Raw genomic sequence first — 144,179 nt, forward strand, 5'->3', positions numbered from 1 at the left:
AAGGGCAGGCAGCGGTGAACTTGCTGCAGCCCTGCCATGGCTCAGCAGGGAAAGCTGTGCAACAGGCAAGTATGCGTTGCGCACCAGGCAATGTGCGCTACACAATGTGTGGTAAGCACCATGGGTGCACTGTGCAAGGTGCACTGTGCAATGTGCAGCATGCCCTATGAAAGGTCCACCCTGCACCACGGAGCATGCACTGTGCAATGTGCAGTGTGCCCTGTGAAAGGTCTGCCCTGCAGCATGCACTGTGTAAGGCGTGCTGTGCGATGCACAGTGTGCACTGTGCAAGGTGCGCTACACACAGTGCAGCGTGCACTGTGCAAGGTGTGCTGTGCAATGTGAAGCATGGTGTGCAAGGTGTGCCCCGCAATGTGCAGTGCACAGTGGGCAAGGCGTGCCGTGCAGTGTGCAGCGGGCACTGTGCAAGGTGCGTCCCACACCATGCAGCGTGCACTGTGCAAGGTGCGCCAGGCAACGCGCAGCACGGCCCGTGCAAGGTGTGCCCCGCACAGTGCAGCCGGCAGCAGGCAAGGTGCTCCACGCATGGTGCGGCGTGCCCTGAGCAAGGTGCGCCCAGCACGGTACAGCGCCCGCCGTGCAAGGCGCGCCCCGCACAGTACTGTACGCGCTGTGCAAGCTGCACTGTGCAATGTGCAGCGCACACTGTGCAAGGTGCGTCCCACATGGTGCAGCGTGCCCTGTGCCAGGTGCACGGTGCACTGTGCAAGGCGCGCTGTGCGCTGAGCAGGACGCGCCGGCAACGGTGCTGCAGCGCTCGTCCGTCCCCGCGGCGGCTGGGCGGCGGCGCCCCCTGGCGGCGAGGACTCCGCACCGCCTGGCGTAGCAGCCGCCCGTCTCCGTTCCTCCTCTCGCCGCACCGGAGCGCAGCTAGGGCTCATGGTGTTTTCAGCGTCACACCGTAACATGCTCCTGTCTTTCTCTGCCAGAACGCGTTTTCTCCGTGACCGGGGGAAGCAGGCGGCCCCCTCCCCGCGCCCCTGCAGGGCTGTTGAAGTTTTGGGTGCTCCCCGTCGGGGAGGCGGGGGAGCGACCCCTTGGTGGGCGGCTGCTCCCCGCCGCCGGCGGGCGGAGCGCGGCGGGGGCTCGCTCTGCCTCGCACGCGGGAAGAAACGAGAGGTGTCCGGGCTGCCGGGTGGGACGGGACGGGACGAGCGTCGGCGAGGAGGCGAGGCGCGGAGGCCCCGCAGCCCCTCCGCCCCGTCCCGCAGCGCCGCTACGCCGCGCGGGCGGTGCCCTGACAGCAGGGCCGCGCCCCGCCCCGCCCCGGCCGGGCCCTCGCGCCGCCGGGGGGCGGTTGGCGGCCGTTGGGCTCTCCCCGCGCCCCGGGCCCGCTGCGAGTCACGCGCGGCTCCCGCTCGCGGTGACGTCACCGCCCGCTCCCCGCCTCGCCGCCTCAGTCGGCGCTGGCAGCCCGCGGGCGGCGGTGCGGGCCGGAGCTGCGAGCCACGGGCTGCGGCTGGCGGCAGCGCCGGCGTCGCGCGCCGGAGGGCCGCTGGGCGCCGCCGGGCGCCGCCTCTTCTTCCGCTGCCCGCCGTGCTGCCCGGCGGCGCTGCCCCATGTTCGCGCCGGAGAAGCCGTCGGGGCAGCACAAGCTGGACCGGAGTGGCGGGTGTGGGAACATGGCGTCCGTGGGGGATTTTAACGTGCTCAGCTCCAGCATTCCGGCCACCAAGGTGGAGCTCTCCGTGTCCTGCAGGTAACGGGCGAGCGGGCGTCCCGGGGCAAGGCTGCTCAGCGGCGGGGAGGAGAAGGGGCGGCGGGCTGCCCGAGGCGGCTCCCCGCCCGCCTTGGGGGAGTCCGCTTCGCGCGGAGAAGTTGCAACTGCTCAGCCTGGGGCGCAGCCCCGGAGTGAGTAGCCTGAGCTGCGCCGCCGGCCCCTGGTTGCCGGCCGCCGTCGAGCACGGGGTTTGCCTGTGGCAGGGCTGCTGCTGGCGGCGCCGGGGGGGAAGGCGCCGGGCCGGAACGGGCTGCTGCTGCTGCCGCCCCGAGCGTGGCCGCGGCCGCGCGCGGAGCGTTTCCCCCGTCGGGTGTTCAGCTCCTGGAGCCGTCCCGGGTGTGGCGGGTGGGAAACGAGAAAACTCCCATCCGGAATGACGTTTTAATAGGTTCTTTAAAGCAGTCTCGCAAAACTGTTACGAAACCGGGCATGTTACCTCGTCATGTTTTACCGTAACGCTGCTGCTGCCGAATTAAAAAAAATACCGACGCACAACACAAACCCCGGTGTATACTGTGTGTACAGTTCAACATTTATTTGGCGTTGGTAGATTACAAAAATCCTATTTCCTCCCTTGAATCTTTGAGAATTTTCCATTCAAAAACTATTTTTTTTTCTTTATGGGCTTTGAGATACTTTTGGCTTCTTTCACATTTCGCAATTTCTGTAAATGTGCCCTAGTAGTTCTAGAGTAGTGGTTGCTTTTCACTGGCAGAGTTGGCATCTTCTAGCGGATAATTTGAGCTGTTAGTGTTGCTTCCTGATGGGAAATGACAAAGTTTGCAGTACCATCCCTTGCTCCCTTTTTCTAATGTAGCTGCCCCCAGAGTTGCCGCTGTTACACTTCTTCGAGGACAAAACAGCAGTGCTCTAAACTTACACTGTCAGACCACTCCCCCTCTTCCCTTAGTAAAGTGAGATTTCACATTTAGCAAGGGTTCGTTTCAAAAGAAGGCTGAGACGATGAGTAATATAAAAAGATTGAATTTGGCATGCTAAAACAGTAAATAGTTGACATACGAAGTTGCTGATATTCTGTCTCCACAGTGTCTTCTAGCAACAACCAGAGGAAACCTTGGTTGGTTAAAAGACGTGCTGCCACATGTAAAAACAATCCAGGAAGTTTGGCATTACCTTTACGTTCTTCAGATAAGCTGTCACATTTACAGCTGTCAGAATATTTATGCTTTTTGACCCAATTCAGTTATAAGTTTCTTTCATTCCAGCTACTGTTTGTATATACGAGCAGTGCTTTTTCAAACCTTAGTTTTATCCATCAGATAGTTTTGAAGAAATGTGGGTGTATGACATAGCTGATCAATTCTGACCTTAATTACCTTACTTATACCTAATTTCAAAATTTAGTATAAAATCTTCGTTTCTCTGTATATGTCTTCAAAAAGGCACAGCTGTTCTGTTAAAACTGTATTTCTTATTTTAAAAATGGTTTTGCTTCCTGGTATATCTCGATGTCAAGTGTAGAAGCATGGGAATTTCCAAGTGTTTTCCTTCTTCCTTATGTGCTGGAATGACTACTTTTGATTACAAAATCATGCTTCAAATTTTAAGTATAAAATGAATGACTTGGGTACAGAGATTAATGATTAACATATGATTATGATTCATTTGTAAACACATTCATTGGCTAGAGCTCCGGAAAAGTAATGTTTAACAAAATTGTGAAATATAGTAAGGTTAAACTATGCGAAGTTTAGCAAATGCTGAAAAATGTTTAATAATTAGCAGTTGTATATTCTTAAACAGCTAGAGAAAGATCCTTTTAAAATAGTTTGAGTCATGACATTAATTTTCCCTTGATATTTGCAGAGTTGTAGAATTGATTTGGTGACTTGTTCACAGCAATAGTCATCAACTGGTAATCATCCTTTTTTTTCCTAAAATGTTTTCTTCTGATGCTTTTTTGTTTGTTTTGATTATACTAAAATATAGGGACTTCTTCCAGTTTGTTCAAATGGTGTCACTTGGTGGTCAGTGAAACAATGCAAGTTGTTTGTTCTGTGTCTGTGCCACAAAATCACTTCGTGAGTCTGACAATATTCTCTTACCTCTGATTTTCCTTTTTTTCTTTTTTCTTTTTTTTTTAGTAAGGATACAGCTCCTGTTCACTTAGCTTTTATTTCAGTGTGATTTGTCTGTTAGCATTTCCCAAGCTAATTTGCCTTGCATGCCCTTACTGTCGGTGTTATCAAATTAGCCAGGATTCAGTACTGTGCAGATGGGATTGCACTGCTTCTCATTCTGAGAGCCAGCCTATTTTAGCTTCAGGAGCTTGTCAGGCAGCCTTAGGGAGGGGTGCATCTCACAGGATGGGAGAGTCTTTTCATGTGCAAGATTTAAATTCAGGGTGGTTTTCGATATTGGGTGATGCTCTTCCTGGGGTTTCTTTATGGCTGTAAAATCTTTCATATGATTCTCTTGGCTGATTGAATACCAGCATTGGCTACAGTTTTACAAATGTTGGAAAGGCAAGAAATCATTCTAATTCTTTTTAATTATTACTACTGAGTGTCCTACAGGCAAAAAGTTCACATTCTTTTCAGACTCTTGTAAGACGTAGATTTCTTAAGGGCCAGATCTAGTCTGTCACAACAACTTAAGTGTGTCATCACAAAAGATCCTTCAGTGTTGATAAATAGTGGCCTATTGCCTAGATGAATTGTTCTTGTAGCCATCTCCTTCTGCATCCTGTAGGTTCCCCCACCACATGAAGTGCGTCGAGGTATGATGAAAACTTCACTGTCATCTACTGTGCAGTCTTTATGTGTTGTGGGCCATCGTTTTGCACATGATTGTTGTGTGGTAAAAGAAGGGATCAGGACCCTAATGCTCCAGTCAACGTGTAACAGATTATACTGGCAGCTCTTTACTGTTTACTGCACTATTCTTTTCCAGCCAAAAGGTTCCTTTTCCTCTGAAGAGGTATTTGCACTGTATCCAGGCACAGGCCTGGACTTGAATCTGCGCTCACCAACTGTGGATGTAAACCTGCAGTCCCATGTGAGGTTGAGGTAAGCCTCAGGCCACACCAAGAAGAAGGAAGTAGTGGGGGCACTCGAGCTGGCTCATCTCATTGTATCTGGACCTGGCCTGCAATATCTGCCATCCTTTATCCCGCCCCCCTGTGATGTTCTTTGTTAATTGTAATCCAGATAAGCCTTGGAAAAACTACATACTCTATTCTAGCCTTCCCCATCTTCCCCATTATCATTGCAGTTATTTATGTTGTTGTCTGAACTAGTGTGTTTAATGCCAGGGACCCCAAGCAGGTGAAACAGTTTATCATATGTCTTGAAATCTGTGCTGTGTGTAAACATACGAAGTTCAAGGTAGTTTAATGGGCTGTCAAGTTTTTCAGTTTTTGTTGTGATCTATATGCTGGTGATTTCTCTTCCTCATGATTACTGAGGACCTAGTATTTTTTTCCTTTTTGTAGTTTCCTTGTAGTTTCCTGATTAAGCCACAGCCTTTGTGAACCTGTATCTTTTAAGGCCAAGAGTTTCATTGTGTCTCATGTCGAATATTTATTTTCAGTTTTTTTATCAGTCAGAATTATTTTTCTGAGGGTAATTCCTGCATATGTGTAGGAAAGTGAAGCTATAGGTTGATCATTTTATGACTTTTAGTGTTATATCAAAGATGCCATGATCGTATGAGAGGTGGTTAAAGTGTAAAACAGTGACACACTATAGATTGACTTTGCTCATTCAGTTTTTTTAAGAAGTTTGTTGTGTTAATATTGCTCTATTAGACTTTATGCTGGATAAGGCAGTCTGTCATCATCATTCTGGATTTATGCTGGATAAGCTCCACACTGTCTGTCTTCCTGCGCTAGGCATAATGTGCGTGAGGGCAGTGTAGACTCATTGTCATAGGTAGTTCAGCAGAAGTACGATTGGTTGTCCATGCCCTGTTTGGATCAGTGCTGCTTCACAATTTGAACAGAAATCTAGTATCAGTGAATGTTCTGAGTGGAATTAAGCAACTCCTATTCTTGGTTGTCAAGACAATCTAATTTCAAACTTCTTACACATAACTGCTACTTCAAAATTGTTTCCTTTCTTTTTATCTGTCAGTCTGCAATTCTTAGCCAGCTGTTTTCCAGTGGTTGCTGTACGCAACAGTACGTTTGTTATATTCTATCTTTGATTGTCTTAAAGGTTGATTTCTAAAAAGATCTCTTCTTTCCAGCCAGTTCATTCACCTCCATGTTATTTGAAAGTATTAATTATTTGTTAGAAGTGCCTATGACAGATAGTTGCAATGGTAAAGCAGATTTCCAAGTAAATTACCTAAGCTTGTAACTCTGTGTAATTTTCAGAATACAAAATTTAATCCTAATTGTAAGGCTGTATTTCACTTTCCTGCTGTGTGTGTGTGTGTGTGTGTGTGTGTGTGTGTGTGTGTGTGTGTGTCTGTGTGTCTGTCTGTCTGTCTTTGTGTCCAGTTTGGATTAAAAGTCTATGGAGTGGTTTCATATGACTGACAAAAAAAGGTTTCTTTTAAGTACTTTTCCTTGAAATGAAACTGCCTAGACAATCAGCTGGCTTCAACGGAGGAAAAGTGGTGTATCAGGAGAAGAAAAATAAACTGGTGACTGTCCATCAAAATAAACTTCGAGGCGCGTTGCAGCTAGCCTGCATGATTTGGCTTTTGACTGTTTCTGTACTGTTTGACCTCTAAGCAGGCATATCTGTGACTGGTACTTTTTCAGGCGGATGTGTGGCCCTGTGGCCCTGTAAGTGCAGTCTTGCTGTTGCTAGCAACAGGCCACAGGTTTCATACCAGCTTGGCAAGGCCTCAGCTCTTGTCAGGTTTTGTCTAAACTTGCCATGGCCTGCCTGGGGCTTTGTTTAAGCTTGCTTAGCTGTAACAGCAATTTTTCTAATGGCCAGGTGACCTTAGTAGTTTTACTTCCCCTTGTCTTTGTATAAGCATATGGGATACCCATCATTTTTTCTATAGCTAGTAGGAACAAGTAGTTACTCTGTGTAGCATGAACTGTTTGTGACTCTTGCATTGTGTGATAGCAGAGGCCTTGGAAGCGGGGACAGAGGATGCAGCATGGAGGAGCAGGGGCATGGGATGAGATGAAGGGGTGCAGGATGACCGCACTGGAGATGCCAGTGTTGTGAAGAGCTCGCCAGTGGTTGGTGAGAGAAATGGCGACTTGGGAGCTGGGCAGACCTGGTTTTCAGGATGACAGAGAGATGAAAGAGCAAGTATCTGACAGATCTAACACGCACCAGACACAGTACATTTGGATGTAACATGGAGCTGCAGACCAGTGAAGAAAGAGGAACTCCAAGTGGGAAGCCTTAAAGGTGGGGGAAGAATAAACCATGAACATCATATTCGTTCTGAAACCCCCTCCCCTCTCCCTCAGCCTCCCTCATTGACTTCATGCTTCTCCCGGGACAGGACTTGGGACACTGATGACTCACTCTAACCCCCTCCCAAGGTGAAGCTGACAGTCTTACGCCTCAGAAGGGCAGCATAAGGCAGAGTCTAATGGCAGAGAAAGGACTATTAGTATAGCATATAACAGCTTCAACTGCATTCTTACTAAGACTTTTTTCTCTTTAGTATTATTTTTCTCATTTTCTTTTGTTTTTTCTGTAATAATTACATTTGGACTGGAAGTAATTCTTTGATTAGACTGTTATGATTTCAATTACAGTAAACCCTTCGCTTGCCGTATAGAGCATGTTCTTCTTTTTTGTCCATAAAAGCATTTTGGGTGTAACAGATCTTGAGACAGACTACAATGTGACAAGTGCATTTTCAGAAACAGTAATGGCTTAATCTGTTTCTTTCCCTTGCTACTCATAAAGGTGATGCACAATGAACTGATATGGATGTTAAATACTCTTTTCCCAACCCCATTTCTGTCTCCCCCTGTCCTCTCCCCCCGATTATTTTTAGCCTGGGGTCTGTTCCCCAATCCACGCAAACAGTTATACTGGCAAGGCTAATGGGTCAGCACTGAGGGAGAAGCTGGAAGCAAAGAGCAGTGCTGCCTAAGATAGCACAGCCAGTGAAAGAAATCCCACTGATGTACTGCTTTAAATAATGAGTGTTCTGATATGGTTAAAAGAAATGATGAATTAATTTGAGAAGTGTTAGCAATGGCAAACATGGCGGGAATTGTATTTTGTTCATATCTGATAATGAATGAAAGGGAAACCCAGACAGCAGTCATGAGAATCAACATGTATCTCAGTCTTCCCTGGTCAACAACAGATTGATGTGTTCACTGGCAGACATTTGTCCATCTGGTTACTGTTTCTGTGCTGGGTTTCATTTGAGCATAGAGTTCAATAACGTTATTTAAACTTAACTGGTAAAAGTAAAGCAAATGTGGGGAGAGGGGAAAAAATGAAAAAGTCAGGTTATATCTCCCAGAATGATTGAATGAGCTCTAGTACATGACAAATAAACAAACAAAGACATCTGATCGTGGGCAGGAAGGTTGCCCAGGATGGCTGGGTTGCTTACTTTCCAATCTGGCTGAGACAGAAAATTAAGATCTTGATTGGCAGATATTAATATAAGTCTCTGTTCCCGTCCTCCCAAATTTTTACACTCTTTTTGGTAACCAAATGATGTATGTGTGATTTGACCATCATGACAGTACTTGAGTGATTCCATTCCTTCAACAGCAGTGAATCAAACAGGGCAGACTGGCAAACTTCTGACACATCTTTCAACTAGTAAGACATGGTCAATTCTCAAGAATTAACGGATGTAGTTCACAGCTAAATACATAGAGAACTTCAGAGTTTTGAAAGCTACAGATATAGAGATGTTGTGTTGGTTGCAGCTGTTGCTCTCCTTTTGGCAGCTAGCATGAAGGAATGAAACAAGTGATGACACAGGCATATTGGGCCCTTCTATTTCCATTTCCTGATGACTGAGTAGTAAATCTCCTTGTGAAGGTCTGTGGTTGTTTATGGAGACTCCTCTTGACACAAGAGACTAAGGGGTTGTAAAGAGGGTAGATAAGATTCACTTATTTCTGAGGAACAGCTGCTGCAGGAGACTTCTTATGCAAGAGGTAAGTCCTGCCCATCGAAGCAAACCCCACTCCCTCAGCACTGCTAGGGAAGAATGAAGACTATTACACTGATGGTGTATGTTCACTTTCTAAATGACTAAAGTGACCTAAATGACTTCTCGATGCATATACTGTAAAGAATTGTTCCAGAACACATGTGCAATACCTGTTTTTTATATTGTTATATATTAATAAAACATTATGTTAACTATACCTCCCTAAATAAATCATTTCTAAAATAGGATAGCATCTCCCTGTATTTGATGGACTGGGTGAAAGTAGCTGGAAGGGACTGTGAGATGACACTAGATAGATACACCACAGATTCTTAGTGCCATCACCCAGAAGCATTTCTAGAAGCTCAGAGCCAGAAACTCATTACCTTCCCAGCATTGAAAACGTAGATGTTGGTGGTTCTTTCTGTTGGTTCCAAACAATAATCTGGTTGGTACTGAAAAAGAGCTCAACCAGGTAAAAGGGTTTTTTTTTTTTTTTGTACTGGTACAGTGCAAGATTGTGTTAAGGTCTGCTTCATCTGCAAGCAGTGCCTTTTCATACTCTAGTACTTCCTGTCACAGAATAAATGCTGCAAAACTATTGCTGTGTTTAAATAAACAAACTTAGTTTTTCTTTTTTCCTTTATCAAATATTTCAGTGGAGGTGTCATCCTAAAACTGCTTTGAAATTTGGGTTGAATTTTCTGGGTAGTTTTAGCCACAGAAGACTTTGTGGGGTTGTCATAAAAGTCATGGAAGCTCCACTGGTCTCATCATTTTCCTTGCTTCCCTCTTTCTTTTTCCCTTAGAGAATGACTTCTGAACTAATGTATATATGACTTGACACTGAAAGTTAATGGAAGGCTGAAAATTAATTCTTTTTCTTTTGTTAATGAGAAGAGTCAGTTACTTCTCCAAGATTATGGAGAGGTATTGTGGATGTTTTCTTAAGCTGGTATGTCAGAGGTACATTTTCTTTCTGCCCAGTCCTTTTAGTGCTCTAAAGAGTGGAGACAATCTGAACAGGAAAATGTGAGATCATCCTAATTGTCTCTCATCAGGAAAGCCACCATTTTCTCACCTGTAAGCCTGTCCTAGGAGAGCTGGTTATTCTGTCAAGAAGATTTAATTTTGAGAAATTGATGTGCTTTTAGGTCTTAGACATTCTGAATCAAGAAATATGGAGGCTAATAGCTTGCTTTTTTTTGTTCTGTCAGACTACAGGAGAGTGTGAATAGCTAGGGGCAGGTGACTACTTAAGCCAGCACTGCAGCTGAGAAGTTGTTGGTGAAATTACACTGCAAGAAGTCAAGGGGACTCTCCACTCACGTAGGCTCTTTGGATCACATATCTTCTTACGTAGGGCTGACCATTGCAAGTCCAGCGATACCAGCTAATGCTGAGGTCCAGTGACTACTATGATGTAATACAGTGTATTACAATTATAAGTGGAATAGGTAATATTGAAAATGTATGTTTACTAGAAAATAAAATTGATTGTCCATGAATACCTAAATTTTGTGTTTGCAAATTGTTGAGTGCTGTATTTCACAACCATGGAATCTTTGCAGGCTATAAATAAAATCTAAAGATGAAGAAAAGAAACCTCAGCACTTGGAGAGAGATTTGGACAAATCTATAGTATGGTTTGTTCTTCAGTGCCAAAATTCTGTCATTTCTCGTGGAGGAATTGAAATGCAAAATAGATATTTTCCTCTTCCGTGATGTTTAATGAACACAAGTGAGATACTGAAAGGAATATCAAAGTTGAAATATGTTGGTAAAATTATCATCTTTTATCTTTGAATGATTGTTAATGTTTTTAAAATCTGAGAGTTTCCAAAAGCTGACAGCTCACAATTGCCATAAGAAACACGGATTTTGCATTCTTTTTTCATACACAGGGCTCAATTTAAAACAAAAAAAAAATACTTTTCAAAGCAGGAATTTAATATATTGATTATTAAAGTCAAATAAAGTAAAGCATATGTGAACAAGGTGAGTAAATGTTACCTTTTAATGTAGATCAGTCTTGTCAACATCTACAGAATGTATATAGGACCTTTAGATCATACAAAGCAACATAGACTAATGATTTCTGTTTAGCTACAGCTGCTAACTGAATCAGGGGATCTCAAAAAGGTCTGATTTATATGTATGAGAACTTAAAGATCTTAAACACTAAGCAAAGTACAAAGAAATTAGATGGACAATTTTTGAAGTAAAGCACTATACAAACACTATATTATTTTGACAAATCTTTATGGAGTTCATGAGACTGTAAACAAAATAATTGTGCAAGAAATAGCTAAATATGATTCAGGTTTTCTTCTTTATTGAATATTTTTTTTCCCTCTGGAAATTGCTCTCGTTATACAGAATAAGAAATCTTTATCCCTACATTTCTAATTTGTATTTTCCAAATTAGAAATTGGAAGGTGTTATTGCCATGGCTTCTATTTGTTTTTTTCTGTTACTGACCTATGCTACCACAAGCATTTTGGGAGGTCCACTCCAGAATATGTCCTGGGTAGGTGCATAATGAATTCCTTCAGGAATTGTGTTCGTGCTTTCTGCACGGATGTTCCTAGACTTCTTTGCTGTAGATATGTGTGCTCCCCCAGGTAAAATAACCTGGTGAAATGTCTCTCTCTTCCCTCTCCCCTGCATCCTTTCCCTTCTCCCCCAAAAGTAGAGAGTAATTCCTTTTCTTATTTGCATTGTTTATCTAAAAGGCCTAATAGATTTAGGAAAAAAATACCATGTTAAGTCAAAATAGTTCAAATTTTATTTCTCTTGGAATTTTGGGTACGAGGAAGTAACAGAAGTTTTAGATATTTCTGGTCTCTGAGTTTGTGAGCTCTCTTGGGACTGTTTCCTGAGACAGAGTAGTATACTACCAAAAAGAAGGCTTTTCTAAGGAAAAGGGGAAAGAAATATGCCCTGTATTGCTCAGCCTGTACAGAAACTGCTGTTGACTGTTAAGGAGATCTAGCTGGTGTACATATGAAACAATACAAAAACTACATGAAGTTGCAGAAATAAATGTAGTCTTCTTTCTCCTTTTGCTTTTAGCATTTCTTATGGTTGTGGATTGTCCTGTACTAATGTGCCATGCAGTTTTCATATATTCGAGGGAGCATTTTTAATTGTATTCCTACTAAAATGAAAATGAAATTGAGCAGTAATGAAATCGAGCAGTTTCTCAAGCTGTTAGATGAACTAGTGTCCTGCTGACATTGGTCTTTAAGTTCTTTCTGAAACTGTCTGCATTGCTTGAACAGTTGGCCAAGTTCTTCTGTTGCTATTTTAATTGATCATTAATGATTTGGAAAATCAGACGACGTCTGCAAACTTTGCTGATGACATTGTTTATTTATGCTAGAATGTATGAAGGGTGGAATTTAGGATATTACAAACTATATTAATTCAAAACTCTGAATTAATGATACTTGTGTACCTGAATTACAGTGTTAAACTTTGGTATCTTAGCTTTACAGTCTCTTTAGGGATACTGGCTATATAGAAACTTTCTTAGCTCAAGAATTCCCTGAGCAGCAAATGCTGGTTACTAGGAGAATTCTCAGGAAGTATTACAGAATCTTAACTGTTTTTTTTACTCTTTCCATGGCATCAACTTTTGGTCACCATTAAAATCAGGATATTGGGATAGACTAAGCTTTACAGTATCCAGTATGGATACTATATTCTTATGTATATAAGAAAATTTAAGAGGAATCAATAGAGGAAGAAAATCAAACATGGAAAAAATGAAACAAAATAAATGTAGGAAATGTTTTAAAAAAAGCTCAAACTATTTTAGTTATGAATAAGAGTTATTAAAATGGTTTAATTTAATCTGAAATCAAAAATGCTAAAATAGCAGTCATAAGGTCATTGTATACTAATTGTTCAGAGGATCTAAAAATGGCTTGGAGTCCTAATTATGAGTGTGGGATACCTATTCCATAACCTAATGTGCTTGGATTTTTTAAATAAAATCTTAATTCTGATTTTTTATAGCTTTTTATAGCAATTGGTTTTGTGATAATAAAAACAATCGTAGCTGCCATCAATTAATGATATGTCTAGGTTTGTTTAATTAAAGAGAAATAGGAGGAAATTTTCATTTTATATTGTCACTTCTAATATTATAGAACTTACTGTAATGTCTCTTGAAGCAGTTTGCAGTGGTCATTGTCAAATACAGACTTGGAATCACTGGTTTTACTCAGTTTGTTAAAAATTCAATTTATATTTGCGCATTGACACTAAAATTTAAGTATAGTCTATCTGAGTATAATTAAAGGCATGCATAAATTTGAAATCTGGCTAGATTAGAGAAGGAGTTGCAAAGAAGTAGCATGTATAGGTTGTGAGCTCGTTATAAATATTAATTTTAAACCTACTGCCTACTTTGGCTAAAGTAAATGCCAATATTTAAAAAAAATCTTTTTTTCTTTTTCCTTGTTCTTGAATTGTGGACTTGGAAACACCTGAAATGGGGATAAAGTATCCTTTCCTTTTTGAGGTCCAAGTGGGCCACTTAGAACATTTGTATTGGACAACATATTATTATGCATTTCAGTGCTGTTCAGTAACAGGAAAACAATGTGATTTAGATCTGAGTGAACATAATAAATGGTGACCTTTAAAGAGTCTGTACTAATTATTAATAAGCTGTAAGGGATGTAAACAGGTTATTTAATCTTTTCTCTTGCTCTGGGGTAGGATCAAAGAACTAATTAGGACTTGTAGCTATCTAACATGTTCTTAGAGACCTTCAGTGATGGAGATTTCACATCATACCTGGAAGTCTTTAATGATGAAAGATAGTAAAACAGTGGAATAAAGTTCAGCTTTTCCATTGCATTGCAGAAGATTCAGCTTAGGGTTAAAACTATTTTCACTTGTTCTGTGTACACAGAGATCAGCTACACTTTGCAGCAGTGTTTTCTGCATAGATATATTCTATAGACTTCTGGTTATTTCTGCCTCCTTTGGACTCTAATGGCATCATGTCTTTCTTGGCATGCAGTGCCTAAACCTTTATTCACTACTTGAATTGAGTATTTACCAGTACTAAGTCAACCAGGTAATTACTGCGAAGTGGCATTTTTGTTTGTTTATTCCAGTAAGCCTTTCTTACAAAGGCACGAGATTCATGACTTCTGGTCTGTTATGATGTCTAGAACTTTTGTTTAGTATAACTGCTGTATATCCAGTTTTTGTCCATTTTGCATTTTTGCTGTTGAATAATATCTAAATTAAACTTGCTGCCTGAGCTTAATACCTCTTTCTTGTTCCTGTTCAGTGTCACCTTGGGTTTTTTTTTCAGATCATTTTTCTAATTTGTCAAGATTATTTTAAAGTATGCTTCTCTAAAACATTTTTTGATGATGAAACATTGATAACTGTATTCTGAGAATGGCTTTCTAGTCAGTTCTGCTACAACCATTCTTGTTCTGTGATAGCTTCTTGTAGTGGTAATTTGTGTCTTTGTATGATTCTCAGTTGGCTGAAGTGTGGCTTCTGTATTGGGACTACATCATGTAACAAAAAAAATCTGTTCTTACTACTTTTTTCTCTTCTAAGATTCTTAGAAATAGCCTGTTTTTAATGTACATCTTCTAGTCTTCTTTTACCGTACTCATCCTTGACAGATTCTTGCAGGTAATTGCTGATGGCTCTGAGACGTCATCACCATTCAAAGTATACTGTCATGGCTGTTCATCAGTTCACTATCTTGAAAATACTTCCTTTGTCTAGAAGGTGTGCTATACATTACAATAGGTAACCTGTGAAGAGAAATTTATTCATAGCCAAGATCCTTAGGAAATTATACTAATGATTGAATCATAATGCTCAGGAAGATACCCAAGTCTTGGTCTCTAGCCTTAAAAGCTTGAGTTCCATTTGGAGTATTGGTTCAGGTTAAGGTCTAGCTCAAAAGATGCATTTGAATTTTTGGGGTTCAACTAGCATGTAATCTATGGTAGAAATTTGTGATTTAAAATTATTTCTGTTCCTGATGTCCCTTATGTATTTAATATGCTTGTCCTCTGTTGCTTTTCATTTCATGGTATTGGAGTATTTGAGCCATAGTTTGCTCAAATCAGAAATGTATGACAAAATGAAAGGTAAAAAGACTCAAGTGTTCGTTCTGACTGACTCCAAGTAAATCTTGTGCATGAGAAGGGGAGAAAACCAGGCTGATTCTCAATCAAAATTGTTAAAAACACATGCATTGGTACCTTATTTGTATCTTTCACCATTTTTTAATAAATTACTTTTATCTCTCTTTTTTAACAGAAATCTTTTGGACAGAGACACATTTTCAAAATCTGATCCAAGTAAGTATACAGTATTTTATTGTTTTTTCTCATCATGTATTCCAAATGTGTAAACACTGCATTAAAAATCGTGTGGCTCATTTTCTTCCATGCCAATGAAGTTCCCTTTGCCTTTGTGATGATTGCTTAAAATAATGCTAGAAGTGCTCCTAGTTTCTGTTACAGGAGCTGGAATTTTAAAGACTCTATGTTCCATTACTACTTTTGTGAGTTATCTGGTCCGTTTTTAGCAAAAAACCTACATTTTCTTGAGTGAATGCAGAAATGTCTTTCATCTTTTTTAAAATAAGTTGTTCTAGATTTCTTTCAAAACTAGTAAGCAAACTCCTAGTTAGACTTAATTTAAACCTCTTTTTGCTCTTGCTCCTAGTGGCGTAATGTCTACTAATCTCAGTGTCAAAAGCTGAGAGATAAAATTATGTTAATTTGTCTCTGAGAAGCATGCCCTTTCTGGATATGAGGCTCATAGATAATATGATGAGTTATGGGTTCATGTTTTCAGATATGTAAGAGAATGACATCCATTTTCCCCTCAAGTTTCATAAATGAATGACTGCATCTTAACAAATTCTCATACCTGTGCCAGTTTTAGACCCACTGAATTTACAACCGTCAAATTTCATAATAACATAGAACACTGTAGATTCATTCTGCACATTGAGATTCCATTAGATTTGACTAGGTCAATTCTAATATGCTTTTCAAACTCCAGTACAGTTATCTAGGGATCCTACTAATAACAAAAACCCAGTGTTGTCCTCTTGGAATCTCGCTCAGGGAGGGACACACATGAACATAGTTGACACCCATGTCCATGTAAACAGACTTCTGAAACTAAAAAGGAACTTTTGATTTCTCAAGTTCTCTTAGGAGGTTTGCTTAGCCTTTTTGGATACTATAATCGCTATTCAGTATTTATTCCAAATCTGATCACTTCCCTGCAATCTAGAAGTTTCATTCCAAGAGGGACCTGGCAGTTTGCCTCTCAAGAGGCAGATTACCAATGTACTGTAGAGATGTTAGATGTGTATGGCACAGACTTGGATATCTGTGTTCAGGAAGTATTTTAAGCAAGACTAAGGTTTTGTATTGACAGTGCTTTCTCTTCGGTGTTGTCAAAGCAAGTCATATATGCCTGCTTATTATTGTATATGGATCATTCTGCATTTCCAGTTTGGAGAGCTTTATTTTTCCTAGGAATATTTTAGAGAAAACCCTCTTTTTTTTTTTTTTTTTTTCCCCCTGTGGCGGAGATGCAAAGAGGCCGCAGGAGATTAATGGAGACATCCTTTGGCATGTCTTTTGTTTGTGGCAGTAGGGAGAATCCTCCTCCTCCTGTGAACTGACTAACCAAACTTAGTCCAGAGGGTTGTTTCACAGTGGTAGCAGCACCACAGTCAGAACTGAATCTCCTCTTCTTGTGGAACCCCATAACTGCTGAATAGGACAATATAAAGTGTCTGATATGAAGGAGTGTGGGGGTAAAAACTATTCCCTTGGAGGATCTCTCCATACAAGATAGTAACTAGACAAGGCAGTCATGACACTTGGAACACAGGGACCTTCAGGAAGGTCTCCTAGAAGGTATTGAAGCTAGGCATTGAACAGTAATGGGGAGCTCCTCCTAGAACTGGGTGCAGGATCATGGAGAGCTTTAGGTAGCATGGGCAAAGGCTAACTTTGCTGTGGCTAAGACTTTCTTGAAGGGGAATAGACAGTATTTTTTGTTACTTTCAGGAAAAATGAGGTGGGCAGTTTGTGGCCACCATAGTAGTTTGGCAAATAAGAAGGGGACACTCTGCAATATTTCGGGGAACTAAATATACAACTTAATGATAACCACCCTCTTCTTCATTGAAAGATTCAATTAAGTTTGTCCTAAATTTGACACTCTGGTAGTAGTCTCCAGAGTTAAAAAATACTAAATGATAGTATTTCTGAGTATATGTATGCATATAGCTTCCTTTGGAAGAGCTCATATGGATAAGTCTTCCCAAAAGGTTACTAAGCCAACTTTCTTGTGGCTTACTTCATCTTAGGGTGTAGTTAGATGATAGGTTAGCTTTTGAAATTTAGGAACTTCCTATTCGCCTCATTTTATCCTTTCCTGTCACACATCACAATACTGCTGACTAGTTTCTGATAAAAAAAAAAAGAAAAGAAAAAAAAGTTGCTTCATGAAGCCTTAGGTCTCTGGTTTGGCCAATTCAGGGGCTTCAAATCAACCTGAATAAATTTATCTTCATTTCTCTGCTTGGAAAAGACTTTGAAGAAATTTTTTAGAGGAATTACTGTAGTTAGAATGATCCCAGAATTTTCATCACACTGCTCCTCCAAAGCCTTTGAAGGATAGTAAACCTTATTGCCATTGGAGACCAGTACCATGGGGGGATTTCTGAAAATTTCTAGGATGAAAAATTCTAGTTCAGACTTACAGCAAAGACAGAAGTTTTAAAATTGTTCTAAATTTGCAAAACATTTATTAGAAAGTTTGGAAAGCCTATCTTTTCTGTAGGTTATCGTTATCTTCTTTACATCCAAGACTGACTTTTTTTTTTTTAAATGTCACTTTATAAGATACCCATTTCTATATCCTTGTCAAACTTAAACCTTGCAATACCTTACAGTGTTTTTTAGTATGGAAAATTATTACTCCCTCTCTGTAATCATTTTGGTGACTATACCTTAGTTATATTTAAAGTACATGTCACATTGGCAGTTGTGTCATGTGGCAGCTATGTCATGGCAGCTGTGTCACACACACAGAACAAGCATCTAACTAGATAGCAGCTAGTCATACTAGAAATTCTTAGCCTTCATGTAGAATTGTATGTAAGTGATTCTTAAACTAGAGAGGTGGTCCCATGCCTGAGGTGTATCCTTGGAAGCACTGGGGAGCCACTGGGAGTGGAAGGGAATAGAACTCTACTGATGCCTCAGCAGCAAAAAGCTGAGGATAGATGAAAAAGGAATAAAACTACTTCTGTTAAGACATTGTGAATGCAAGAAGAAATGATAATGAACTGACCATGAAGAAATGGAATTTGGAAACTAGAAGGTCTCTAACAGAGAGGCGTGGGCAATCTTTCAGAAAATAAGAATAGAGTGAGAGAATGAATTAGTTTCAAGATGGATCTTTATATCTTTTTTAACCCTTTTATACTGTGTGACTCCCACCTAATCAACCATAATAAGGGACCAGAATTGTTGTAATTTGTTTTAGTCCTTTTGTTCATAACTGTTCTTTTATTTGGCTTCACAAATTGGGGAGGTAGGGTAGTGTCAGAATGTTTCCCTTCCAGAAATTTTATAGTAGTGGCTGTTTTTCAGTTGCATGGCTACTTTCTTCTCCTTAATACTAAACCTCTTATTTTTTATTATTATTTTTGTTCCACAGGTGCAATGCACTAGTGTTACTCCATTTACTATCGTAGCACTAGTACACAGGACAGGGTGCAGTGCAAAAAACGAGGAGGAAATAGATGGTGAAAAATGACCGTTTAAGAAGAAAAAAGAAAATACAAATATTTGTATAGTAAAAAGAGCTTATTATCTGTAAAGAGTGGATTTTCCTCCAAAAGAATCTCAGTTGTTATCGTGACTGAGGTTGTAAATATAAGCAATTTGTCATTTTAGGCTGAGATGTAAGGTCTTGGCAAAATGGACAAAATCCAAAATTATGTCTGCTTTTGAAATTAGCAGAGCATTTGTTCCCCTTTTCTAATGTATGTGAACTTTCCTTGGTGACGTTTCCCTCTTCTCCCAGGATTATCTTGGCAGATCTTAACAGATGCAAAGGTTAGTTGGAAGTTCACTAACCTTCACGTGCTTCCATAATTAATTTTATAGTTTCTGTTTCACTCTGTTTTCTCACATTTGCCTATATAACTCCATTCTCTATGTAATACAGCTCATCAAACAACTCTAAAGAGTGCTCTAAGAATAGGCTTGTTGATTTGGATTCATCCTACTTTAAGCAGGAACCAAAGTTAGCATAGTTGCCCAAGGTTTCATTTAGAGTACATACAGAAAGACAGGCATCTCCAAGGAATGATTTTGAAATTTTTTGGTAAAAGTTAATTTTTTTTCTACAGTACACTTTATTTTAAAAATTTGAAGTGTGTTAACTTTTAATTTTTATGTCAGACTAAAATATTGAACTTGCCTTTTTCTTTGTTCTGCTTATTGTTCCTTTTTGCCTAATGCTTATTTGGTATGGAGCAAATACCTTCGAAGTAGAAAGAAAATCTAGTTTGGAGCTTGATTTTTTTGCAGTTAGGTCGGTTGATGATTCCAACTTAATTGAGAACATAACCAGGCTTCTACCTTTATTATTGAAGGCTGCAATCTAAAATAACATTGTATTTAACCTTCAGCTAAAATATAATGATTGGGACAGGAGAAGAATTTGCCAGAAAAAAAATATTCACGTATCTCTATTTTCGTTATCTAAGAAAGGGTTGTATTGAGAGTTTCAGGTTAAGACTACTTTATCGTTGTTAGCTGCAACTAATTCAAGACTATAGAAAATTTAATTTGCAGTACTCCTTCAGTGTAAATGGTTTGTACTCATCCTGGTACTTAAAATAGTGTGTAAAAGACCTAATTATAATCACTGTACCCCATCACCAATCTGTGTGATGGAAGCTGCATATTAATGTGTAGTATGTTCTGTGTTGGAAGAGCAGTTCCCAAACAAGTGAAGCCTGTGGAATTATGCTACTTGATCCTTCCAAAACAGCTGAGGTAGACAAACGTCACTGATTTCAATTTTTTATTAGGATTTAGCTAAAAAAATGAATGCATATGTGAATACTCAAATATATATGAATTATTTGCAGCAGAATTAAGGAAGAAAACCTGATAACTTATTTTTCTTTTCCCCGCTTTTATTTTCCTTGTTTCTTTTCTAGCAGGGCCTCATTTGTTTTTATTTTAATTCTTTCATCTCTTCAAGGCAGTGTAGTTTAAGGTAACCATGCATTAGATTAACTAGGGTAGTCAGATCATCCACATTTAATGAAGCCCTGTGTTTTTTTTTTTTTTTTTTTTTTTCCCAGTTTTACAGTTTGGGATTGTCAAGTGATTTGCTGGAGGTCAAGCATTAAGTGTCATCACCCATTTTTGAACCACCCAATTTATTAGCTCATTGCTACAACAATTAGACCATATTGTCACCTGTCTGTGTAGGAATATTGAAACCTGAAGGCAAACATATTACTGTTTGATTAGCCTAGTTACTAATTTCAACAGCACGATAGACTACAAAACTATGTACTACTTGGTTCATTTAATTGAAGAATACTTTAAATTTAGAAATTGACCGAACATTTCTTCTTTTCACAGTCTGTGTTTTGTACACACAAGCCATTGGAAACAAAGAATGGAGAGAGGTAAGAAAGAGATATATATGTATATATACGCACACACAGACATATATATATACAAACACACACACACACATATATATACACACACACACACATATATATATACACACATGTATATATGGACTGTTTTCGTATAAGTTGTATCTAAGGCTGGTCATTTGCCCTAACAGAAAAAGGAACATCATAGCTTTTAGAAAGCCATGCTAAACAATGATAGTCCTGTATTACCAGTAAACACTCAAACAACTCAAAACGTTATTCTCAATTTCCATATCTATATCTGATATTTCCATCAAAAAGTGCAAGCAAAATAAGAAAAAAATACACAAGCTTCCTGTTTTCCACTCTCTCTGACAGAAATGAGGTCAAACTTGCTATCAATTCAGATAAGTGAATGTGATCCAGATTGTGAATATGGAGAGAGAGGAAAACACTAAAACAGTGTAAGATCTATGGAAGGCTTTAACTGTGGTGATGTTAAGTGTCAGCAAAACTAATCTCTAGGTGTAGCGTTCAGGAAAAGTTAGGTGCCTCTGAATAGGCTGTACACCAGGCAAGAAGAGACGGAGGGTGTTATGGATGGTTAGCTGCTTTACAGAGAGGATTGACGAAACTGTTCTTTGCTGTAGGTGTTCCACTGTGTGGCCTACGTTTAAAGAGGCCAGAGAGGAGTGAACTGTCTTACTATTGTTCACTGTAAGAAAGAGGGGACCTGAAGTCTTGTCTTCAGAACTGATTTTTTATGTGATTATCACTGAAGAGGCACAGGAAGCAGACCTCTTCCTTTCTATTTGGGGTCCTTGCCAGCTGGCTGGAGAAACATGTTTTCCCTCTGCTGAAAGGTGGTAGATGTGGATTTCAGTTCTGTCAAGCTAGGGGAAATAAATTTGTCTCCTGCTTGGACAAAAGCTCATATAAGCAGGCTAATATGTGAAATGCTGTGTGTACTCTATTTGTTGTTTTTAATTAAATTTCTTCTCTCTTTTGTTCTGAACTCAGTGTGTGTTAGGCATCCTCTCAGTATGCCTGCTAGATCGCCTTCTTCTGATGGTTTGTGTGAAGTAATGTCAGTTTCAGGACCTACATGGGAACTTAATAGTCTTCACTGAACTGGCAGAAATAGTGGACGTGCACAGAATTCTAAATGTTTGGATAGCTAACTTTAAAAACAAGGGTGTCTTCAGGCATTCAGCTACCTGAATGGTTTGGTGTAGTTCAGTAGTCAAGCCTAGATCTTCATTAAGCATCCAGATCCTCCTGCAATCTAAGGCTGAGAGGTTTTTGTCAGAAATTCTGTCTTTTATTGTTGTCTAAAGTTGATGTGTACTTTTGTGGAATTTTCATTTTTTTCAGTATTTTTTCAAGTATTTCATTTTTTCATTTTTTCAAGTATTAACTGTTTTCCATATTGTATTTGTCCTGATGGTCAAACAATCACATTACCAGCTTAGAAAATTTTCTGTGTGATAATTGTAAGGTGCTTTAGGAGATCATCAATGGAAAGATTTCATTTACCGTCCATTTGTGATAGATCCAACTTTGTAATGGTACTTGGGTAGTAAAGTTTGTAATGGTCAGCTATGTAGCTAAGTGTATACCTATATTCGTAGGTATGTTAGCATCTTATAGCTTTGTATTATCTTGGACTGTTTTATCTCCTTTATCAAAGCAAAAGCATGTAGATGGGGCAGTATGTGATATTACTGCTTGTATTGCATCTTTTCCCTGCTTAGAGAGTATGTAGGCTAGGTGATGCACTTTGGCATGTTGTTATGGTTGCATACGCAAGTTTAGGAACTCCAGGGATTAGAACAGCCTTTTAGATGCATATGCTACAAAGTCTTACCTTTTTCCTTTTAAGATGTGATTATCTCTGTCTTGTCTATCAGGGGAAAGGTCTACCGTATAGGTATTTACAACTTAGATGGATGTTTGAACTATTTGTAGTTAATGGAAAAATAACTTCCTGAGGGCAGTTCATCAGACCTAGTTTAGATGTCCACATTAGATCAGATGAATCTTTCTCAAGAAATGATGGTCAGAAGCCTACATTTTTGACTGTCAGATGTCAGGTTTGGTAAGAATAATCCCTTAATAGCTATTATGCCATTTGAAATTCAGAGGCTGGCATGACAGAGGGGCTGGGTCAGGACTACATTTTATATGTATATGACATTTATACCAGTGATAAAATGTATGGTGGTAGGTGGAAGATGAGTTGATGTGTACTGTGAGATAGGTAATTTCATATCCTTATTTTTTGTGCAGTCTGCTGTGGTGAATGCATTAATACTGTATTTTTCAATAAAATTCTGTTTATGTTTCTGTTTTGTACCATTTAGACATTTATTTAATATTTTACTAGTGCGTAGAGGAGGAAGCCACCTGGAATTGTTTGGAGAAGAGAAAACTGTAAGACATGTAATAAGCCCCTAATGATATGTGTAGACATTAAAGGATGGTGTTCAGTCATGGCAATGTACTTTAACTTGGTTCTGTTCTGTATGCTTTTATGCATAGTTATCTTCCGTCATTAGCCTAATTAATTTCTTTTGAACACTGCAAAAAATGCTTGAGGATCATAAACATAGTAAATCATATCGTAATCTCTGCAGTTTCCCTAGCACTCTACGTTAGCAGCATGCTTCTTTTTCCTTTCAGCTAAGATCTTAATTGATTCAATTGTGGTGTATGATCAAATCGATTCAGAAGAATGGTGAAATCAAGCCCTTAATTTAATTTCTGGGTAGATATTTTCTGGGCACTGACTGCTGTTTGCCTGTGGTATGATTTCTGATGTTTTTACCCAGTTTTATTCTTGCATACCAAATCCTCAGCAAAAAATTAAAATATGTAGTTCCCAATTTAATAAGATGTTACTTTTCAAAACAGTTTATCTGTTATCACTAAGAGTGTTATCATCAGGTATTTTCATTAATTTAATTGGCAACAAATGCATGATCAGAAGCTGAGCTTTGGTTCTAAAAACATTTACTTCCCTAACTTTTTGAGAACACATTTGAAATATGGCCAAGTATAACTTATTCTTATCTGCAGAAGCCATAAATAAAATAGAGGAAGAATATAAATTTCTTCATTTCAAAGAGGATCTTAATTCTGAAACCAAGAGCGAGCACTTCGAAGGTTAATGTTAAGTAAATAGTAGACATTGGTAAATACTCTACCAGCTGCAATTTTACTGGCAATATCTACCAAAGGCAAGTGTTAAGGCACTGCTTAGGGAACGAGGCTTTGAGCCCATGGCCCACCCATTGTAAGAAAACATTGGATGCAAATAAAATTTCCATACCTGTTTAGAAGTCAGTTCTCTTGCTGGTCCTACTCATGCTGACTTCCAGCTTCATGAGTTACCAAATGTTACTTTATATCCTCAGTAAATTTCCATTTTTCTTTCTAAAATTGGTCATGGCTTCCTATCTGTCAGGCATTTCTGTTCATTAATTTTTTTTCACGATTTTTTTAATGTGGAGGAAATATGCTGGAGACAAGGAAGGAGGATTTATTTTGGGTGAGTCATCAAGTTGAGAGAAAAGAGGTCTAGGTGGGGTTGCAGTGGAATCCCAAGACAGCAAAGGTGACCAGTTCATAAGGAAATGAGAAAATACTCTGTCATGAACTGATGAGCAGTACCTGTGCTGCACAGTTCACCAGCAGCAAGACTCCTTCTTTTATGTGCTCACATCATCTTATTCAACCATCATGAATTTTCTTTTAAGTTAGCTAATACCTATCACCATAGTTTTTCATTCATTGGCATGGAATTTCATCTGCCATTTTATTGTGTGATCACTCAGTATGATAAATTTTGTCTATAAGTCTTCATACTTATTTTTAGATGTAGTTATCTTGTGCAATTCTGTAAAGATACGGTCATTTCGTCACTTTATTGTTTTAGTCCTTGTTCCGGATCATCCAGGCATATGTTGCACTGCATGGGTCCATTACAGAAGCTTGTTGAGACCTTGCAAGGAATTTCCCTGCAGTATGAAAACTGACTGCTTATACTTACATTTTGTTTCCTATTTACTAATAAATCAGTAAATTATTACATTTTTATAATAAAATAATAAATATTAATAAATTATAATAATGACTATTAAATTATCACAGAATCACAGAATGGTTGAAGTTGGAAGGGACCTCTGGAGACCTAGTCCAACCTTCCTGCTCCAGCAAGATCATCTAGAGCACGTTGCCCAGGATTGTGTCCAGACGGCTTTTAACTGTCTCCAAGGAAGGAGACTCCACAACCTCTCTGGGCAACCTGTTCCAGTGCTCAGTCACCCTCACACTAAAGAAGTTTTTCCTCATGTTCAGACGGAACTTCCTGTGTTTCAGTTTGTGCCTGTTGCCCTTTCGTCCTGTCACCGGGCACCACTAAGCAGAGTCTGGCCCCATCTTCTTGACACCCTCCCTTCAGATAGTTATACGCGTTGATAAGATCCCCGCTCAGTTTTCTCCAGGCTGAAGAATCCCAGCTCTCCCAGCCCTTCCTCATAGGAGAGATGCTCCAGTCCCTTAATCATCTTAGCAGCCCTTTGCTGGACTCACTCCAGTAGCTCCATGTTTCTCTTGTATTGGGGAGCCCAGCACTGGACACAGTACTCCAGATGTGGCCTCACCAGGGCTGAGCAGAGGGTGAGGATCACCTCCCTCGACCTGCTGGCAACGCTCTTCCTAATGCAGCCCAGGATACCATTGGCCTTCTTGGCCACAAGGGCACATTGCTGGCTCATGGTCAGCCTGCAGTCCACCAGGACCCCCAGGTCCTTCTCTGCAGAGCTGCTTTCCAGCCAGTCAGCCCCCAACCTGTACTGGTGCATGGGGTTATTCCTTCCCAGGTGCAGGACCCTGCATTTGCCTTTGTTGAACTCCATGAGGTTCCTCCCCACCCATCTCTCCAGCCTGTTGAGGCCTCTCTGAATGGTGGCACAGCCCTCTGGTGTATCAGCCACTCCTGCCAGTTTTGTATCATCAGCAAACTTGCTGAGGGGGCACTCTGTCCCTTCATGCAGGCCATTGATGAAGAGGTTGAACAATATTGGATCCGGTATTGACCACTGAGGGACACCGCTATCTACAGGCCTCCAACTAGACTTTGCACTACTGAGCACAACACTGAGCTCTGCCTTTCAGCCAGTTTTCAATCCACCTCACTGTCCACTCATCTGTTCTGCATTTCATGAGCTTGTCCATGAGGATGTTATGGGAAATAGTGTCAGAAACCTTCCTGAAGTCAAGGTACACAACATCCACTGCTCTCCCCTCATCTACTCAGCCAGTCATTCCATCATAGAAGGCTATCAGGTTTGTTAAGCATGACTTCCCCTTGGTGAATCCATGCTGACTGCTCCTAATCACCTTCTTGTCCTTCAGATGCTTAGAGATGGCATCTAGGATGAGCTGTTCCATCACCTTTCCAGGGATGGCAGTGAGGCTGACTGGCCTGTAGTTCCCTGGGTCCTCCTTCTTGCCCTTTTTGAAGACTGGAGTGACATGTGCTTTCTTCCAGTCTTCAGACACCTCTCCTATTCTCCATGTCCTTTCAAAGATGATTGAGAGTGGCCTAGCAATAACATCTGCCAGCTCCCTCAGCACTGATGGATGGGTCCCATCAGGGCCCACAGATTTGTGGATGTCAAGTTTGCCTAAAGGATCTCTAACCCGATCCTTCTCAACTAAGGGAAAGTCTTCCTTTCTCCAGACTTTCTCCCTGGTCTCCAGGGTCTGGGATTCCTGAGGGGAATTCATAAACTGATCCTCAAGAGGATCTCTCCTCTTCTACTGTAAGATCTTTGTTGTTTTTGCTCAATGTGAGCACATACTCATGTGTCTGGTAATTATACACTTCACTAGAACTTCTACCAGTTTCATTACCTTTTGTACCATAATAAAATATGCCTGTGTTCAGGGCATATTTCAGGGGCTGCCTCAGTGAAAATCACAAAGACTAGATGATAATCCAAATTTATTGGGATTTAGATTTTTTTTTAAGAGTACTGGTGAAAGTTGTTGTGGAACAATGAGCTTGCATCTTCTTTAGCACAGGGACATGGCTAAAGTAGGAATGTAGTTTGTAGCAGTCCAGTAGAAAAAGTTTCAATACAGAGAAGCAGAGGATGGAGAGTGCTGGAGAAGCCTATACTGTCCCTCTTGTGAAGAAAGAATAAACCTTGCTGTTGCTTGATATTCAGTCCAGTGGAAAGCTTTCTCTGGTAGATTTCTTGAATGAATGAACTGTTTGAGGGGAATTAAGCTATTTGGAATATAAGAAGTCATCTTCTTTCAAGAAATCATGTTTCCTTTCAAGGAAAAGGGTTAATGAAAAAAGTGAAAGCCCAGGAAGATGAGGAATCCTTTCGATTTTATATACTTATGATTATAGAACCATCTGTTAAAAATGGTTACTTAGAAGTCATCATCATCTGCACATGTAATATGCATATCTCATGAGCATGCTTGCATGCATTTATTAGAGGAATATTACTGTTTTTCTGCTAATTAGAATGAGGTTATGTATTAAAAACGTTACCTCTCCTTTGGGTTAAACACACTGCAATATGCTTTATGACTATAGTTTTTCTACAGTGGGCTGATCTGTCATGGAATCTTTTGTTTGTTTCCTTGTAGTCTCTGTAATTCTGGTGATTTAAGACTATTGGTCATTATTATAGAAAGGCTCATGTTATTGTTATTGCATTCCTTCCCCCACAATTCAAGTCTTCTGTTTGTTCTGTTCATTTGTAGTGCACCTAGATCATAAACTTTGACATTAGGATTACCTTTTGTTGTGTGTTCATATACAGTCTCATGCAGTGAGCTTCCAAGGGAGAGTGTTGCTTGGAGTTTCCTAAAGAATTTTGGGAAGTCATCTAAATCAGAGCTGAGAACCTAGTGTTAGCTTAAACCATTCCTGTTCTTCAGTTTCCTAGAACTGTTAACAGAATACTAGATTCTGACTATTCACATTTCAAGAAAGGTGTTTAAAAGTAAAAAAAAACTAGAGAGAAAAATTGTAAAAGGATTAGATAACATACACTATACTGAAAAACTTAAGCTCAAATTATTTGCCTGATGAAAAAGGGATTAAGGATAATTGTGATCAGCTATAAATATCAACACTAATAACATAAATTTCATAATGGAAAACATTTCTGTCTAACAAAGAGATGAAAAGACCCAAGAGATGGAAAAGGAGCTGAGATAAAGTCAAGCAAGAAACAAGGAATATATTTTTCAGAATTAGGGTAATCAATTATTGGAGCAACTTGATTGCAGTTGTGGTAGAACACTGTAAATTTCAAAAAGTAAGATATGCTGGCATACTAAAAATTGTTCTTTAGTTCAGTCACAGCCATAAAATTGAAGGAAAAACTAATTCAGAGTATTCCTAAGGGAAAATGGTTGGCTAGACCTTCATTATTAAAATGGTCCCTTTGCCTCTTCTAATTGAGAGGTACAGAACAGATATTGCACTCATCTGACTTGCTAGTCTTTTTGAACTCTGATGTTGAGATGAAGGTTATGACTTTCCATTAACCACATAGCCCGTTTGACTGGGTAACTAAATTGAGATGCTGTAAAATTCAAACGACTGAATTAAAAATAAAACAACTTTCTACCAGGAAAACTTCCGTTATGAGATGACAGAGATTCTTTGTCTTGGGAAATGAAAAAAATGGACTTATTTTTTGATTTTCTGTGTTGAATATTTATTGTCCTTTAAATAGTTAATGACATTTTAGGTATTTGCTTGTTGGCTAAGTTAAGATTTTTAGCTTTACACAACTGTTAGTGGGAGAAATTAGGCCATGAGGAGAACTAATTAATTAGCAGCTATGCTATTAGTCATAAGTGATTGGATTATAGAAATAACCTGTTCTGCTTAAAAATGCTATAGTTAATTGGGAGAATAGATTTTAAAAGATGATGTTTAGTTTACCTGGAAATGTAGACCAGTGCTTTTTAGTGCCCAGCATTTTAGTAAGTCATCTGTAAGATAAATTTTAATAGTAATTTGGTAATAAGATAAGTGGTTATATTTGCTTAATGTGAAGGAACCATTCATGTAGCCCATGGAAAAAAGTAAACAGACCAACAGACTGAAGGCTTGATTTAAGAAAAAGTCTATTAAAATAATTAAAAGAAAAGTTAACTGTGCCACTGAGTTCAATCTCTTGAGTTTTGTAACAATTTTAGCATAACTGGTCAGAGGAAAAGGTAGCAACATAACAAACATTCTGTTAGGCCTTTTCTGGTCTCAGTCTGATTTAATCATCAACATACTGCCTGTTTATCTTTTACTGATATGCTTCTGTCATGCCCTTCAAGTCAAGGCCAAAAGGTCTCCAAAGTATAGCTTGTTTATAATTTTAAGTGGAACATTGTTTCTGAAAAAATGCAGATTTGAAAGGACCAAAACTAAAATATTTACGATATTTGTTTTAAAAAACTAAAACTTTGACATTTTATAGCTAATTAAAAATGCTTTTTGAAGTAACTTTTTCTTCAAGTCCATACATAATTCTCTTTTTAATGGAACTTAAAAATTTTTAAAAAGACATGACAGAAACATGTAATAATTTAGGTAGAAGGGAGCTCTGGGCTGTCCAGCTTCCTGTTCATCTGTTGTCTCTAGTCCAGCCTCTTGATCCAGGCAGGACCATCTTCAAAGTCAGGGCCTCAGGGCCTTGCCCAGCTGAAGTTTGAAACTCTCCACGGGCAAAGACTGCACAACTTCTTGGTGACCCACTCCAGGGCTTAATCACTCATCATGGAAGAATATTTCCCTATATGCAGTCATAATTTCCCTTGTTGAAACTTTTTGTAACTTGTGACTGTCACATCTTGTCCTTTTGTTGAGTAGTCTGAGAAGACTCTGGCTGTCTTCTCCATAATGCTATTTAGGTAGTGGAGGACTGCAAGGGATCATCTCTAAGCCTCCTCTTCTCCAAGCTGAACAAACTTAGCTCCATCAGCTAGCTGTTCCTCATGTGATGTGCTCCAACCTGATCACCATTTTTTTAGGGTACTTCTGCTGAACTGTCTTCAGGTGAGGCCACATCTGCAGTGCTACCTCCAGTTCTGGGCTCCCCAGTATATGAAAGGCATGGACGTATTAGAGCAAGTCCCGTGAAGGGCCACTAAGATGATTAGGGGCTTGGAGCATCTGTCACATGAGGACAGGGTGGGAGAGCTGGGATTATTTAGCCTGGAGAAGAGAAGGCTCAGGGAAATCATATCAATGTGTATAAATACCCAGTGGAAAGGTGTAAAGAAGACAGACAAGACTCTTCTCAGTGGAATCCAGTGAAAGAACGAGAGGGAATGGGCACAGACTGAAATACAGGAACTTCCACTTAAACATAAGAATAAACTTGTTTACTCTGAGAGTGGTCAAACACTGCAACAGGTTGCCCAGAAAGATTGTGGAGTCTTGGATGCGTCCTTGGATGTACTCAAAACCTGAATGGATGCAGTCCTGAGTAATGTGCTTTAATTGCCCCAGCTATGAGCATGGGGCTTATACTAGATAATCTCCAGACATCTGTTCCAACTTTAACTGTTCTGTAATTTTTTTCTGTTTCTTAGGCATTAGTTTTCTTTTTCTCTGAATGGCTTTTCCAAAGTCAAGTATATCCTCCTGTTACACAAACTGCCTGTGTTATTTCAAGAAGAATCACATTCTCATAAAATGATCAGCTTATCAAGGTGTCAAGTCTTGTCTCGAGATGTATGTATAAATGGAGTCTTTTGGCAGTTTGATCCTCTGAGATCACTTAGCCATTTTGGGTTTATGCCTTTCTGTTCAGATGACTTCTTTGGCTGCAGAAAGTAAACATTTTTAGATGACAGCTCCCTGCATTCTTGTGTTCCTCTGTTGTTCATAATTAGAAGTAAGTCCCATAGGATCAAAGATCCTCTTGTTCTCCTTCAAGCTCGTCCTAATCTGAGGATTTATACAATTTTAGTAACCTTTCTTTTCATACCTGGTGATGAAGGAATCTCCTAAGACAATTTGCTACATAAATCTACACATGATCTGAAATACTTTCGTGGATAGTTTTACAGATGTGCATCTGGTTATATTTGACATAGCATGGGAGTTACCCAGAACTTAACAGCTGTTCTTCACTTAACCTGCTGTGTGTCAGGAAGCTTTGCTAATTACAATGCAGTCATCCTATGAGTTAGCACACTTTTTTGGAAGGTCCTGAGTCCTTTGCTCCTAGAATAGACTAATGTTTATCAGATTTCAGTACTAAGGGTAAATCTCGTTTTTATGCAGTTGATCCCAGTGTTTGAGAGAATTTGACCAGCTTTCTGTAAGAGTGCAAATGCAGAAATGGAACATTTGAGGAAAAAAATACACACATGAGATATGTTCCCGCTCAGAATTGCAAAATGGATGGGCCTTAAAACCCCATTGTTCTCATTTCTCATCTCTGGTTTGATAAACTGCCGTTTATTGGCTTGTGTGAAAGACTGGCTTCTCATTTTCAGAGCGTGCCTTCAGACAGTGCTAAATGCTGTAGATATTGCTGCATATTTCATTTCATGAGCTGTTTGAGCTTCCAGTTTTTCCTGGCTCCAGTACTGTTGAATGCTATAAAGCATGCAGCTGATAGTGGAAGATGTTCTTTACGAACATTGAGGTTTATTTGAATGGAGACAATGAATGTATTTAAAAATTTGAAGGCTTCTCTTCAAAGAAAAGAACATTTAGCCCAGGCAAGTGTTCCAGCCACATGTGTTCCCATATAAAGGCCAGCTTTCTACTGCCGCAGTGGTTGCTCATTCATTAAGACTGGGACTTTATAGTTATGAGCATTGGTGCAGGAGAATGTTTTTGTAGGAGTTTGCCTGTGAACTTTATTTGAAAGCTCTAGAGAATGCCTTGAACTATTTCTCAAGAAACTGATCTTTTTCATCCCAAACAAACTGCAGGGATCAAATTATTTGTTCATGTTCTGATCTGTTTCCAGGATCCTGTGCACCAAATAGCAGACCTCTCTTGAGAGATTCAGGGAGTTTGTTTTGAGTATCCAGTCTCTCCTTCACTCTGGAAAACTTCTGGATATTTCTACTTTCCACTTCTGTGTGGTGCTTACCTCCTTCATGGCTGTTTTGGCTTAGGAGAGCTTAAGAAATATGGTGATTGCTGATAAGTGTTCCTCTTTTCTAAAGCAGTTGTGTTTTAGGACATATGCAGAAGCCTTCTTGCAGGACATTTCAAAGTTCCAGTGAGATCAGGAAATAATTATACTTATGTTTTAACAAATTATGTAAATTCTCATCAGAGGGGTATGCTGTTGACACTATATGTTAAACTTTCTTTGTCTTTTTTTTTTGAGAGCATGTGGTTCATCAGGAAGATAGTTTTGCTTCTCTATCTTTTATAGGAAGTGCTGGGGTATGGAGATCCCTGAAAAAGATGGTCCCAGTTAACTGTAGACTGCAGTAGAACATGTCACAGCATAGAGAAATTGAAGGTACCTAACAGGATTCAAGCACACTCTGCAAAGCTGCAAATCACGATTTTATCACATCTGAGGATTGTTCTTGTTTCTGAGACATCACAGAGCTGTATCTTGAAGATCTGTTAATACTTTTGTTGAACATTTTATTATGCCTGAGACCTTCAGATGGGTCGTTTCTTTTGGCAAAGTATTCATCCTCCTAGATTCAGTCCCACTTCTCCAGAGGACCTGTGTAAATGAGTGGTGCTTGGAGTCCCTTGCAGTTTGGATGCATGCATGCACAATCATTTGAAAGAGAAAAGAAGGTTACTGACGAAGGTGGAACTTTTTTTAAAGACATGAGTAATGTGCTTGGAGTTCTTCACCATTTCATATTGATAAGAATTAAGCAATGAAAGGAAATGCCCGAGTTTTGAGAGGAAGTGATGTAGTATGCGCTGTCCTTTCATACCATGTGTATGTGTGTATGCAGGGGTTGGGATATAGGGAGATGGCTCCTATCTGCGACTTAGGAGTTCTGTAAAGGTTATAGTAGTTGAGTTCACATCTGCAGTGTGGATGTATAGTTTTTAAGAAGATGCATCTCAAAAACCTCCAGTTGCAAGAAAATAACTGCCTTTATTCTTTCTTTATCCATATTTACTGATTTAATTAAGTCCTGTCAATGAAGAGGTGGACAGTCTTTGACTCATTCAGAGTTTGCAGTCCCAAAGTGCAGTTTTGGAGAGTTCTGAATGATGCTCTTTCAGTAAAGTGTCAAACACCTTTTCGGTAGGCTATATTGAGATATGTCTTGATCTGTTGACCATGTAGGACGAAATTAAATGATTGTTTCTGTCATATCTGCTTCTTTTTCATTTTGTTTTCTGATTCAGACATACAGTGTTTTGAAATGAGCAGAATTATTTATTTGGTATTTTATAAGCAGTCAGTTATATCTGTGATGTTTGTAAGTTAAACTCAATCAAGAGGTACTTCTTTAAACCTAAAATGATTTCAGCCTGAAGAGCACCAAGGGTCTTCCTGTAAAGATGAAATAAAAACTGCATTTTGCAGAAAGCTCAGGGAAAGGAAGGATGAAGAACGCTGAACTGGGGTGAAATAAGAGCTTGATAATGCAAGAATTGAGGCACTTCTAATTCAAGGGCTGTGCTCTCTAAGTGTATTCAAAGCTGTCTGAAATAAGCAGTATATGTAAGTTTTTCCTTGGTGTGTTTTTTTTTTTTTTTGAGAAAAGAGTGGATTTTTGTGCTACTGATTTTTTTTTCCAATTTTTTGTGGATTGTGAAGGACTTTGGGAGCTGATCTTTATACAGGTTATGTTGCGTATGGTATAGGGCATGCAGTGCTCTTCATCTTGAAATACTTGGTCTTCTACCAGTCTATCTTCATCCACAAATGACTGATCTAGTTTAAGAAAAGTTTTCACAGGCTCTTTCATATCTCACATGTTGCTGTTTTCTGCAATATACTTCTGTAATTTATTATAATGCATTATCATACTTGCCTTAAACTGATACTTTTCTTTTACAGTTCGGAAGAACGGAAGTAATTGATAATACTTTAAATCCAGATTTTGTGAGAAAATTTATAATGGACTACTTCTTTGAAGAAAGAGAGAATCTGCGATTTGATTTGTAAGTTAACTTTTGATTCTAATATTAAGGTCTTTGTAAACTTACTGATTTTTGTTGAGCACAAAGTTAACTTGAAAAGAGATAATATCTATTGACTTGGAGTAAATTAATAAGCATGACTGATTCAACATTGCTTCCTCTGAAATATGTAGCATGATTGTAACTGAGTTTTAAGAAATTGATAGGCGTTAACTAGTCAAAGTATAATCATACGCATGCAAACAGAAAATATGTACAAAGCTAGGAATGTTAAAATGTTCTTGCAGCAAAGTCAGTTAAACAGGCATGAACAAACTGTCCAAAAATAAAATACCGTACATGTAGTGCAGAGTCAAAATTTTCTTTACTAAAGTAATGGCAGTGTGGATTTAAGTATACTGAATTTTAAGATTTAAAAATGAAGGCGGTTGTTCTAGAAGTGGATGACTTTTGGCATTATTCCAAATATACTCATTTTTATTATGTTGGTGGAAATGGTTTGATTTCCACTTTATTCAGTGGAAAATAGAACTGAGAATCGAGTCACCAGGTCACCTTGCATGTCACCTATTACATTTCACCCCATTCTTATTATTCCAGTTACTGGAATAATCAAGCTTGTCTTGTTTTCTTTGTTTTTTTTCTTTTTGTTTTTTCACATCCCTTTTTTTGTTAACAGTTCTTCCTAACTTTGCGCTATGAGAGAGAACTTGAATAACCCTTTTAGAAAATAAAAGTAAAGCCATTCACTCAGTCCTGCAGTCATTCTGGAATTCTTTGTTCTCTATACTGTGCACAGTGGCATAATTTTTCTTTGTATGCTCTTTTTAGTTGAAGAATCCTTTTCCTATTTATTTACATTTCCTTTGCAAGATAGACTTCAGAATGAACTTTGCCAGTCTTTATGTTGTGTTCCTCTGATTTCTGCCTACGTGTATATTTCTTTTAGTTGATTGATTCTTCAGAAAGGTTTAGAAGGATCATCTGTGGAGTTAAGTTACTTACAAAATAAATATAACAAGGAAGATACAGTGTGGTCTGCTTTCCTGTATGTTCTAATCCTGAAGATTGAGGTCGTCTGCTATGCTTTAGGAAACTGCCAGAAATCTTACTCAGATGGTGGTTATAATGGCAATATGCTATAGTAATGTCATTTCTCAACTTTAAAGTTGCCTTACAAGCTTGCCTTCCTATAGAAACTGCATTTATTGCACTTCTGTTCTGTAGACAGGAAAACAGATATAGAAAGACTTCATCATTTGCCTAAAATTTCCTAGCAATTTAGTGGTAAAGACATTTTTAAATCTAGGCTTTAGTCCCATTGTGCCATTTATTTATCTGAGTAGTTGCTTCAGAGCAGCTCTGACAGTCTATTAATTTTTTCCAGAGTTTCTGGAACACAAATCTACCTGTGTATTAAGCAGAGTGTAACATAAAAATGTCTGTGATCACAATAGTGATGATGTTTCCCATAGCAATGGAAGAAAAAGTATGCTGGCCCTAGATATGTTTTAGCAATGTTAATAAAGTTACCTCTGATGCTACTGATTTTGTTTTAAGTTGCTAGCAGGTTGGACAGAAATACTCCTGAATGGCAGCATTTCCTGTGTTGTGGAGACAAAAAAAAGTATGATCCATTTTTCTCTAGCTTTGAGTGCCTTTTTGCATGTCACAGTGCTATCTAAGTTAACAAGAAGTGTTGGAGGGATGAGTGAGAAAAAAGGATAGATTGTATTCAATACACAGATAGCCAGCTGTTTTCCATCTAGACTTGAACTATTTCAGGGGCAAAATGAATTACTTGTTGCCAAAATAGTTTACAGGCTGCTTCTAGATGGCCAGGTACAACTGCTTTTATCTTTACCATGGAAGTTTGGTGCAAATTTTATTATTGATTTTTAGAAGTTGGACACAACGTCATTAAATCTGCTGAGTATAACTGTTGCCTGTCATTTAAAATAAATTTAAGTAGTACCTAGTCACTTTGTGAAATAAAAGCTTCCCCTCAGAGTGTAGATACAGCATTTCTGAAACAAAGAAACAGCTGGGGCTGTGTAGGAATCTTGATTTGGTTGTCTGTTGCTCTTCATAGGTTGCATGTATGTTATGGGAGGAGACAGTGTTAAAGAAGAGAAGCAAAAGAAATGAACCAAAAAGACAAAGCTAGGCTCAATGTAGGCAAGGCAAGGAAGGTCTGTAAAGAACTTCTGGATAAGTGCTATCTGAAAAGAACTTGGACATGGGAGCAGAAATACAATCTTCTGCTTGATTCTTCATGTATTCAGAGAGTTAGGACTCTATTTACAAAAAACTGTAAACATCAAAGTTACTTTGTACATATCAGGCAGATCTGAATATTTTCTGCTGCTGTTTCAGATTACTAGAGTAGGCACAAGCCTATTCTGAACTGAAAGCTGAATAATAAGTTAATTCTGCCTGCAAATGACCACAGTCTCTGAATTTACTTCAGAGCCCTTTAATTATAATAGAGAATCAGAATTGAAAATTGTGGAATGAAATGAAATATTGTGGAACTCTGAGTTAAAAATATGACTCTCAGATAACTGATCATCAATTAAAACTTTGATTTAGATCAAGAAAGAAACATTAGAAAGTTTACTTTTTAAAATTTCTCAGCAGAACTGTATGCTACAGGTGGCCAAAGCATTATTTTTCAGAGAAAGTCCTCAAATGATTCCTATTCTTGGGTCTTGTCAAGAAACAAGAAAAAGGCAAGTATATCTCTGATCTTTGGACTTCGTAGGTGCTGATAAATAAGCATGAGTCCCCTTTCTGTTTATATCCATTGGTTTATTACTGATTTTGTCTATGAAGCAGCTCTTCATTTTGGCTAGCCCTCAGGTCAAATTATCACTTCTTTTTTTCTGTTCGGTTTCATCAGACAGTACGCTTTTTTTTTAAACTCATCAGTTAATGACTTTTATATTTTGGCTTACATTTTTTGGTTTACATTTTGGCTGTTTCCAAAACTTGTTTGACTGTGCTGCACCCCACATCTGGGCTGGGGGTTTAATGGTGCATTGTTCTGGGCAGCTACTTTATGGTATTCCTATCCCGTGGTTTCTGATCCAGGCCACAGTGCATCACAACGAACAGTTGTATAAATACAACCAAAGGGATAGTACCGTAGTATGGAAAAACACAGTAGAGACTGAGATGGGGATTGGAAGTATTTTTCAAATTGGTTGCTGTTATCGAATCTGAGTTTAAGATTTGATAGAAATATTACTGGGGATTATCTGATACAGATGGAAGATTGCAAGTGTAGAGTTAGTAATCCCGCAAGAATTTTTCATAAATTTTACTTTGGGAATACCTTCAGTAAATCCGGCTGAGGTTTGGGTTTGGACAAGTTTGACAGTATTACAACTTTATGCTACTACAAATCCGACAGTGCCCTTTTGATGCTAGTCATTGATCATTCTCACCTTCTATACAGAATTAAATAATTAAAATACATTGTCTATCTATGTTGGTGTATATGCTGACCTACACTAGACAGAAGCCTGCTGGTAACTCGCTGTCTTAAGTGACAGAAATGCTGAGTTTTGACTTACTGGTCCTTTGGTCACTGTTAGAGCTATGCAATTGAATTAAATAGCCAAACATGTTACTTTTAAAGCATCTTTATCTGTTTTCTTGTGTTGTATTATATAGAGATATCCACTGATCAGATGAATGGCAACAGTATTTTTGTCTTACGTTATTGCTTGTATCTTGTATTAAGATAGGGATGAGAGTAAATATTTTTTTAATCTAGCTTTAATTCACAGAATCATTTTTTTTTAAATCTGTCTGGATAGTAGAAAGAAAGCAATGGCATTTTCTAGCTGGAGGAAGAAAGGGATTGTGATAAAGAGCTGAAAAGAATGAGTCAGACTGTTGCTAAAAGCAGTTTGGCTTATTACCAGTTACTACTATGTAATTAGTTAAACTATTGAAAAATCATCTAACAAAATAATTCACAGGTTAGCTTAGCTTCTGCTAAAAAGATTAATTTAAAAATTAAAAAAATAGAAATTAATTAGTTGAATGTTAAGTATTCTCTTTTTTTCTGGCTTTTTTTTGCAGTTTGCCTTGTTCAACCAGGAATATAACAATACTTTTTCTTATTAGCCTGTACTTTGTAGAAGACATTTCAGTTAGCTAGTGAAAAGTAATCCTATAATCTGTGATGATATAATTTCCATTCCTTATTGGTGAGACTTATATTCATGTATCTTTTTCTGTCAATTTCACAAATTTGCGTAGTTAATTGGATAGGTTTGATTTTTTTTTATGTTGGCCTCAGGTCTGTCATCTGGCAACTCTGATGTAACTTTCCTTTTTTTTTTTTAAGCTATGATGTTGATTCGAAGAGTCCTAACCTATCAAAACATGTGAGTATTTTCTGGTTATTACACTTTCTTGTGCTAAAATGCTTATACTTTCCTAAATCTGTTTATTTTCTTTTGACTACAAGTAATATCAGATACATAGAGACAAATGCAGAGATTGTGCTGTGCTTATTAACATATATAGTGCTCAGGAGTATAATTTTAATGGGACATACCTCCTGTAAAGGACATATTAAGCACATATGCCCTTTTTTTTTGATGTTTGTACCTTTTCAGGTATTTGATATGCTGCATCTTATGGATACTTCTCTAGGTCCTAAAAATTGTAGAACAGCTTTTGATTGTGTTCTGATTCATATAAGTAGAAATCTTATACAGTTGTGACATCCTGAAGTGGAAGGGATTAAATGGTAACTATAAAAATTTGGAGACACCAGGGTACAATTCAGAGGCTTCTGAGTGTGAAAGTTTTGTTAATAAATACAGGGGAGGAGAACCCCTAAGAATCTGAAGCATAGGTAAAGAGGATAATGGGAGGAACGTTGTGTACAGGTGCTTCAGACTGAAATGTTACAGCTTTTTGCCTTTAATCTGCAGTTAGATCCTCACTGTAAAGATCTAAAGTCCATGGCAAACCATCTTCTATCTCCATCATCATGGAAAGGTTTTCTGAATAACCGTAACATTTCCTGGGAGGATGCAGAAATAGAAGTCCTTCCTATACTGTCTTCAACAAGCATAAAGCCCTGTCCTGGGCTTCTGCCCAAGATTGCTTGTACTTCTATAGAAACTAATCTATTTTACTTCTTTTTCTTTTTTCTCCAGAACTTAAATCTTAGTACAAAAATGTAAGAAAATATGTTTTAAGAAAAAAGATACAAGATAAATTAGTTAATATGGAAGTGCAGATATATATATATATAAATATGTAGCCTAGATTTCATTATTTGGTTAGTGGAACAGGAATAGAAAATTCGAGTAGCTTGCTGAGTCTATGGTTAAACAAACCAATGAGAAAACAAGCCAGTGTCCTTCTAAAGACTATTCAAGTAGATCCTGAATTATGTATTTGCCTATTACGTTCTAATTAATACAGCCTAGCCATACCCTAACACATTAGATCCTGTTCTTTCAACAGAGGCAATTTGTTGAAATCTTCAAGCATAAAAGGAAAATTTCCTATAGACATTAATATAAAAAATATCTATTTTCCTCCGTGGTCTGTAGGAGGAAGTGTATACAGTTGATGTAGACTTCGGTCTCTATGCTGAGGACATCCAAACTCTGCTATTATGACCATGAAGGAGAAAAAGGCTCTGAGAACACTGCAAAAGATGGTAGCTAGAAATGTTTACCTCAGCCACAGTAATTAATCTAGATTATTCCTCGAGTGTTCAACGTTGGTTTGAACTGCTGTTTTTGCTACCAGCTTCTTGTGTCTCTTTCCCATAGCTTTTAAGAATGGGCAATTAGTAGGTAGGAAGTGAGCAGAGCTTTACTTGTATTCATGCAGTGGAAGCGTGATGTTTCCAAGAAATGTCAGGCCGACAGTGTTTGTGTAGATTAGCTAGACTGCTTATGTGTTAGGTGTAGTCTCCTGGTGTGGAATAAGGTCTTTGCCTCTCCCTAAAAGTAACCATTGGCCCATTCCTCTGGAAATACTGGTCAGTCTCATTTAATAGTTGAACAGTTTAGGGATTTAAAAAAAGCCAGCCTGAAGAATTTCCATCTCAGTGACTGAATTTTGGCAAAATCAGAAGCAATTGAGATAAAAGAGGTGAAGTTACGTTAAGAGTAGGGAGTCAAATTGGCTGCCTTAGACACATTCATGGCAACTTTCAGATTTTTATTTTCTACATTTTAGATGCAGAGTAATAAACAGTTGTAATGAATAACAGACTGTGGAACTTCATAGGTATTAATCTTAGAAGCTCTGTCGTAAACTAATATGAGGTTCAGTGGGGAAAAAAGAATATTTCTGAATATGTGATTTCCATATGGAAAATGTATTTTAGAATATGTCAGGCCTGTTGATTTTAAAAATGAAAGAGTAGCTGAGTATTTTCTTAAGAATTTTAGCCATTTTAAAAGACTTGATCTTTATGGAAACACTATCACAGTTGCCAGGCACTTGCAGTTCCCAGTAAAACCATAGCTTTCTCAAGTGTGGGGTCCTCAGTACTTCTGTTATGATCTAGTTACTGTCCGTATTTAATTTATATATACGTGTGTGTGTGTGTGTACACCACTTGTGAAGTTTTGTTTTGTTGATAATTGTATTTCCTTAAGACTTCTTACAGTCTTCACAAAATATTTTATCTCATCGTTTTAAGAAAGTAAGCTCTTAAATATCGTTTTGGATATTTCCGTTAATAGTTATTTACTTTTTGTCATAGTGTGTGTTTGTACATTTGTCCTAATCAGTGAATCTTGTACGGTAGTTACCAGCAAAGCAAGATGCACTTATGTTACATGGAGATGGAATACGAAGATTGCCTGATTTTTAGTGAGATAAGTTAATTATAAAACACAAAAGTAGTCTGTTATTAAAGCAGTGCTTGCCAGTAGTTGTCAGTTCAGCATACTAACACAGATCCTGCACTGGCTTGAATTCCTGTCACTATCATTAACCTTTAAGAAATGGTAGAATCAGTGTAGAATATCTTCATAAAAGAAAAATTTATTAAATTGCTCAAGTCTAGTAAAGAAGCAGTCATGTTCCTAATGCTTAAATTTTTCTATCTCAATTTCATTTTTGTTCTCGAAAAAGAAAATATAAAAACAGTAAATTAGGATTACTTCTTTAATTGCAGTGTAGTGTAAATTAGGATTACTTCTGTAAATGTAATCCAGTGTTATATAAAATATATATAGTGAGTCTGTTTTACAATTCATTATTGCATAATTAAGTTATTAAGGCATGGTATTCAATAGATGTGCTCTAGGTTAGTAAAAAGCCTTGGTGAATGGGAAACCAATTTTTTTCCCATGCAAAATACTAATTCTGAGCTTTTTATGTTACCACTTTTCAGGATTTTTTGGGACAGATGTTTTGTACTCTGGGAGAGATAGTTGGATCACAGGGAAGCAGACTGGAAAAATCAATTGTGTAAGTATATCGTTCTTGAATTTTGCATGAATACGTACTGCTTCGTGAGGTGAGTTTTTTTCTTTTGCTCTGAGGTGTCTTGGTATACAGAGCTGATAGGTGGGACTTCTAAGAGAAAATAAATTGTCAGTTATTTTATGGACTATCGTAATTTAAATCTCAATTCAGGCAATTATCGAAAGAGTTGACTCATCCAAAATTTTTGTCAGCTTCTCATCTTGTCTTAGAAACAGTTTGAATATATCATTCTTTAAAATATTTTTCTTACTTTGTAAATAGTTTATTCTTGTCAGTTTAGGTTTTGCAATGGCCTTGAAATAGAAACAGTTTTGATTACGCTTATGTCATTGATAAGATTAAATAATTGACTTCTGCTTCTTAAAAAAAGTATCCCCGGTGTTTTAACGTGAGTGCTTATTCTCTGGCTACCGTCTGAATTTGTATATTGTCATATTTAAGTAGTTGAAATCAGGATTCTCTGTGATAAATCACCTTTCTGTGAAAATGTGAAATCACTGTTTAACCCTGATGTTTCTTAAACTTTTACATCTTGCTTGTGCCTTTTAATTTTTTTGGATGGTTTCAAGAACTGGGAAAATGTAGATACTTATAATGTTGTTAATATTTGTTTTCCTTTATTTTCTGAGGAACTTCACCTAAGTACTTAGGAATGTCTTTAAGATGCTCATAGCTAGGGTTGTTCAACCTTTTTATACTATACACAGAGCTAGAGCTCAGTGCTACATTCTGAATAATTTCCATCTGTGGTTGAAATTCACTCAGTGTTGACTCCTTGCCAAAGAAGGGCAGCCATCATATCTGTCCAGATGAAGACATTAGATTGAATGAATCCATATCACAAAGGATCTGTAGATTTGAAGTGTGAGTAGACAAGTACTACCTCATTTGAGAGGTTAAATAACTTTCATCTCCGATTTCTCGGAAGTATGTCCTCTCCAGTTGAGAGCGCTTGGTGTCTAAATGATTGCATTGAAATGTAATTGTCATTTCATTTCTTCTAGAATATTTGCTTCTTTTGTACTTAAGTAAGGATATTTGGATATTATATCATCTAAATCTACTAGAATCCTTTGTCCTTGGTAAGGCAATAATAGTTAGCAGATCACAGAATTCAACTGTTGTGTAATTACCAATCATACCAGGATTATTAAATAAAATCACAGCTTTACTTCAACAGAAAATGAGTTAAAATTGATATTCTCTGTTAGCATCAAAGAGGCACTTACACAAGCAAAATTTCCCTTAAAAAAGTTCATCCTTTCTTTTATACTCAGAACTTCTTCCCTTGTCCATGAATGTGAAGTTATTTTGAATAAAGCTGCAAAGGGCCATTCCTTAGATGTGCCCATTTATAATACAAGTAATACAATCTACCTTTTCATTTTATGTAACCCGCCCCACTATGCATAGAGTACCTTATTCCATTGGTTTAAATAGCCATTCATTTACATCAATACCACTCAACTGGTTTAAATAGCCATTCATTTACATCAATACCACTCAACATTTATAGAATCTTTTGGTACTGAATGCATCTTATAAAAATCCTTAAGATCACATGGGATGCTGTTGCAGATGCTGTTATCTGAGCAGTGTACCACAGCGTATAACAAACTAAGCACTGAGATACCATATCAGAATAATGCAACCAAAACACATTCAGTTCTGCAGATTAACACATCATAAAGCATTACTGAGTTTTATTGAAGCATCAGAAAAGAAAATCCTTACTATGTATTCAAAGCCAATTCCTATTTTTATTTCTGTTATTCCTGATAGTGCAGTTCCCAATCAATCAGGTAATCCAGAGTATCAGGTATTTTCTATTTATTCTGCTAAATTTAACAAACACTTGCATATGATCAACAGATTTCTCTCCTGCTGAGAAGGTTTTGATATTTGCAAACTGTTCTTCATAGGGAAATACAAATATTTAAGATATTTGTATTAACAATACCTGATTTGTAACAATACTTGATACTCTATTCTAAAATATGTTCCATTAATTAAAAATAATTTACAATTTAATTTGTAATCTAAATGTATACTACAAGTTTGGGTATGACACACTAAAAACAATCATTTAAAGACATAGTTGGACATTTCTTTAGATGGTAATACCTTTTTTTGGTTTGAGCTTTTTTTTCGTGTTTGTTTTTTTTAACAGTGATTGCACTGCAGTGGCTGTTCCTCAATTTGGTTACTCTGTCTGCTGGAGTGTTCTTCTTGTCCAGTTTAACTGGGTGATTCATGAATAATATTCTAGGGTTATTTTGTTTGCTTTCCCTCATCACTGACTTCCTTGTAAGTGCAGATGAAGTTTTCAGAGTTAGTAAGCCTTATATACTTATAAGAATAATAAGTAATGTGTGAGTTGAATGTTTGTGTGATTCTTCAGGGAAGAGATGAATTTGTACGTATTTCTTGAATATGCTGTCTTCCACATGACCACTAAGTAGACATTTGTCAATTGTTTGAAAATATTTTTCATTACCAAACTTCAGTAAAAACACCACAGATGACACATGTTGGGACTTTGTATTCAAATAACAAGAACCAGGATCAGGATGAAGTGCAACAATCTCCAAAATCCAGGTTAACCTTAGATTTTTTTTTAGCATAAATATAAATACAAGAAAACTCCTTATTCAAATTATATTAATGAAAGGTTATTAATTTAATATATAATTCTTTTTTAAAAAGTCTCTCGTCTCATAATTTTTTTTCTTCTATGTTTATATTTAACCTAATTACCCATTTTTAATGTTTAGGTGACCTTTTTATATGTATCTTTGGTCAGTATCATTTACACACTATTCCATCTTTTCATCTGCATATTTTGTATCCTGTTCCTGCCAACTCCAAACTTAAACAGTAGTTTAAATAGTTTTGTAGTCCTGTGAAAAATCTCGGAAGTAAATATTTTGTTATCAGTGTCCAAAACATGCCAGCAGTAGCCTTTTCTCCTAGATTTTATTAGAGACATTTTTTCTTGTTTATATAAAGAACTTAATACCATTGATTAAAAAAATAACTAAAATTAACATTTCCTTAGACTGCATCAAAGAATTTGGTGATTTCCGTGGAGGTACCTCTAAACTTGACAGCTTGGTATTGAAAACAGTGGCCATCTTCAGAGAGAACTCTCTATGATAACTATCATTTTTTATTTCAGTAAGTTGGAAACTCTCAACTGTCATCCTAGGAACTCTTCTCAATACTCAAATACAATTAAATTCTCAAATTTTTAAAACTTCAACGCAAGTGTAAGCTGGAAAAGCATCTTAAGCTTCATGTTTCTCTAAAAATAATTTCAGTTTAAAAATAATTGTTTCTAAAAGTCTTTTTCTACATTAAATAACAGTTCAGAACAGACAATTCAAATTGATAAACTAAAAGCAGATTTATGTTACTTATTCTAAAAATACTCTAGTCTTTTAATTCAATCTAAATGTTCTTATAAAAACTTTAAAAGTCTTTTAAATAAAATATTTTTGTTACAAAAAGTAGTAAATTTTGTAAAATTATATTTTAACTTTAGAAAATATTTTAAAGGGATTTAAACTAATGCAATTTCAGAGACTTATGCATACCTGAAACAAATTCTTTTGAATCATAAATATTAGGGATTGGTTAACACTGCTTTGTGGAGAGGCACTCCAATAATTATGCCCTTCAAGTCCATTAATGTGGACTTTGTCTGTAAATGTCTTTCTTCCGATCATTTGCCTTTTGTACAAAGAAAAATTTCAGCTATTAACCAAGACTCATTTATAGTACAGTTTATATTTAAAAATGCTAGTAACATGAAAAGACTTCTAAAAGAGTTTCTGAAACATTTTCTCATAGTATTTTATCAAAATAAGTCTTTGATTTGGCTTCCCTATTTTACAATCAACTGCAGATGATTCAAATATCATTTGAAGCAATTGTAAACTATTAGTTCTCTTGCTGAATGCTCTAAGTGATATGATCATTACTTCTACAACATGCTTTAGTAATATGATTCATGTGCTCTTTAATACTTAGAATTAAGGTTGATAGTGAATTCATTTTTGCTGAATTCTTTGGAGTTCAGGCATTGTCCAGATGCTTGATCGCAGTATTTACAGACTCAGTCTTTATGACAACTGCCTGGTAAACCCCCAGTATGCCAGTACTTTACAGTTATAATATTACTCATTTTTAAATGGAGGACTTAATTGTTGTAGACAAGAACAGTTATATTATTATCATTACACATCCCTTTTTCCCCCTCCTCTGTGGTAGTGGGACTGTGCACACTGGGAACTACTTCATTTTCAAGGTAAATAAAAGCTTCAGCGCTGGGTGTGAGGAAGGTTACAGTATCTGCAGTGTGATTGAGGAAACTCTTACAAGTCTGCTATTTAAACTTGAAAACAGAACTATACACACAGTAATATAATATTTGTTAAAACTAGTACTACTTTGCTTTATCACTTACTTAAATGACTTGAAAAAGTACCCAGAAAAGGTACTTTAAGGCTTTGTCATCTTCTGTTGTCATTAAGTTTTGTGGATGATTGGTAACTCTTAAGTTGTCCTTCAACTTCAGTAGCTAGTCACAAGTTATTTGCAGTAAAATAAATATTTTATAAAACATAATGCTAAAAACGTAAAATGTAAAAAAAACAACAAAAAAACTCTAAAACCAAAGGATGGCACCAATATTATGGATGTTAAATTACTGTTTAATAGTTTGTGGCTATAGTATAACACTAAGAAACTACTAATCGTTATCTATCTACTTCAAAAAACCAAGACCAAAAAAACCAAAGAATCAGCTGATCAGGTTTCTAATACATTCATGTAAAAAGGTTAATTTAAGCAAGTTGTTGTTGTTGTTAGACAACATCTGTTTGTTTTTCTCCACTTAATCCCATCTTGGATGTTAAACTTGTAAAAACCTGTCCAGGAAATAGACCTGAGGGTAAGTATATTAAGTAGTAACCTTCAGAACAGCAGGTATGTAGAGTAGGATTGCTTGGTTAAAATGTGACACTGTTAGCTAGTGGTGCTTGTAAGGGCAAGGAATGCACTTGAAGGGCCAAAATAAGGAGGAATCTTTGGGTGATTTACCTTGCTTGTCCAAATGGAATTGCATGTACTGCAGTGCAGGCAGTGTGCGAACTACTTGTTTTAAAATAGCTTCAAATGTTTCTGAATGAGTTGCACACTTCCCTTCTAGACTAATACAGACAAGTTGGGTAGGATTCATCTGGCTAAATATGGGTTTCTGTAGTGTAGCCATCTTCCCCTAAGTAAGCTGTGGTAATCTCCCTTTTATAGTCACTGCTGATGTAGTCAACACAGTCAGTGGAGTCTGAACCATCTCCTCCAAACGTAGTTGAATGCCATGGTTTACGACCAAATGACAGTGTGGATGGTAAATGGATTTGGATACCAAAACACTTTAATCACAGATGTATGGAATTCTACAAATTACATCACTTCCCTATTCTGTTGGAGAGATGATGTGTTCCAGGAGAGAAGCTGGACACATTAGCTTTAGGATTCCTTACATGATCTCCCTGTTCCACTGGAGAGATGATGTGGTCCAAGAGAGAAGCCGAGTGGGTCAGCACAGCAGTTCCAGCCATGCTATGTGTAGACCTTGGCGGGGCAATGGAGTCCCCTGGGTTTTATTCCACTCCCTGGGTTGCTCAGAGGTTGGAGAGATGGTCCTGGATCCTGGTGCAAGGTCATGGGGTCTCCCCCACCGCAGAGTCTTTCAGATACTCTGGTTATCCCCAACATTCTTAAGTTTTCTTAGTTACAGAGTTGGGCAGAGGATACCTTGTTAATGATTAGTCCATTCAGATTGTGCTGTCATTTTCTGATTAGCTGTCGGCATTTTTGGTGCACACAGTCTGCTTGTTCTGGACACTTTGGAAAATACTCACACTTCTTGATGATGAACAGGTTGTTTGCATAGCTCGGCTGTTGATTTTCTTGAGCACACAAACACTGTCCGGTTTTTTTGCAAAAGAGCTTGATTGTATTTTATTTACTTCTACTTAAATGAAGGTTCACAGGCTTATGCTAACAGCTACGCCAACTAGGCCTACTGCATGCTAACTGCCACAGTGAATTGCATTCTGAATTCCATTGACTGCTTTGACTAGCTCTCTAGTATGAAATTCATATTCACACTTTGAATATTCTTTGTCCTGTCACTTGAGGTTGGAGAACTTTTTCTGTCCATGGTACTGCCAGAGTTCATTAACAGTTTGCCTTTTCTGTTCTCTGCTCGTGGGCGTATAAGGAAGACAACATTCAGTGCTCTTCTGGTTCCAGTCAGCTACCTTACCGAAGTAGCACTTTTTGTACTTAAGTGACTTGAGAAGGTTGAATTCCATCTTCCTTTTGGTATCCAAGTAAATTCTTACATTTTTTCAAAGTGAAAGCAAGACGGATTGGAAACTTAATTTTTAGATATATCTACTTTAGAAATCCACAAAAGCCTTGTGTGATCCAGGAGCACATGGCCACCATGAACTGGCCAAGGCCAAGTCAGACTGCTCATTACCAGGGGACATTCTCCTAAAAAGTCTACTCTTGAGAGGATATGCTTGTCCTCCATCTCAGTACAATGGATTTAAAGCATCTCAAGCCTGGAGGGTCACCATTGTAGTGGTTTGTTAGGCAGGTTGAAACACATACCATGTCTGTACTTTGCAGTGAAAGCAAGAATAAAGATTTATGTGCCTACACATTTTTCTTCTTTGCCTTCAATACAGGCATGACTTGCAGTTTTGTTGGTCTACCAGTGGATTATGCCTTAGCAGCTTGAAGCCAGTGGCAGATGTGAAGATATCTCCTGAACCTCCTTCTCAGTTTTTTATACTGTAAAGGGCTTTGAATTTGGTGCAGTCTGCCTCAGAAGACTTTGTCTCCCTATATACTACTGCACTACCCTGTTATCCCTGTGACTCTGAGCCTTCGACTTCAACAGCATAGTTCTTTAGTGCTACACTTTATTTCACAGACTGGCCAGGTGCAGAGGTGAACATTTCTTCTGGCTAATTTCTCATGAAAAATAAAGCTACTCAGACAGGACAGGTGAAATGGGGAAGCTGTCATTTTGGCTGTAATGTTTACTCTCTTTACTTGTTGGGTTACTGGATTCATTAACTGCCTTCTCAAGACAAGCGACAAGCACTATGTGTAAGATTAACCCAGCCTGGCCTTGCATGCCCTAATTGTATTAGCGTGAAAGGATGAGGTGCAAATATATCTATTTTCAGAAGTGGTGCAGCTGCATTCTTTCCTCAAGAGACTGTCATCTTCCTGGAAATCATCCTGAAATGGATATTTGCATGTTTTGCCTTCTTAGATAGAAGATACTAGTCGTATTTACCATTCTGAGCAATACGTCTTTCAGAATCTGCTAAGCGCACTCTCAGGATTCCCTTTAATGAGAAGGTAGAACCATTGCATAGTTTAATGAGCATTCTACACCAGGTATTCACATATGAGTGCCATAGCCTGTTAATGACATACTGGAGCCAGGTGGCCTATTTTGGAAAATTATTTCTCCTGTCATCTTGTTGCCAACATAATTGATAGAAAACTCTCTGAACCGTGGAATAAGGACTTCTATATACTTGTCTTCTTATCTGTGGTTATGATTGCCAGATGGCTAGTTCTGTAAATTCAGTGATAAGACTGTAAATTTTGGAATGGTCTGAAAAAATGTTAGATTCTCTGCCTCACTGCAGTTTCAGCTTGCAAAATTACAGACTCCATTTGCCCTCTCAAGTTCAAATTCCTGGAAAAATTGTCCTCTTTTTCTGACTTTTTCACTGACTCTGGGTAGGTCCTCCTTTCAGTCTTTAAGGCCCAAGTGGTCTTCAGTGTGTCCTTTTGAATTTCTTTAGTGCTGTAGGTGCGATGTCTCAGTCTTGTGGAATCCCTTGTTCTAAGGAGAGGATAGTCACTCCTCAAGGCTATAGTCTATCCAGAGACATGTGGATGTTTATTTGATAGTGGCTTTGTGTTCAATTCCCATAACAGTTCTGTGTTCCTCAAAGACAGTGCAGTTACTTTGTTGTCTTTGGGCATCTTTCCATTTGCTATAAAGGCAAAATCTCTCATTGTATAGCTTATAGTATCAGAGGCCTCAAGTGAACCGTGTGCCCTAACAGCTTCTGCCAGCAAAGCATTTTAAACTGCTTAAACAGAAGTAATCAGTGTAGAACACCAGAGTAGGACCCACTGATGCATAGGTCTTTCTCACATTTTACTTTCCTTTATTCAGTTTGCACCCACCCTCTTCACACCCAGACTGGCATATTTTCTGTATCTGAATATCAGGTAACGAGCACATGAGTGTTAGACAGAATTGACAATGGATATGCAATATAGATTACCTCATTATACTTCACAAACTCTAACCAGCAGATGAGTGTTAGACAGAATTGACAATGGATATGCAATATAGATTACCTCATTATACTTCACAAACTCTAACCCATAACCTTTTCCAGAGAATCTTACCCTGAGAATTCAGTTTGCCTGAAGATAAACACTATATTGTCACTTCAGTGCTACAGAATGAATTTCACTGCAGCTCAGGACCAGATTCCCTAAAGCTAAAGAAGAGTAGCAGCGTGCCCCATTTTGGGTTTAAATAGATAGAACTCTTACATCCTCATGTTCAAGGTAATATTGGTCAATTTTTGCCTGTCACTTGGAAGGATGAGCTCTGTAATGATTAATCTGAAAGTAATATGGCTTGATATATTAAATGGAAGGGTCTCACAGGGAGTTTTTGTATATATGTTAAATCCTCACTAAAAATTTGACCTCCATAATTTGAATAGTTTCCATGTACGTGATTTTTCTTCTGTAATCAGACTTCCTTGCTGCACGAAGCATACCAGGTCCAGGATAAGAGTCATGTATCTCTGATTATTGGCAAATGGCTGTAGCAGTACAGAAGCAGCATTCCCTGATGTATTACTTAGAAAATTCAACATCAACTTGTAAACAAGTTTCAGTGAACTTACAAAATCCTTGCATAATCTTGCATCATTTTTTGCTCCTCTAGTCCTAATTTCTAAACTTTAACCTGCTTGTAAGAACTGTTTTCCTACCAATTCTTTTCCTTTTCTCTTTCTTTCTCCCCTCCACAGCCCTTCCCTAACTCCCCTCCCTTTGTCTCTTTCTCTCCCATCTCTCTCTCTCTCCTCTCTCATCTAGGCAGGTTACAGATACTATGGCATAGTGTTACTTAGAAGTTAAAATTATATAGTAACCTCTGCCTCACTTTACTCATTTCTGGAATGCTTTGCTGTACCACTGTCTTGCTGAACTTACTTGAAGTGCAGGACTGTAAACAATTTCAAAATAGGCTCCTGAGGATTAAGGAGAATACTAAGTGACAATAAGAACAACAGTAAGTTCTTAGATTGATGTTTTGTCGTAACAGAAGAACATGAGTGCCCTCTAGTTCTCTTAGAATAACCTAAAAAGTATAATCAAATTGAAAATGCAATTTATCTTAATGCCTTTTGGAAAGTAATTTTATTCAGATACTTAGTTATTTTCAAGAAGGGGGTAAAGGTAGAAATATTATGTGCCTTGATAAGCATTTCAGAGTAAATGGCATTGCAGAATAATACTGGTGTATCATTTTAAATTTATTTTTGACATTTTGTTTATGGGAAATTTGGAAAAGGAAGCTTTTCACAGATCCGTAAGTTGTAGAATTGTCTCTAAATGTCAGTGGGAGGGTTGAAAATAGTTATCTCATCCCATTTTAAGTTTTTGTGCTATTTCCTTTGAAATTACACAGGTTTAAATTAACTTGTTTCATAGCAGTTAAAAAGAATGTACAACTCATTTACCAGTTCACTTAAGATAAAACAACTTTTTTTACGCAGGACCAATGAGAGAAAAGTGAAACTGTATAGTATGCAATCAGTTTTGTTACTTGAAAACTTACTTTATGTTAGTCTTTGTCCGTCGTAACTTTCAAAAATGATATTAAGGTATTGAGGTGATAGACTTTTTGTTTTTCTTCTTGCAGAGGAATTCCTGGGAAGAAATGTGGAACAGTTATAGTAACAGCAGAGGAACTGAGCTGTTGCCGAGTAAGTGTGTGTTCATTCCTTTTGGAAAGATAAAATGATTCTGTGGTTTAAAACTGACCAGGTTGTCAACAGTACAGTGTATGAATTGCCATTTTATGATATCTGTAACGGTATTTTTTTCCTATTGGTTACTCTTAGATAGTAAAGAAAGAAGCAGAGGACAATTTGAAACATCAAGTTTCTGATTTCTAAATGATTTTTAAGTCTAGGCTTTGTTTCCCAAAATAGTTAATCATATTTTAATATCTTATTCTCCACATTTTAATAAAGATCCATCTGTTTCAGTCATGGAATTACATTTCCGTTACGGGATATTGATGTTGCATGAACATCAGAGTAAAATCCTGGCTTTTTAACCTTATAAATAAAAAAGTTTATGCTTACTATGAATCATATTTTCTTAGAAATAGGAAATTAATGTTTATTGGAAAATGTTAATAAGATATTTAAAAGAATCTCCATAAAATAAAAGTTTAAACAGTTTTCTTTAAAGAAAATGAAGACTGCCTCAGCCTGTTAATAGCAGGTGCCTATGTATTAAATAGAAAACAAAAGAGTATTTCAGTGTATAGGGCAAACTGGGGAATTTGGCTGGTTAAGGGAAGAGATGTGGTGTGGTCATGACCTGCCCCAGGTGAGTCACCAATTCCCCCCCTCCCAGGGCTACTGGAGGACTGGGCTGGACAAAAGAGGAAGGAAGAGAGCTTACTGATTCAGAAAGCACGTGGGGGCTAGGCTAGCTCAGCTTTTTCCCAGAGCCGAAGGAGCTAGCAGCAAGCCATAAATCGTAGGGGGATAGAGTGTGGAAAGAAGAATGAGGAAGAATTATAGATAGGGCTGATGAAGAATGATTGATGTGTGAAGGGGAGTTTTGAGGAGATTGTCAATGTGTGGTATATATTGGACAAGGCTGTAAGGTGCATCTTAGAAGAATTTGCAATAACACGATAGCAAATCTTAAATTATTAGAGCAGTATCAGGCATTTGGTGTTAATATACAGATGAATTGGAGAATATAAGATCAGCTACATTAACCTGCAAAAGTATCTTGAGGCTTGAAGGGATTTGTTTGTGGGGCTTAGTTTATGAAATTTGGTGGCCACCAAAGGTAATGCTTTATGTCTTATAGAACTTCTGGCTTTTTTACAGGGTAATAAGCTGTTAATTTTTTCTATTTATTTAATAGTAATTTTTTTTTTTTTTTTACTAACTTACCTGATATCTAGTCTGTGTAAGTCATTCCCAGAGGATATATCGGCAAATACAAAGTTACCAAATCTGATAACATGAAAGTTGGCACTGAGTTCTCTTATATAAGGGTTTTAACAGCAGGAATTTCCTGTGTTACTAGTACAAATGATAAATATGATCGTGAAAAGTGCCAGTCTTTCGCCTTTGTTTTACATGGATTCAGACTTTTGGAAGTAGGAACTGACCCAGTTGTTCATGCTTTGTCAGATGATAAAATGGATATATAATTTATTTACTTTGCTGCAGAAATATACCAGTAACCACTACCTAACCATACCTGGGACAAGTTTGCCATTACCCTGAGCATTTATTGTCTTTATTAGACGACTGACTGTTTTTTCCTAGTACTCTAGGTTTCTCTGTCAAGACTAACATTGCTGTTCTGGTTGTAACACGATACTTAAAAGTGACAAATATACGCCCTTAAGCCCATCATCAGATTGGGCTTTTTTTTCTTTCGCTTTAACGCGGACAAATGCTAGGTTCCTTCCAAGGCTTTCATGTTCTTCCAGATTCACCCCAGTCAAAATTCACTTGTATGATCACTTTGGTTCAAAATCAGTGATAGGAGCTTATGAAATATTTGGGACTCAATGTCTGTCTCTCTTTCTTGCGCTCTCTCTTCTCCTCTCTTTCTCAGTGTCTGTCATGCTCTCCTGCATGTAGTCTTAGCAGTCTCTTGCACTCTGTCACCAGCTGTAGCATACTTTCTTTGTACTATTATCTTACCTAAAGATGCTCAAATGCTTATTTCTTGTTTAATATTCTGAGTTTTTTGCCGGAGTTCTATAGTTTGTATTCAGAATGGCAAAGTTTTTTAGAATCACAGGATTGCTGAGGTTAGAAGAGACTTCTGGAGATTGTCTAGTCTAAGCCCCCTGCTCAAAGCTGGGTCAGTTAAAGCAGGTTATTCAGGACTGTGTCCGTTCAGGTCTTGAGTATGTCCAAAGATGGAGACATCACAACCTCTCTGTTCCAGTGTTTGATCACCCTCAGAGTAAACAAGTTTATTCTTATGTTTAAGTGGAAGTTTCTATATTTCAATTTGTGCTCATTCCCTCTTGTCCTTCCACTGGATGCTACTGAGCAGAGTCTGGCTTCTTTACTCCCTTCCATCAGGTATTTATACATAAGCTCCCCCTGAGCCTTCTCTTCTGGAGTCTAAATAATCTCAGCTCTCTCAGCTACTCCTCGTATGATAGATGCTCTAGTCCCTTAATCATCTTTTTGGGCCTTTTCTGGACTTACTCCAGTATGTCCATGTCTTTTGTGCACTGGGGAGCCCAGAACTGGACGTAGCGCTGCAGATGTGGCTTCACCAGTTTTGAGCAGAGGGGAAGGATCACCTCCTCTGGCCTGCTGGCAACACTGTGCCTAAGGCAGCCCAGAAGGCTGTTGGCTGCCTTTGCCTCAAGGGCACATTGCTGGCTCATGTCCAACTTGTTGTCCACCAGGACTTCCAGGTCGTTCTTTGCAAAGCTGTTCTCCAGCTGGTCTTTCCCCAGCCTGCGCTGGTGGACAGGGTTATTCCCCTCCAGGCACAGGATTTTGCACTTCCTTTTCTTGAACTTCATGAGGTTCCTCTCAGCCCATTTTTCCAGCTTATTGAGGTACCTCTGAATAGCAGCACAACTGTCTGGCCAGTCAGCTGCTCCTCCCAGTGTTTTATCATCAGCAAACTTGCTGAGGGTATGCTCTGTCCCATCATCCAGGTCATTAATGAAGATGTTATACGGTATTGGCCCCAGTATCAACCCCTGGCGGACACCACTAGTGACTGGCTACCACTAGTGACCAGCCAGAGCTGGACTTTGTGCTCCTGGATAACAACCCTTTGAGCTCAGCAGTTCAGCCAGTTTTCAGTCCACCTCACTGAAAACTTAATCTAGCTTGTACATCGTCAGCTTGTCTATGAGGATGTTATGTGCAACGGTGTGGAAAGCCTGGCTGAAGGGAAAATAAACAACATCCACTGTTCTCACCTCATCCAGCAAGCCAGTCATCTCATCATTGAAGGCTATCAGGTTGATCAGGCATGATTTCCCCTTCATAAATCCATGCTGACAACTCTCAGTTATCTTCTTGTATTTAATCCTGGAAACCATTTCCAAACGTATTATTTGCTCCATCACCTTCCATGGGATTGAGGAGAGGCTGACCTATATCCTCCTTCTTACCCTTCCTCAAAGACAGGAGTGACATTTGCTTTCTTGCAGGCCTCAGGAACCTCCTCTGAATGCCAGGATAATTGAGAGTGGCCTTGCAGTGACATCATCCAGCTCCCTCAGCACTCGTGGGTGCCTCCCATCAGGTCCCACAGACTTGCTGAATGTCCAGTCTGTTTAAATGTTTCCCAACCTGATCCTCCTCTACCAAGATTAAGTCCTCCTTGCTTTGGACTTTCCCACTGGTCTCAGGTGCCCAAGATTCCTGAGGGCAAATCTTACCTGTAAAGACCGAGGCAAAGATGACTTAGTACCTCAGCCTTTTCAATGTCCTTTTTCACCAGGTCCCCCCCATTCAGCAGTGGGCCATACTTTCATTTGTCCTTCTGTTGCTGCCAGTGTACCTGTAGACTTGTTTCTGGAACATCATCTTTGCCGTAGGCCCTGCTTCAGTCAGCTAGTGAGTCTCCAGGTTTGTCTTTAGGTCTTGCATTTATAACCTCTCAGGCATTCTTATCTTGACTCTGCCCTAAAGGATGACCATGTGTGACCTATCAGCCTACCTGGCCACAGCAAAGAAACTTTTCTCCTTTTTTATCGTCAGAATGGGTGTATTTGGTATCTTCCATGGTCTTTTGTGGAAGCTTCTAGACACTTAATAGCAAGCTGTTAAGCCATTTGCTCTACAGGGGGAAGAGATAGACAGCTGCAGATTTAAGTCATTGAATGAATGAGGCTTAGTCCTGTCTCACGGCAGTTCTTTAAATTAATTCTAATACACATTCCTTTCCAGTGTATCTACTTCCCTCAGGATGCAACTTTGGAGATTAGAAAATACTAGAAAAATCCTGAGGCATTTTGGTCTAGAGCTTTATACTCCCTTTACAGTTCTCTACAACTTCTTGGTTCCAGTAGTGCAAACTGTGCACTGTGTGTGTATTACAAGAATGTGAATGTGTAGAGATCATCTAGAAGGCTCATAGCTCTCTTTTTTTTTTGTTTTCTATTAGAATGATTAGTAGTCAGTTATTTTTGGTTTTGTTTCTTTTATAATGTTTGCAAATTGCATGCTAAATGTAATTTTTCTATATTACGCATTTCAGGATTCAGTTCTAATGCAGTTTTGTGCGAACAAACTAGACAAGAAGGACTTCTTCGGGAAATCTGATCCTTTCCTTGTATTTCATCGGAGCAATGAAGATGGCAGGTAGATAGATGCCTGTTCAGTATTTCTGCTGCTTAACAGTAGGCAATATATTTATAGCTGGTGATACAGTTTTCATTTTTTTACATTTGTTTGACTGAGCTGTTTTTCTTCTCTAGTATTTGTTGAATTTAAATATATCATGTTATGCAATATTGAAATGAAACTGTTGTAACAAACAGATCAAATGCTGCAACGAGCGATTTTAAGAGTTGAACATATGGTAGATGGAGCACTATGAAAATTAACAGTAATAAAAATTACTAAATTCTGTGACTTTTGCTAATATGTAGCATGCCTTAAAATGAAATAGAATTCTCAAAAAAGATTGTAGAAGAATATGCTAATGCTCATAAACTGTTTTAGGTAAAAGTTCTTCATACTGAAAATTTGGAACTATCTTTTACCTTTTTGATAGAGTACTAGGAAATAGAAGAATTTGAAAATACCTCACAACAGAAAATTTTGTTTAGAGATGGCTGTTGGCTACATCCATACTTTAGTTCATTAAGGTAGATCAGTCTCATCTGTTCTTCTACTAAGACCTGACAGGCTAACTTCTGGTTGACATACTGCTTATGTGGGGGTCTGTTGGCAGATTAAGTTTTCTTGAAAACTGGTTGTCCTCACATACAGCATTGTCTCAAACCAAAGGCTAGTCATGAATTATATTACTTATTTGTGTATCAGTATATGCATGTCTGTTCCCTGTATTTTTTCTCTCTGAGGCAGACGACAGGAACAGCTTCCTGAAAAAGTGCTGAATATCTTAAATTGCAAGTCTGGAGGAGTTATGGCTCCATTGTGACATTAAAGTCATTAGTAGAATTTTTCTGGGCAATATTGGGAATGCTGGTATGTGTGGTTGCACTTGGCCTTGAGTACCATGCTTCCCCATTTCCTTCTGAGGGGTGGGTGGTGAGCTACTTTCTCTGTTAGTCTCCTGAATCTGTCAGGAGGTTAGGGGCAGTACTTCTTCTGTGGGAGCTGGTGCTCCCCTCTCTGTCTCACAGCTTCAGACAGGCCTTCATAATAATAACCAGGATAAAAACTAGGCCTTTGGAGCTTAAAGAAGGTATTCCTTCTAGGGAAGAACTTTAGTTACATCTTCTCTAGAGTTTCAGTAATGATTTCAACAGTGATCTTGCCTCCTATTTCCTTTTGAACACTTCATTTCCAAAGTTTCAAAATATTTATTTTATTTCTGCATTATTTAGAGAAAGCAGAATGCATTAAAACAATTTGTTATATTTTATCTGAGAGAAGGTGAACATAGGATCTCATAGAGGCTTATATGTTTTACTTGAGATGCCCCTGGTTAAATCATATAAATAATCCTGGATACAAGCATCAGAAAGCCATGATTTCATTGGCTGAGTTTCTTAATCACAAAGCAAGAGTCAGGTCTTCACTGCACTGCTTTCTTTCTGGATCTGTGACTGATTACTGGCTGTACAGTGGGCTGTTTAAACAAGTGGGATGGAGGGTGCTCTTGCCTGAAATAACTCACTGAATGGTTGTAATCTTGTGGAAGTTATTGCTTTTTTTAAAAAAAAAATGGGGCTTAAAGTTGCTTAACACCCTACTCTGTAAACAATAAATTGCTCTCAGACAGGTCTGTCTTTCTCAGTATTCGTTGCTTCCTTTCTCCCCTGATTGCATTGTGTTTCTTTTTTCTTAGATTTTATTTGTATGTTGTGTCAGTGAATGCAGATTTCAGCTCTTTTGATTCCCGGTTTGATTACAAAAAAGAAGTAAATAAATACAAAATATACCTTTTTTATTACAGTTTTACGATCTGCCACAAAACAGAAGTTGTAAAAAATACATTAAATCCAGTGTGGCAGGCATTCAAGATCTCTGTCAGAGCACTGTGCAATGGAGACTATGACCGGTAAGCTATAGACAAAGCTTTCTTAGCATACTAACATTTTTTTTTCTAACTTATGTATTCTTTTATATGCAACATTTTCTAAGCAATTCAGTTATTAATGTCATTTAGGTTATTTAATCAGCATTTTGAAAGGAACAGTTAGAAAGATAGACTAATATGAAGAAGAGACACTGTTACTAGTACACATAGGCATTTTTTGTAATGTTTTAGTGGAAAGCAAACACTGATGATCTGCCTTCCTTGGTAAACACTTACTTCAGAAGATCCTGATAAATTAAAGTCATTAAAGTACATAGATGAACAGACAAGAAACTCATATGGTAGTTATTGTCATCATGGTCAGATAAATCTTTGAAAATCATGATAGTAATACCATTACAGAGCAAATCAGTTAAGTCAAGGACATGTGGATATTTTTAGACTCTTTGGAAAATGGGGACAACATCAACAAAAAAAATGTTTAACTACATGTTGATGACTTCTTGTTCTGTTGTCACCATTCATAGTTTTGAAATGCACTGAGATACTGGTTTTATTACTGTATAGCAATTAAATGTCTGGTAGTTTCTCTCTGCTACCTGAAATTTGGAGTACTAGAATTATTTTAGCAAGGCTCTGAGGAAGTATAGACTCATTAATTAGCCCTAATTCTTTTGGCAGCACATAGTATAGTATTTAGATTAAAATAATGAAGGAAGTGTGAAGGACATATATGAAGACTAGAGTAAGAAGTAGTCATTAAGTTGCATGCAGTAGATAGGGAGGCAGATAGGTGGATAGATGCGCTCAAGGTTCAATTCAGCTTTACATAGGCTGAGTGAAAGATAATGGAGAAAAAACATAAAAGATGCAAAATGTACGTGTCTGCATTTCAAAGGTAACAATTCAAAAATACTGTTTGAATGTCGTGTAACCCCTAAACATTGTTTTTATTTTACTAACTTGAGATGACATGATATGATCATGTCTTTCTATCTTATATAACTTAAGGTACTTATATTATTGATTAAGATAAAAAACAGGAATGTAGTACTGCATTCCTCTAACCCTAATCCAGTGTTCCCATCCTCAAAGCCTAATCCTTTATTGAAACGTATTGCTGAATGTAGAGAAATTAAGTAATATTTAATACTAATCTGCAGTTTCCCTATAAGTGAGTCTTTGAAATGATCTTTAGATTGGAATTTAAGTAGTTACTTTTCTTCTCTGCCTCAGTTTTTATTTTCCGCCTCTATCTGCGTAATTATCATTTGTTCATGTACATTTTATGTTACTGTAACAGCACATGTTTTTGCCATGTCTCTAATATCTCTATTGTGTTATTTTATCAACCTAATTACTCAGTGAAATGCATAAAGTAAAATTATTTCAGCTGTTACCATGAAAGCCTAGTGTTTCTGGGGTATGTTCTTTTAACTTCCTAGCTAATGCCCGGGGATAAACGGAAACCAAAACCTGTACTGACCGGTGCTTCAGTTGACTGAATCTCAGTAGTCAGTATGAAGAAGCAGGAGAATAAGAAGTACTTCTATTTGCTAAGCTAAGCAGAGTGCTTTCACAGTAATAAATTTAAAGCTCTTTATAAATCTTTATAAACTGCTTATTAAAACATCAAAAGCTAATTGACTTGTTTTTTGTTTTTTTACTAGGAAAATGGGTATTTCTTTATCATTCTTTTGGGGAATGGCCATTCTTTGTGTGTTCTACTAGGTCTTAGCTGCTTTATTCTATCTGCGATACTATTTCAATACTTGATGTTGTGTTCCTTCAAACTGATTAAAGGAGAAAGAGTTCTCCTACATTCCTAACACTCTTCTTGGGTAGTACATTTTGCAATCCTTGTAAACAGCACTGGTTACTCTTTCATTTAGATACAATACAAATATGTTAATTTCATAGTAAGTACATTCTAATCAAATAAAATTTTTAATGTGTACAAGGATTCATGTGCATCAAGCATACGCAAAATAGTGCTCAAGAGCCTAGTCTCTGACAACTTCACTATTTATTGTATTAAAGAGAATAGGCTTTCATCATAATTAAAAATGAGATACTGTCGTTCAGATATATTCAAAAAACTCCAGCATTCCAAAACAGAATTACAAAGTATGATAGCATACTTCAAATTACAGTACAACTACTGTTTCCTCTTGTCGATTTTACTTTGAATGCTTTCAATATAATGTGCTCAGTGAATGCCTTATGAATAAATGACTCCATGAAACCCTAATCCTGCTTATATCATCATGCTTCAGATAAAGAAATATTCTTTAGCTGTCAGATTCATTCAAATTAGCTGGTGATTTAAAAGAAGCATCTGAAGGTTTCAAGGGTTCTTTATTTGAAAACTGGTCTTTCTAAAGGTGAGGATTAGATTCCTAAATTCAGCACGGTAATACACAAAAACACGGAACCCAAAAGTCACTTTCAGATCGTGATAATTTCACAGATCAAATTTTGGCTGTCTGGGTTCTGTGATGTGAAGGGTGAGAATAATGTCATTGAAAGAATATATCAGAATTCATTCTATTCCTTCTTTCATTTGCGTTTTGGGGAGAGTAAATCTTCAGTGGCTGTTTTAAACTTCTGAGCAAGCTCTATCCACTTTTCATTGCGAAAAGGCCAGAATTAACTTCATTTTTCTTAAATGATATAATCATACAACATCTTTTCAGCCATACCAGGAATTTCAGTGTATCTCTAAAATTTTTATTCTTTTACTTCTCTTTCCCAATATGAGCTCTCCAGTGGTGCTTATGCTCTATTATTTTCTGTATGAAAGTTTTAAGACAGAATCATCCTAAATCCCGATCTTGACTGAGCTTGATTTTTTAAATTAAAACAGAGAAACCACCCTCCAAACTGGGTCCTTTAAGACATACTAGCACTGTAGTGCAGGGTGAATTACGAGCATTTGCAAATATGAAAGGCCTTTAATACCTAGCGTTATATCCTTGCATATATCAGACAAAATGGGTGAAACTCAGGATCTGTGATCAATCTTTTTAATATGAAATAAATTTTGAGAGAGGAGCTCTACTCAAGGAAGAGTTGTTCTTACTGAAATCCCACTTCTCAGGATTCTTCTAAAGAATTTATCTTGATAATCTTAAGAATTTATCTTAATTCAGGTTTCCTTTCTGAGATGATTTGGGTATTTGAACACAGATTTGCAAGACAATTTGAATTGTAAGTTCTGTTGACTCTTACATAAGTCTTAACTTACTAGTGTGTCTTGTCTGCCTTAATGGTAACAGTCCCTGAAATCTGGAAGTAAAATGATGGATGTCTAGTGAAAAAACTCTTTGTGATATTGCCTTTCTAACTAAATTAAACAGTTTCCTTTCAAGGGTCAGATATTTGTTTGGATAAAGTAGGTTTGGAGCTGTTCTTGATTTCATTCCACAGCAGAGCAACTTTCACTTTATTCTACTGGAATTCTAACAGAACTCCACCCCAAACTGAAATAAGAAGGATAAAATGTAACAAACAGTGTGGTCAGAGCCCTTAAATTTTAGTTGGAGAAGAACTGATTCTTTCTCTGCCTATTTGGGAATAACAAAAAAAAAGTGAAGCACATCTAGGCTTGAATATCTTGGTGTACATAATTTCAGCTGTTCATCAACCTTATCCCCAAAGAGTCCCTTTCTACTAAATAAAATTGAACCATATCTCTTATGAAGAATGGGAGACAGCTTCTGTGGAAGCAAATTATAAAGTAATTCCCTGGATTCCTGCCACCTCTGATAATACCACAGACCTGATGACTTTACTTCATATGGAACAGTGTTCTGAAGGATAAAAATAAGCAATCGTTGTTTAAAAGACTGTAATCTTGGAGGCATTATTTTTCTATCCCAGGCTTCACTTCATTCGATGCTGGCTGGGTTCGTTACCAATTCATCGAATTTAATTTTATTTATATATATCTATATTTGTCCTTACTTCATCAAATAATACATACATAATTTCTGTAGTAAAAGAAGATAAATCTATATATTATTTCCATCCTGATATATTTTTCCTTATTTTAACTTATATTTCATTAGGGATTGTGGTGCTGGTATGCTCTGTAGCATTTGCATTTTAAGGAATCCTCTCTTCAAGTAACTATGTAAATTAAGATTGATCCTTTACATTGGGAGATTTTTGTTTTCAGACTTGTCTATTTGCTTGTCATCCTGGAAACAAGAATAATTATACCTGTCCTCAGAGGTTCATTTTACTCATAAGGAAACATCATTTTCCATTTTCGGCTTTTACATGTGTATAATCTTACATGTGTTCGGTAAGTGCATAAATAATGTAAAGTAACACAAAGTACATGACCTTGCTTATTGGGTTATACTTTTAGTTAAACTGTTTCAGTATCCTGATTCACACAGTAACCATTGCAGATACATCAGATGGATGCCCAGGAAACTGTATGGAACCACTATATACTTTATCTTTTTCCTTTAAGAGAAGTTTATGTGAAAGCATGTTAATTAGTAATTATTTTATGCCATGAAAAAAAAATTAGGTCCTTGTATTTTTTATATGTGTAACCATTGGAAATATCTTTTATTCTATAAATGTCAAATTCTGTTTTGTGCTGCTCAAAACTTTTGGCCTTACCGTCTACGGAAAATGGGCCCAAAGGTTAATTATATGTTCTGTAAAGAAGTTATTTATTTTAACAATTTCAATTTACTGGTTTTATTAATATTGAATAACTTTGCCTTCTAAGAAGTGTTAAATAGGAGCACTCAATTTTTGTCTCTGTCATCTTTGTACATATTGTTCCCTTTTCTTTTGCAAACTGGCTTATGAAATAAATCAGTTCTAACAGCTTCCACTTCTCCTCAAATGAAAATTCTTCTTTCTTTTGACTCTGAATCCTTTCTCTTACTGTTAACACTTTCATGATGCTTTCATGAATTATTAATATCGGAATCGTTATGGGAGTCCTTTTTCTCTTTACTGTGGGATAAGAGGAGGATGGAATTTTAAGGCAGGAAAAGTGCAGTATTTAAAGGACCACAGTTTTCTTTCCTCTGCAGTCACAGGTATAGCCTTCACAAAATCATGTGAGGATCACACACTGTTTTCAGTTTTCACCGCTGTGGAATGTTTAGTACAGGTCAGTACTGAGCTGTGTACCACATTGAAGCTTTATTCTGGTCCAGAGTAGATTTTTTCATTCAAGAACTAAAATGTACGGCCTAGGCTTCCTTACTGCTTTAAATGTACATTACTTTGTATTGTGAACATTGCTTTTAATGTGTGTTGTGCTGTTTATTAATTTTATCTTCTGAAGTTCTGTACTTCTCAAATATCTGCCCGTCAATAGGTATCCTTTTCCAGATACTAGCATATTCCAGAGAAACCTTCACAAAAAGGTTTTGTTACTTTTCTTAAAAATGTTAATAATTCTTTAAGGTTTAGAGTGTCTCTTACAGAAAAATACAGCAAATTCAAATACAGCAAGCAAAACTATATTGGTTAAACTTCTAATGAGTTTAATTGTTTCCTCAATTTCAGCTGTATTTTACTATTAATTTAATTAACATGTATTAGTTGACCTGAGTGACTTGCTGTTTTCTGTGCCATACTGGAAGATTCTGCTTTCTGGATTTGACATAGTTGATTACATGCATATGCTTTTAAAATATAAATATTAAAGTCAATCCTGGTACATTTTAAAAGTATTTTCTTTCTGTTTTTGTATTGTTTCAGAACAATTAAAGTAGAAGTATATGATTGGGATAGAGATGGAAGGTAAGATATTATTTCCATTGTTAATCTTTAGGGTTATCCATGCACATACATATAAAAATATGTACATATATAATGGCCAGAACAGGACTAGAAAATGTACTTTAGCGATATTTAGAGGTACAGGTACTGGGAAAAAAGAGTTCTGCTGTGATAGAGTTCTGTCTTGTTTTACAGTTGGGGTAAGTGCTGGCATGTCAGCCCATTTCAAACACCATGTGTGTAAGTTTATACATGGAACAAGCAAGACTGAACATTTTATGATCTATAAAATCAGTTTTGTGAATCTCATTGGTGTTAACCCTTATTGTACATGTATAAAGAGAGGAATGGTCCTTCATCTGACAATCTCCTTTCTTAAGCTAAGATATTGGTTGGTTAAGTATTGCTCTTCTTTTTAAGGATGATAAAATGCTGGAGCCTGCAATAACTTTCACATGTGCTACTTCACAGTTGCCTAGATATTGACGCATGGAAACTGCATATTGCTGTAATCTGAAACTGGGTTTGAATGTTCCTTTCCATGTCTGTCCTCATCAAAAGGTTGTTTTAAGCTCTGGAGTTGGAAGACACAAGTGGAAGACACTCCATCAGTAAGAAGTGGAAGGTAGAAAACAGTTGAGGTTCTGTAGCTCATTTCAAGAGGGGCAATCTGCTATGTTTCAAGCTCACTTTCTGTACTAAGTCTGCCTCTTTTTTGGAAGAAATCAACTTTTCAGTTTGTCCTTACTTTGTCAAACAAGACAGGATTTTTTTTGATCAGACTGGGTTGATACCTCTTGTTCTTTTAAAAGTATTTGAGCTTCTTTCTCAGTATTTTGATCAGAAGCTATGCTCATAAATCATGACACTAGTATTTATTTGTAATCATGGATATATGGATTTTTATTTCTCTTTAAGCTGGTCTGTCTTAATTGTTTACTTTTTGTCTTAATTTATATTTTTAAATGCTTGAATGTGCACTTACTTGCATTTGAATTTTTAGGAGTATATTATTTATTATAAAATAATGTCTTTAATATAGATAATGCACATTCTTTCTAGTATTAAAACTAATGATATTGTGCTAGTGTGGCCCAAATGATATTGTGATCATAATAAGCAAATTTATCCTGTCGTACCACTCATTCTTTGTTGCCAAGGGCCAAAACCAGTTTCAGCTTTCTTGGTTTAGATTTTTGTCTTTTTGATTCCACCGTGAAGCCTGTTGATTTACAGGCATTCATATCACATGTTTACCCTCTGTAAACACCCCCTGCTAGTGCAAATTCATCCTTCTAGATTAGATATTCCCTGGAGTGACAAAATAACGTATTCTAGCAATTAAAAATATGAAGATTTAAACTAACAAAGCTGTTTTAGCAAAATGTCTGTGCATCACTGTAAAGATGAATCTCTATTAACATCGTCTCTTCCTCACTTAGATTTACCAAATCCTCAAAAATGTAATATATTTACATTTCTGTATATAAGCTATAATAATTTTTGAAAATAGCCTGGAAATTAAGAATTAAATAATATTTCCAAATTAATAAAAATTAAAGATTGTATTGTATTAATGTGTCAGACCCCATTTGCTCTCCCATTTACTCCAGAATCTGAAACTAAAGTATGATTAAGAAGAAAACTTAAAAAAAAAATCTGACAAGTAATACTGTATAGCTGCAACTGTGAGTGAAATCTTCAACGTACTATGGAATTCAGGCAATCATTAGCTTCTTTACTGTCCCAAACAGTTTGAAAGAAATCTGCTTTTGCTCGCATCTAAGTCTGAATACCTCGCAAAAAAATCTAAAAACAAAATTGTTATTTACATGTTTTTATTTTATTTGTTATTCTAATTGTATGGTTTTTAGCCACTTTTTACCATTTTTGAATTTAGAAGCAGGCAGAACACTGACATTTTACATGTTAATTCTTCAGAAAGAAGAGACAGCACTCATTTTATGTAACTTCAGACAATTTAAAAATCAGTCAACTAGACTGAACTGGTCATTTAGGTTGCTTCAGGACCTAACAGTGGAAAATGGTCTTCTGGATTCTGATGGAATCCATCCTAACTGGAATAAACTGCCATTTGGTGGTTCCTGTGAAGAACGTAAATGGCTAATTTGACTTATGTATCTGAGGTGAATCCCACTCAAGATGGCTGTAATAGTCTATCAGTTTCTTGTATAATGCTGCTGTTTTGCAATTTACATTAATTTCCACTTTTGATGGACCCTTTGTTTATAAGCATGGATGCTTACTTCACGCGGCTGAATCATTTTGCTCCAGGGTAGCGTGGGTGGAGACAACCTTTGAAAGATCTTCAGAGAGCCTAGCAAAGTCAAGTTATGCTAAATATTTCAGGTTATTCAGTAATGCGACATTCATGTGCATATACTTGGTTCCTGCATCAGTATTATTTTATTCAACAGTCTTGAATTAAGGGTGGGGTTTTTTTGTTTTGTTTTGTTTTGTTTTGTTTTTTCCCATCCCATGTTACTTGTGCTTTGGGAAAACATGGTTTGGATTGAGCTTCTTACTGTGATTTTTCATGAATTACATTGCTAAGAGAAATTGTATATTCTTAGTTTTTGTTTATTTTCAAACATCACTTAAAATTTCTTGACTAAAATGTACCACTGGACCTTTATAATATTAACATTTTTAATTATTAAACATTTATTTGTCTCAAACCAGTTTCCATGCTAAAGCTATTGAAATGTGAAACACTTGTTCTAGCTTATACCTCCTGTTGCTTCCAAGACCTGTGATAAACCCCAGAAATGTTTGGTGATAGAAGAAATTACAAAAGTTGCATTTGTTACTTCAGACAAGCCCACTTGTGTGAAACAAAGCCACTGTTTTTGTTGAATATCCTTCTTATCAATGAAGTACTAGTAGACAGATGTTACATAATAGAAGGAAAAATAGTAAGATATGCAACTTCCTTCTGGAGAGTTGCACACTTTGTTTAAAAGATTTGCTCCCTTGTGTATGTGTAGTCAGATTTATGTTTCTAAAAAAAATAGTTATTTTTTCTCCTTTTTTAATGTGACAATGCAAAAACTTTTCTCCTGAGAGTAACTTCACAGGATTCTTTTTTTTTCTTTTTCTTTTTTTCCAATTTTGTACATCCTGAACAGAAATATAAGTTTGGTTGTATTTTCAGTGCTGAATTCTGACTTCTTTCATCTCTGTGAAACCATTTGGAAGATGCTGTATGGGGATACTTTGCTGATATACTTGACATAAAAACTTGAATGGCAAAGTAGTCTAGTGGGTGTAGAATGGGCCTAAGAATTGAGAAACCATTGTCTCTAAGGAATTCTTAAATGTGCTTACATTTGACCTTGAAAAAATCATCTGAGAGGGAGTAACACAGCTATCACATTCACCTTGCTATTAAATTCTAATAAGAGATGTAACAGTGTAGATGCATGTTGTTTGAGATATAATTATTTTATCAGGAAAGAATGGTTCTATTAACCAGTTGTATTGGAGCAACTTGCTAAGATATTCATGCAGATTTGAAAAAGAGAACTGAAATTTGAGACAAGTCATTCTTCATTGAAAGTCCCTACAAGTACAGCATGCTTATCTTCTTTATCTGAATTCTGGGCTGTGTGAATACTAAAAGAAGGTCATCAGCAATACTCTTGTGTTTTTATTTCTCTCTGAAGGCTTTTTCATTAATGCTAGAGTACAGAGTAGGGATGGAAATGGGAAATTGTTACCTAGCATACATGTGCAAAAGCTATGTCACAATCTTGATGATTACGCTCTGTTACACAGAATAAAGTTTGTTTTTTTTCTTAATTTTTAAAGCTGTAAATAGTGCCATGATAACCCAGATCCACCAGAGCATTCATATGAGAATCTAAACACTACAAGAGAGATTTTAAGTCTCAGATTCCAGGCTTTCTTATTTCTTGTCCTCTCCACTGTCATTTTCCTTCTTACAGGTGCTTAGCTGATTTTTAAACGATCACATTTTTCACTCTACTCATTGACTTAATTCTTGTGATGATTTCCCTTTCCTCCACTTTTTACTTCAGATCATTAAAAAAATCAAAGTTAATACAATTCTGAAAGTGATTTTCAGCACTGCAAAACATAGTACCAGATTTAAAAGCAAATTGAAAGAGTTGGGGTTCAAGTGGTTATTTTAGGTAATAAGAGATGAGAGTCACTGATTCAGACTTCTGATATGCAATTCATAGACAAAGGTCTTTAATCCTAGGAATATTTGGTGTTAGGACGCCTAAAATCAAAGAGGTCTTTTGTCTTGGAGTCTCAATCCAGAGACTAATAAGGAGATCTGTTAGGTGGTGTATGCTTACGAATGCTGAGAGCGATGAGTGTCTTGATTTTCTTATAGAGCTAATCTGCCAACAAGGGCAAATGACATCCAGCAAGCACTCATCTTTCAGATCTTAGTTGCTGGGGCTTATATACACCTGAGTAGTGAGTGTTCTGGTCCAGGTTGTTAGCTGATGGTCTTCTAAGCGTAGAGAACTCGGAGGCTCATTTTTATGTTAACACCTTTTTAACATGATAGTTCAGAGGAACTATATCTTTCTAGCTCAGTTCATCAATCTGTATATTGCCATAAGAAAAGGAGACATTCCAGTGTCTCTCTGAAGTAAGGAAAGATTTGTTTTAATGCAGTTATAAGTTTTTCCCGAGGACAACCCTGTCTAGAATTGCTTACATTTCTCAGTTTGCTACAGCATGTTAATACTTAGTCATTCACCTATCATTTGAGTCTCTGCCTTTGAGATGTACAAGCTGACTTGAACAGTTAAGGTAAGAAGTCTTATGAAAGAGCAAGATTCCTCCTTAACTAAGGTGATTTTCTTTCCAACTGTTAGGGTGACCCAAAATTAAATACAGCTTATGTCCAACAGCCCTTATGGAGCTCAAGTTCTATTGCTTATGTGATTGGCTTCCTCTTATTAAATAGTTGTTACCCTCTAAAGAGCATTAAGGGAAAGAAGCCAATATCTCCAATATGTGTTTCTTAAGAAAAGTCATAATCTTTCTGTCTCAGAAGCAATTTCTTAATCTCCCAACTGAAAGGGGATTGATTAATGAGAGATGTCCCTTCTGTATCTGAGCAATCAGTAATATCCTCATTATACAGTATTTCTCAAGCTTTCTAGAGGATGCTTTTCTTGGTTCATGGGCATTGACATGATGACTGGACCTCTAATTGTTTATATTACATATTTTGTGAACTCATGCTGGTTTTGTAAAGTGAGACGCATATTTTGGGTTTGTTTTTCATTTCCTTATGTGTAAACCAAGAATAGAATTTCATATTGCTAAAAACAGTTTCCATATTTTCCTCTTCTTGCAACAGATATATTTAAATTAGCTGTTACTATTTATAGCTTCATTGGAAATGTGTTGTATTTCTTAAAAACAGATTTTTAAAGTAATAAAATCATAAAACTTTGACTTTCCATTCTAGTTTACCATTGGAGGAAAAGTAAAGAAGTATAAAGTAGTTGCACAATTCATCAGTTGTGGAGGAAGATTATAAAGGAGCTACAATGTCTAGCTAGGGAACAACTGTGAAAACAGAGGGACACATGGCCAGGAGGGAGTAGGAGCTGGAGCACCAGTGAGAAAACTTCAGCTGGGAAGGGTAGAGGAGAATGGGAACAGAAGGTCTCATAACTACAGGGAGTTGTATAGCCACCTGTTAGGCAGTCACCTTGCACAAATTTGTAGGGTTGGTCTTTTAGAGTGCAGATTACTCCTTTCTCACCCTTAATAGTTTCCTTTCTCTCACATAGTCACACACACGGTCATACATCTGTGGTGCCAGGGGTGATCCAGTGAGAAAATAGTGGTTGTCTTTGGTAGCTTACTCTTGTTTTTTTACATTCTGTAAGCTTACATGAGGCTGATCACTAATTTACAGCCTAGTCCTCGTGTGGCTAGGTAACTTAAGCAGGAGCTTTCAGAAAGAGTTAATCTAATACTTTTCATCGGTACATTATTATTACTAATAGAGTGAACATGCAGCAGAAGGAAAATGCAGATTTTTAAGCAAACTATATCTTTTGCCATTACTGCTTTCTCAGGTATCAGTTCATATTGGCCGCGTTTCTCTTTTTCATATATATATATGCAGAGCACATTTAAATTAGTAAATGTTGTGCATGTGATTTGAAAACTTTTTTTTTTTTTTTAATACAGCCATGATTTCATCGGAGAATTCACAACAAGTTATAGAGAGTTGTCTAGAGGGCAATCTCAGTTCAATGTGTATGAGGTAAGTATTGTGAGTATATTTATTCACTTTAAGGAAATCAGTGAGAAAACTTTCAATATTTTAATGGCAGACCGATCAAACTCACACAGTGCTTGCTAGAATCAAAGTGTTGGAATTATTTCACATTTGTCCTTTTATAAAGAAGGACAGAGGGTCTAAGAGCATTGCTTTGTACCAACCCAGGCAGCTGGGTTGGTATGGTACAACTTGGAGCAAGTACTGGGTTACTCCTATTTGTGTGAGCAGTTTGTCATTTATTTCTCCTTTTGGTAACTGTTACGCATTATGTTTTGCATGCTCATTTCTCATAGGCAAAGAATATCTGGTGATTCCTACACCAGGTGTATATTTGTATGCGTTTGGTTTTAAGGGCAGACTTCAGAATTTCACTTGGTTTCAATACTAGAATTAGAAGTGACAAAGAACTTAACTTACTTATTGATAGCTTTTTCCTGTGATCAGTTATATCTTTGCTTAAAAATTCGCATCTGATTTCCAATTAAACCTCATTGGATTCATCTGCCAATTGTTGGGATTGATACGCTTTTTATCAATTTAATTACAGAGATTTTTATTATTAGATATCTTCTAACTGCAGTAAGATCTTTTTGTGTATTGTAGGTAAATGTAGACTCAACCACATTTCCTCTTAATATTCTTTCTCTTTTCTCCTCCCTGCTGTCAGAATTGTTCAGGCTTCTTTCTTTATTCCAATTCTAATAAATCACTAATTTAACACTTCTTTCTCAATGAAGTCTAGGATTATTGGGATTTGCAAAAATGTAGACTTTTTTTTCCAAAAATAAACTTTACTAAATCTTCAAAATGTGCTGTAATTTATTCTCATAAGCAATCAGTGATCTTATGCAAACAAAAATTGAGATTGCCCAACTTAGGATGTCATAAAGGGACCCATTTTTAACACTTTTTTCTTTTTTGGAAAGGTCTCTTCAAAAATATCTCAGATTTGGACACCAGAAGTTGACAGCAAAGTCTGAGCATTAAGACTCATGCATTAAAACTTCATTTTTAAATTAATACCCCCCAAAAAATCTCATTCTGGAATGGAAGATACAATATGAAATTTCAAAATATGAGGGAAGAGAAGGGGATAGGAGGAAAAGATTAAAAACTTTTTTTGTCAGAAAAGGTTTCAGCTTACAGACTGTTCTAAGGAAATACATTACATTCTGAAGTCTGAAACTCTGGCTTGTTTTATTGAAAATCCAAGAAATTTCATTTTTAATTTTGAGGCCTCATTGTTTCCATGTATAATTTAGATCACTTTGGATTTATCTTCAGTAGATGACAGCATGTAGTACAGCAACTGCAAAGGCTGTGAGTGTCCTCCAGAGCTGAAAGCAACATAGGTGTGTTAAAATTATGCTACACCTAAGATAATATGTTCTGCCTAAATTGACTTAGCCTGATGGTCAGCTCTCATGCTGAAATAGCATGGTTTTCCTCCTTTTTAGACCAAAGGTAGTATGTTTGCCCACCACGATCCTGTGTTCACATATTGGCTTATCTGGGTCTACGTCAAGCATGTGCACTGTTGTGTCTTCCAGAGTTCTAGCAAAAGGAATTGGTTTCTTCCCCATAGTAGGACAATCTGAAGTGTTCCAAGTTCCTCCTCCCCACCCCACCCCCTTTTTTTTTTCATTTGTACCAAAAACCAGGAAGTATTCCTCCTAATTTAGGTGGTCTTGTTGCCTGATTGCCCTGCCTGTCCTTTTATCACTGCTTTTTCTCACAACACTAGCCTAGTGCTTAGGTATGCAACAGTATCTAAGCATCTCATTCACCTTTCTGCTTGTATGCAGTCTTGATACAGAAATAACTACAGCTGCCTTCTTGTGATACTGATATGGTGATGGTGCTTGGGAACAGGTGTTCTGCTTAATTAGAGCAGTATTACCATGAAGAGATGCTCTCTGCAGGGGCTCAGGGGTAGCAGTTTTCATAGGGAAATTATGTATTTCAGGTTCCTGTATATACTCCTATGAGAAAATACATGCTATTGCATTTTCACCTGTGTATGCATATGTCCAGGCATTTGTGTTAAAGTTTTTTAGCACTCTCCGTTTCACGCATACTCACAGACTAAGTGAATGGATTGTGCCCAATACTCTGTTTCTCTCAGCTGAACAGCTGAATCAGGTGTTTCACTCTGTACTTCTTTCGTAGCTTCATTTATCAAAATTTGTAAATAGCCTACTTTCTTTTATTTTTAACTTCATGATTTTATTGTCTTCCTCAGTCAATTCTGTTACTATTTTTTGTTATTTTTCCCTTCTGGATGTAAGCATTCATACAGCATAAAACCCTGCCATTTAGGCAGAGTATACTCTGTGCTGTGTTTATTGTCCCAGGACGCTTAGATAGCATGGATAAGAAACCTGAGAATAGTATGCTTGTGAAACTCATATTGAGTAATTCAGGTAACAGTCATGAACCCAAAGTTCTATGTATTATATGTGGATTTTCTGGTGTGCATTTTTTAGGATTTCCAGACAGTATACCTGTCATATAACTCTTTGACAGATCTTTTTTACAAAATAAATTGATTATAAAATACAAGATCCTCTGTCCCTTTCAGGGTTTATAAATGATGCTAAATACATGAATGGTCAGTTCTCTTTGTATTTTGATTTTAGTTATGGTTTCCTTTCTTTCATGTTGAAAAAGATACCATCTCCTCTGTAATGAGCTTAAGTATGTATCAATTGACTAATGAACATAACACAGGAAAATTCAGTGCCTGCCAAAAGTCCTGAGAGAGATACAGGAAAGGCCACAGTGCATCCTACTAGAAATTGCCTTCATTTTGCCTTGGATTCTTGGAGCCTTGATCATTTGGGTTCAACCTTGACTCTCATCCTCATGCAATAGATTGCTGTCATCGAACTACATAATAAATGCCTATTCCTGGGTCTGATTACCAGCAGGGTTGTTCTTCTTAAACACAGTCTTCTCTTGGAAAATGCCGTCGTACACTGAGCCCTCCAGTCCTCCAGAAGTGTCTTGATAGAGTGAAATGGGCCCTTTTGCTGCATCAGCTGTGCTTGTCTTAAGTAATGCATACCAAGTATAGGAGCTGAAGGAAAAATAGAGGCTTAGCACTTCTTTGCCTATAATTCTGTTGTTTTGCATGTCTTTGAAAGTGTTTCTTCTTTCTTGTATTCTGAATTTCCTTCCTGGCTTGGCCTTGGTATTTTGTATCTCATATTTATCTCATATTTGTTGGTAGTTCTTCAGTGGCACTGTCACTGGCTTCTAGATGTTACCAGGAGCCAAGATTACCAAGAGCCCTATCATCCTCTCCGGGAGGAAGTAATATCTAAGACTCCCAGCAATAATATCAACAGTGGTCATATATGCCATCCAAAAAACAGGAATAACCTTTCCATCAAGGAAAAAGTGTAGTCTCCTTTTAGTGTAGTCTTGTCAGTATAGAGCATCTCCTCTTTTTCTCAAATACTGGCAAGGTAGTTGCAGCTCAGAATCCTTTTGCTAAGTAATGCCACCTGCTACCTGATGACTTGTGGATTCGCATGGACTGTAGCTGCTTTCAGGATGGTTCCATGACTAGCCATCTCAAGGAGTGTGCTCCTGTTGCCTCTTTGTCCATTCTGCTAGTGGAGCCTATTCCTAGTTTAGACTCTCATGTGTATGCAAATTGGTGAAACTCCTGACTGGCTGTTGTGCAAATATCTTTATAAAGCCATTCTTAATACCATGGCCAGAGCTTCTTTCTTTTCAATTCTGCTTCTCCCAAGCATGCTTCAGAAATAAGACAAATTCAGCTAATGTAATCATGGTATAATCAGGGTTACAACCTACTGTTGCATCACTGACCTGACTCCTATCCTGCTAGGAATACTCTGTCCTACCATCTTAGTCCTTTGCAGTTTCTTATTGGATGACAACTTTTTTCTTAAGTACGGTTCCTGAGCATCCTGTGTTTGCCCCCCACATCACAATCTTTTGTGCTTTGCTATTGTTTCTGCTTAATCAGTCTCTGCAAGATCAGAACAAAAGGGATTGGACAAATTCCTTTTAGATTGTTTTGCATTTAGAAACTGACCTGAGACAGAAAGTGAAATTTGTGCTTGATTGAGTGTCCTATATTTTGCAATTAGAAAGATTACTATAACAAGCTCTCTTCAATTGACTTTTTTTAATAGCTAAGAGTTCATGTAGTTTTCTAGGTTAGTGCATGAGTAGAAGGCTTTCAGAGGCTAAAAAAATGTTTCATTTGTAAAGTTATTTGAAATTTCAGCAAAAACAAAGAACATAAATATTATAGTAATTATAGTACTTAGAATTGCAGGAGAGAAATAAACGGTGATTTAAGTAACCTTTGCTCCCAAGTAGATGCCTTGTTTTCCAAGATGTTTCACTCCAAGCTCCAGTGGATTTCCTAGCAATTCCTAAGAAGCTAATTGTCAAGTTATCTGAAGCAGAAGATTCAGATGAATTTCTTCTTGGGCAATTAATGACTGCTGGCAAGAAATGTGTTGCTAACTCAGGCTTGACCAGTGGGTTCTGGATAGCTGTGAATGAAGGGCCACAGGGCAGGCAGGCAGTCTGTTACCTTCATCTTCCTATTCTGGGCAATCATCAGCAGGACTCACCTTCTGGCTGAGACCGATTCAACAAGAATCATTGCATTGTGCATAATGCTACGTAAATTTAATTCATTGCTCACCAATCCAGCCACTGTTAATTAAGAAGTGGAGTGAGTGATTGGGATTTTTTGGAAGGATTGGAGGGCTTATGTATGTGTAAGACAATAAAAGCTTTGAAGAATACTCTCCAGATAGCGATGTAGCATATTGGAGAGAAAGACAGAATCATACTCATATAGCCTGTTCTGGAGACCTCAAATGATAGTTATCTTTTCCTGCCTTACATTTCAGAGCTGTTCTATACCATACAAGGAATATAGTCTTTAAAAGTAATTTCGCTTTGGGTGGGGGAGATTTCTGGAGGACATATTTTACTATTTTTTCAGGCATAATTGTTTAAATATTTTTTAGCAGTTAAGCAGCTAAGAATTTTACTGGGATAGTTTTCATTCCTTGTCATTCAGAGAACATCTGTGAGTAGTTTACAGTTAAACTTGGCAGTAAGCCATAAGGATTTGAATTTCATGGTTGGACAGGAGGAGGTTGATCAAACTAATTGACAAAGTAATGTTTTGCTTCCAATTCCATGCACCATTTTGAGTGAAAAAGGAGTACATCTTTAAAGCGTTTGTAGCGAGTCTGGCTGGGACTTGCCTTTGAATGGATAGATGTTCAGAAGGGAAATGATTTTTTTTGTGTCAACAGTGGGAAAATTTGCAGAAATGAGTTCAAGATGTTCAAGAAAATTGTATAATGCTTGATAGTTCTCTGAAGATTCATTTATACTGGGAATGCTTTGAGCCTCCCCAGTTCCTGTACACCAACCAGGTGGTGCTCTAGGCCATTTTCATCAAGTGACTGAACTAGTTTCCATTTTTGGACAGTATGATCTGGGCCCTTCTTCCCTTGCAGTTGCTCTTCTGTCAGCCAGATGCTGTCATTGCACTATATACAGAAACTAGTAGTAGAAGAACTCTCCTGTTTCTCAAATAATACTGAGGAGAAGATGGAAACAAATAAACTGGAATGTAAATAGATTCGTTACAAGACCAAGGAGTGATGATCCAGTACACTGGAATACTGGGGCAGAAAAATGCAGAATTTTGTGAGAATTCAGAGCAGTGTTTCACTGAGCACTTAAAATTTTTTGTGACGTAAGTCCCTTGTTTGTCAAATGTGAATAATAACACTGGCTTACCTAGCCAATACTATGAAGATATTGTTTTGGAATTCACTGTTTTGGAAATATGCATACATCCCAGGTTTGAGGTGCATGAGTAAAGAGTGTGCTGAATATATTAAGAATCTACTGAAAATAGACTGCTTGCTCCCTTGAAAGTATCTTAAGAACTATCTTTATGTTAAATCATAAATGATACTACTTTAATATTTTTGTGATTCTAGGTAATAAATCCAAAGAAAAAAGGAAAAAAGAAAAAGTATATTAATTCTGGAACAGTAAGTAATTATGTTTTATAGTACTGGATGCTTTTCTTTTCTCTTGAAACACGGTGTAGCTGACATAAGAGAGTTAGACTGGAACGTTCTTTGAAGAACACAACAGTAAACTATTTACTGTAGTACCGCATTTCATCTTACAGCCTGTTTTTATTTGAAGAAAATGATAAAAGTGATGTTAAGTTGCCAATGAGTTTCAAAATGAGATCTACTGAAATTGCATTTTTTTCTTTCAAAATTCTTTCAAAATTTAATTTTCTTTTTAAATTTAACTGCTGAGCTAGCTTCACTAATCGCTGATAAGTCATGCCTCTATGGTTAAACCAAGAAGAGTCAACATTTTGTATTACCAACAGGTTCTGGTAAATTTATGTTCAAAGTTCTGTTACTATAATTTGGGATGAAAGTTTATTGTTCTTTTATTCATATTCCATATCTTGTGTTATGAATTACTTGCTAGCAATGCGAAGAATTCCTTTCAGAATTTTCTCAGCTTCTGTGTTCTGGCATTCAAGACACTTACAATATTATTTATGAAAAATGAAGATAAATGTTGAAAAACTGTGCCTAGGAAAGTCTAATCAAATTTTAGATATGATTTTTGAAAACACATCCAGCATGGGGTTTTTTTCCACATGAGCAGTTCCCCTGCAGTCAGCAGTGCTGCTTTCATTCTTATTTGTAGCTTTGAAGGAATGGTTTGTTATACTCACATTCTTTTATAAGTCAGTTTATCGGTAGGAAAATGATCCTTTATTTGTACTGTACTTTTGTTTTAAAATGAAAAAAAAATAGGCAGAAGCAGTTTGTCCATGGAAGTTTACCATATAAGATCTTATTTATCAAGAAATCATATTTTTTCTAATGTATTCCTTTTACTAGACTTCAGTGTGTTAGAATAAAGTTCTGTTTTGCTAAATCAGTGAGTTAGGAACTTAAGAAAAAGTGATTATTTTAAGTCAATACTGAAAGTTAATATAGTCAAAATTGCTGGTATGAAATCAGGCCTAGGGTACAGAAGAGAAAAAAATAATATTGCGTGTATTTATTTTCCCGTTGGCTTGGGTTTTAAGTATATTAACACCTTCACAGGTATCTGTCTGCGTTTGAAAGAATGTACTTTACTCATGTCTGCGCAGACAAAACCAACTGTGTTTTGTTATACCTTGTCTCAGTTTGCAATGAAATTTCTGATAAAGGATTTGGTGATAGTAATTTTCTTTGCTCTACCATGCTCTCTACCATTGCTTCATAACTTCTTTTCTTACCTTGTCCTCCATGCCACCATTTGCCCTTCATCTTGATGCCATCTATCACATTCATAACTCTACTTCCTCACTTTTTTTTTGCCTTCAGGCTTCATTTATGCTTCTCCAAGGTGTCACTTGCCTATGCATCTGCCTGCAATGTACCTCTTACTTCTTCCTGTCATTCTTCACCCTAGATATTGTTTGTCGCATAGTTTTCTAGATTTCCAAGCCATGTACCACGACCATCACTCTCACTGATGGAACATTGGCTTTGCAAAAATTTCAGTGAGGTGGATATAGACCACTGCCTACTATCTCACTGCTGCTTTTAAGAACTACACAGACACAGCAACCATCTCAATTCATTATGACTTAGAGGGTCATATGAAATTCAGACAGATATGCTAAGCAGGAATGTTTCTGAAAACATGATTAGTTTCAAGCATAGTAGTGAAATTTGAAATTCACTGTGCAAAAACCAGAAGGTCACCAATTATTGTCTGTATGGAATTATATACTTCAATCACTTTGGATGTTGTCTGTTTTGTTTTTTTACCTTTTTAAACTAGAGTCACTCAAAACATTTGCCTACATTAGTTAGGAACACAGTGACCTGTTGTAATAACTGATGAACCATTAAAATGACTGGGTTCAGTGGCAAAATTAATAGAAATTTTGGAATTATATTCAAGACTATGGTATTTATAGTCTGCTAGGACTTCGTTGTGATCTTCTGTTCTCAATTAGAAAAGTAATTCTGTGGCTTTAAACTTTGGAAGTTAGTTAGGATCACAGAGAACCTGAGACAAAGGAGGTAGGATAGAAGACAGAATTGCCACCTATAATCTCCTCTTCAATCCAAGTTTGTATGATAGGAATATTTTGAAACGTTATTTTGTGCTGCTCTTGGAAGGCAAATCAAATTTTGTTTGCACTGACAAATATCCTTTCTCTTTTCACTCCTTGTATGTCTTATCAGTGGATTTGCTTTGAGTAGTTGAGCAGTTTTCACTGAATGCCTGATGCACCTGATGCACTTCTGTGGGGAGAAAGTTTTGTGTCACTTTTTAAATAAAATGAAAACAATTTGGATTGAATTCTCTGCTTTGTGAATGTTATGCAATATCTGAAGATGTTGAATGCTGGATCTTTTCTTGAGTTTAAACTACTGTGACTCAAGCACTGAAAATGCTAGTAGCACTTTATGCCACTGCCTGTGTTTTGGACCCCTGTATTTTCTGAATGATAAAAGTTGAAAGTGAAGAAATTTCTTATCTTCACATTTTTGTATGTTATATTCCACTTCAAATATTTACATATTACAAGTATATGTATAATTTACCAGATTTTTTTTTTATTCTTGGCTTCCATTAATACTCAGTATTACTTTTAATATGTGATGGAAAAGGACATAAAATAATTGTAAATGGGTTCTTTAAACAAAGTTAAATTTCTCAGAACAGATGAGGTATTGTCTGACATCTGATATTGGTGTGTAGATGCAGTGTGCAGCGGCTAGCAGCCATGCACATGATAACCTGCCCTGAAATACTACCTTCTATCCCTTATCTTCCACTTTAAAAAAAAGAAAAATTTAAAAAGAAATTCTGGTAGACTTCCAGACTTGTCTCTTCCCTTTCAAAAGCTGCTTATTGAAATTGTTTTGTATTTTTTATATTTTCTTTTTTCCCTAATACTATAGGAAATTATGAACTAACTGTAGACCTCCAAAAATATTGTGCTTATGTCCCTGCTTGTTTGATTGGGAAATGACAGTTCATGTCTGACTCTCCTTTATTTGCTTTCAGGTAACATTGCTTTCCTTCCTAATTGAAACAGAAGTTTCATTCCTGGACTATATTAAAGGCGGGTATGTGACTGGCAACAACTTTTCTTGTTTTCACAGTCTCAGTATAATTCACTAATAATTTGTGTATGTTCTATGTATATGATGATGCTAAGTGATATCTGTAAGAGCTATATTGTTTCCACATCTTGGTAGCCATACCTTATTACATAAAAGCTACAGATTGTTTTTGATGTAAGCTGGGTCATACAGTTTGTGAATACATTATAAAATGTCATTTATAATGTTGGAATATGTGATGGTACAGAAATACTGAGATTGAGTAATGACTTTTCATCAGCCAGTGAAAAACGGATTAGCTGAAAGGGGATTACCTATATACTATCAATATATTAAAATACTGTTTTATTTCTTCTGAATACACTAACTTTTGGTGTATTTAATCTTGGCATTTGTTTAGAATCTTCTCTGTTTAAAGTCATGTTTTTCCTGCTAATTATGTCAGATTTAGAACATCCACTTCTCATTTATCATCACTTTCCCGAAGGGAAAGTAGAGACAGAAGCATAAAATGGCTTACCCTACAACATGCCTGGAATGGGGTCGAATCTCAGAAATTCCTGTTTTTTTTAATTTTAACTTCACTACCAGAGCAGGATTTTTCTCTAAACAGTTGGAAACAATTTTGGTATAAGAGCTCTCACTGTCTCTTAATATGGGGTATTGAGGCATAGAGTCTGAATATTATTTCCATATTTATTTTAGGGCATTGATTACTTGTCAAGAAACAAGTAACTACTTTTTTCACAGGCTTCAGACAGGCTTCAATTGAAATAAAAAGTAGTCTGTGTTTTGTTTTGGCAGTAGTAATATAGGGCTTCATCTTTCTTCCCAGCTATGGTAATCCTACAAATTAAAATGGGCTTAAATTTTATTCCTAATGAGTTTTCCGTTGAAGTTCATTAAGTTAAAGTAATGCCACCAATCATAATTATGTTATTTATAGAGAGATTATCGATAAACTAGCTGGACAGCCATTACATTCAAAGTTTTGAAAGACCACAACCTGAAATTGCACTCCATACTGAACTGATAACGTGTAGAGGGAACAGATAAGATGTGCTTCTAATTGTTGACCTTACTCATAGGCTCCTGCAGACTGTAAATTCTTTTTCTCTCTCAAAGTTTAACAGCCTCTTTGATATATTTCAGTTCTCTCAAATAGCTGAACGTGGAAGTTAGAAAAACAAAATTCAGTGCTGTTTTATCTCCATCCAGAAAGACAAATATTCTCACAAAGAGTGAAGTCATACTCTCTTATATCTTAAAGCACAATGTCATTTGTCTCATGAAGATTAAACCTTATGAGAGCATTTTATGTATAGCACTTAAAAATGAGAATGCTTAATTATGGTCTTCAACATGGATGTAGTGGTGCTCTTTTTTAAATCCTTACTGTATATCTTTGGAGAAATTTATGATTTAACGTGATCATTTGGTCTTTCTTCTGGCTGAACATATTCTTTCATTTGGATAGGACGCAGAGTCTCTGAAACATTTCAGATTTGATTGTTTGGTATTACACTGTTTTCTGGCATACAAGACTGAAGTAATTTCCTTTCTGGAAAATTCTAGTTCTTTGCGTAAAAGCAGTTCTCGAATTAAGAATCTAGTAGAATATAATTGAAATCTTCTTCTATTAAGTTAATCAGATATTTTCTGTTGCTGGCTGGTGTCTGTCCCTGCCATTCCTGCCACCACTGCCAGGGTTTCAAATTAATCATAGTAAAATGCTTTTACACATGCTAGAAAACAGTTGCTTCCCTTGCATGTCCCTTTACAGGTAGAGGTCACCTATCTCTATATTCTGGAATGAAGTGGAGGGTGGATACTCTTTCCAGACCCTCTCTGTAGGATGATTTTAGATATTACACTAAATTTTGTAGAAAGTTGTCTGTACTGCAGTTGCTCTAGGAATCTGCACCAAAGCCATCCTTACATCCAAAATTGTCAGCTCCATCTTGGCTTTTCCTGTCCAGTCAGACATCTTGGAACCATTTTGTTTCCTCTAGAAGAGCCCTACTCCTGTTGGGGCTTCTGTTTCTCAAGTGGACTGAGGCTACCACATACCTTTATGAAGATTTGTGGTTTTGTGTCCATCCCTAACTGCAGTGGTTATGGCTGACCCTCAGAGGGAGTTTTATAGACCCATTGTTCAGGGTCAGCACTGTGTCAGCAAGACACAGTAATAGAGTGAAGGAAGTGTGTTCCAGAATGCTTCTGGACCACAAACTATCAGGCTTTTCTGGAATTTCTATCCTTGCCTCCAGTTAACTGGAAACACTCAGTACTTCTTACGTCTTTGGATCCTACAGCTTCTCCTCAAAGAGGATCTCATTGGATTGTTGACGGTGTTAGAATTTCTTACAGTTTAGCGAAGGTAATACTTCCTATATGTAGGCCAGACATGCTGTTGAAGGCACTACTCTATCTGTAACATCTGAAGAATATCTGTATGCTATATAGAACTTTATCCGTGCATTTGCTTGACATGCTGTTCTCGAGGCAGCTATATTGCTGTGGGTAGGATTCAAATGACTTTTATGTTTCTGAGTCCATTTCCAATTATCAGTACGAGATTGTTGTGCACTGATTTTAGTCAGACAGTGTGAATGACAGATAGACAATTACTTGAGATAATGGAAGGATACTTGCAGCACTGAGGTTCTTCTGGCTGTGTTTTTGTGTGAACAGTCACAGTCGATCTGTTATGGAACCCTTCTGATTTGGACAAACGTTGATTTTTAGTAGGGAATCCTTGAGGTTAAGAGGAATGTGGGTTGCATAGGTGCTGTGTTTTGACTGCTCACTCTGTTAGGGATTAAGCCTCTTCTATTTTTCGTTCTCATAAACATTCCTGTTGTGGACGTTGACAGAACCAGAAAACGGCCACCTGTCCATGTTTACCAAACCTTTGCACAGAATGAAGTATATGTGTACACAAATGCATGAAGAAATGGTTTTACTTCTAGTGTAGTTGTTTATTCCTTCAAGTATGTTGTGCACTTATGCCACAACCTGTTTTATTGCTCATTAATTCAAAATTAATCTCTACAACAATAATACGGAAAAGGAACTGAAGAACAAAATTTTATGTTTGAAGTTGGAATTATAAGAATAGGGTGGGTGCATATGTAATCTTTTTAAGGATGGGTTATCAAATTTCTGCCAGAGATGTTATAAGTTAATAAACCTTATTATCTACCTTCTGTAGACAAATAATAAACAAAAAATTTGAATAAAAGTAATACTTCGTTATTCTTACTGATATTTTGTATGCTTCTCTGTAAATGCAAATCAAAGAAGTCTTGTGATATTAATAATTACCTCTTCTAAAGCTCTTTTCCTCTTTTCTTCATAAAAGAATACAGTATAATTTAGTAGGATGCTCTGTGTTTAAATGTATGATCAGTGATACTCATCATTTAATTATTTTATACAAAATCTTTTCTTGCTTAGTGATTCATACAGTTATTTCTAAGTACATGACAGTAAAAACTGTAGAAGTACTTTGATAAAATGTTACATTTCCTTCTGCAACCTATACATTTTTATTCTTTGGAAACATGACCAGGAGACTGAGTCATTTTCTTGGCTTTTCTCTTCCTTTCCTCATCTCTAATACTATTACATATCCATTTCAGTTCAGTTGACAGGTTTTGGAAGAAGAAGGAGAGGAGATTTCCTTATTAATCAGTCTGTTTTCCCATCAAGTATGTGTTCAAAATTGTTTTTTTTAGTTCCCTGTTTTTATTCCACTTAGTTGGGCAGGGGGAAGAAAACACTGATTCTGCAACAGACACAATATTGGCTTATCAATAACGCTTATGCAATACTTCGCGTTCAGAACTTTCATCATAATTGATTTGAGATGTCTAGAACTAATACTGATTTAATGGAAAACTTGACAGCTTTAACTATGACAAATTGGGACTACAATATTGATTTGAATTATGTTTTGAGTCTGTATCTGTGTAATTGAGTTATTCCTTTATAAGTATCAATATTACTATTTTTTAAAGACCCTTGAAGAATGAAATAAAAGTTTGTCCCTTAATTCTAATTTATTTTTACTACATAATGCTGGATTTTATAGCAATATGACAGGAAAAGAGTAGATGTCTCTTTTGCATCTGAATATTACATCAAGTGGGTGCCATATTACTAGCTTGTGTTCTGCATTGCCACTCTATCTTGATATTTAGTCACATATTTTGCCATATGGAACTGCCCACATTTAATATAGGGATGTTGTGCTAAAAATTAACGTACATTTTATAATTGGATTTCTTCTTCCATTTACCAGTTAATACATTCCTGTCAAAACATTTCCAAATATGTCAGTAACCTTTAGAATGTAAGGGATATTGCCTTGAGGAGGAATGCAGTTGAAATTATCCTAGTTTACAGAAATGGCTGTAGCACAGTTAAAAATTCTGATAAAGTAGATGAGCTTATAGGCTGCTCTGTTTTGTCTGCAGAAGAGACCAGGAACTGAGTATCTGCAAGACTTAGAGGACAGGAATGGCACTTTCACACACAAGTTTCTAGCCTGCTTGACTTACGAGAATAGGGTGTGCTTCTGAGGTAAAACGTTATTGCAGACTTAGTATATCATGAAAATTCAGGAAATGGATCTTCTTTCAACCCCAAAATATTAAGTCATCTCTTCTGTCTCAGATTAGTGGAAAATAAGAGTAAGTGTTTTCCTCCCATCATATTACAAGCTTTATCTTCTTCCAGGTTTTCAAAGATGAACACTCACAAATTGTTTGGATTCTAAGGGTTCCGGGCATACACATTTAACTAAACTGTACTGAATCATTGATAGTCAAAATGGAAATTTAGAAGTCCTTTTATGACAACTATTTTGGTCCAGCCAGTACACCATGATATGCAATGGCATGCTTATGTTCTGAGAAGACTTGGTGGAGGATACAGCTGTGAAGCAAGAGGAGCCATAGCAATGTATTTTGAAGGCTTAACTATGTATTTTATATCCTTGGAGAACAGCTAAGAGTAATGAGACTATATTAGGAAGAAGATCCTGTAGAGCTTTTATGAGGAAAATCTTTATGTTCATACTGCATTTGGCCAAATAAACATGTGCTAAGGGGACTTTATGTAATTAGTGTCACTCAAGACTTTTTAGAGTAAATAGCATGGAGAGGATTGAGCTTCTTAGTACTGTTAGTTACTCCATCAGCTCAGTCATAGAACTTTGTGCAGTAAGTGGTTCTAAAACCTTCAACAACTGCCTCCTGCTAACAAACCAGCTGATTGTTCCTCTGAAGTTACCGAAGGAAATAAATGTTTTTTCCAATTTGCTCTTTAAAAAAGCTAAACATTACAAATGTTATCAAGTCAAGTCAAAAGCTGCATCCAGGCTTAGTTTGTTGCCTTGTGTGTAGTAATTCTGATAGGGTTCTCATTAAATGGTTATAGTTTTTACTTTGCTCTCCTGAAGAAACAAACAAAATGGCTGTTCTGTGGTTTTGTAGCAAAGATTACTGTTATTTCTAAGATACTTTCCTCATTTCTAGTGCTAGTATAGGGTACAATCAACTGTCCAGGTATAAAATATGTCACCTTTCTAAACCAAATAAATTCTGACAGAGTGTTAGTGATCTATCCAGATCTGAGTCTGTAAGGTGTGTTTCTGAGCTTAGCTATTCTGAGTCCTTACTTTAAACAAGACATTCAGCAATTCAACCTGCTGAGACAGATGTCAAATGTTTTAGTGGCTTTTATGCATGGCCTCATCACCTCACAGCCTCACTGAGGTAGTGTCTGTCATGAGCTTCTAATTTAGACCTTTGGGAAACTGTGCAGCTGGAAAAGAAGGGACACACACTTACCAAAAGAATTTGCTGATGAGGAAAACCTTCTCTTGAAAAACCTCGGGAGTTAGAAATCTTTTTAAAATAACAGTATAAAAGTATTGAGCTTTAGCCTCAAGTAGTTTGTTCCTTCCCCTTCTCTGTTCAGTCCTACCTCACTTCTTGTGGGGAGACTGTGTCCTGTTAGTATTTTAGATTTGGCATTGTCTCCTTCTGCAGGTCCTTCAACTCTCTGACAAAGTTTGGTTCACCATACAGAATGGTATCCCTTATTGTGCACACCTTTTTTAGTTATACATTCATGTAGAAAGCTAGAGTTTCTCCCTCAAATCAGGCTTGCTGTATGAAAAAACATTGCTCTAAGGTAATGGCCAAGTATGATAAACTGTAAAGAGCTACCTTGGCATGGGCATCTTATAATAAAACACAAAGTTCATAATAGAAAGTAGAGTTCATAAATTGATACATCTTTTCCATCACAGAGGTTCTGTTAGGGAAGTTAAGTTTCCTTAGAAAAATTATTTTGTCCGTTGTCTGCCACAGTGTTCTGTGATGCTAGTAAAATCATGTGAACCAGACTTTTCAGAGGTCATTACTTTTTTCACTAACTAGATTTGAAATAGTGCTGTACATTCCTTGACAATGGTCAATGTAAGCTGTATGCTTATGGAGAAGAAGTGATGCATAAGGATATTTATGCTGAAAAAAGCATGCAAGGTGAATAGATATTTTGCTTTTATTCCAGTGTTTCAGTTCTGCTTCCATGAAATATACCTATAATGTCCCTCACAAGGATGCTGTGAAAATAAATTCTTAGTGAAGCAATAAAGGGATAGAGGTCATTAAAAAGTCTCTAAGGTTATGAATAGTACTATCATCAGAGTAGGATTTTGGATTTTGTTAGTGTGCAGGAAATAAAACAGGCTACTGACAGGATAAATGGAAATACTGAATGTTGCCCATCCTAGATTTTGAACAAAGATTTTCTCTTCTGCTGGGGAGCTGGAGCAGGTGGGTTTATCTGATCATATTAATGACAGCCATGTGGATTGACACAGGCTGAATTCTGGAACTTAGTAATTTCTCAGTACTTGACTTCTTATAGTCACTGCTCTTCTAGGCTTGGGTTTTTTTGTTTGATACCTATAATAGGTCAAACCTGTTGTTTGTTACCTTTTGTCCTTTTACAAAGTTCCATAATTGAATAATGCTGTATCTCATTGTGCCTAAACAGAGTGCGGACTTACCATAAACTTCAGTAAAGTTAGAATGACTTGTCTTCTGCAGTTTGTAAATATGAAATTCTTGTCTTGTAAATTGGCATTTTTGTCGGTGTAGATTGTATATTTATGTCAACTAAAATCTGACCTACGTTCTGCCACTAAGTTTGGGAAGATTCCCTAAGTGCTAGATAGTGTGTTCTGCATTGCCTTTTAGTGTGTTGCAGTTGTATTTCAAGATATTTAGAGAAATATGCAGGAATAATGATATAGCATCCATATATTGCTGTGAAAAAGAATATTTGTTTTTCAGGACTTTGGGGGTATAGGTGTATACATCATTCTTCTTACATGTTTTGAGAACCTCTATTTTTCTTGCAGATTTTCTTGTTCCATCTTACCTTTGGGTATGGCTCTTGCTTAGTGAATATTCCATTTATTTTCTGATATTCTACATATAGTTAGAACAAAAAACAGTTCCTGTTTCTGTGCGATTTTGAGCACTTTTTGGAAAACTTTTTTTTTTTTTTTTTGCTATTACAATAATTGTAAGTCCTTTCTAAGAGCATCCAATGGATCATTAAAAGAAAACGCCCCAAGTTTCACTCACAGTTTTCACATGAATAATCATTGAGTTTTCCCCAGCATCATGTGAAACACTGTTCTGTATATTGTTTTGCTGAAGGTGTAATGTAGATTTTATCTACCAGTCTACCTATTTTAACCTGGGCTAACCATTAGGGCAGCTCAGCATGTCCATCCTAGATAAACATTCCATTATGTTGATAGATTCATACTGCATTACTGCAGTTATTTTTCATACTTTAGATAAAGCACTGAGCTGAAATGACTTCTGTTAAAAGCAACCAGTTAAGCCATGCTCTTAAACAGTGAGCATCTAAAGTAAAGCTTTGGTTGTATTTCTGTGTTTTAAAATTTGGATCATTTAATCAGGCATCTAAATATGTCTCAGACTTCGATTTTAGATGCTTTTTAAAAAAATACTGAGCTTCCTCATTCTAAGTTAATGATTTTCAGCTACTGTCCCATACAGAAAATGTAGTAATCTGAGATTTTTAAAAAGTAAATTTTATTGTTGATGAAAGTTGATATATCAGTAATAATAACAGTAGCCTAATAAAGTTCAGCTGGTAGAACCTAACAGTCTGTTAAAGAGAAACAAAACCTCTAGTAGAAATAAAAACAGAAGGACGGTGGACTGTGAGATATATTCATTACTTCTAATCTGGTTCCAGAGTAACATGATTACCATGAAAACATTTCTTAAAACGTCATCCAAATTAATTTGCCAGTCATCCCACTTGACTTCCAAAATAGTTCTATCTGATGTTTCCACAACACACAGCTTCTAAAATTAGTGTTCCCAGATTAGTTTTTTAGTTATGGCGAGTTAATTCTTTCAGTTGTGGTGAAGTAGTTGAGATATTAATACCTTTTCATAATAACCTTTCACACAAAATGCATATGTTTACAGTGGTATGGCTGCTTTTGAAAACCTTTTCCCCAGTAATTCTTATTTGAAATTGAATTGTGTGTTTTAGGTTTCCACACCCAGTTTTGTGTTCAAAGAAGATTCAATTATATTTCAATAATAACTACAAGAGTTGACCTTTATTTCGGTACCTTTTTGCAGTTTATTATTCCTTTCCCCCCAGAGGACACCAGTGCCTTATGTGACTGAGGCTTCTATGTCTTTTTTCAATGAGATCATATTCAGAGAGACATATTTCAGCTATATTATATATATGAAACATAATGGTCATTGAAAACATAGGGGGATTGCAGTGCAGTACTGTCTTAACAGAGTTTGTTACAGCTTTCCTGGTCCCCTGTAGGACATGAGTGACATTCTCTGTGGTCATGAGTCCATAATACAAAGTGACAGTTGCATTAAGAGTGGGATCCAGTTGCCTGAACATAGACATTTAATGCCATTTTAGACTCCCAGAAGTTTTCATGATGTAGAAGATATGTAGGGGGCCTAAAATAGCATGAGGCACCTGTGTTTAGGAAACTGAATTCTAGTCTGTAGACATTGATGTATAAATTGTTGAAATTAGTAATTGGTCAAGTTCTTACATGTTTTCTATAGCAATGCCTTAGGTATATACAGATGGAAGTATAATTTCTAGAGATGCAGATGTCTGTCAGTTGTATTTTATACAATGATTTTCGTAGTTGTCAGATTAGCACATGCTATAACATACGTCCTCTTTTGATGAACAAAAGCCATAGTCCATATTACAGTGGATTATAAATGGGAGAGGGAGTTTTTCTAGTTTAACAGATGGATTGCTCTTATCTGGAGCAGTATACATTTGCAGTTACCACAGTTGTCACTTTGAGGAATACTTCAGAAATTGATGCTGTTGGTCATCATCTTTAGTCACTTGAAGACTGACTTTGTTCTTTTTGCCATGGAGAGGTGGTTTGAATATTTTTTGTTTACTTTTGTTAGCCATTTTCCTTTTTAATTCTTCTTTTTCTACTGTGTTTTCTCTTGTTTCTCTGTCTTGCCTTCAGAATTTATTAAACTGTTTCTTCTTACCAGTTGGATTAGAATAGCGCATCCAGGAAATGAGTTCACAAATAAGTGTTGCCGTTCTTATGTAAAGGAAAAATTGTTTGAGTTTTTTCTCAGTGAAACATTCTTCAGCCCAACCAGGTGAAGAGTTTCTGTGTTTGATGTACCTGGTGCATACACCTTGTAAGAGTGATTTTACTCTTAAAATTTTGCACCAGCCCAAAGCACTAAGTGTAGGGAGATTACAGTGCAAAAGCAGTTTTGCCTAGACCTGCCAGTAAAGACTTCAAACATAAATCTAGAAATGGTAGTGAATGAGCCTTTGTTTTTCCTAACTCGTTTTTGTCTGAGAAAAACAACTTTACTGCCCAGTGTAGTGATGTTGGTGAAAAACTGGTTAGCATACACTTAGGATCTTTATTCCTTACAACTAATTGCTAGTACAGAAGGATATTGTGGTTATTGAGCCTCAGAGACTGACATGAAAGTACAGGCCAAACAAAATCTGACTTGTCATACCATGAAAAACCTTTTTGGTAGAATTAGATATAGCTTAGCAGAAGACTCATTTCATAAAGCTTAGGTCTCTGAACTTTTGAGAGACTGTAGCAGCTTTCACTGTTGTTCATTCAAGTCCATATTGAGGCCACAGCCTTTTTAGGCCTACTCCAGGCTGACAGTATGCCAAGGAACTGCATGACTCTTCCTGATACTATAGGGACTGTTTTTCTCCACTCTTTGGAGGCAGTATCCACCCTTACCTAATTTGACTGTTCTGTATTAGCCTTGAATAGTGTGATACAGTGATGCCATGTATTTTGTTTTGTTTTTTCATACACAGTTTTTATGAAATTAAATAGTATATTCTCTAGGCACTTCAGGTTACTTGAGTAGCAAATTCACTACTGCAAAACCGTGTGCCAGATTGATTGTGATTTCATCTAAATGAACATGAGTTAAATCTGTTTTGTAATTTTCTTTCAGAGAGCTTTACTCCTTGCTGATTTGGTCAATATATTCAAACTTGCGCACACTAAGAGGCAAGAATTTGAAGGAGGATGTAAAGGACTCAAAAGTTCAATTTCAAAAATATACAGGCTGTTTTTCCTGCTTAGAATCTTACTAGTTAAGAGATTATCTCCAGGATGTCAGTATATTGTCCTGAAGGAAATTGCTCAACAGAACTAAATGTAATTGGATTGTAAAAGTCTATTAATGATTTTTTTTTTTTTTGGACAGTAACTATGGGCTAACAATTGATTCATGTACTATAATGGCTTTATTGAGCTACTGCAGAAAATACTGATCTTTATATTCCTGCTTTGCCATTCTACCTCTCTCTTCCAAAATTTACCTTAATATTCCCACTCATGAAGTATTGCCTGTGTTCACATGAATGCAATTGAGGAAGAGGCACAGCTTAGTAAAACCCTGCTTGCCTATGAAAGTTTTCTATGACTAGGACTAAAATATGTCTAAGGAAAAATCAGTAATACTGATGAAAATGAATTAATAATGTTGCTGGGTTTTATTAATCTTATTGTTGATTTAGGATTTTTCATAAACAATGCAAAAAGGGCAGATGGAGAAAAGTAACCGTTTTCAATGTGTTAATAAAGATAGTGTTGTGTAGATCTTGGCTGGAAACTTTATAGAAGAGTATTTCCAATTCATATTTCCTGTATTAGAAAGTCAATGGTTTGCACTTTGCCCGCAAGCCATGTATTATCTCTCTTGTTTATTTTTCCAAATAACAGTAAAGCTATTAATAAGATTTCTATTTGCTTATTCTACAGAACCCAAATCAATTTCACAGTAGCTATTGATTTCACAGCATCAAATGGTAAGAATCAGAATGAGTTTCTTGTGTATTTGTGTGCTGTGTTCAGCTCAAAGCATTTTTTCTAATATCGCCATATGTTTGCGAGTGTGTGTGTGTATGTGTTTGTGTATCTATGTCAGTATTCTACATAATTCGGCTGTATTATTAATTACCTGTATACTTGGCACAACCTGGAATCAGGATTCCTTTTTGCTGAGCAACAACGGAGTAGAAACAGATGTCTGTCCAGAAAAGCAGGGCAAATGCAACAGACAGAATTGAAAAAGCTACATACAAACCTAAAATAAGTACAGGAACATTTTGCAAATACTTGTGTATTTTCCGATTTTTTTTATTATTATTATTGCTGGGAGAAAATTGGCTAAATCAAAAGACCCCATTGAGAGGGACAAAGGAAATGAGTTTCAGGTGCAGTGGGGCTGAAGTGGGGTGAAACAGAGAAGTGTTTGGATACCCCTCTATATTCGTTTTCAAAATGTCATAATTCCTTACGTAAATTTTATCTCAAAAGTGTGTATCATAATATAAAAATGACATAAATTTACAAGCCTAATCACAACTTTTTGCTGAAAAACCTTACAACTGCTACTGTTAACCCATTAAAAATTTATTCAGAACATTGCATTTTTACCTGATTTAACCACATTTATGTACCTAGGAAGTATGTTTCCTTTTCAAAATCTTTTTAAATCATTTTCCGCTTTCTTAGGTTTCTCTCATTTTTAAGAGAGAATTTTGAAGTAAATCTGATCCTTGCTTCAACAGGTAACCCTTCACAACCTACTTCACTCCACTACATGAATCCCTATCAGCTGAATGCTTATGGCATGGCACTGAAAGCAGTAGGTGAAATCATTCAGGACTATGATAGCGATAAAATGTTCCCAGCTCTAGGTTTTGGAGCTAGACTGCCTCCAGATGGAAGAGTATCACATGAATTTGCATTGGTAAGTGAACACATATATATGGTTTCAATTTTTTTCCCTAATTTTCTTCTTTTTTTTAATAGTGTTCATAATCTTCTTAATTCTACATTGTTTGAATTTGTTTTATTAAGAAAAAAATTTGGGAGTTAAGGTTGCAGTCTTAAGTAATTACTGGGCAGTTAAAGAACAGAGAATGTGCTAATTCTTAGGTCTAAAAAATTATTTCAAAAATCTTTATCATAGTGAAGTTACTGATAGAAAATCAGTCAAGAAAATCGTTTAGACCAAAAATAATAAAAAGTAATCATCTTTAACCTCAGCTGTAGCAGCATGAGGAACAGATGTTTGAAGGTCTTCAGTTTGAAGCTAATCTATCTTAATGTACAATTGAATCATTTTTGGAATAATTATTTACTATTGTTACTGTTTTCTCTGATTTTTGGAGATATCTTTTTTTTCACTTTTATAGGCTGCTATTTTAGAGACTTCTAGAGATAACTAAGTGGAATATAAGATGAGGTTAGGGAGAATATATCTGTCCATGTGCCAATTGAATTGTAGAACTAAAATCTAACTAGATTTCCTAGAAAGTTTAATGGGTTATAACTGATGCATGAGATTAGTATGGTTGTTTATCTACTTGCTTATTTTAACTTTTTTTTTCTTCTCAGAGTAGGATAAAGTTCTCAGAATTACATCAAGTATAGTTACATCACATGAATTTTAGTTAGGTATCATCATGCCAGGTAGCCTGGCAGAATGGACAGGTGATCCTAGATATGTATTTCAGCCATTAGCCTATGCTAGAAAACAGTGCCACATCCTAGCTCAAATTTTATGTATGGATAGTAATTTAAAGCAGACATAATTGCAGATACAAATTTGAATCACAGACTTTCTTTGGACTTCTGTATAGCAACTTTGAAAATTTTAATAGTATAATCTTAAGAATATTAAAACAGCAAATTGTTCCCGGTTACTTTTAGATTTTTAAAGCTGTTTCTAAAATTAATTCAACTAATTCATGAAATGTTAAGGGTGCTTTCACAGAGGAGAAAGCAATCTTTTTCCCTCTAACCTTCCTCCCTATATAAACATATATTGTTGTCTCCCATTTAATGCTCAGCAGTATTTTCAACACTATTGTTTAACATTCTAAATCAATCCCATGAAAAATCCTCTTTGCTTTTCTAGATTTGCAAGGAGCTATATTATGCTTCAAAATGAGATAGTGACACATTAAGCCCATGAGGTGTTGGCACCTGAAAGAGAATAAGGTGATTTGGAACAGCCTGCATGCATATATCAAGGGGAAGTCATGACTGACCAACCTGATTGCCTTCTTTGATGGAATATCTAGACATGTGAATGAGAGAACCGCAGTGCATGCCATCTACCTGCTACTTTAGCAAGACTTTTGACACAGTACGCTTGTATCTGAGATGAAAAGTTATGATCTAGATGGGTACACTACTTGATGGCTGAAAAAATGGCTTATATTTTCAGGCTCAAATGGTAGCAGTTAATTGTTCGTATGCTCCCCAGAGGCTGATTACAAGTGGAGTGTCCAGAGTCCGTCCTGAGACTTGTTCTATTAATATCTTCCTCAGAGATCTGGAGGAGGAGATTCACCCTTTTCAAGTTTGCAGATGATAACAAACTAGAGAGTGCAGTCAATACACTTTCAGGGCAGGGCTGCCATACAAAGGGACCTAGGCAAAGAAATGGGCTGAATGAAATTCAACAGGATAAATAGAACTTCAGAATCTGGGACAGAATAACCTCTGCACTGGTAAAGGCTAAGCACTGTTTCAACTCTGCTGAAAAGAGTCTGGGGAACCTGACTGATGGGCTAAACATGAGTCAATAGTGTGCCCTAGTAGCATCTCAGAAGAAGTAGTGAGCCATTCAGTGTGATCTTCACACCTCTTGTTTTCTGCTACTGATTGATTAGAGCAGATATCCTTGCTGTCTTTTAGTAGGTACTGTAGAAGCTGGTAGAATTTTGCTGAAAATATTTTCATATTCCGTAAGAAATCTGGCCTCTGTTTAGCTTTGTCCTTCGTGAAATGTTAACAGAAGCTTCAGGAAGATTAAATTATATATGGTCACACTTGGGATTGTACCGTCTGCTTTCAGCCTTCAGGTTCAGAAATACGATATGCTGTCCTGTGTATGTATAGGCAACAACATGAGAATGTTTACTAAGGACGAGATTCAGACAGCCTGCTTGTGTTAGCTAGCTTAAGCAGTAGAGCATCTAAGAGTAAAGCATCTGCACAATGGTAGTCAAATCTACTTAAATCAGGTATGAGAGTTCTGTGTAATCAATTCAAAGAGAGAGGCAACTCCAGAGCAGAATTTAGAAAGCCTACATGCTCAGCGGGTAGCTGTCTGAGGCTATCTGATGAAAAGCAAAGGTGGACATCTGATTTACTTTCTCTCTGAAAGTTAAAAGCTATACATTAGGATTTTTTTAATCCACTGGAATATAGAAGCAACAAGGCTTCTGTAGAAGACTAGAAACTTAGCAGACTTTTTGTTATTTCCAACTTCTGCCTAATAACCTGAAACAGTCCACAAATCCACAGTTCTGCCATCCTTTTCTGGGAAATAATCCTAACCACTAAAAAGATGCTTATCTGGAAAAATGCTGATGGAAAAATGAAAAGATGCTTATCTGACCTCTAAAATGTGCTTTTTTGAACTGTTTACCAATTCTGTGTTGTAAATTACGTTGTTATCATTATTTTAAAGTTATTAGGTTAAACATAGGAATTCTCCAGAGAGCAAGAACCAGCAGTGAGGTAGTATTGAGTATGATGAAGAAGAGCTTTCTGAATCCTGTCTTGCTTGTATCTTACTTAGATCTTTCCTTAATGTGTATTGGTAGCAATTTGCCATCATAATTGAAAATTAGGTGTTAGGTATTTGGATATTGCTTCATAAATTTAATTCTGGTTAATATGTCAGGTCAAGTTTTGTCTTCTTCCTGTCTAAGAGTTTTGAAGCCTTATGTGGATCATTTGTCTGGCCTGACAAGGATCATTTAATCTGGGGTTTAACTTACATGTTTGTATTGCCATCTGTAAATTGGCATCCTATTGTATTAGTCATTGTAGAGACGGGTGGTAAAAAGCCTACCCAAACAAATTACGCTTTCATGTACAAGACTCAGCCAATTCTGTGGCTTCCCAAAGACTAAGTTCCTTTTTTCATCTTTATACCAGATCCAAAATCAGTTTTCCAGTGCAGAACAGAGTACTAAAACAATGAAAAGTTTACAATTTCCCTTATGATCAAATACCATATGAACTTCAGGATCTGGCCAGCATTTCTTTTTCTTCACACTTTTAAAACAAGAAATCCTTGCACCGGTACTGTGCCCCTAAACATGATTCCAATTTTACATTAGCCCTGTATTTTCTACCTTAAATGCCTGTTACTATTGCATGTGAGAAAGATTGTTTAATGCCATCTGAGATAGTATTTACATTTAAGAGCTTGTTCCAGTTATTCAGGCTGTATGTATGTAACCTAAGGCTGCTAGAACCTCTTTGCCTAGATAGTTAAAACTCAGAACCAGCCATGGCACTTACATTGTGCATTTATAGTAAACATGCTGAATAGATCCTAAAATGGTCAGTTATTTGCCATTTAAAAATGTCCATTGGGTAGCGTTCACTAACTTGTATCATTTCTGTGTCATAATTATTTTTAGTAAGTAATCATTTCTTTTATTCTCACTAGAATGGAAATCCTCAAAATCCATACTGCCATGGAATTGATGGTGTGATGGAGGCATATTATAGGAGTCTAAAATCTGTACAGCTTTATGGACCAACGAACTTTGCCCCTGTAATTAATCATGTTGCAAGGTAAGCAGGACAACAGCTACTATGCAGAAACGAAGTTAACTTCTTAGTGTAACTGTTGCACAGAAAAGGCTTAACAGTTACATGAAGCTAAAACATTAAAAAACAAATTTACAGTTGTGTTGTACATTCATTCTAATGAGATTAATTTATGCCTCTGAGTATGTTTGAAGACCGTGCATTACTGTTATATAGAATTTATAAGCTGATTAAAAGTAAATACAGGTGACCCAGTTGACCCACCCTGTGCTAAACTCTTAGGGAAAATCATAGTGAAAGAAAATTTCCACAAGATCACTCTGCCATGTTGCCTTTCTGTCCTGTGAAGTACAGTGATCAGGACTTTTGTTTCATGGAAAAGACATAAATCTGCAAAAAGTCCATGAAGTGCCTTTTTTTAGGCATATGCTGTGACTCTAATCTCAGAATGTCTAGAATCTCAATGAAATTTTCTAGGACTCTCTTTGGCTACAGTTGCTCCTAGTTGGTAGTGGTACCATCAAGGCAATAGTACAGCCTTTGCTGGGGAGCCATGATGTTGGCTTATGCATCACCTCCTCTAATGTCTCAAAATCAAACCTTTTCTATGTTTGTAGAAGTTTTTTGGAGGAGGGAAATGTCTTATTTTGGCAGATGAGATCTTGACTTACAGTATCCCTCCATGTGTGGGTCTAGGGAAGGTGACATGGCTCCTTTAATTCTGCTGAGTAGTAACTACCCAAACATATTTTATTTTATTTATAGATACAGAGAAAGAACTAATGTTTATAGTATAAAGCAGCAAGGATCTTTGTGTAAGTTATTGTAGTGTTAGTGTCTTATATATGAGCTTGCAAACTAGTTGATTGTTATAGCAAGAAATATTTATTTACTATCTGTTCTTGTTACTGCTCTTGCTGTTGTCAGCTGTACTGCTCAGTGAAAAATAGTTTGTAAATTCTGTGGTACAAGGAATTTTCTACATACTGCAGCATGGCTAGATAGCTGATTGTAGTTATTTATCATTAGACCTAGTTATTCTATCTTTGAATCATACCATTCAAATCATGCACATGTATAATCCACTGCTGGTCATCAGCATCTACCTGTCTCCCTTTAATCTTCCCTTTGATGTGGTCTCCCCAATAGCAGTTTTCAGATGGTGTCCTTCTTTCAGTGAGGAAGTCTGTCAACCCTTATGGCCCTTATTTCCACTGAAATTTGCCTAAATACTGAGTTGTTGCAAAATTTGGGAACTCCTCCTGATGGCAAATCACACTACATCGGGAGTGCAAAAGCTGAATGTCATCCCGAGGGTTTCTACTGTGTTATGCTGTAATACAATCCATGTACTGGTCCAGCTCTTGATGACACCATTTCTGCTTGAGGTTCAATTTCTTGGTTTTTCTGTTGACTCTCATAGATATGAGAGTAGAAATGATGATGCATAGGCCTGTCATTCAGCCTGGTGTTACTCTTTGAATCTACCTTCAGTCTCAAAGAAACTTCTTCTTCTCACATCCCTCTTAGTTAAGAACATTCTAGAGATGAAATCTCTGGAAACTATGTCAGATAACACCATGCTGTTATGGTCTTAGAAATCTTCAGAAACTCTTTAAGCAAGCAGTGTGTTTTTTATGCTTCCCCTAGGTAGTGAAATATCTAAATTACACCAGGTTCTACCATAGTGTCTTCTGTTATCTCTCCTCTTCGTATAAGATCTTTTTTCCAAAAGACTTCAGGCTGCTTTATTCTCTGGAGATTTCAAAACAATCAGATTTCTGTTCCAGTTTTTTCGGGATGGGTTTGTAGACAATATCAAGTGCCCAGAAGTAACAGTGAATTTTTGTTTTACCTTCTCATCTTGTCATCCCTTGTCACTGTGGTTATCAATGAAAAGATTATGAGCACTGTGGAATAACAAAAAAGAAGTCTGGACATGCCAATAGGTCTTGTTAATCCAGATATTTAATTATCAGTCCCTACTGCCAGCATACAAATAGAAGATGTGTCAGGGAGGTTCACTGACTGTCTTTTCTGCCCATCTGTATCTTGGGGAGGGAGAAGGAGGAGTGTGATGGCTTTCTGTGAGTTTTAGATCATTTTACACACATTCCTCTGAACTCTTACAAACGTGGTTACAACTGTTGGCAGCAGTCACTCACAAATGCACTGTGTAATACTGGAGTTCAGAATATTCTAAGCACATGCAATCATCATTAGAAAATACCTTATTCAACAGCCCAGGCCTTTCAAGTTCAAGGACCAATAAGATACTGATTTTCGTGAGAGTCATGTGGTATACTTGGGCATATATTCCATAGTATCTATATGGAGACCTCTTCCTTTTTTTCTTCTTCCTCTCCATGCTACTCATTACGACTGCTACTTGATCCCTTTCATAAAAGTAGTAACCATACTGAGTGCTCTTAAATGAAGCAGCATGTCTGTTTCCATAGTTGGATAATTAACTGATTATAGCCTGCTCCAACCAAAAAGGTTTTTTGCTCACTAAATAGAATACTTTGACCCTTGGGAGCTGAAGGTGAACAAACCAAAATTGTAGTTTTTGCTACACAAGCCGTAGGGTTCACTGGGGCTGCTACAGATTAGTTATCTTTCAGGACCTTCCAAATCTTCAAAAGCTGCTCATTTTCTAAAACAAGTTTTTTCTTTGGTCTTTGGTTGAGGTGGGACTGGAATGACAATTGACATGTTTTGTCTCATATTCCTGTACTGAACAGGAGGAAGCTTGAGTGTTTAGAGCATATCTATGAGTGGTGCAAAGGGATGAATGTCTAAGCCTAGATGGTAGGGCGCATATTCAACTGTTTTGTGAATGTGCAAATAAACTATAAATCTCAAAACATGGTTAACAATAAGTAATCTTTCTTTGCAATACAAAATACAATTTAATGAGATATTTGTGCGGAGCGCTGACTTCACATAAATTTTATTTGTGCCATAAAAGCAACCATTCAATAGTAATACATTCCTTTCATACCAAACTATGTCCTCCAGAGGTAATAACTATTCAGTAACATAGACATTCTAAGGACTTACAGTTCTATAAGGGACATTCTGTCCCTCCTCCTCCTGTTATTGATACAGGTCCCATTTTTCATTGATTCAACACATGCAGATTATCAATATCAATACTGTATTTGTTTCTTTTTTTCTAATATTCTCAGTTAAAAGCAGAATGTCCATCTTAATTATGAATGTCTTTACCTTTGAAGATCCACTATATCATCCCTCATTATTTTTAATGGTCCTTAGTGGTAGAATTTTAAAAATACAACTTCTAATATTAGTTCCTTTGTATAAAGGCTTTTTCCTATTATAAAAAGGTTTTTTCCTATTATAATGTTCTTTTTTTCTTCCTTTAGATATGCTTCTTCAGTAAAAGATGGCTCCCAGTATTTTGTTCTTCTCATTATTACAGATGGAGTTATTTCAGATATGGCTCAGACAAAAGAATCCATAGTGAATGTAAGTTTTGCTTAAAATGTTGAAGTTCAAAAGAATTATATTGCTAGGTATTATTTTAGGCAATAAACTAAATTAGTATTTCAGGCACAAAATTATGTCCATACATTAGCCATTCTTTTGAAACAGCAAAAATTTATTATGCATAGAGGTGAAAAGAAACTAAAATTTGAATCTCAGTTAACTTAATTACATAGTGTTCTGAAAGAAATGGTACTCTTCTGTTCTCATTTTCACATGATTTCCCTCGTCTGCTTCTTGCCTCCACCTGCCCCTCTTCCTCCTCCCTCATGCACATCACACCATGATGTTTTTCATTGTGAATTGTTCTTTATCTTTGTAGCAATTGCAGGCAACTTTATTTTTTTCTTTTCCTTTTAAGAACTGCCCAGAACTTTCTGTTCCCAAATGACAAGCATACGAGTCATCTGATTTCCTTTCAGATATGCTCCTGGAATTTTAAAAATTCTAAATTGCTTCTTTGTTTTTTATTAGTTTCAGTATTTTTCTCTTCAAAACTGCAGGTTCCATTCTCCTTTCCCCCTCAGAAATGTCAGCCAAAATATATGCAAAAGCAGCTTCTAGCCAGGCTTTGAAAAGATGCATACCAAAAGTTTTGAACACACCACAATGGATCTAGTTACTAGTGATGTGGTGAGTGAAAAGCCTACACTAAAACAGTTAAGCAACATGTGAATGAATGAGATGAAACTAAGAGGCAGATTTTGAAGTCCCACTTCCACTACCTCCTGTAGAGATAGAATCCCCTCCCAGTTTGTAGGATGCACGTAAAAATATTACTGAAACATTCTGCCTTTCCCTGGAGAGCAAGATGCCCTCAAGCACTAGCCAGTGGCACGGAGGTAGCATGTGTATGTTGATGAGAACCCTGACAACCCACTTGACAAATTTTGTCACCCAAAGCTTCAGGTGTGTTTGAAGGTACCAGCCTACTTCCACTCCCTTTCCAACCTCCAGTATTAAAATAGGGTAAAGGGACTCTCACTTTTAAAGGAGATAAACAGGCTTTTTGCTTGGAAGTTCATCCTCCAGTTCAGTCTAGGTGCTTGGAATACAGCTTCTATTGGATAACAAAAGGACTGGATGGAGGAAGAAGAACAGCCTTTGATTTAACTCACCCCTCAGTTCAAAGTCCATCCAGGGAGTAAGGAAAGGACCAGCAAGTTTGGATGGCTGGTATTTTTAGGACTAAATAAGTAATTTGCCAATAAGAAATACAGAAGAGCTTTGTTTTCAGGAAAAATGTTTACAGAACATACAGCAGAAACATAATTTTAGATTGAGAGAAAATCTGTAATAACTGTTGTTCTGCAACTGTTTGGAAATACAGCAGAGGTGTTGTTAGCTTGGAATGGGTGAAAATTTTGGAATATATGCAGTCTCTTCTCTTTATGAAGTTGCATTGATTTTTCTGAATTTCTTGAAATAAGTAAAGTATATTCTGACAGAACTAATTAAATAATTGCTGTTCAATAGCATTTTTTCTGTAATTAATAATATCAAAAGTAATAAAAAGGGCAATGATGTTAAATGCAACCTGATGTGTATAAATCTCAGGAAGAGTATATTTTATTTTTTAACACTAATTGTGCTTTTATGCATCTTTCTCTTTACAGCATGTGTGTCAGACACATTCTGTTTTATCAAGCTGTTTAAAGGTTATGCTGTCATTCAGGAAATGACAACACTAAGGTTATATGCAGAAGTTTAACTTTTCTGCTTTACACTGTCCCTATATATGTGTATTCATACACATTGTATCACATAATACTATGTCTGTGTGAGCAGGAATCTCTGTGAAGAATGTTTTCTTTACAATCAGTTGAAAAGATTATGGAAAACATCTGAAAAACAGAAGGAATTCTGTTTGGTTTTGTTTTAAGAAAGGCCTTAATGTCCGAATGCATTTTCTACTCACCATCATTTGACATATGCAGTGTACTGCAATATTTTAAAACCTAAATTTATAATTCAAGCAGAGTTACACTGTATTTAATATCTTTAAAATCTTTAGTTACCTTTTAATATTTAACTAAACGGGATTTTTTTTTTTACCTTGCTACAAAATCTGAATCGGAAGGTTGACTATGTAGTAACACTTCATAATGAATTTGCGGTCACCATATAGTACTTTTACCACATGATGTATAATGTAAAGTGATATAGAACATTAAATAGTGAGCTACAGAATGGCATATTTTTGTTGTTTTAAATAGCATGTTTATATTAATGAACTATAATTCTTTCGGTTACAGAAAATTTTTGTATGCAATGTTACAATAGATCAAGAATAAGAAATTGTGATGATATATGTAAAAAGTGAATGTCTTTTAGATGAGGCAGAAAAACACTTTTTACATTCCAAAAAGAAAAAGATAGCTCTATTCTAAAACCACCGAACTTCAAACTTCAGTGAAGCAGAGTTTAAAGTTTAATTTAGCAGAAACTGTACATCTATGATTTTTGACCAATGACTACTGCTGTTTAAATGACTGTAGACATTTCACAGCTCAGCAGAATGTCTCAATAAGGAACGTTTGTCAACCATGACACTTCGTAGGTGGGGCTTTTTTAGTAGTTCCCCTCCTCAAAAGAGCCATTTTCACATGATTTCCGTAAACTAGCAGATGGCTTGTACTGCTATCAGAGCAGGAGAATCTGCAATATTTATGATACTGGATTTGTAAATTTACAGGCTTTGCAGAGATTTATTAAGAGAAAGCAAGATGTCGTCTCTGCCATTGTTTCATTAAATGAAAAAGATTAAGTACAATTAAAAGTCTTACTCTAAACAGTAGAAAACTTACTTATCTTAAATGACTGATTTGAATAATACTTCTTTCATGGAATAAAGGTAAGATAGATATTTCTTAAATAGGTGATTTATTCTCCTGAGAATTACACTAAGATTTATGTAAAAAATACAGTCATGTAGTGCCAAGCAGCTATGTAGTATCTAGAAACAACAGAGTACATATAAATGAATGTCAGACTGTCATTAGGTACATACTTACAATTATTGTCAGTTTACAGAAGTTTGTAGAAGAAATTTGTCATCTTAGTTGTCATCTTAATATTAAATCCTAACATAGTTTGTTGTATTTAATTATGATCCTATATGACTCAAAGTCTTTATAAGCAAAAATAAATCAAAAATAATCATCTGCTTTACTGTCTTCATCCAAGATAGTTTATATCACTTTAGCAGACAATTTATACTTGCCTTTTAAGGAGCAAAACAAAAATTGTTCTTTAAAACCTAATAATTTCTGCATGTTTTTTGTTCAGATTGTCTTCAGATGTCATGTAACATTGGCAGATATTGTGTAGTGTATCAGATCTCTTTTTCTTCTTCTTTTGAAGGCTTCAAAGCTTCCAATGTCAATAATCATAGTGGGGGTAGGACCTGCAGAGTTTGATGGTAAGTGTTTTGGTGTCAGTAAGTTTTTGTTTTGTTTTTCTAAAATGTTTTACATTTATTTATATTTTGGTAATATGTAGCTTTTCAAATAAATATGTTTTTAAAAGAACATAATATGGAACAAGCAATAAACACTGTTGACATTTCTGGCTGGATTGATTGATAATTCCGTATGATTACAAGCTACCATGTGGAGCTGTATAGCCCCTCAGGCTCTGTTCAAATCACAGAACCATATGGGGGCTCAACATTTACAGAGCTCCAGAACATGAATCGAAAAAATAGCAAAGTAAGTATATTCAAGTAATGCTGAATTTCTTCAACATGGATATTTAGCTGTCTTACATAGTGTCAGTTTACTGGAAATACTGATTAACTGTTCTTATTGTGGTAATAAAATACTGAGAAAACGAAATAAATTTGAGGAGGTCATCTAGGTTAAACTGGGTTTCACTTTATAACAGGAACGAGCTTCGCTATGTTGTCAGTATTGAGAGAACATTACAGCAGGAATGGAAGCACCAACATTATTTACAGATTCTTCCACATGATGTTCCAGAACACCACCCTCTCTATTGCAATGACTAAGTTGCTTCCATTATTTCGACTAACTTATTTAGTGCCATCTTGCATACCATTGCACTATAAAATGTAGACATTCCCTGTATATCTATTCCTCAAAGTGCTACTTCCTTTTTTTCATTTTAGTACTTCTGGTTAGACAATATGCCTTTTTTAATATATGGAGAATACTCACTATCACAGGTATATAATGTAAATAGTCACTAATGACTGTTCATTTTCATTCTTACACAGATATTCTGTGAGTATGAAAACGAGAAAAATGACACAAAAATAATTTACTGGGGGTTGACTTTCATATGCTCTTCAGCGAATGGTATATTAGTGATAATTTTAAATATCTTACTCTTTTTTTGAAGAGTTTGTCCAGCTGGACATTTGCACTTCAGATGATTGTATGCCACAAGCACTAAGACGAAAACGTTTATCTTCACAGATGCATAAGAAGGGAATTTGCAAGCTTTATTCCCGCCCACTGCCCAACAGTCCAAACTTCAGTCCTGCATTAGTTATTTTCCTGGCACCCCTCATTCCCTTTTCCCTTTTCCCTATTTGTCCAGTCCTGGGGTTTGCCCAGGCTCCCCTTAACTTGATCAGGACATGTGGATTGCTTTCCTCTCTACCTCTGGAGCTGGTCTTTATGGAGTCCTTGGGTTTTCATCCCTATAGGCTTTTCTTAAAGCAGGATTCTGTTTGTACTGCAAGATACAGTTTCCATCTTTGGACCAAAGCTCCGCAAGTCCACTGCCCATGGCTGCTGGCTGTACTGGCGAGGTCATGTCTGCCTCCGTGCCTGATAGGCCAGTGGCAGGCCCATGGCCGCTGGCTGTACTGGTGAGAGCACTTCTTCCTCAGTAAAGTTCATGTATTAGATGTGTGCCAAATCTGTAGTCCGCCAAGGACCAAGTGCAGAGATTACGTGTTCCATACGCAGAAGTTCCTTCTAGGAAAAATACCTGACGTGGACTCTGAAAAAGTGAGTGTGAGTGGGGTATATATTCCAGGCCCACTGTCCCAGGGAGATCTTTATCTCTGTTGAAGCTTGGAGAGCCTTGAAGTTCAAAGGCCAGTGAAACCTCAATTCTGCCGTAAGGATACTAAACTACTTCTCTCATGATACTACCACCCACTAGATCTCTCAGCCCCTAAGGGCTACCAGAGGGAATCATGAGAGTCTGGAGCTCAGATAGGAGGTACATACTTTTGGCACAGCATTACCTAAGGATGTAAGGATGACTACAGTGGTTCAGATCAAGGGTCTGATTTGCCCAGTATCTTGTTTCTGGCAGTGACCATAGGTGCTTGTCTAGAGAACAGTAAGAACGTAGTGAGTATGTATAATACTTTTGTGAATACTGTTTTAGCTTTGAATTTTCTGAGTTGGATGTGGTTTACATTTATTTTGTAATTTTCAGTGGATCTCTCCTTCAAATGATTGTCTAGTCTCCCCTTCTGAACACATACAAACTTTTCACATCCACAGCATCGTCTGGTAATGTGTTCTGTAAACCTGCTAACTACTTTTTGAAGAAATATATTCTTTTTTGGCTTGAAATTGGCTCCTGATATATTCATTTATGCTTTCTTGTTCTTGCACTGGAAGAACTGGATTTTGAAATGTTGGTATCAGTGAGCTCAGCCCAGTTTGTAAACCCCTGAGAAGCTTCAGTGCTACAGAGCTTTGATTTGCACAAGGTGTCCTGAAAGAAGGATTGTAGGACTGCTGATCCCAACAGCTTAGCAATGGTCTGTGATCCCTGGTCCATCTGTTGCAACACTGACGAGAGCAGATATGTCTTTCTACCTAGAATAGCTTCTGGTATCAGGACAATTTTAGTGTTTTCCTGGACCTTATTCAAAAAGCCACACAGACAGTGAATGCTTCCCTGGAGGATTTCACTGATCCCTTTCCCAGCCTCCTAAGTGCTCTTCACCAGCCTCTGTTGAGGGCTTTACTGCTAATAAATGATGCTGTTTTATAAGTTACATCATCCGACAGCCCCAAGATGCAAAAAATGAACTGCGACCATCATGTTCTCGCCGAAGTCATTGGTCTTTGTATCCAGCTGTATATATTTAGCATCCATGCTTTATTTGTCCATGCTGTCTTCAGCAGTACAACTCTTGAACAGAAGCAGGTGAAAAGGAGGCAACATGGAATAAGCTTCAGTGGTTTTCCATGTCACAGAATTTGATCTGAGGAGTTGATTATGCTAGCCAGAAATGAAAGAATTCAGTTTAGCTTTATATTACAGAGCAGAAAACTAGAAAATAAAAAATTAGTCATTTTTTATGATGTATTATCAAAAGTGATTATATTTTTCTCTGAGGAAAAAGAAAAGAAATCTTCTGTTCAACCTAAAGCCTTGGGTTTTGTTTTGCTTTAGGTAGGGAGTGTGTATATATATATATAAAAACATATATTTTCACAACCAAAAGAATCTTAGCTATGCTGTATTAAAAATTGTGTAAATGGCGGACAAATTCTACAGAAGAAGAGTTGTGTGATAAATTTAATAAAATCCTTTTAAGAACTTCTCATTGTTAAGGGATAGGTCACTTCCAGTATGAATTTGAGTTATTATTTCCTTGTGCTGTATCTTATGATATCTTCTGTAAAATAATCTAAAGATGAATTCTTCTCCACCTGTAAAAGTATGAATATAGTCTTACCAAAACAGATATACTTGCTGGTTTAGGAGTTGGAAAGATAAGGAGCTTATCGTGGTCTATGTTGTTCTGAAGATGACAGTAAAATGGCAAAAGTATGTATTGTCAGCATGAAAAAGTGCAAAATAACTACTATGCATGATGTATTTCATAGAGCAAATTATCTAAAGAGTTACCTTAAATTAGCAGTTGTTGGTTTTGTTGCTTGGAATGTAAATGGACTAAATTTTTTTCATTAGTGTTTTTGTTGGATAGATGAACTCACAGATGAACTCATTTGTTCCTTTTTTTAAGCTATGGAAGAACTGGATGGTGACGTAGTCAGGATTTCTTCAAGGGGAAAATTTGCAGAAAGAGACATCGTGCAGGTGGGAGAGAAAAATTATTCTAATAGTTACATTTTACTGATACTGTTTATTTTTAATTCTTGTTCTAGCTGTATTCTTGCCTTTCATTTTACCTTAGCACCAATATACTTTATCTTGAGATGTACATAACAAGCTTAGAATCACTTTGCAAAATCCATATGCATTCACATAGCACATATTATTGGATTCACATTCATTAGGAAATGGCCCTTAACTGAAAGCACACTGATTTAAAGACTTGGGGTTGTATAGCCCTGGCCAAAGAGTTAGCTGCCCTTTGTTCAGTGTACTGCAATGTCATTATAATTCCATAAAGAAAACCAACAACTTTTGTAGTAATAGTTGGACCTCTACCAAGTGTATTTGAGATGCCTAGGGTATATTTCTTTGCCTCTAACTGCCAGTTCAGAAGACTGTGAGTCTCTCCTAGTTCCTATGTCCTATCTGCCACATGCAACAATGCAGATTTCTCCTACCTTAGGGTACCTCAGATGGCAGCAGATATCTGTGTTTAGGTGACCGAATCAAGCTCTACTCTTATCTGCATTCACAGGCTACTCCTCCAAAGTCCTCTGGTTTTGTTCCCGCTCTCTACAACCATTCAGTCAGCCCAGTAGCTGTCATTCACCCCGAAGTAGTCCTTGCTGCAGGGTTGACAGGCTGGGATAGCAGTTTTATGCACACACACCACAATCCCCCATTCTCTTCAGAGCTGCACATTTCCAGAACTCCACAGACATTCTGAACTATGTACTTCATTCATGCCCCAGGCACCACCTAGCCTTTGGGTTGGATTATCTACTCCCCTGAATAGGTTTCATCTTGTAATTGTTTTCATGATCAGCTAAAATTGCATCAGAGACTTGCTATGCAGTTTGTATTTTTATGAGATACTGAAGGGGAAATAACAAAGAGATTGACATTTGGTGGTTCAGAACACTAGTCACTGTCAGAGGAAATATTAAAGACATAGTAATTTGCTGTTTTTCAGATTTCAGAAAGTTGGATCAACCTGACCACTGTAGAAAGAATGATAGCTGCCTAGGTCTTAATTCTCTGATAGAAGGCACGTTTTCCTCAAAGCATCTGAATACATTTATGAAGTGTTTCAACCTATTCTGCCACCTTAACTTAGTTCAGCCAGTTCTTTTCCCTTTATTCCTCCTATCTGTCAATGTTTGTAGGTCTTCCCACATTTTTCCTCTTGCTTATTTTCTCATATTTTTCTCCAAGCCAAATTGGACTTTTATAATATTGTTGCATCGTACAATATGTATTTTGAATAATTGACATATATTAATAGATCATATTGTAGGTGATAATGTTTTAATGATATGTAAGGTCAGATTGCAGCAGATTAGCTTTGGAATGTGTGTATCTGTTTTCATTTATATATGCAAGAACTTAAACATTTCTAAAAGAAGTATTAAGAATATTCATGTGTGAACATTTAACGATATGATGATTATTAGCTGATACAACATTTCAAGCCAAGGAAGTGTTCAAAACAAGCATCATTTTGTAATTCCTTCTGTTCAGAATACAAAACAAAACAGGTCCGCATAAATGTATGGGAAACGAAAAAGATCAGTTCTTTTTTTCTCAGTCTTTACAGCCTCTCTGTGCAGTACGGCATTAAAATTCCCTCTCTATATTTTTTTTAAATGGGGATCAGAAAGGTGACTAAGATGACAGATAGCAGTTAAATTGCTGTTATACTTTGTGAGAATATATGCTAAAATTTTTTCTTAGATTCCTGAATTACTTTTTTAAATAGTTTAAAAGTTTAAATTAAACTTCAGAACTGTAATAGTTTTTCAACTACTTTTTTAGTGGTTGAAAAAGAGGCATTTTTCATTTCTACAGTGTACAGAGAAAACAACTGCTGGAAGAGCAGCATATCAAAATTCAGCCATTCTGGTAATATCAGAGTAAGACGTGCTGGATGCTTTAGTTAGTGTTGTCAAAAAGATGATTATAAAATTAGGGATGGGCAGCTCAACAGTAGGCAAGAAATAATGTTTTTACTTTGTCAAAACCTTTATAATGCTCTCTGGTAGCCCAGGTTTGGCTAGATATTCCCTTCTTTAATTATCTGTGCTACATGTGCCTTAACTGTTCAATGTGCCAAGGTATGGAGGTGCCCAAGCCAGCTCTAAACAAGCTGCTTCCTGAATTGGAAGCATTTCTAGACCCCAGACTGGTATTTCTGCATAGTCCTGTGTGATGTCAGTTTTTTTTTAAAGCTGGATATCTAATTTGGATATCTTGTCATGCACTTTATTGTGTGCTTTAAATATGCCCAAAGTAATTATACATTATTTCTTGAAACAATAGTAGCGCCAAATGCTGCTGTTTTAACATTCAAGGAATGTAATGGATAGACTTCTTGAAATGTTGTAAAAAAGATTTGTGAAAATGCTGTACATCAGAAATAGTCTAGTTTCTACTGAGAAATAAAAAGTAATGTGCAATGAATACCATTTTTTAATTTATTTAGGATTCATTGCATATCAGAAACATAATAAAACATTTATTTATTAATATATTTCAATCAGAACTTTGCCACAAGCCATATTAAATTAGCTGAAGGCAGTATTATTTTGTGGTGGGGTTTCTGCCTAAATACTAACATGCATTATAGGCTAACTAAATAAATAAAAGGGGATAATGTCAAACCCTTTAGGTTTAGCATGACCTTTGTCTTGTATCTGACAGGATAAAACTGACTTGCTTTTATAAAATTAATCACTTAAATATAAAAAGATGATCTTTTTGTGGATTGTGTTAGTAAGATTAACATCCATTTAATTTTCATAGTATTGTTGTGAAATATTTTAGTTAAATTAACAATGGAAAAACTTGCCTACTAAAAGTGAGTCACTGTATCTATTGTATTTACTACTGAATGCAATTCAGGTGAAGACATGACCTTCCATTTTTCCCTCCTCACTATGAGTTTTAGGTACTCTGGATTTATATATCTCCCAGTTCTTCTTCATTTTATTTCATTTCTGCTCCTTTGTTACCTTCTCTCTATTTAAGGAGTTTTAGAGTGATTCTTATTCATAAACCTGTTGTTTCACTTGAAAATACCTCGTATTAGTCTTTTAAATTGAACTCTTAAGTTATAGACAAAACATTCTGCATTCTTTCAGTTTCCCTTCACTTTTTCTTACATCTTTAATTCCGTTCCTCTATTTTCTCTACATGTTTCTTATTACATCTAGGCCTTGCCCTGCCCAGCTGTCCTGTGTATTTGTATGTATGTTTATCTGTCCATGACTCCTCCAATACTTATGTATCCTAGGATAGAGGAGGGGAAACTAATCCAAGCCATCTATATTGGATAATTGCATTATCACAGAATTGTTGAAATAGCCTCCCTTTTCTGCAGAATTTTTGTACAAAATCTTTGTGTCTGCAGACCAGTGGATAAGGTGATCACTTGGAAAGAAACATGTCTTACTTTTTAACCCAGACTGTATATGCTTTTTACATGACTGCCATTGTGTTAGAAAATGAATGCTATTATTCATGCAGCAAAGGAGACAGAATTGGTAAATGTCAGAGTATCTATTTCTTATATTGAAGAGTTACTCAATAAGCATAGAAATAGTGAAGATAGCTAATTATGGAACTGCAGTTTCCTTGCTACCTTCTGTGTTTTCCAAGGCTGATGTAAAAATTATTTAATTAGATTTAAATTCTTTATTGCTGAAATGCTGTCTTGTTTTTCTGAGAGTTGCTGTATTTAATATATTTAGTAAATTTCTTGTGTTACTTCCTGTGTTCTCTGGAAAAATTTAGGCTCTCAATGTAAGCTGAGCTCTCACTGTAATTCAGCAATCATCTAAAATTGAAAGCTTTAATGCTTTTTAAAAAAGTGGAATTTAATCTATAGCCTTGGTCGCTGTGCACCCAGGAAAACAAAATTTGTTGGATTGGGATAATGTGGAAGAGAGTCTGCTGATTTGAGAGTTCAGCAAGGAGAGGTGAGGTCTGTGGGTCTGGCTTCTCCCTGTTAGCTAGCTTAGCCCACTCCGTCTCCACATGCTATCTGTTGTTAATAAAGATCAAGAAGCCTAGAATGTTTCTGGTCTCTATACCAAGAACATAGGCATCTCATTAATTATTATGAATTCCATGCTAGAACTGGGTAGCTAACTTTTTAGGCATTTGGGATAGCAGGGTGTCACATAACAAGTTCCTTTTTTTTAATCCAATCCTTTTTGCTTAGATTCTTTATGCATCTGTTAGCATCCTGTAAAAAGTGTTCAGGCGCTTTATAGTGTTATTCTAATAACTTTGCAGAAGGAAAAGAAAAATAGTCAAAGCAACTTTGGGTGAGGAGTGCTTGTGTGAAATGAAACACACTTTGATAAAGGTCCTACAAGATTCAATGAAAAATAGGCAAAAATCTAAAGTTATTCTTTCTGGTTTGTTCATTTCGGATGGCAAAAAATAAATGGATTCTGGTCACAAATTGCCAAAGCAGAGACAGTGTGGGTGGGAGAGCTCCAGGAATAGGAAACAGATGCTAAAAATAACTTTGTGAGACAGAATTGCCTTCCTGGGTGAAAAGGGTTGAATGCTAAGCCACATATATTAGTAAATCACTTAATTAGCAATTTCAGCTATCCATCGCTTTACGAATATGAAGTATTGGTGAAGACTTGTCATTGTTCCTTTTGGAAGATTCATTTTCTTTTAATTCTGTTATAATATGTATATATGCTGCATTTTATACACACACACTCACACACATATGTATAAGGTGGTATATTCGTGCTGCCTTAGCTCCCTAAATCAAACTTTCTTATTTTTATATTATAAGATGCATTTCGTGTTTGCATAATGTCCTATATGAATGTATATTTTCTTTTGTAGTTTGTGCCGTTCCGAGATTACATCGACAGAAGTGGAAACCATGTATTAAGCATGGCAAGACTTGCTAAAGATGTCTTAGCTGAGATCCCCGAGCAGTTTCTTTCCTACATGCGAGTCAGAGGAATAAAGCCATCACCTGCACCACCACCCTATACACCCCCTATTCATGTATTACAGACTCAGATATGACTGCTGCAAAGTGCTTAGTGTTTATCACAAGTCAAGAGTTTCTGGCTGCAGTAGTAGCTTGGGATAGCTTTTTGGAGCTAGAAAAATTCTCTTCACATACCAAATTCTCCATATGGTTGCATGAGCAACTGAAAAGCTATTAAATGCTAGGAGAAAAAAAGTTGATGTTCTGAGTTCTTTTTTCTTTTTGACAAAACCCCTACTTTTTGATATATTTATTGGAGGGGAAAGCACAAGTCAGGATTTCAACTAAGAAGATATTGTCCTTTCTGAATACTGTGTGTACATATATGTACAGGAATGCTATTCCTCTGTATCAATGTTTACATGTTACTATTTTTAAATTTCAGTACTTTTATAACTATTCTTAAAAATAAAAGTTTGGAATATTGACTTATATGTCTCCTAGCTTGCAGTAGTTAGTCAAGATCACAAGAGAAGCAATATCTCTTTGAATGTTTGTCCAGACAAATACAAATGGAAAGCTAAAGAAAAGGACAAATATATGTTTTTTCCCATGCCTGAATTGCTTCAGTCAGTGCTCAGAAATCCGTTCATCTCACGGTCTGAGAATAAGCTCCCAAAATGTGAATATCAAAATTGTATACAACTTAGGACTAACTCCAAACTTCAAGGGGGAGGTATGTTTATTTTTTCAGAAATTCTCCAATTTCTAAGTTAATTCAAGTTTACAGTTTTTTAAACTAGTTACTGAAGCAAATTAGAAGAGTTACTTGCTGTAAGTAATTAAAGAAATTACCTCAAATCAAATCTTTGAGTCTCATAGTTGACTCACTTAGCTCATTAAATCTTATCATGTGTTCCTTAATGCACTGGAACTTTTGCATCAGAAAAGTCTTTTGGAGTGATTATAGCAGATGTTTTAAAATGGATCATTTTAAACTTACTTTAAAATTGTAAATTTTGTCTAGATTGCCTATTCAAAGGGATGCTGGCTCTTAATATTTGGGTTTAATATTGTCATGTAATCGCATTGCCATTCAGGGTGCATGAATGATAATGTTAATTAACTGGTTTAAAAGTTGCACAGCTGTGTTGCTTTGTGCACAACTTTGTGTACTGGACTACCCAAAAATTTTATTATATGCCTGTTCATATATAATTATAAAATGATTTTGCATGTACAGTTTTTACAAAATACACAGTTTTGTGAGTTTGTGTCAGATATATTTTATTTAGAACTAATGGCCTTAAATTTCACAAAACTCCTGAAATGATTGTGAATTGCCTTCGAATACTGTTAAAACTGAACACTTTTTTTTTGTGTGTCACAACTGTAACTGTCTTGTAATGTACGTTTTTTCTTTGCATATAACCTGTTTACTACTTCTGTTTCTTACTACTGTATGTTGTACTGTACAGTATAAAACTAAGGTGCGTTTTTTAAGCATGGGAAGTTTTTTGCCAGAAAACAGATCTTCAGTATCAATGGTATATAACTATGTAAATGCAGAATCTTCCATTTTTAAATATATTTAAATTCCTTTATCTCATGTGGGAAATTACTTTTTTGTGATAATTACTCCATTATGACAAAAAAAATTTTGTAAAAAAATAAATCTTGTTTTATTTTTATTTCAAAACATTTTTTACATAAATATGAATTTTAATTTTCTCACCAAAATATGTATTTCGTAGTAGATTGGTGTTGCATGAAATTTGATACCTGGCAACTCAAATTTTGAGGAAAGTGTCATAAAGAATAAGTTTAAATATCTGTACTGAATGGTGGTGGTGTTCTCCTTACATCTTCTGCATTTGTTTTTCATACGCATAGTTGGCACTTTAGAAAAAAAAATTAATATTGTGTTTCTGTTGCCTCATTCCTTTAGACAAATATTTATGCTAACATTTGTTTTAATCCACAGCAACCTATGTATTTAACAGGTTTTCATTCTGTGGCAAAATCACCAACTTTTTTTTTTCAGTTTCCACCTCCTACAGCTGTTTGGTTCTTCATCTTTTATTAAAGTAAAGATTAGTCTCAGAACTAATTCAACAAGTGATATCAGAAGAACAGATATTTTTTAGATAGATATTATTTAATCAAAAGACAGATACTGTTTTTAAAGACAGCTATTATTTAATCAAAATTATTTTTTCTATCCAACCCAAGTACCCACCTATTGTATTCTGCACTGCTGTTTCTTCTATTTGGCTTTGGATTGTAAATCTAACAGAAATAATTGAAAGAAAAATAAGTAATCAGTGGATGGAGATTTTAGTGAGAAAAGGATTCCAGATTTCTGACATTCCCTAGGTGTTTGACATGTTAGCTGTCTAATGTATATAAGAATTATGACGTAGGCTCCCATGCTAGCCAAAGATTTGAAGAACATATCTGATAAATTTAAATAAACAATCTTTCAGTCTTCTAGAAGTGCATTTGATTAAATGTTTGGTTTAACATGTATAATAGCTATATGTGAAACTGAGTTTAATTTTATTTTGACTCTATGCTAAAATAATAGAGGAACAAATTACTTAACTGGGATTTCAAATATAGCTGAAAATGAGTCTTAAAGACTGATATAACTAACAAACAACTTCACTTCCACTATCAGCCCACTGGAAAAGGTTTGGTTCTTACAAAGCTGTGTAAGATTGAAGTGCCATAATGACTGACATTTTCACAAATATGTAGATGAGTAAAATGGCAAGATGACACTCTTTATATTTCTTTTGCTTTTATTCAAGCTATCCTTAGGTCCTTATGTTAGACATTTAATATTTGATCTTAATTAACTTTCTGAAACTTGAGTCAAACTTGTCTAGCTTAATAAATGTATGTGCTTAAAAAAAGTTAAAGACAACAATTGTCTAATTTTTATACTTTCTGTTAAGCCTGTTAAGTACATCTAAAGGTACAGTGAGGAAAAAACAAAAAGACAAAAACCACAGGAAAACAGTCCTCACTGAAATACTGTGAAGTATTTTTTTTTCTATTTTGGCCTATTAGTACTATTTTTTTTGTTGTTTATTTCTTTAATGATGATAGCCTTCTTGTTTGCGGTGGGAGGATTTTAATAGGTTTGGCAGGGATTGGTTTGCTAATGACTTCCTTGTGCTCAACAGCTATCTTAATCTTACTAGGCAGTGTGCCCTTTTAGCTTGACTCTCACTTTTTCCCCCTCAGTCATTCTGTATTAGAGATGAGAGTTCATGGTCATAAATTTATTTCCTCCAAAATATCATGTACAGCAAATTTTACTTCTGGCTTTATTCTCAAGAATCATGGAACACAAAACTCTCTTCCTCCCCACAGAATGGTAGCTGCTGTACCTTCCAGTCTAGGGCAGGAACTTTCCTCTGACCAGAGAGTTGTATCTGGTTCTCTTGTATCCAGTTGGACCTAACAAATTAATGAGCTGTCCCAGTGAGGCAGCTGTATGCAGAGTTCAAGATCAGGCTAATGCTGCTAGTGTTGGGTTGTAGATTTCGCCATGCTGCTGTAGCTGGCATATCATAATGGTCCTCTCATTCCGCATTAAAAAAAAAAAAAAGTCTATTAAAGAGCTAGAAAACGATGCCTAGGCCCCTCTGTCACAAAGGCTGAAACAAGACAATGCAAGAGAGTATGCCAGAGGGTAATGTTAACGAGGGATCTGTACCGTGTCCAGTTAGGAAGCTGCAAAAGGTCAAAGAGAAACAAATGATGTAGAAATTTTCAATGTTGAATGTTAAACTAAATGGTACATATGCAAAGTCATAGATTTTGCAGAATGGTAGCGATGGTTATGACTAAATACTAAATATGACTAAATAAATTGTACGCTTTCAGGTTAGATAGGCATACAGAGGCATATATGTTTATGATCTGTTAGATTGTAAAGCAGTAAGTGCTAACTTGGAAGATCTCTGTTTTCAAGATGGAAATTGTGAACGGTGAGAAAAGGCAGAGTGGGTAACAAAAATGAGTGAGAGAAGTACCTTATCTATTAGTAGATCTTGAGGCAAAATTAAAAAGGAATAACCTGCTCAAATGGTCAGCTGAACAGTCTTCACTGAGCATAGTAAAATAATTGTCATGTGAAATTAGAAGCCTGCTAGCAAAACTTGATCATGCTCTCTGACTGAAGAGTAGCAGACAGTTTAAAAAAGGAAAATGTGACATGGCAGGTGACAAATGAGTTGCCCTGCAAGGGGAGCCCTGTGCTTTGAGGAAAGGTTCCTAGCTCACTTCCTTTGGTGTCCATCTTTTAAGTGATCTTTTCTTCATAATAAGTGTGGAAAATGATATGGCAGGACACAAACTGTACAAATGTTCCTACAAATTAGAAAGTACGTTGTTTGTCTCATGAAGGATGTAATCTGTGAGTGGCTATTTTAGATTTGATTCTGACTAGTGAAGAATTGCTTGCTAATCTAGGAGAAGAGATTAGTTTGATCATAATCACGAAATAGAATTTTATGATTGTAGGGGCAACTCATACATTAGAATAACATGGACTTCAAATCAGCTTGCTTCTGTACACAAAATGTTTGTTAACTGTAGTCCCCTGGGGAGGAATCTGAAGAAGAGAAAATTCAAGAGAGCAAGTATTTTCTGAAAAGACACATGTGAAAGCTGGAAATACTCAGCTAAGTAGGGACAGATGAAATTCACTCCAGAATACTCTGAAAAATGGCTGAAACAATCTGAATGATAAATGATTACCGTCTTTGAGAACTAATAAAAGGGCACACAATGACAAATTATGCCAGTGCAGTGGGAGACCAGGGAACCTAGTAAGAGGCTATTACGACCATCAGAAGTTCCTTAAACAAAAAGAAAAATGAAACAAGAAAGAGAGAAGATATTGCTATAGATAAATGCAAAAGATTAGCACAAATACATGGAAAGAAGACAGCAAAGCACAAAAGAAGTTAAAACTTTCTCCTTCAGTCTTCATGAAAGAGGGATAGTGAGCACTGTATGAATTGCTCAGTTTGTGTAAAAACAACCCAAAACTTGAACAAATCATGGATTAGTATTTGAGTAGGAGATAACAAGGGGATATATATAGCTGCCAATAGCAAGTAGTTAAAAATACATAATTTTGAAACAATTTTCTTGAAAAACAATATAACAAGCTTTGGGATAAAAGAAGTAGATGCCATATAACTTTATTAAAGCTTTTAACAACATTTTGCAAGCAAACTGGGAGAAGCTTTTAACAACATTTTGCAAACAAACTGGGAGATGTGACCTCACTTGAAGGGTTACGAAGTATTGCAAAACTGATTAGACTGTATTCAGAAAAATGCTGGCGATCTTTCACTGTCAAACTGGAAAAACGCATCAACCGATGTTGCATAGGGGCCTATGTTGCTTTTGGTACTGTTCGGTCATTTCCATTGGTGAATATAAAGGATGTTTAATAAATTAGCGGAGTATGTTACCTGGAGATAATTTAAATACCTTCAAAGACAGGATTAAAACTGAGAATGATTTTTATGAAGTAGAAAAATTCTGAAAGAGGAACAAATTCAGTAGGAAATGCAAGTGTACCTAAGTAGCGGTAATCAACTATACAATTACAGTAGTTACTGCCTAGGCAACAGTTCTGCAAAAAAGCATCTGATGTTATAATGGATCACAACATAGAAATTGAGGGGAAGATGTGTACATGGAAGTTCTAAACATAGGCTGCCTGAAATAATCATTTCACTGTTCCCAAAATGTTAGAGCCTCAGCTAATGTACCAGGTGCAGTTTTGAGACTTCAAGTACGGCATGGACAAACCTGAAAAAGTCATGGAGGTCAGTGAGAAGAAGTTAGGTGCATGATCAGGGAAGGTTTAAATATGACTGACTTTCATACAGTTAGCCACCCTGCTGGAGATTTTCTGTGATTCTTTTGGATGGTCATGGTGAACTACCACAGCAAGCGTTACTGTATGAGATCACAACAAGCTCTAGTGATGTGAACGTGTGTAGGAGAACAGACTAATGTAAGCACAGCAGAAATATTTACGTGAAGGACTGATCATGACTGTTCAGACTGTTAGGTTGTTGCATCATATGGCTCAGTTTTCACGTGAAGTGTGCACTTACTTTGTTTCAAAATGGTTTATGGCAATAGTACAGATTTTCTTCCATCACTCTATTATGGATTATTGCTCCCTCACCACTGAATTGACATAGTATGATTTCAGGGTGTATTTCACGCCAGCATTGTGCATTTATCCTCACTGCTATTAGAACACGTGTCTTGCCTTGCCTTAGCTGACTGTCCATGATTTTTATTTTCAAGTTGGCCATCTAAACAAACAGTCTACACTTGAACATGCACTTAGTGCTAAACGTTTGGTAATACTAGATTTCAGCGCTGGAAATCTTATTTTATTATTTTATCTTGCAGATAGATCAAAGGCATTAATCTTAGTCTTCAATATATATTCCATGTCACTAAACTGTGTAAGAATGCTGTGAGATACCTGCCCTGTAAATACGAAGCACGGTGCCTGGTATTATGCATTCCACAGGTGTTAGGACAACCTCCTCAAGGCACAGCTGGCCATAGCTGTGCACTGAGTAATCTCATCACTTCTGTATCAGTCTGGTCCTCAGGGAGCAAAAATTCTATGCAGACTTAAGAGGAACATGATTGTCATAATAACTGGGTGGACATGTGTGTCCCTTTGTCACAGGCCGCCGCATAGTTCGGTTTCCTCAGGCTGCTGATGAAATCAAAGCAATTGACTGCATGTGCAAATTGATCAGCAGTGAACTCAGTCTTCAACTGAGTGGGCCATCAAGATGCAATCATCAGAGAAAGGAAATTCAGTGAGGAGCAAATTGGCTGGGTTTTGGTGAGCACAGGAGTATTTCAGATTGAGGATTTCAGATCTAGCAGTGAAGAACAGAGTGAATAATCCCCTCCCCATGTCATTCCACTGGCACTGGCAAAAAGATCCCGAAAGTATGGAAGCCAGCACGCAGCCTTGATTGACTGCTTCCTGTGTGCATGAGGGAATGGAAAATATCCATAGTTTGTCAAACCTGGAGGAAATAAGTGAGGTTCTGCAGGAGTCTCTCTCAGGTCTATTTCTGGTAAATATTGTCATTAATGCTATGAACAATGGATTAGAGGGTACATTTATAAAATCAATGAATGTATCAGCTGGCCAGGGCTGCAGGCTGGGAGGCCTCGTTAGAATTCAAAAATTGATCTTGATAAATTAGAGGAAAGGTCAGGAATCAGTGAGATAAACTGCTGTGAAAAAAAGTGGAAAATACTACATTCATGAGAGAAATAAATAAGCACAAACACAAAATGAAAAATATCTGGATAAGCAGCAGTTCTGGAGTAGATAATCTGCAGGTTACAATTAGACCCCAAACTGAATGTTGATGAAGTCGTGATACTGTTGCATAAAAAGCAAAGATCACCCTGGAAGGTGTAAACAGCGGCAGTGTTAGTATGGTAAGGGAGAAAATTATTCCTCTATACTGAGCCATACTGAAGCCTTGTCTTGGCAGTGACTGGACAATGGGGTCACACAAAAAAAGATGTGGACAATTTTGAACGAGTGCAGGAGAGAACAAAAGCAGATGATGTTTAACCTGTGAGGAAAAAAATAAAGCACTTCAGTATGTATAGTATGCAAAAGACCAAGAGGGACCATGATAACTGTGTGTCAGTGTGCAAAGCGGTGCTATAATGAGCTATTCTCAAAGGTCAGCAATGACAGGTGGAGTTATCATCTTTGGCAGCAAAGAATGCTTATATTGGATGATAGAGAAAACTTCATAACTGACTGGAAGGCATGTTCTAATATATCTAGCGGAAATTACATAGAAATTGTTCAGAACACGCTGGAGAACAGTTGGGAGTGGCCTAGTTATATGGTCTCCCTCCAAGCAGGGAAATAGTAAATTAAATAGTTAAATGTCCTCCCAAAGTCCCATTTGTCAGTGCTGCAAATGTAGGTGGCGTAATTAAGATAGATAAAGGATAACACATTCAGAAAAGAGTCGGAGGACTGCAGTGATAGGTGTGGGATGCACTCTGGTTCTAGTAATTTCCTTGGCTAAATCAGTCCCCATCTAGAATTGAGCAAGGGGAGAAAACACTGTCTACCAGTGAGTGCCTGAGCACCCAGTGTGATGTGGCCAGGGAACGGGGAAATGGGATCCTAGAGCAGCTCAGGCAGGTCTGCTGCGGTTTGGGCAGCACGGCACTGGGAGCATTATGGACGGCTCCAGCGAGATTTCATCTGAAATGTAACTACGGTTCCAGTCACCCATTTTCAAAGAGGTGAGTTTAAATGGGCTGGTGAAGAGAGAGGATGTTAGGCTATTTCTGTGCAATGGACAGGTGAAATTAGTAGGTGGCTATGTGTAACCAAGCAAGGGGAAAGGCTAAGTGAAGGAAAATTCTCCCTGCAGTGGCATCAGGATGGTGACCATCAGGTGAGCAGTGAGATGTGTTGAGTGAGTTGGCACAACAACACAGCAATATGGATCTCTCTGTAAATCTGAAAGGTTTCTAAGCATAACTGCAAGGAGATGTTGGAACAGTAGTAAATCTAGCTTGTTTTAGCAAGGAACTTTATGAGTTTATGAGAGCGCTAACCTCACATTATTGCCTACGGTATCTGGGGATTTGATTCCTCTGTTCTGGTAAGAGATGGCTTTAACTAGTAGACAGCTACTGAGAGAGATGACTTGCCTTTTTGTCTATGCCAGTGAAAACACGGATCAGCATTTTTGGCCTGACCAGCTGATTCCTACTTCTAATTTCTGCAGCCCACATTGCTGGAGAGCCTTCGGGAAGCGTAGGCACCGCTGCCATCACTGCTCTGCCCCGGAAGCAGCAAAAGCCCTTGTGCTCAGGGCTCCACTTTGGTCCCCCCAGCCCCAGCCACTCAGCAGGGTGGCTCCTGTGCCCCTGGGGTGGTGGGACTGAAAGGGCGTCTCTAGAAGAACAGGAGGTGGTGAGATACCTCTACAGCTGCTCTTCCCACATCCAGTTGCCCTCCCAACCCAGCTCTGGGGAACCTCATTTTTCTCTCGCTCACCTCAGTGCAAGACTGGTCTCCCCGCAAACCCTGCCTCCCTCTCCAGCCTCCTGAGAGCAATTCTTGGTGGAGTGCTATATCCTTTTGGTGACCTGTATGGTGCCGTAGGAGCCTGGCTGTCCACTTTTCCAGGTGACAGGCATGCCACAGGGGAGAACAAATGAGCAACATTGCCAGATTAAATGGCCACAGCCCAGCAAGTGCCATGGCAGAGCAAGCAAGGGCAACGGATGGGCCTGGACCTGAGCGGTCCAAAATGTGGGATACTTTAGATCTTAACTTCACTGGTCCTCAATTCCCATTGTTAAATAGGTAAAAAGCAATATTCCAATAATGACGCCTTCCCTCTGAATGTACTTGACCAGCTACGGTTAAATGTCATTTGAAAAAAGAGCATCACATGTTACTGTGACTGATGCACAATAGCTTGGGAGCTAGCACTTAATTTAAAAGGATGTCAGCTGATGAGGAAAAAATCAACAGAAATATCCCCTAGAAATCCTCTACAAGACAGGGCAGAGAATGAGCTGTTAGATCCTCAGGATTCCTAACACCGCACAACACTGGAACAATCTGTTATTTCAGCAACAAGAACAGGTATTTCCCTCACAGCTCTAATTCACTCACTTTTAATAGTGAATTTAAGTCTCTTGATAAAAGAATTGAAGAAGCATTTAAAAGAAGTTGAAATAGAACTATAATTGAATTAGCTTTATCAGATGCCCTTAAATTTGTGCTTTGCGTGTTCATCGTGTAAAAATTCAGAGATCAATGCCTTCTTGGTGTGGAGAGAATATCATTTTACGATTCAGATATGACTTAATAATGTTCTCACCCAGTGACCTTCAGTGAAGCTAATGGTTTGCTCTTCCAATTGGTGTTACAGACATTCCTTGGTTACGATCATGGCAAGTACTTGATAAAAGAAACCCCATTGGTCTTAAAATTGAATCACCGTCATTTTCTTCTGTCTAGACCTCCTCAAAACTTGTCACCTTTTGGTAACTTAGACCTACACGCATCTCCTCTGCGAATGTCACTTTGCCAGCCCTTCAAAAAGCTTAGAATAAAGCATCCTTTTTAAGCATTTTACTCTGTGATTCAATCAGGAAAACTCACATTATGGAGAAATTACATCTGCTAATGGAATGATCTATTTATCCCTCAGTGAATTCCCTACAGTATAAGAACAGTTGTTGCAGCAGTTCCTATATAAAAAAAAACCACACACAGACGAGACAATTGCACATACACTGCAATTGCTTCTGAAGTAATTTTTCTCATCTTCCTAAGCCTCTTGGAGGAATACAAATAGGAAGAAGGTGATGCCCTTGTGAATGAGGAAAACCACTGAATTGCAGTATTTCATTACTTGAAAGATGCTGTGAGCTGCACTGCAAAATTTCCCACCACCTGGAAGAATGAGCACGAAAAGAAATACGCATCTTAGCATGCACCCACGGTATTAGGGAGTTTTTTCTGGCACTGTTAGCTATTTAACAGTATGCAATGATTTTAATTCCTTGTTCATGCATGCACTGTATCATTATCAATAGATCTGTCAATTATCTGTCATTCAAAGGAAGCAATAGACTTCCAGAACCTCTTTTTTTTTAACAATGGTAAAGCAAGAAATGGTAAAGCTGCGATGTCACTTTATTTAGAGCCTGTTAGACAGGAATGGGGAAAGGAGGATATTCAAAGTATCAGCAGGCAGTGGGTGTGAGCCACACTTTGCCACTTGGCCGGCGGCTCCCTGCGGTGGTGGCAGTGGCCGCAGTGGGCTCCGCTGCAGCCGTGCCAGGGCAGCGCACGCGCCCACAGCTCGTGTAGCCATGCGCTGCATCGCAGGCACGGGCCACATGAGCTACCTTCGCAGCGGTGGAGGACAGTGCTCCGGTCTGAAGATGTTCATGTGAGGATCACAGCAAATACGTAACCATTTAGGAGCAGTTTCTCATGGAAAAGTGTCCTTTACGTGACTGGCTGCAAAGCCATCCTGGAGCTGTGGGGAGATCAGTGAATCATAAAAGCTTTGGAAACCAAGGAGAAAATGTTCATCCTCACCAGTGAACATCCACTGTCCCTGAACAGGACACTCATGGCTTTCTTTTTTATTGTGGAGGGATACTAAACAAGAGTGACTCGCTGTGATTACCTGAGAATGAGGTACTCAGCTAAGTTTGTAAAGGGAGAAAATGGAGTGAGAGCAAAAGAGACAGAGAGAGCAGAAGAGTGCAGAATAACGATGGCTTGAAGCTGAGAGCTTCATTACTGATGGAGATTTGTTGCTTCACCGCGCCCCTGGCCCGGGAGCTGGCGTCTGTCAGGCTCTGCGTGGTGGGTGGCCGCCCGCGCTGGGGACGGGCCTGCACCAGCCTGCCGGGTGAACGCAGCCCCCCCAGATGGATGCAGCCCCCAACTCTACAATGAATTACTCTAAAACTTCATGTGTCATTCTCTTTTAGAGAAACAAATGAGTAACCCTTCAGTTTTAGAGTGCCTGGGCTTAGGAAAGGTTATTTTAGTGGTTTACAGCTCAGTGACAAATCACTGGGAGCTCTGGGTTGCCTTGGGGCTTGTGGACACCAAGTTAGAAACCCCAACCATGGATGGATGGAGGAGACAACTCCAGCATGAGGTGTTGAACCTGTCGTCTTCCACCACAGCCACCTCCAAAACCCGTGCTGTCCCCAGCGACTCCCGTTTCCACCCAAGAGCATCAGAGCTGGCCCTCTGCGGTGTCGGGGACTGCACGCGGTGATGGTGGGCAACAAGCCTGGCTCTCCGTGCGGCATTTGCCGGGTGCCGACAGCCGGCCCGTGGGAGCACCGAGGTGCACAGGCGGCCAGGGAGCGAGCCAGGCCGCTGGCCTCGCTGCGCTGCCCAGGCTCGCTTCAGAGGAGCTCAGATGGGATCTTTCAGTGGAGATGAAAATGGATTCATGAGAGAAGCCTGGCAGGTGCGTTAAGTGTGGCTGGCAGTGGAGACATGGTGGAGAGCTGACAGCGGGAGAAAGGAGGTGGGATAAGAACAGCAATTGGAAAAGCTGCCGAAGAAAACATGGCCAAAAAAGGTCTGTTGTTTTTTGTGGGAGAGCAGATTCCTGCTTTGCAGCCCCCGGGGACAGCTGTTGTCCCGGTAAGGAGCATGCTGGCTGCTGCACCAGCTGCCCAGCGTGGGATCACGCAGCACCCGGGGAGCTCGGTGCAATCCTAGTGATGTCTCTCAGCACGGGCTGCGTCCCTCCGTTCACACCCTTCTCCCTTCGTGGGACAGAGCAGTAGATTGGTTCCAGCAAAGCGTGACTTTTAATGAGAAATAGCAGGAGGGCAGCGAGAAACCCTGCGGGGAGCTGCCCAGCCCCCTGGGAGCTTCCCTGGTGCATGGCCACAAAAGCCACCGCCATGCCAGAATGTGCAGCCAGCGCGAGCTTTGCCACCACGTTTGCCTTCGTTCTTGCTCCATGTTGCTCTTCTCTTCTGTCTCCGACCGGATCAGCTTAGGTAGCTGCAGTATTTTGCTCTCTGGGTAGGAATACCGCCCGTGACAATTGGGTTTAGAGGTAAATCAGTGTTCGCAGAGGCGTGCGTGTCACCGATGCAGTACAGCCACAGAGTGACACGGACACAGCTGCCTTGGTGTATGAGGGGGCCCACACACTCTCGTGATCCACCTCACTGGTTAATTAGCTTCACCGCGAAAAGCTCGCGTTGTGTTTCCAGGCTCACGCTTGGGCGATGTCAACGGTTAGCCGCTGGACTGCCCACTGCCTTGGCCTGCTGGGGTGGAGCTCTTCAGCGCTGGATATTGCTCTCTCCACACAGCTTTACAGACTGTGATTGAGCCGCTTCTTCATGCTTAGACAAACTAGACTGGCTCCTTCTGCATTGCACACCTTGCTGGGAGTCCCACATTGCTCACCAAAACGGGCAGCCAGATTTTTCAAAGCTGGCCATGAGACGGGCAGGCAGGCTGCCGCAGAAAGCCCAGGTTTAGCGGCGAGGAGGCAGAGCTGCTCCTCCACCCTGCCCGCAGCCCCTGCACCAAGGAGTGCAGCGAGGGCTTGCGCTGCGTCCACCCTGCAGACGCCGTGAGTCCTCAGGGAAAGCTGGTCCTTGCAGGCGTGGGTTAGCGGACTCTTGCCAGTGGTCCTGTAGTCTTACGTCATCTACAGGAACGTAATTACTGCTGGAGAAACTGCAAACAGAGGTGAGCAGTTGTAGAGAACCGGTTCTCTACATGCGGTTTTGTCTCGACATTGCTGCTGCTGCTGCCAAGCCGCTGCTGCCAAGGCGCGTCGGGCAGTGCTGCGCCGGCGCCCCCGGGAGCCGTCCGCAAGGTAAACAACCTGGTGCACCTGCACGAGGTAAAAAGGGCGCGAAAAGGGCAGGTCATCTCTAGGGCACGAACCGCACGTACTCATTTGCCATCTGTGCATGAGCAGGAGACCCCCAGATGCCCCCAGCCCGTTTCTGGAAGGTTCCAAGAGGGCCGACTGCGCATGACAGCTAATCTGCATGGGGAGTGAGGAAGCACCTCCCGGAGGTGGGGCGAGAACCTATAAAAACTGCAGACTGTATGAATGGGGGGGAGGGGGGCTTGCTGGCGACAACTGAAGAACTCGAGCGGAGTCAGCGGAACCAGATGGGAGCTTCCTGTCTCTGCCCCCACCCGCCGCCGAGACTCCCAAGAGAAGAGGACCAACGGGACGCCACTGGATCCACGGGTGGTGATCTCTCTCTTTCTCTGTCTCTGTCTCCGTCTCTCTCTCTCTCTCTGTCTTCCCCTTTTCCTCTCTTTTTCCTAAATGTGTGACGCGAGATGTGTCTAACTAGTTGATTCCATTTTGCCTCAATAAATCTTAAAACTGGTTGGCTGGTGTCGTTTTCACCTTAATTCAGTCCAAGGGCATCATGAACTTGGTCATTGGTCCTAAGGGGAGGGAGGTCGTCCAAAACGACTCCCTTCAGGCCGTGACAGCAGTACGGACCGGCAACTTACATGGAGAAATTTTTTGATAAAGCTTTAAACACGTGGAGGTTAGGGGGGAGGTGAAACAAGTCAAATTCAAAGCCCTGCCAGGAACAGCTGGCGGAAATGTTCCTGAATGAGATGATTTACCTCTTCTGGAGCCAGTCCGGGAGCCAACACCTCTGGCCCTGCATCCCGCAGTGCCCGCCAGCCCTGGGGCAGCCTTTGGTATCCAGCCTTTATTTGTTGTACAGAGAGAGCTGCAGGTAAATCCACGTATAAAAGATCTAAGTGCACAAACAAAACTGTGTGTTCATTAGATGTGGGTACGATTTCCCAGCCTGAACACAGAGCTCTGCTTTGTAAGCCGGGAGTTTCCAAGAGGGGATGTGTCTCTGCATTTTAGCTTTAGGAGCGCTGGGTTTTCTGGATGTGCCGGGCACCCACTGTTAGTGAGCGGGGCCCCTCCGAGAGGCCACGTGGAGTAGCTAGAAGCTGCAGTATAGGTTTTCACCTGTAGCAGACACTGGCATTTGGTGCTTGCTGGGCTATTCTGCACATCGGGAGATGCACAAGCTGGTGCGAGGTCCCTAGGTACCGGCAGTGGTGCTCAGGTCGGTGTGCTCAGACTAGAAATGGGTAGTTTTTATTGCAAAGGATGATCACGCCTCCTGATTTCTTACATCTACCTCCCTATCCCCGCCTGCAGAAGCCTGCCTGGCCTTTGCCTTGTGGGCTCATTGGTGCTGACAAGTTGACAAGCTGTTTCAGTCACTATTCTCGTCTCTCTTATTATATTATGAAGCATCTAAATTGTGATTACAAAGAAAGCTAAATGATCCTATCCTCCAGGCAGCTTATTACTGCTTCCGTTAGAAATAACCCAGTGACAGGCGGAGGAAGCTCCAGACATCTCCATCCCTTTCTCAAATCTCCATGAATTTCATTAGGAGCCCACACGCTGGCAGGTGCTGGCTTTCCGTGCTCCAGCTTGCACCCGTCTCCCGCTGGCCCGGTGCGGACGGGCAGGACCTTTCTGTGGGACTCAGCCCCAGCGCTCTGTGGCAGCTCTTTGCAGCGAGGTGCGAGGTGTGGGAGGGAAGGGTGCTGCTGCCTCCAGGCTCCCCATGCTGCTCACATTGCCGCACGCTGCCCGTCTCCTTTCCTGGCAGGGGGAGGAAGAAACTCCAGCCCGCAACCTGGACTCTTTCCATGGCTCCTTCTCTCTTGGGGTTTGTTTTTTTGCAGAAATACAGTCATTACATAAAAAGTCTGTTCATCTTATGGACAATCTGTTCTGGGAAGAAGCAATAACCCTCCTTACCAGGAGCAGTCAGCTGTACTTAAAGTTGGACCCAGCAGGGTAATGAGTGACACAGCTGCTCAAAGCCATGGAAGGAAGCACTGTTTTGGGGAAAACATTTGTTTCCTCCATTATTTCCATCTGGTAGAGACGGGAAAGCCTGTGCATGAAGACCTGCCGGCAAGTCCTGTCGGGCTCTGCAGTGGGCACAGGCGAGGGAAGTGGAGGCATTTCCTGCTCCTGAAGTAGATGCTGACATTGCCCAGGCATCACCAGCAAGAGCTGGAAATGTAAGATGCTGTGCAAAACAGGGGTAGGTGACAAGGCCACCACAAGTCCCATCTGTAGGAGTTTCAACAAGCAAGCAAAAAAATTAAAGAGCAAAAAAGACATTTCTGACTTTTTCTTACAAAAGATCAAAAGCCTGTATGCTGCAAAGCACTGAGCTGAAGTGAGCTGCAGATGGAGGGTGGATCCAGCTCCTCCCAGCTCCGTGTTGGCCACCCAGCACAGCACTGTCCCCAGTGTGCCCACCTTTGGGGTCTCCAGGCCCTTAGCTGCTCCCGAGACTTTATGGGCACTTCATGGAGAGCCAGAGAGCTCTGGGGGGCCCTCGGCCTGCGTGGGCACCTGAGCTGGCATCTCGCTGTGGCCCTGGCCCCTGCCTGGGAGCTCGGGCCTCCGAGGAGAAGGAGATGTCTGCTAATGCAGAACGAAGACCGTCACTAGACGAGATGAGATGTGATGAGATGGGGTATCGAATGAGTCAGACATTAATTTATTTCTGATTTACACCTGCGTAGCTGCTGACATCTTCAATTAAGCCCATGCAAAACCTGAATAACATCAGAGCAGGATCAGAACCTTGATGCTCCTTGAGAAGTTGTCTTTCACTTTTCTTGCTAGAAAATGTCCACATTCTTTGTGTCTGATGTGAGACAGTAGGAGGGGATGCAGTAAAAACCCATGGTCCAGACGGTCAGAGAGTGAGGCAAAGTCCATAAGGGACAAAGGTTTGAGATGGATAAGACTCAAAAAGATAAGTCCTACCTGCTGTTAGAAACAACTGGGGTTGGCATTTGCCCTCACAGTGAAACTCAGGAAAAAAAAGTGGGGATTAGCTGAATAGGTGCTTTCTAGTTAGGTGGTTTCCATAGTAACGATAACCGTGGGAAATTGTCTTGTGCGGAAACCCCTTTGGTGGGACGGCAGCAGGAAGGCTCTCCTCGGTGATGGGCTGCGTTTTAGGACACGGATTTCTGGCGACTTGTTTTCTCGCAGTGAGAACGTGCGTTGCAGCAGGCCGGGATGGTGCAGAGTTGCGTTTGTGCCTCTCAGAAAGAGCTTGAGCGGGAGGCCCAAACGTCAGTGCCACCAGCCCCGTGCCGCTGAGTGACACCCAAACGCCACCTCTTAGTATCCCTGGGTAAATGTTAGCTGCTAAGGCTGCAGTATACCAAATCCCAGTAAAATTAAAAAATCAATAAATAAGATTTCCTCTTCTCCACCCCCCCCCCCATGCTGATTACACATCTCTATAGGATGACCACGTCCACATTCATTCTTTCAAATAAAGAAATGCATGGGGCCTGCTGACTTGGTAACGTTACTAGGTCTGTACAAAAATGGGGCCGGTTTAAGATTTTCCATGTGTGTCTGAGGAAACATTTCCTTTTGGCATTTATCCTCATGGGGCTGCTCCATGCCCAGATTCCTCCAGGAGACCGTGGCGAGACTTTCAGGATCCTGAAACTCAGCCAAAGCTGCCTCTCCCCAGTTCTCGTGTAAGCCCGCGTGGGCCCACTTTTTCTTGGGAATAACAAGCCAAGTGTAGAGGTGACTCAGGCTCTTTGCGAACCCCAGCTGCTCAGCTCCCAGACGGAGGTGTTGGGAAGCATGACCAGTGATGAGAAAGGAGGAAACCCAGTGGCTTGGTGTATTTTCCTTCCCCGGCCCAGGGCATCCTCCACCACCACAGCAGCTACCCCACCGGACACAGGCACTGACAGGGACCTGGCTGCCACCCGCCTCTCCCCGAAAGGCATGAAGGTAAGGCGACCTCACCCTCACCGTGCCTGTCCCTGAGATGTGGCACAACCTCGTTTCAGTGCCTGATGATCGCTGGAGCAGCCAGGCCCTGCTGGCGGTGGGTTGTCCCCCCCGCAAGCGACACTGCGCTGATAGGGGGCTGGCTGGGTCAGCACCAGCGGCATCTTCCCGCAGGACTAACGCGGAGGGCTCCCGGGTCTGCTCCTCGGCTTCGGCACTGCACAGCAGTGGCTGGGGGCGGGGGGGGGGGGGGGGGGGGGCGCCGACCATATTCATTTTACCAAAACTCTTTTACAGGGAGGTTTGTTGCTGTCTGGATGGGGCAAGGATTTATTTAAGTTGCTGCAGCACTGGGTGCTCTGGATCAGCATCTCCTTGTGCAGTGGGAAACCCCAGCAAACCCTGAGCTGTTTCCTGGAGCACCTGCTACCCACGCGGGGTCTGGCTGCAGCCTGGCAGCGGGGCAGAGCGAGTTCCTCTTTGCGAAGCCTCTCGAGGCAGGAACAGTGACTCACGGTGCCCCGTGTCTTTGCTTCAAAACTGGACAGGAGGGACAGGTTGAACTGTGATCAACGCTCACTGCATCGGGAACAGGCAGAGACTGTTTGCACCAGTGTCTTCAGCAGGGCTTGGCATTCACTGTCATGCATCTTCCTTGGACAAATCTGGGCCAAAATTGTGCATTGCAGACCCAGCTCTGTCACTTGAGAGATAAGGCGGCTTAAAAAGCAAGGGTTGCAATGTCCCTGTCCATGTCCTGCCCCCCTGGGTGGCTGGAAATGCTCTCCACCCTCCCACGGACTTATTGCATATGACTTTTTGTTCAGTACTTTGTATTTTGGTGCTGAAATAGTCCACTTAGCATCCCCAAAGACCTCGAGCTATTCTGCCAGCAAGCCGCAGGCAGCACAGGGCTCCCTCACAGCCCAGAGCCAAGCCTCAGCCAGCGGCCGCTTGCTCCCACCAGCAAAACCCGCTCTTGCACCCGCGCTGCAGCACAGCCGCTTCTGCGGGAGGGCTGGGAGCTGGTGGGGCCATGGTGAGATGCTGGGGAGGCAGCTCTGCACCCCCAAGGGGGGCCGGCAGAGGACAGGTTGCCGGCAGGGGGGAGCACCCAGCCAGCAGTGATGTGTTGGCACCGTGCAGCATGAGCAGGTCTGTCTCTCCCAGACGTGTGCCTGCTGCTGGTCAGCTGCTCTGGACTGTAAATGTCGTTGGGTACGTCTAGGAAATCAGAGCTTTAAAATACGCTCAGCTTTCTGAAATTAAGGAAATTTACTGCCAAGCCTGCAAGCCTGCTGCTGTAAGCACGGCGTCACACTATCGCCTCCAGTGACCCAGCTGCTGGCTTCCACCAGTGCCACACTTACACACTTTCTGCACCCCAAAGTCCTGCCGAATCCATGCCAGCATGGAGCAAAAACTCACCCTTTCTGCAGCCTCCCAGGTTCATGGCTGGGGCCTTCTTCCTTCCTGCCCTTGCTCACCAGGAGCTGCGCAGCACCCAGAAGCCCTGAACACCTGCTCAGGCACCCACCACCAAGGCAGGCAGGCAGTGCCCTGCCAGCACGGTCTGTCAGCTCAGCGTCCATTTTGCACTCAGACTTTATTAGACCATGGTCTGAGCCTTGCCCAGTTGGGATCTGGCTGAGTAAAGGAGCCAGGCCCAGGCATTTAGACGCAGGGCTCAGCTCTGCCTTCATCTCCTGGCACAACCAACGTCTGACCAGAGCACCGTCACTCGGGGAGCTGCTCCGTCTGATGCTGCTCTAACTCTCAACTGGCCCCTGCCTGTCTCCAGTGGCTGAAAAAGAAGCTTAAAAAAAGTTGAAAAACTTCCTGTGAAAGCCTCATCCCATGGGATTTCCGGCCCGCTGCTTCCTGCCTCCGGGTGTGCTGGCAGGATGTGGCAGCAGCTAGGCAAGCGCTGAATCCGATTTAGGCCACTTCCCCTCAGCCCTAATTGGGTAAAATAGTTATATTGATTTTGTTCTGGTTAATAGCTCTGCAATTCACAGAGCTATGGAAGGACTGTTTAATTCTAGGAAGGCTCTTTCTTTCTCTGATGTGGAATAGCCCAGATTTATCAAATGCCAATGTTGCTGTCCTACCACATCAAACATTTAGAGCAACAGATTTACTTCCCTCTACAGCGAGCAGAGCTTTCTCATGGCAGATGGTATCTCTGTTTGCCAACTCAGTGAAACACAGGCAGCTCCACGCATCTTTAATAGCCACATCAGCATCAATAACGTAGATGGTTCCTGCTCCCACGCATTTGTTACCATGGCATTTGGACATTTTTGTTAAAAAAAGGAGTACTATAATTATTATTTTGCCATGATTTTCCATAAACCTTGCTAAGAAATCACCAATGACGCAATCTACAGCTTACATACTTTTCACTACTGCAGCTACGCCTTGGAAGTTTGTAAGGGAAATGATAAAAAAAAGTGTGGAAACAACGTCGGAGTAGAGCCAGGATGATTAAAACAGATAAAATTGTACCAGTGTGAGGCACTGATGTAAAACTGCAGTGCAAAACCCAAATATGTTAATCTCCTTTCAAGATACCAACGCATATTTTTTTCTAAAATACTCCCCTTTGTCTTGCTTGGAGAATGAGCACCCTTGTGCTCCTGAGTGCCTCCAAAGTTCTGGCAATATGAAGTCAAATTTTTCTGCCTACTGGTTGTACGAGAACTGGATGCACCAATGCTGGAGCTGTGGTCCGTCACTGGTGCCGGGCTGTGGTGGGACCCGGCTGCTGGCTGGAGCTGCCGGCACCCTCGTTGCGAGCAGCGCTCCTTCAGACGCTGATAAATAGCCTGGCCCTCTTCACCCCGATGGCACCTGCCCCAGCCCCACTTCGAGCCCAGCAAGGGCCTGCTGGGACAACAGCCCGCTTGGGTCCCAAGATGATGTTGCCGGACGGCGACCCACCACGTGAACAGTCCCTTCCCTCTCCCTCTTCCCTCCTTCCAGGGATGTCCGAAAGGCGGGCAGGTTCCCAGGAACGTGGCCGGTCCTCGCCTCTGCTGCAGCCGCCTGCCATGCCGCGGGTACCACTCAGCTGGCGCAGGCATCCCCAGCCCGTCACGCCGGCAGTGTCCCAGCAGCACCAAGGCAGCGACAAATGCTACGAAATAGCTGTCCCCTGCATGTCACCCGGCGGCAGTGATGGGGGCTGGGACCAAGCCTGGGACTGCCTCACTGTGGCGTTTTTGTCTTCCTGTATTTACTGCTCACCTGAAGGCATGGATCCCACCACTGCTGGGAAGGATTTATTGAGGGGGAGCTCAGCCATGGAAAAAGAACAGTGGTACAGTTAAGAAATCCCATTTAAACCAGAAAGAAAATGTTAGCTTCCTTTGCCTCCTCGGAGCATGGCTCTGTGAAACAGTGTTTATTCCAGAGGTGTTAAGCCAGTGAATTGATTGTTCTGTTCACAGTGAGAACAAGTAATATCCTCCCTAGTATAAGAGAGTCTGCTTTAGAGAAATTCTGGCTATCATTATTATCCTATAGTCACCGAAATGACCATTTAACAATAGAGTTGAACAATAAAGAGAATAATATAGTTACTAAAAAAAAACCCCAACTATCTACACATTTTATTTTCTCTTTTTAAATTTTTAATTCTTTACTTCACTGATCTGTGACGATCCAAAGGAATGGCAGACTTCTGTGCTGAGTATCTCATGACTGCATGGGAAATGCTGGGTTGTACCTCTTCGGAGCAGGGTCAGTGGCAGGGCAAGCAAAACGGAGATGGGGCCCTTCGTGGGGTGCCTAAAGCCCTGCGCGGGACTGCCGGCGGTCTTCAGCGATGCAGTTTGCACTTGTAATGAAATGTCGGATGATCAAGCACTTCTTGGTGAAGATGGCTCTTTCTGCAAGACTTTCCCAGGCAGTGATGTCTGTGAACATCGATTTTGGAATAAAGGATGGGTAGGAAAGGCTAAAGGCAACCTATGCCAAGTGACAGGGCCCCAAGACTTTGCACCCACAGCGATGAACTCTTTGGAAGCAGCAGCAGCATGATTCACTCCTTGTGACAGGAGTCTCTCTGTCTGGAGGCTTGACCGATGACTGACTGTTACTGGAGGATCCAGGAGCAATTACACACACTGCCCTAGCCGCCAAGGGGCCTCTCCAGAAAGTCTCTGGAGATTAAAATCAATGGTAGCACTTGGCACTTGAAGTAATGCCATAATAGCGCTCTGTGAAGCTGATGAAAATCCCTTCTCAAGTCTAGTTCTGGCTGCAATGCAAGAAAATTCAAGGCTGTATCAGAAAGTTTCAGCTATTGTCATGAGTTTTAGTGGAAGAAGTGAGTAGTGATAGCAGTTCTGCTGACTTCTTCATGAGGGAGGAGCAAAGGAAATGCCAAAAGCTTTATAGCCACCAGCATCCGAATCTGTCTCCTTGCCATGAAATGTGCTGCCCCTCCAGAGACATCTAAGAGTCCTTTTGCAATGGTTTCGGCCGCTCCCTTGGTTGCAGGGGAGGGAATGGGCAAAGGCAGGCGAGCGGGGCTGGGCAGCAGGGTTAGCAGCAGCGCAAGCCTGAGTCGCCCCGAGGGCGATGCCTGACCCGCGTCGTGCCGGAGGCACCACTGTCTCACCGAGTGACCCAAGCCTTTGGGAGGGCAGTGAGTCAAGGGAGGGCTCCTGGGTGGGAAAGATAAGCCTGCAGAGGTATTAGCATCCATTCCTCTGCAGTGACAGGGAATGATCTGAGCACTACACCGGTTCCCAAAAGAAATAACAATGCCTCAGAAAGCTGCAAAGAACATATTAAAGTGAAACGACTGATGAGCTGTTGCTGACCTCACACCAGCAGTGACAAACCTATGGTAAAATGGGATCCTTCTGGTGGTGCCTGACGTCCAGCCAGGGAGGGAGTCCTGCTAGATGGTCAGAAAACCCCGTGGTTGAGAAGCGGGATGGGAAGAACAGAGAACTATTCAAGGGGATTCTTAATTTCAACTTGACCATATTTTTCCCATTTTGTACTTCCTCCCTTTCAAAGTATGCATGCTCTGCTGGAATGAATACTGGAAATGAAAACAAGTCTCAGTGTATTAATAACATAAATATAGTTTATATCTATCTATCTATGAAAATAAATAGGGATGAGCTGTTCTAATAAGTGGTATTTCAATAGTCAAAGGTTGGTGGAGAGTTCAGCAAGTCAACAGCTGGCATTTATTGCACTGATCATGTCAGTGCCACTTATCTGTTATAACTAGATCTGAAAGGAAGATTGTGTACAAGACATTTCTCCTGGCAGTGTCGCTTGCTCCTGCCTAGTAGGCACAAGGCTGTGCTACTCTTGTACAACACATTTAGGCATTTTCTTAATTAAAAATAAATCAGAAAACCCTTCTCTCATCTGATAAAGTAAATAATAAAAATACAGACTGCCTTAAGCACAATAGCTGATTAAATACTTGGATGCCAAACAAACAGTCCGAAGAGAATTTTAATATAGAAACAAAAGACTCATGTACTAAGTAGCCAGAAAACAATCATTAATTGGGAAGAATCTGCACAAGAAAAAATAATGACCAAAGAGAGGGGAAAAAAAATCTTTTCTCTAAACAACAATTTACGTAAGGGGCGAGAGTGATGAGGGAATGTGCAGATGGATTGGGCTAATGGCATGTCTCCTATATGGCTGATTTTTGCATAAGCCAAGTCGAGGTCTCTCGTAGGCCCCTGCCGTCCCACCTGGGGGTGGATGCCGGGGCTCCCCGGCTGCTTGAGGCCGACAACCTCCACTCCTTTGCTGCCCAAGGTGCAGGATTTCTGCCCTGTTTTCTGGAAAAAGAGAGGAAGAAAGAGGAGCTCGATGTTCTCGCTGCCTGCTTTCCTGGGGCCCGCTGAGACTGCTGGCAGTTATGAGTTTAGAAAAGTCATCCTGCTAATTAGCTGGAGGAATCATTTGCCAGAGCAATCGGGGCTGAATCTGGCTTTGCAATATTCCGAGGAGTTCAGGTGGCAGAATTAAAACTCGTTCTGATTTCAATTAGAAAGGCACTCTCTGCAGCTAATTTGTTCCTTGGTGCACCATTCATTTGTCACGAGTGCCATGAGATTTCCAGCACGCTGGAGAGAAGCACTAAACCTCACCAACCAACGGTCTTGGTGGTATTCATCTGTTTGCAGCACACTGCATTTCTGCTTGCTCAGAAGCATTCAACAGACTTGAATGCACCAAGATTTTTGCCTTGTTCCTGATAATGTTCTGTTTCATTTCCTGGCTGTAATTTCCATTCCCTCCCAGCTTTTACGTCCTGCTGTTCCATCTTTAAGAAGCAGGAGTGGTGATAGATGTTCCTGGCGCCAGCAGTTGAGTTCCTGATGCAGATGTCTGTACACTGTAGTACTCGGATCTGGGGCTGACTTCCAGTGATGCCATGTCTCACTTGGACAGCAGTGAATCCAAAAGCAGCTGCTACTGCCTTCTGGCCAGAGGGGTGGTGAGCAGAGCCTCTTTACAACCACAGCTACACAGCCAGATCAAAACCAGGCTTGTCACTTGTGTAGCTGAACACAAGACAGTGTCATGTGTTTCAAAGTGCTGCAAAAATAGCATTACTTTTCAGTTTCTATGTGTAGTTCTTGTTCACTCTTTTAATGAATGGGCTTAAAAAGGCAAAGCCTTGGAGGATGCAGGATAGCTGAGCAGACATAAACCCAAGCCAATGACTTTGCTTAATTTATTCTAAAGCAAGTCTATGAGGACATTAGTTGGGGCAGATCAGTTGCAAGAACTTTATTTTTCACCCAGGCAGCAGCTAATGTCCCCAAAAGTAGTACTGTCTTGCTCTTCTCTGGATATTGCATCTCTTAATCAGTGTAATCTATTTAGTCTGCTCTGTTTGATTTTTCACTCATAGAAGCTGAGAAATATCTGCTCTTAAACTTGGACTTGCAATTGTCTTCTGCCTCATTAATTTAAATACTTTAGAGCTTTTCTGTTAATCAATGACTATGTCAACACCAGTGACTTATCTGCTCTTAAGTTCCAAGAAATGTCCAAAAGCATCATGGACCCCCACCTAAAACTCTCCAACTTGCTTAAGACTTGAGCTCTGGTCCTTCACACAGGACTGTGTAGGTGTATGCTGTAGCCATCAGGACTTGTCTCCTCATCTAGTATGCACTGTCTCCTCAGTGACCTAAACAGCTTCATTTACAGATTTTCCAGGAGTCCCATGAGCCCATTAAGCCTGTCCCCAAAAGGAGGAGGAGGATGCCAGTAAGAGCTGCCTCCTGGGACAGACCATGTTGAGAACATCAGTCCTAGTCACGGGCACATGGAGGGGTCCTGGGTGGCAGAGACAGGAGTGGGAAGGGGGAGTCCTTTATGGCACTGCCTGAGTCGTGCTGGCATCACCGTTTGGGAGAAAAGAGCAATGTGGCAAATTGCTGCTGCTGTCACACATGTGGTACACAGCACTACTCCCGCCATCCCTCCTCTGCACTGGGGTCATGGTGACCTCCTTGCATCCCTCCCAGAGCCACTGGCCTAGGTGTGAGTCGGGGGCTTGTGCATGCTGCCGCCATCCCCTACCTGGGGCCACCCACTCCCAGCAAAACCCTCCTGCACCGTGCCATGCTCCTACCCTGGAATGGTGCTGCAGCCTAATTTAAGAGAGGTTGTTATGTTTAAATAATTTTTTTGTATTTTAATTATTCTACTTTTAAAAGGTGTAGCAGTTTACTGCAGGGATAGGGAGAGGAGACACGAGTTGTAAATAACTGACTACCACCTCCCACTGTACACGGCGTAAAGGGTGACCTTGCAGTGTCTGGTCTCCTGCTAAGACAGAGCAGGGCGCCACCATAAGGCATGTCCACGAAGATGCTACCTGTAATAACCATTTCCCTTGCATGTCGGTTACTACTGTGTGTCTCTCAAAGTCCATATTCAGTGAAGCACTGGAGTAAGCCCTGATGCCCTTTTCACTTGGAGCTACGTCTCTGTGGAATATCTCTCCCTAGTGTAGGAAGGCAGAGCCCTTTCCATCTGGAGGTACAGGATAACAACTGGCTCAGGTGGTTACGCAAGGTGTCTCTGTATGTAAGAAGTTTGTTTTGTCCATGCAACTTCCATTGCTACTAAAATTGTTGTTAAAAGAAAATAAATTTCCTTTTCTGCTTTGTCTTCCTGTCATTTCCTATTGCAGTTTACATCTCCACCTTCTCTTGATTCCTCTCTCTCCTTTATCTGTTGGTCCACAGTAAAAGCATCTTTATACTAAGGCTGGATCTCCCTTCCTAGTGGGCTAAAAATATTTTTACCTGGGAGAGCAAACTGGATGGCTTCAGAAGCTACCGAGCTGTGTGTCAAAGTGAGTTGCCAGTACCCAACAGTGTAGATGTTGCTGACATGACTCTGCTCAGCTTTAAATCAGTGTTACCCTGACCATAAACAGCTAAATCAGGGTATGTCCTTTTGACCAACTCAAACTCCAAGTGTTTGCCTATGGAGAGATGATCTCCTTTGAGATGTCAACACATCTCCTGGAGACATTCAAAACTCAACTGAATATGACAGTGAGAAACCTGATCTCACTGGAGCAGAAGGCTGAACAAGATGCCATCCAGAGGACCTCTCCAACACAGAGTAGTACTCCATGGTTACGTGATCTTGAGGCAATGCAGTCTGTGGAGGTGAGTAGCAGGATAGGCACGACCCTCTGATGTAAGTCTTCAGAGGGAATCAGGTGGTGGATTTGGCTCCTTGTGCCCTTTCAGACATATAAGCAGAACAAAGACAGCATCAGAATATTTCCTTCAGAACAATGATATGTTCCCCTTGAGGATGGCTCTCGGATTGCTGTCCAAGACATGACATTTCATAGCTTCAGTGTCTCCCTCTCTGCAGGAGCAATCAGTGCCCGTGGAGACGGATATCTTTATGGGGACCATGGCTGTTCACACAAGTTTCTCACCTGTTCATGCTGCCTGACAGTCTTGGCAGCTGAGGTCCCATCCCTGCCACACCACCTCTGCCGGGTTGTGCTCCTGCTGGATCTGACGTCTGCATGTTCGGCAGGGAAGGCACATAGAGGAGAAGGCACATGAGCGTATAGCAGGTCCAGACGATGAGTACTTCTCATGCCCTCCACCAAAAGACCCCTCCTCATGCCAGAGGACTTGATTTGTGTGAGACACAGCAGAAAAGCAGAACAGCAAATGGTTCAACCCAATGTCAGAGGGAGCTGGCCTGGCACTTTGAAAGCCCTGTCCCAAAGCTGAAAACAGGTATAATACTGGGAATCAGTGATTTCAGGATTTCAGGAGGCTGTGGGTACACTTGGGAAGAGTCATGGAGTATCTCTTCTTTATCCAAAGATTTTAAATCAGTCTTCTGAAAAACATAGCATATATCAGCGTTCATTTATTAAGATTGCCTTAGATACTGTTGGGAGAAGTTCTATGACTTATGCTAAAGAGATATGCAGACTAGACAATTTTAGGTCTTCTGCCCTGAAAAACTACATTAACATCTCTTACAGTAACTCCTGACAGATGATATTAAGGGTTGAAAGAAGACAAGAAAACTGACCCTGCCCCAGTCAAGGCATTGGCAAACATCCACCAGGAGACTCCAGTGGATACGATCAGGTCTGCTGCTGGTGAACTGAGGAGAACCTCCTGCTGTCAGCACACACACGGCCTACCGCTGGGGAAACGCAAGCCAAACAGGCCAAGGTGTTCTTTGACTGTTTAATATTGCCAGCAGAAAAAATTACTTCCAAGTTCTTTCTAGCAGTTAGCAAGATTAAAAAGCTGCGTGATGGAAGCTGGGCAGGCCCATAAGGCTCAGCAAATGAGCCAAGAATAAGCTGTCACGCAAAATATATGGTGATAGCCAAAACCAGTGCAACGTAGTGAGGTAGCTCACTTCAAACCTTTTCACTCCTGGCTGACTCCCGGCTCTCCAGACAGATCTATGAGCTCCCGCAGCTCTCCTAATTCATTGCAAATGGAACATGTTTTATTACCATCTGTCTGTTGTCTATTATATTTATAACAAAGTGAAAGGCCTATTCTTCTCTGACAGTAAATCTACACCATGGAATAGAAGAAAAAGTTTGTTTTGACTTGTAGTCTGAGTAAACCTGACAAGGAAGGAGCAGAAAGGCAAAAGAACAAAAGGCCATTTTTATAACATTTTAAAAAAATACAAAGCAAAAGTACTTTTCTGAAGTGTTTGAAATGTTACTGCTAGAGCAGTTCCCTCTCTTCTCAGCTTTTCCCAAAGTCATTTTCTAAGTAACCAATGCAGCTATCACCTCTGCAACCATACCAAAACCACTGGGATATTTTCTTGCCTGTATTCAGGATTTACATGAAAAGAGGAGTAATATAGCTGAAATTCAGTCTCAAAGCGGTTAAAAATAATCCAGCTGGCTCTAGTAATTCAGGATTACTAGTGAAACCCAATGAACAAAGCAGTGAGGTGTAACTGGCCTGAGCCTATCTGCTGTATTTCATCTCCATTGCCTGGACGTACAGAGTTACTCTGTTGAACACCTTTGAACCCCAGGCCTGCTGACTTTACACATTTTTCATCACAGTTTAAAATCCAAAGCACACATGGTAATGCACATGAATTTTGTCAAAGACCATGGAGAAAGTGATTCCAAATTTCTACCTGTGCATTCACTGGAAGAAATGCACAGTTTTAGTGTAGTTATAGCAGCAGAGAACATGGGCATAAGATTTGAATTTGGTCTTTGAGATTGGCAAACTGATCCCACTACAGTGTTTGAGTTACCTGCTGCTCACTGTATATCCTATGATATATATGAGAAACTGAGAGCTGCTGGAGGCCTGTGCTGTTAGAGGTGTGAGATACCGATACAGAGATGCTCTGAATCCCTAAATCACTCAGTTTTCCTAGCTGCAGGCAAAAAGGTATTGATTACCCCAGCATTTTTCTCTGAACATGTGTGGCTGGAGTCTGCTCCAGAAAACCACAATATTGTTATCTCCAAGCCGTCTGTAGGCCAGGTTCATTCACAGCAGGACAGTGGCAGATGTGCAGCCAGTGGGTGAGATGTCTGCCAAAGTCCTTATTAGAGGAGGGAGCTAGCTATGATCACATAGATACACCCCACCGGGCTTTCTTATATTTGACTGATACAAATAGAGCAATCTCTGTGCATCATCCTCCCCACTTCTTTACTCACTACCATGCAAACAGATTTTCTGCAGAGCACAGACGAGAGTTTGGGAGCAGATCCTTTCCCAGGCTGGCAGCGTGCTGTGCCACTGCTATGGCATGTTCAGGGGACCTCTGAGATTGTGGTATGGGATCTCCACCATAACTCTGCCTCCTGCAGACAGGAGCCCATCAGCAACTAGCACGGGGACAGTGGTGACAGCATGTGCCATGGCAGAGGTAGACCAGCGTGACCTGGAGTCCATTTGGCAAATCTCAGCTCACCTGCAGGTCCTGACCTGCATCAGCTTGTGGCTGAAGTAGGATGTTCACAGTCAAGAGGGTAAAAATCTGCAAAAACTGGAGGTTTGGGGAGGAGGAGGAGAAGACAGAGACATGCTGGCAAAGTGAGATTGAACTAGTCCCCGTGTGAGCAGCATGGGTCCTAAGGACATATGTGGGAGGTAGTGAGAGCCAGCCAGATCACATGGCACTTAAAACTGTAAAAAAAGTGGGCTAGAGAGAGCCTCAGGAGGCCACCAGTGGGACACCCTGTGGCTTTACTGCAGCCCTTCCCAACAGAGGTTTGTCAGGAATAACTAAGTATTAATTAAAGTCCTGCCTGCTCCATGTGATTTCGTTTGAACCCCTGGCTGTTCGTCTCGGGGAGCATAGGGCAGAGCCCCAGGCTCAGGCTGCAGCCCTCCCTGGCCAGTGTCACAGCCAGCACGTTTTCTGCTTCTCCAGCACAATCACCTGAAATGCAGGGCCAGCTCTCCTGGCTGCCAGCAAGAGGATACGCTCTGAGCAGGTGGGGCGTGAACCAGCCCCACGCCGGAGCTCGCTGAACCACCTTCTCTCCCTGCAATGCCAGAGGCTTTGGGCTAGGGCTGCTGGTTTGGCAGCTCACGGGCAGGCAGCTGCGCTTGGCCATTGGCATCTGCCCATGCAGCAGACCTCTAACGGCAGCCACCTGCTCCACAGGTGTCTGTAGACATCACACACTCTCTAACACTTTTGCTGTTGCCAAAATCCAAGATATCCATCTCTAATTTAGCCAGGCCACTCCGTAGCTGGGTGTTACTCGTAGCGTATCTGCTGCACCCACACTTGTAGTTTAAAATGCAAACAGAGCATTAGGATGGATACAGCAGAGAGCACAGACTCAAAATCAGGCTTATAAGACTGAGAGGAAGAAACCAGTCATTCAGCCTTCCCTTTTACATGACCCAAAGCATAGGATTTCCCTATGGACTTCCATGTGCTAACTGCTTTGAAAGGGAAGAAATCATTTCCAAAGTATGTAAAGCTGGGTGGGGGGGGGTGGGAGGGGGGAGGGCGGAGGGGGGGAAGGAGGGGGAAAGGCCAGTAACAGAGAATCCCCCATCGATTTAAAGACCAGAAAAGAAATTAAAGTGTTTCACCACTCTGGAAGGATATCTGATCTTCAACTGACATCGAATATTCCATAGTCTCAACCCGGTCATTTTACTGATAAATTACACTGCTGAAAGTCCGTATTTTTAGCCTAAATTTATTCAGGTTCAGCTTCCAGTCACTAGAGCCTCGTTTTAATGTCATTGTACAAATCAATAGAACATGTCTTCTAGATTATTGCACTTAGTCCTCCCCCTGGATCTCAAAAACTTTAATGCCAAGATATAATTTGTTCTCATTAGCAATGTCTGGGGACTGCCATGTGAAGAGCCGAAGACGGCTGGAACTGTTTGGCTTAAGCTAAGACAAAGAAGGGGCTGCAATGCTAGACACAAAACGCTGAATGCTCCAAGGAAGATAAATCAGGCTCTTCTGTGAGTCTTCTTCTCTAAGAACAGCGTGATACAGTGAAATAGCACAATGCAACCCCTGTGTAAATTAAAACTGATAGAAAGTAGGTCTTGTAGGCTAGATAATAAATCTTTGACACTTACTGTCCCCAAAGTCCTATTGAGACTTTGCCTGAAATCCACAAAGGGACTGAAGTGTTAAAACAGGCCATAGGAGGAACATAGATGCCTAAAACCCAGTGACGTGGTTGGGGCTGTACTGGGGTTGGGGACACGTTGTAGATGGGAGAGGGAGCAATGTGCTGCAGCAGGTGCTTGCCGGCAGCCCGGGGTGCTCCCCACAGAGGGGAGGTGCAAATTTCTCACCAGATCTCTAATACATTTTACTGAAAGCATTTAGCAGCAAGCCCTCATCCCAGGCCTACCCGTGCACCTAGGAGCACCTTGTCTCCGGGCTGGAGCCCCACGACCCCAGGCTGGACCCACAGACTCTCCTTCTCCCAGCAGTGCAGTTTAGGCAGACGATGCCGTGGGATGGGGCACCGCAGTTTCAAGCTGCACCAGCTGCAGATGGCCCCAAGCACAGGGGTCCTTTTTGTGTGAGGACTCTGTTAATCTTGGACTTTGCTCTACTGATGGCAAATTTTGGTCCTAGGTCCTAGTAGGCTCCAAGCATTGCATTAAATCATCTATTCCAGTCCTACTTTTGTGCCACCAGTCAACTGTGAACACAATTTTCATGCTCATGGTCAGCCAGGGACAACATGGCTTTTTCTTCATCTCTTGAGTCTGTCTTTAAATTACTGATTGAATCTATTTTAATTCTCTCTTCTGTGATCCCAAAGCCCTTTAAAGTTTCCTTCCAATTGTAATGGATCAGGGAGCACAGAACACTTCACTTAAGTGATAACTGCAAAGCTGTTTTCTGAAAACCTTGGATCATATACTGTATATTTTGTTCTCTCAGCTTTCAGTCCCATCCTTTCAAACTGTTATCAACAGCAGCCCAGCATCAAGGTAGAAAAGTGCACAGAAATGCTGGAGATCCGCAGGCCTAAATGCCCTTAGCTAATGTCCTTCTGGACAAATTCAAAAGCCAACTAACAGCAAAAGTAAACAACAATATGGAGAAGAGTTTGTACAAACAGGATTTTCTGCTGCATTGGATCACTGCCTCTTTAAAGAGAAATTGTTTGCTAGGATATTCGGAGCTTGAGCACTTTGAAAAAGATCATTAATACCAGCCTCAGTGTTCATTAGGCTCAACCCTCCAGAGAGAGTGAGCTGCGAGGAAAGCACTGAACACTGTAACCAGAAGCCTGATCCTGCTTTGACGTGAGTGTCCTCAATTTTCAGGGGAGTCAATGAGTTTTCTGGACTCTGCACCCCTCTAAAGATCAATTTCTTTGATTGTAAAGCGGTTTGCATGTCTGCAGCATGATCAAAATCAATGGCACAACAGGAGCAACAGACCACTTCTGGACTCCGTGGCAGGAGGCAGCCTGCAAATTAGCACAAATACCCCCAAATTATCCATTTACAAGGCTTTTAAATATTGACAGGCTTTCACCTCATCTACTCTCATTTCATGTTAGCCTGTTTGCTGTATCAGGAAGGCATGGGCCTATTTTGATCAGTTTTGTTTGTTCTGTTCCCAAGGCAGCTTACCCTGTAAGCCATCCAATACTTTTGAAGATGGGAAAAAAATACACCTCAAGGCAGAAGGTGTTGGAACTAAAGGCAGCTATAGAGGAACCAAAGGGTTCATCTGCCTTAGTATTAGCTGTCTGCAGTGCAGATAACTATAGCTGAGCCCATCGCCCTGAGCTCCCTTTCCAGGTAAGGGTGAGAAACGGGCTCCTGGAACAGGGTGCCATTTAGCTGGGCTATTTTAGGCACCTTCATTAGGATGAAACGACTTTCCACCCCCAGCTGTGCCTGTTTCTCCGTGCTGACCGTAAAGGCAGTCCGGCTGAGACGTGGGTGTTCACACAAGCAGCCTGCTGTTACCCTCTGACACTGCTGCGGCTCTCATCCCTCTTCAGGCAGCCTGTGTCGCTCCCTTTCATCCCCACGTCTAGTTTACAGATAGTGATTCGTAAAACCCACCATCTTGATAACGCAGGATGCAGGATGCTTGAACCTTGCCCGCCGGGCGCCTCAGGAGCTGCATTGACCCGGAGGTAGCAGTACCCTCCCAAGGTGGAGGTGGAGGTGGTAGTCACTGCAAATAAAGTCAAACCGTTTTAAATAGTTTGACTAGAAACTTCTGCCTCTCCTAATTATGCAATTAAGTGAATAATTTTTTCTTCTTTTTGTATTTTCAAACTTGTTCGCTCTCCAGTTTTGCAGTAATATATGACTTACCTGATTTGATTATACACGCATACTCCTAGGAGTACACACGCACCTTGTGAAAATCAATTAGAAATCTGTAGAGGCCAATGAAGAACTAAAAATAACAAAAACAACAGGAAGCCACAGCCCCTTGTGTATGACGTTAAAAAAGATGCTTGCTTGATAATGAAACAGAAGTGGTATGGTTTCCTTCTCTTTCAGGCCATATTTAAAGCCGTGCAAAATTGATTTAGCTGCGTTTAATCAATTGAAATTGAGTGAGGTCACAAATTTAAGCAGGAAAATATGCAGTGTTCAGGATCTTAATAGGAGATAATTGCTTAATATAGGAGGCAGAATTCTGCAATATTCCTCCAGTATATTTCCTTCTGGTTCACGACTGCTTGCTAATGCATCTAGAACTTTTTCTTCCTTTTCTTATGCTTTGCGTTGCTCATGTGATACTTTAACTCATCCATTCTTTTTCCTTGCACCTGTACTTTCCTATTTTACTATGCTTCAGTGTTATTTTTCAGCTCTCCAAAGCTCTGCCTTTTGATGGGTACATCTCTGTGGCATATATTGTATCTGTGTCTTTCTCTGGAGCAGATGGGCCCCAGGTATTTTGAGTG

At 38.8% G+C, this 144,179-nt stretch overlaps 1 protein-coding gene across 1 annotated transcript; it reads left to right on the top strand.

The window, feature by feature from the left end:
• Positions 1-1,263: 1,263 nt before the first annotated feature.
• CPNE8 (copine 8) lies at positions 1,264-113,285 on the top strand. Its single transcript, XM_026095383.2, has 20 exons — positions 1,264-1,720; positions 15,125-15,165; positions 20,512-20,558; positions 33,590-33,693; positions 38,033-38,072; positions 41,063-41,139; positions 51,215-51,278; positions 55,798-55,901; positions 57,688-57,792; positions 63,511-63,552; positions 69,745-69,820; positions 75,856-75,909; positions 78,968-79,029; positions 90,428-90,474; positions 91,240-91,421; positions 95,151-95,278; positions 98,644-98,746; positions 102,128-102,185; positions 105,732-105,805; positions 110,696-113,285. Exons 1-20 carry the CDS (start codon positions 1,581-1,583, stop codon positions 110,882-110,884), a joined length of 1,737 nt encoding a protein of 578 aa, XP_025951168.1. The 5' UTR covers positions 1,264-1,580; the 3' UTR covers positions 110,885-113,285.
• Positions 113,286-144,179: the final 30,894 nt, after the last annotated feature.

The sequence above is a fragment of the Dromaius novaehollandiae genome, chromosome 1 (assembly GCF_036370855.1).
Source record: "Dromaius novaehollandiae isolate bDroNov1 chromosome 1, bDroNov1.hap1, whole genome shotgun sequence".
NCBI lineage: Eukaryota > Metazoa > Chordata > Aves > Casuariiformes > Dromaiidae > Dromaius > Dromaius novaehollandiae.

Excerpts from the sequence above, each read along its gene's own strand:
- CPNE8 (XM_026095383.2), top strand. The coding sequence starts at position 1,581 with ATGTTCGCGCCGGAGAAGCCGTCGGGGCAGCACAAGCTGGACCGGAGT. Across the intron at positions 1,721-15,124 it reads GAGCTCTCCGTGTCCTGCAG|AAATCTTTTGGACAGAGACA; the intron begins GTAACGGGCGAG and ends CTTTTTTAACAG. Across the intron at positions 102,186-105,731 it reads AGGACCTGCAGAGTTTGATG|CTATGGAAGAACTGGATGGT; the intron begins GTAAGTGTTTTG and ends CCTTTTTTTAAG.